This window comes from Rhineura floridana, chromosome 14, assembly GCF_030035675.1.
Source record: "Rhineura floridana isolate rRhiFlo1 chromosome 14, rRhiFlo1.hap2, whole genome shotgun sequence".
NCBI lineage: Eukaryota > Metazoa > Chordata > Lepidosauria > Squamata > Rhineuridae > Rhineura > Rhineura floridana.
In genome coordinates, this window is record NC_084493.1 from 4,322,430 (window position 1) to 4,441,005 (window position 118,576).

At 45.8% G+C, this 118,576-nt stretch overlaps 1 protein-coding gene across 1 annotated transcript; it reads left to right on the forward strand.

Moving 5' to 3' along the window:
* Positions 1-477: 477 nt before the first annotated feature.
* On the forward strand, positions 478-84,296 carry SLCO3A1 (solute carrier organic anion transporter family member 3A1). The gene is made up of 10 exons (XM_061595582.1): positions 478-1,291; positions 18,906-19,371; positions 54,365-54,463; positions 60,337-60,603; positions 65,315-65,479; positions 67,406-67,604; positions 70,405-70,543; positions 74,379-74,554; positions 77,812-77,876; positions 78,095-84,296. Exons 1-10 carry the CDS (start codon positions 1,100-1,102, stop codon positions 78,472-78,474), a joined length of 2,148 nt encoding a protein of 715 aa, XP_061451566.1. The 5' UTR covers positions 478-1,099; the 3' UTR covers positions 78,475-84,296.
* The last annotated feature ends 34,280 nt before the right edge of the window (positions 84,297-118,576 follow it).

A 118,576-nucleotide genomic window follows, 5' to 3' on the forward strand; every position in this document is an offset into this window, starting at 1 on the left:
GCAGTCAAGCATATGGGATTTATTTAATAAGGAGCTAGGTAGTTTCCAAAAACAAGAAATAGATGAGGAAAGATAAAAAGAAAAAGGAAATGAAGATCAGTACTAGTTCCTCTCAAGTCTTCATCACCTTAAGCTAATAGGTAGCCCTTTCTTTGGTAAAAAAATGAGGTGCTAGTACTCCTATCTTGAGAAAAGTGCCATGGGTGCCAGCACAAAACGACTGGCCCGGGTGGCCAAACAAGACTGGCTGGCATTCACACTGTCGCAAAATACTGTCCCATAGGATAGGAGGATGCAGCGCACCGTCCCACAATAGCACGTTATGGGCCAAATTCCTTGACAAGTTTGGGGGCCGTCAGGGGGCCGTCTGCTTGCGCGGTGGGAAAAAGCAAGCATAGACTAAACCCGGCTCTCCTCCCTCCCCACCTGCTGCCTGAGGCTGCCTCCTCCCTCTGCCCAACAGTAGGGCCGGCCCTGCGCCTCCAGCCGGAGCGCTGCTCCGCCCTCCCGGAGAACTCGCAGGGGCGCTCCACCGGCCTGGGCGCCAAGGCGGAGACTCCTCCCCGGAGCCGTCCTCGTCGGTCCTTTTCCGCGCCTTCCTCTTCTGGCTCGTCCCGCCTCTGACCATCCTCAGAAACAGGGCAGAAGAACCAATATCCCCCCCCCTCCCCGCAGAAACAAAACCTCCCTCCCAATCCTCCTCCTCGGGGAGCGCCGTTCTCTCCGCTTGGCGCCGACCCAGCCGGCCGCAAAGGCGCAGGCGAGGCGGTTGGGCCACGCAGCAGCAGCGCCGCCGCCGCCGCCGCCGCCAGCCCTTTGGAGCCGGGGCGAGAGAGAGAGAGGGAGGGAGGGAAGGAAGGAAGGAAAGGAGGAGGAGGAGGAGGAGAAGGGAGGGAGCCAAGCAGCGCGGGAGGGCGGGCGGAAGGAGGGAGCGCGCCGGCCATGGCAGCGCTGGCAGCAGGAAGAGCCGGCAGGAGGCGAGGTTGGCGCCGACAGCCGTCGTTGCGCGCCTGATTGGCCGCGGAGCCGCCGCAGCCGCTCCGCCCGAGCAGCTGGTAGGGACGCGGAGAGGGGCGAGCGGGGCCCGCCGAGGAGGAGGATGCAGGGCAAGAAGCCCCGCGGCTCCTCGGACGGCGGCGGCGGCGGCGGCGGCGGGGAACTGCAAGGGGACGAGGCGCAGGGCGCCAAGAAGCGGAAAAAGAAGGGCTCGTGCGGCGTCTCCAACATCCAGATCTTCCTGGTGTCCGAGTGCGCCCTCATGTTGGCGCAGGGCACGGTGGGCGCCTACCTGGTGAGCAGGAGCGAGCGAGCGAGCGAGCGAGGGTGGCGGGGGGGGTAGCCGAGCGAAGGAACGAGGAAGGGAGGAGGAGGTGGTGGTGGTGGTCCCGGGGGGGGGAGAAAGTGCGGAGGAGGAAAGTGCCAGCTTTGGGGCGGGAGAGAAGAGAGATCGGGCTGTGGGGGTGTCGTTTTAGCCTCTCCACTCCCTTTGTAGTCTCAGTCCAGGCTGCAGAGAGAGGAGAGCGAGTGGCTGGAGGGGTTTTTTTGGGGGGGGGGAGATGGATCGGCTCTTTCTCTCTGCACTTCTCTCCAGGTCCCGTGCCAGATTTGGCAGAATGGAAGGTGAGGCGAAGGGCCGCGGGCTCGGTGCAGGTGCCTTGCTGGATACGCGACAGTCTCGCTGCCCTTCCTGGCGGCCGCGGCTGCTTCCTCTGGTCACCCTCGGGGAGCCTTCCTTGCCCCATAGCTCTCGTGGGGATGAGCGAAAGAGTGGGAAGCGCGCCCTCCCCCCCCATCCAGCAGTGCATGGGGAACGAACACACACACAGTGCTGCCTTGCCAGTGATCACTAACGGCCCTCGTCAGTGGTAGTTACTCTGGAGTAATCCTAAAGCATAGGTCAGGTGGCGTGTTGGGTATTCTTAGCTGTCCATCTCTTTGTGAGAGGCTTCAGCCAGGGACATATTCGTTGCTCATGCTAATAATTGGAATCAGTCGCTGGGGCCACTTTCCTTAAGTAGGGGAAATGGTGGGCAGAGGCCCCTTTTGTGACCTAATTGACCCTGCGCACTTAGGGACCACGTGGAAGCTGAATCGAAAAGCAGGGGGATGTCTGGATCAAGATAGCCTGGCAGTTGACAGTGTGTGCGGTGAGCCAGGAAGCCCCTGGTTCAGATGTCGCGGCAGCCAAGGACGCACACTGTTGCTTTAGGACAGCTGTGGCCTCCCCTCCCTCATCCGTAATGTGGGAACAATTATTCTGACCCGCCTTATAAGACTGGCGTAAAGATCCCTGTAGTGCTTTGAATATTTAGCCGCAGTTGCGTATCGTTAAATCCTACCCTCCAGAACCATGTACATACACGCTCTGAAGTGAGGCCTAAAAACACAACGCTGCAGTTCCTTATGCTGAACTACTCTACCCTTTTGTCCCCTCTGCCTTTAACGAGGGCTTGCCAGCTGACCAGAGAAAAAAAGGTAATCTGCAGGGATCGCAAGGCGAAGCAGCTTCAGGGCATGGAAATGAGCATTATCACCTGCTCAATTTTGCAGAGCAAATTGCTGTTCAAAGGCACCGGCTGGTTAAACAAAGAGAAAAGGTGGCAATGCTGATTGTAAGCTTTGTGGGGCAGGGGACTGGCTTTTTGCTGATTGCCCTCTGTAGAGCATCATGCTGATGATGGCACTGTAGTTGTGAATTATTATTATTATTATTATCATCATCATCATCATCATCAACGGATACTAGCCATGATGGCTATGTAATAAGCCTGCTGGATCAGGCCAGTGGCCCACCTAGTCCAGCATCCTGTTCTCACAGAGGCCAACCAGATGCCCCAATGGGAAGCCCCAAAACTGGACTTGCATACAACAGCAGTCTCCCCACTTGTGGTTCCTAGCAAGTGGTATTCAGAGGCACACACTGCCTCCAACAGCATAGACAAGAGTCTTGTTGCCCTCAGATCCTGCTTTTGGGCTTCCCACTGGCATGTGCTTTGCCACTGGGAACAGGATGCTGGACTAGGTGGGTGGCTGGCCTGATCCAGGAGGCTTTTCCTAGGTCCTTATCTGGCTAGCGGGGTGATTTCTGGGGCTGATGTTCAATGGTGAACATCCTGCTGGAGTCCTTGCCCTGAAGGTTAAAGGGAAAGGGAGATACGGAAAAAGAGGAGGGGTGTTTCTGCAACCGCCTGGCTTGTAAACCTCCTGTGGCTGGTCCACCTTGCAGGGAGGGGGCTGTTAGCATGCTCTGTGCTGTCATTATGCAACTCCACATTTGCTCTGGGATTACCTTGTCTTTTTCTTTGTGTGAGATGAGAGTGCTTTAGGGGGGCAATAAAAGGTTGCATTTGGCATCTGAGCGGGCAGTGCCAATGGGCTTGGTTGGGTGGCCACCTGTCCTGGTCCAAGATAAGATGTCAGGAGCACCTGAATCTTGGAAAGCAAATTGGAAGAGGAAAGAATGGCACAGCCTCTCTGTCTACCTCCGTTGCTCTTATTTCCCCCTGGCTGGATCCAAGTGACAGCCTCTCATTCATGAGTGTCCCGTGTCTTGGCTGTTCAGTGTTCAATAAAGGCAAAGGCCGATCAATAGCACAAGTCTGAGTATTTGTTGCTGGCTGATTCTAAATGCTGCCTAATGCATTTTATGTGTATATGTGTCACTAGGGAGAGGCAGCAAATTCCCCTGGTCCGCTCTTGTGAACAGATGGAAACCAAACAGCAGGACGAGTTGCAGATGTGCGCTTCAAAATGCAGGCCTGTGCTGGGAGTTTAAATATCCTCTTGTATGGAGGCAGTATTTCATACAGAAGTGTGGATAGCTGTGAAGGAATGAAATCTAGGCGCAAGCATGTTGGCAGATGCCATTGTAAGCTGGCTTGACCGTTCTGCCAAATGTGCTTTATGCTGTAAGGTTTGCAGTAAATAGTTAAAGGTTCTGGTCCAATGCAGAGACCTTGATTCAAACCTTCCTACTCTGAAGTGTTTGGCTTGTTTGCTCCTTTAACTGGGCTTTTTATACCCTCTGTAACTCAGATTGTATTTTCACCTCGGCTGCCAAAATAGGGAACTGTTTTCCCTATTAGGGAATTGCTTTAGAATGGCATGAGTGGGCTTGCTGTTTCCTTATCACAGGGTGGGGGGACTCTGTTCTCTAACTGAAATTGAGAATATCCACAGCAGGAGCTGTTCTGAGTCTCTGATCTAGCTGCCACTTTAGCTTTCCAGTCCACAGCCCACTCACAGCCCAGCATTTCAGAAAACCTGTGGTGTCGCTTCCACCTTTGTCCAGAGTGGTTAGAATGTTCTGCGAGCATTCTGTGATATCACAGCAGCTCAGACAAGTGACAGCAGCTAGCGTTCAGCCGAGACGCTTGCCTGGAAGGCCTGCTTGATGCTGCACAACATAATCTTTCCAATGGTTCATGGCCAAGGCTGCTTATTCTGGGGACACTAAAATCTATCTACCCACCACCCTCACCCGCTACTTAATTATGTAACAGATTTAGCTATTGAGGAGCTGGAACTCGGGGTGAAAACCCCTGTTTTGCCTGCCTAAGTTCCTAGGTTCGATCCTTTTGCATAGAGAAGGCCACAGGTTGGGTTTCTGACATCATTTATGTAAGGACCATGTCGTGCTTTGCACGTGGAAGGTCCCAGGTTCAGTTTCCAGCATCTCCAGGCAGGTCTGGGAAATGCATCTGCCCTGAAGCCTGAAGAGCTGCTGCAAGTCAGTGTAGACAAGACTGAGCTAGATGGAACAATGGCTTTTCGCTGTGCTTGTCTCCATTTCGGTCACCTCGGATAGGTGAAGCCTTCTACCGTAAGGAGCAGAAGCACACTGGGTGGCTGCCCCTGAGGGCAGCTGTCCCACATCTCCTCCTCCTTCCTCCACAATGCTTAGCAAAGCAAGACACATGACACCATGCCACTGCTCCGCTGGTTTCCCCACGTGCAAAGGCAGCATCAAATGAAAGCTGCATGAGGATGGAGGCATGGGCAGTCGACTGCCATTGTGCCTTTTGCTTGTTCGCCATTGCATGAGAGGGAGGAGGAGAAGCCCTGAGCCACGGGCTTTGGTGGCAGTGACTGTGGAATGGCCATCCTGTGCTTTTCATGGCAGAGGAGAGTTGCTGTCACTCGCAGGATGGGCCATTGGGTCGACTGGTTGCAAGGCAGATTCGTAGGCTTACACGCCTCCTGTGATGCCAAATGGGCAGTGGTTATTTCTGGATGCCGGCAGGCAATAAAGAACACCAGGCTTGTTCCTCAAAACAGATGTTATTCATGTGATGTCCCTTTCTGCATGCCAGGAACCCCCTTCCGAGGCAATCGGGTTGGACTTCTGAGAGCCAAAGATGCCGCACTTGTTCTGGCAAAAGTATCTGCCGTGGGAATCCAATGAATAGAGCTGTGGTCCCCAGATATATACTGTCCATTATGCTAATCAAGCAGCACTGGTTAAGAACATAAGAAAAGCTTGCTGGATCTGGCCAGGGGCCCATCTAGTCCAGCATCCTGTTCTCACAGTGGCCAGCCTGACGCCCCAATGGGAAGACCGCAAACAGGACCTGAGTAGAAAAGCTGTCCTGCGGTTTCCAGCAACTGGTATTTGGAAGCATACTGCCACTGACTATGGAGGCAGAACATAGCCATTGTTAGCCTTCTCCGCCATGAGTTTGTCTAATCCTCTTTTAAAGCCATCCAAGTTGGCAACCATCACTGACTTTGTGGGAAAGAATTCCGTAGTTTAACTATGTGCTGCGTGAAGAAGGACTTTCTTTTGTCTGTCCTGAATCTGAATCTGATTTTGTCTGAATCTGAAGGGGGAGGGGGAGAGCTTCAGTGAGCAGCGTGTGCATGGGGTGCTCTGGCAACTCATGTGGTGGGGTTGGGGTGGGGTTGCTGAGGGAGTGGGGGGACATCTATGGACATCTGGCAGAGGTGGTGGGGGTGGTAGGGGCGGCATAGCAGTGGGGATGAAGAGATGGCTAGGGGGTGCCTGGCAGAGGGGGGGAGGCCTTGGGACGTTGTAGGTTAGGGTGTTGCTGGGGTTAGTGAGCAAAGCGAGCCGGGGTGACAGCCCCTAGTAAAAATATATCTCTGTTGTTCTTTTTTGTTTTGCAACTGTCTTCATTGGCAGCTTTCAGTTTTTCAATATCTGCAATTAAAAAGAATAAGTTTTGCTTTAAAGAAAAAACATCGTACAATTCAAGAATTAATAAAGAAGGAAGAATTGCTACTTAACCCAGTCCAGCAAATAATCTCATAACCATTTAGTACAAGATTTTTCATGATGCAGACCAAGAAGTACATAATTATGCTGCCAAGGTGATGTGGGACACAGGTGGCATTATTTCTAGAGATGAATGGACATGGATTTAGTAGTCAAAAATGTGACACCAATTACTATGAAAGCAAACCTTTATACAATACAGTGTAGATGGTATTTGACACCTACTAGGTTGGAAAGAATTTATAATCTTCAGTGGGCTGTACATTGGAGAGGCCAGACCTTAGGAGCTGACATTGTGCACGCATTCTGGAATTGTACCCAAGGAAGGCCTTTTGAGGCAAGAGATTTTTAATATAATAAATGATATAATTGGATGTAATACAGCATTAAATCCAAAACAAATGCTCCTTGGTTGTTTACTAGAAATTGTTAATGAGGTAGACTTAGAACTTGCTATGGTGTATTAATAGCAGTGAAGCCAGTAATAGCAGGTAATTGGAACTCTCCCAGTAGACCAAATGCAATGCAATGGTATACCAAAAACTGGAATATAGCGTTTATGACTAAGTGAATGCATCATAAAAGGTGTAAAAAAGGACGTGCAGACAGTACATGCATTGCGAGATGGAGTCTGTTTGTAAACTTTTAAAGTTGCAAGATAATAATAATAATAATAATAATAATAATAATAATAATAATAATAATAATAATAATAATAATAATAATAATAATATTTAATTTGTTTGTCGCCTATCTGGCAAATAGCCACTCTAGGCGACGTACATTAAAATGAGATAAAATACAACAATATCAAATGCAGTCATATTAATAACAGTAGAGAAAAATACTGGACAGTCATCAATACATACAAAACAATTATATTAGCAGCATATGATAGATGGTAAAATCATGAAGATTTACCCTTCCCAAGGACCTTAAAGGCCTGTTGGAAAAGCCACGTCTTCAGGGCCTTGCGGAATACCTCTAGGGAAGGGGCATGTCGAAGATCACATGGGAGGAAGTTCCAGAGAGTAGGGGCCACCACAGAAAAGGCTCTCTCCCTAGTACCCACCAACCTAGCTATTTTGGTTGGCGGGATTGCGAGAAGGCCTTGAGTGGCTGATCTAGTTGGGCGGCATAATTGGTGGCGGTGGAGGCGCTCTTTCAGGTAAGCTGGGCCGAAACCGTACAGGGTTTTAAAGGTTAATACCAACACCTTGAATCGGTGTTGAATAATATCCAACAGTATGTTTTGTTCCACTTGAAACCGTATGTTTAACTTAATTTAAAGGGTTTTGAAGTGCTTTTTTCACTTTTATTTATCAATGGATGAGTTATTAATTGTTGGGTTACAGATTTTCCTTTGTTTATTATTTAGAATAATGTTTAATAACATGAAAATATAGGGAAGTACTGAACAATTGTCATTAACAAATTTAACAGAAATATATTGGATTACATCCAACTAAGTCCTACTAAAACTAGACTCAACGAATTTAATAGACCTTTGTTGTGTCACTAATTTCAATGGGTCTGCTCTAAATAGGACTAACATGGGACACAACCCATTTTCTTTTTTAAAACAACATTTCAGTAAATACCAGGTGGGGAGGTGGTGGTGAAACCCTGATTACTGCTCCTATAATGATGTATATTATATTATTAGTCTGCGGCTGGTGGTCCTCAGGACCCACTACTGGGCTTCGGCCTGATCTAGCAGCAGCACTATGACCATGCAAATATATGGTAAAAGAAAAGAAAAGGGTCCCCAAATGCATGCTTGGGTTAAAGGTGGGTCGCAAGTCTGAAAAGGTAGAAACCTAGTATATTCCTTTGCTTGTCCCTAGGCTTTAAATTTGTGGCTGTCCCTGGCTGTAACCAAAAATAGACAAGGCAGGGGCATGGGAAGGATTTGAGAGTCTGTTGCAGGAATAATTTATCACATTGGAGGGAGAGGCACAGTGTGGCTTCAGCGGTTTACTGAATGAATGTTGTTTGCCTAAGGGATGTTCTGTTTTTATGCTGTCTTGCAACTAGCCTAGGAATGGATGATATTTGATCCAGTTCGCCTTTAAAGGTAAACTTACCTAATTTTTCCTTTCTGAAACAAGAGAACAGAAACATATCTGTGGTTGGAATTTGCACTTCTCTGAATTTTGCAGCGTAGTTCTCCAGCCAAGTAACATGCACAAGAATGTATATATTCGGGTAAAGTGTGGATAGATAATATGCCTATATTACTGAAAATAAAATTGGTATATTGGGCAATATTGCATGCACAAATTTGTATATTTAGGGGGGAAATTGCACTAAAAAACAAATGAATTTTCATTCTTGGTTAGAACAGTGGTTCTAAAATTGTGGTCTAGGGAACTCTGGGGTTGCTTTGTAGCTCACTGGATTCCTAATGGTGGTCTAGCTTTTCTGAAAGACACTAGGCATTTTTCCTTGCAATGTGCAGCCACTGAGGAAGTATCAAGCTGCATCCTGGGACACATATTCAATAGGGCAGGCCAGTGAGCAATGTGATGTTGTTGTGCACTCAAGAATTATCCCAGAATCCTCTGCTATGTGCAAGGGGTTTCATAGCCCCCTCTTTGGGGAGGGGAGGATATAGCAATATAGTAAGCTGCCCTAGGCCACATCCGCACTAGACATTGAAAGCACTGTGATACCACTTTAACAGTCATGGCTTCCCTCAAAGAATCCTGGGAACTGTAGTTTGTCAAGGGTTCTGAGAGTTGTTAGGAGACCTCCTGTACCTCTCACAGAGCTACCATTCCCAGTAGGGTTGCCAGGTTCATGGCCTGATCCTGATCCTGTATCTTTAGGAGGAGAGAAAGTCAGCCAAGTGCAGGTGTTCTCGCAACACTGTCATGGGAAAAACCACAAGGTGGAATTCTCCCTTCCCCCTGCACCACTTTTAAAGATACAGAAGACTTCTAGGTTGCCTGCCTCCAAGAGGTCTTATGTATCTTTACAAGTTGTGCAGGGGGAAAGGAGAATTCCACCTTGTGGTTTTTCCCATGACATTGTTGTGAGAACGCCTGCACTTGGCTGACTTTCTCTTCTAAAGATACAGGATCAGTCTCAGGCCATGAACCTGACAACCCTAATTCCCAGAATTTATTGTTAAACCACTCCGGGAATTGTAGCTCTGTGAAGGGAACAGGGATCTCCTAACAACTCAATGGAGAAGAGGGTGGGAAGAAAATCATTATTAATTGGCTCCACCTATCATTCACTCTGGCTCCCCCCACCCTTGAGTACCAGCTACCATTGCCATCAGGTGAAATTTGTTGGGTGTTAACATGGCACGGGGCCTTCTGGTGGTGGCATCCTAATTATGAAATGCCCTCCCTTGGAAGTATGACTGGCACCAATATGGCTGATATTTCAGTGCCAGTTTAAAACCTATCTGTTGTCTAGGCATTTATGGGATGTTAGCCCACTGCTGTGCTTGCATTTTCTATTCTGTATATAATTTATATTATGGCCTACTCTCCAGAGATTCAAACTGGAGTCTTTCCCTGCTTGCCTCGAGATGCCAAGGATTGAGCCTGGAACCTTTTGCATTTGAAGCATGTTCCTTCAGCAGTTATAACTATTAATTTATTCATTAGGATAATTAAAAAGCAATTAAGACCTTTATATCCCAGCCCGACCACTGAGATGATATGAAAGGGCGCTGTTAGTTGCCTGCCTCTGTGTTGCAGAGGCCCGACTGTCATCGATGAGAAGTTGGGCATTTAGTGACACCAGTCCTATACTGTGGAATGCTCTTCCAGTGGAGATTTGGCAGGCCTCCTCACTTTTGACTTTCAGGTGTCTCTTGAAAGACTTTTTTTTTCTGCCCACAGGCCTGTGCAGCTGTTGAAAATATCTCTTGAGTCTCCGGTCATTTTAATGATTGTTTTGCCTTGCTTTGGAATATTTTTACGGTGCTGCCCTGGTGTTTTGTGAGAGTATTGAAATGATTTTATAAGTATAAATAAAAATAAAAAAGCGAGAGGAAAGCTACAGAATAGCAGACAAATAATCAGAGTCAACTCAGTGGGTTGTATCCAGTGCGAGTCCTACTTGGCATAGACCTATTGAAATGAATGAACAGGTTAGCCATGACCGTTAACTTCAGTGGGTCTGCTCTGAGTAGGACTAGGATTGAGACGCAACCCATATGTAAAATAAACATAGGCACTTTTATGTGTGTTAATGTATATATATGTTACAGAAACACATGGAAAGTGTTCCTAGATTTTGAAAACCGTTAAGGTTAGCATAATTCTGCCTTGCTGGCAGTGCAATGTCCCTGCACCCCCAAAATAATGTAGCCTTGGTAACGCTTCCTAGAACATCACACAAGGTGGCATAGCGAAGTGTGCTGTTGTGCAGTCTTGCAGTTGCTCTCAGCTGGCATTTTACATATCTGAAAGGGGTTGGCTGTGCTTTACTTCACCGTGTCCAGATTCTGCTTCCACTTTGCATAGCTTATGCAAATGCAAACCCACACTGCTTGCTCAGTTTCTGAGGCTGCTGCATGCACCAGGCTATTTTCATGTTCCCTTAATGTTCTGTTTATATTCTGCTCTGGATCCCTGTCTAATTATCCCATAAGCGCTTTGAAAATAAAAAATTAGGATGGACTGGAATGACACTGGCAAAGGCCTGGCTAAGGTTGTATGATCATCACCCGATCAGGTCTAGTCCAAGCTTATTCCCTTCATAGTGATTGCCTTCCCGCCCGACCTGTGAATAGCCGCTTGTCTGGTTTACCCCTGGTGAGGAAGCATGGCATCCAGGTGATTAGGCTGGGAGGTCTGATAAAAACATTGTTATTTTAGGCCGCAACTCAGGGTGCTTTCACACTGCACTTTATTCCATTATTCTGACGATTTCTTGCCTGGTAATTTGCGCATTATATTTGAGCTTTCACACGAGATAGTGGGTAGCTCCCGAATTCTGGTGGAACGTAGTGCAAGTATAGCGCTAATTTCCGCAATTAAGTATACCAGAAATAATCCGTTAGCAAGGCTGGGAACCCGGAAGATCGCGGGAGTTTTTTGCTAGCTGCTGCCGCTGACGTGACAAGCATCCCAGCATGCAGTGCGTTCCCGCCCTTTAGTCACGCAGGTTTTTTGGTTTTTTTGCCTGACAAACGTTGTACCAGTATTCCGGCATCGGCACAGATAGCAGCAGCATTTCCTGCACACACCCATCTTGATACAACTAAAACAATTTAAAAAGCCAGATCCTAAAGGGAGAGGGCTTGCATGGTGACAGGACAAGATCTTAGACCTCCTACACAGTGGGGAACAGTGTGCATGGGTTAGGGGCGAAAACAAGCCGTGTGAAAGACAGTTGCGCGAAATGCCGCTATATCGGCTGAAAAAGTACTGTTCCTTATCGCAAGAGGTACTGCAGTGTGAAAGGGATTTTACAAATTGGGACAGAAGCGCTACCTTTTTAATCAACTAGCACTATTAGCCCACGTGTGAAAGCAGCCTAAGGCTGCAGTCCTAACTCCACTTAGCTAGGACTAGAGATAGGGGAGAAATTCAGTTCAGTTCACATTTAAAAGTGAACCTACCTAATTGGCACTTGCCGAAACACAACCATCCTTCGAAATTTTCATTTCTCCAGATTTTGCAGTGCAGTTCCTCAACCTAGTAATGTGTATAACAATGCATACACTAGGGTAAATAAACTCTTCACAAAATGCATGTATTAGTAAAAACAACATACAGAAATGCATTATTTTATGTGAAATTGTGCTGCAAAAGTTTGTGTATATTTGGCGAAATTGCACAGAAAAACATGTATGTCAAGAGAAATGCATGCTAAAAGGCTGATGAATTCTCACGAGGGTTTCCCCCCCCCCTTGCAAACAGATGTGGAAATGTGAAGAACTGAATTTAAGATTAGGAAAAACAAGAAACTGGGAGAACCCAAAATGGACAGATTCGTCCATCCCTAACCAAACATAAGAGTCCACATCTGCTGCTAGCCGTAATGGCTAGGTTCTACTATCTCTGCTCACAGAGGCAGGATGCTTCTGAATACCAGTTGCTGGAAACTGCAGGATGGGAGAGTGCTCTCGTGGTCAGGTCCTGCTTGTGGACTTCCCATAGGCATCTGGTTGGCCACTGTGAGAACAGGATATGCTGGATGATGATGATGATGATGATGATTGGGTCGCTTTTTTACCAGGTGACCCAAAGTGACTTATACAACCAATTAAAAACAACAGAATCCATAAAGCCTAAAAACACCTCTGGACAGGCCTATGGCCTAACCTAGCAGAGCCCTCCTTATATTCCTATGGGGTGTGTAGCACATTAAAACGATGTGTATTCCTGATTCAGAATTTTAAAAATGATGCCAGATTTTTTTTATTATTAATGTGTTCCGGTCCATCTGCTTCTGAATATTTAAGGCGCAGTTTGTGAGATGTGTAGGAGGGAGGTTACTTGTGGTGTTTTTAACAACCTGGCAGGTAAGGCTGGGGGGGGGAGAGAGAGAGGGCCAGGCACTTGCATAACTTCTGTAAGTATATAAATTTTCCTCCCAGGAGTATAGATTCACAGTACCCTCGGGACCAAAGGCTCATCTTCAGGAAATATGGAGCAAGTAAGAATGATCTTTTGTTACATCTGGCAATTACAATGTGTCAGAAGCCAGATGCAACTCCAGATGCAGATTAGAGTTGTTTGTTAGTTCAACAATGGAACCTTAATGTGCCGGGGGGTTTATTTTGCAAATTATTTGGAATGGAGGAAGCTAATAAGGCATGTGGGGCAGTTCTCTTCTTGCCTTGTTGCTGCCCCGTTGCTTCCGGTAATCGAGCGCTTGCCTGCATTGTTTGGATTTGTTTATTAAGGACATGGTTAACCCGCCCTTTGTTAATTGATCCCAGCCTGGGTTACACCATCATTTTAAAACAATTTAAAAGGGCAATTAAAACAGCAATCCAGAGAAAATAAGAGTGGGTCAGAATACAAAATTAAATACAGAATAGGAAGTTCCAGCACAGCAATGCTAGCAGCGGGCCAACATCCCTAAATGTCCAGGTAAACAAACTGGTTTTAAACGGGCATTGAAATATTAGCAACATCAGTGCCAGTCATACTCCAAAGAGAAGGCATTTCATAACTGGGGTGCCACTCTGCTTCCCTACTTTATATTTTGAAAATGTTAACTCTGGATTCAGAGGTTTCATTTCATTTTCTTTTCTCTTTTTTAAAAAAAGAATTCCAGTACAAAATTGACAGTATTTCTAACTTCAGTTCTTCTCTAGGAAATTTGTTATTCCAATAATTCGCAAGCCTTTCCCATTGCACTATCTGGACTTCTTTGCATATTTATTTATTCATTTATTTTTATTTAATAAAATTTATATACTGCTTGATTGTAGTAGCAAAGTGGTTTACAAAACAAAACAAAATACGACATTTAAATTGTCAATAAAAGACAGTTAAAACAGATATTTGAACACATTCAAGACCTAATTAAAATCAACAATAAGCTGAAAACAGATTAAAACGCACATAACATCTGCATATTGGGATAGGCTTGCCTAAACAAAAAGGAGGCAGAAAGAGCTATGTCAATAGGCAGGGAGTTCCAAAATGTATGTGATGCCACACTAAAAGACTGATTTCTTACAAATGAGTATTCTGTGGCACCTGTAACAGTGCCAGTTCTGCAGATCAAAGTGGTTGAGTGGGCATATATAGGGCAAGGCGATCCCACAAGTAAACCAATCCCAAGTTAAGGGTTTTATATACTGATAGTAACACCTTGAACTTGGCCTGGCTGACAGCATCTCCAAGGATGATATTAGCAAAAACTGACCAGTTGTACATGTAACATAACTTGCTAGGAGTCCTTTGGTTCTGTGATTGGATTTGGAGCCATTGAAACTCACCTTAATGTTTTCTTTCTTTCCAAAATATGCAAGCCATCTCTGCTTTGCTCATTCGCAGCAGAAACTGCAGACCCCTTTGTGTTTAAAAGCGTTGGAGATGTGTGAAGTGTTAATAATGTTCTCTAGTTGCCAAGGAACATGGACAAATCCAGGGGTTGTGTTAGATAAAATGTCTCAAAGTACTAAGAAGGTGTTGTGCTGTGATGTTAGCAGGCAGAACTTCACCTCTGTGTTCTTCAACTTTTCGCAGGAAGAAGGCAGTAAATGCTTTTTATTGTTATTTTGTTGTTGCTGTTTATTGCATTTATATCCAATCCGTCCTCTTGAAGGAGCCCAGGGCAGCAAACACAACAATAAAACAATTTAACAGCAGCAAAAAGGAAAGCATTCTAAAGAGTTAAAAACGTTCTAAAACACAGTTACAGTTAAAAACATTCTTTCATCCAGTGTTCTCTGGGTTGCCAGGAACAGTTCTCTGCAGCCATTGAATGTCTGGGTGAACAGTAATGTCTGGATATACAGCTTGTTGTAGTCTCACCTTCCCCAAGATGTTTTGTATACATACCCCATCAGCTCCAGCGAGTACCGCAGTAGTGCAGACCATTTGGAAGGCACCTTTTTCAACTGTACCTCCTAGGGAATTCCCCCCCCCATGGTGGGTGCTTCGTGGGCACAAGCAGCTGATGTTGATGGGGAATTTTATATATACATACATGTATAGCTAATGGGGAAATTCAATATACATGAACAATGAGCAAAATATGTTCTTTTATAAAGCTATAAAGGTTCAAAACATTTTAATAGTTTAGTAGGAAGCCAGATGTTTTTCTCTTTGGAGCTGTCTCCCTGACTATGCTGGTTGTTTGGAACTACTTGTACTCTGAACAATTGATAACACTGAACAAACACTGAGCATCCCTGTACTCTCCAAGACGTAGAAAGGATTGCATTAACTAACATGCTTAGCTCGTAGCGAAAATGTACTTGCATGTGAAGTACTGAACATTGCCAAATTCATTAGAACACCAAATTCGCTAGAACATGATGCAGAAAGTACAAAGCACCTCTGCAGATGCCTGTGTAATACTGTCATGTCTATGTCATTCTGATGTGTTAAATCCTGATTGGTAGATGCTAAAGTCTTTGTCCTGAAATGTATAAATACCCCAGGCAACCAGTGCCATGGTGCAGTTTTCCACTCACTCAGAGGGAGGTTCACCAAGTGTACACTTGTCATCCAATAAAGGCCTACCTGTTTGCTGCAAGCCTGTGTCTTCAAAAGTTTTATTCAAGGACCCCCAGCAAAAGATCCCAATGGAGAAATACAAAATTCTCCAACAATGTCAGCAGGACTTTGAATGTCCACCCAGCTGCTGGGTACCTGCATGGCATCAAGAGCAATAGCCCCCGCCCCAGGATGGAAAGAACTCTCTGCATGTTCTATAGCTATGCTGTGGGCACCTAGCAAACTGCTTCACCAGCTGCTCCTGATTATTGCTGGATTTTGAACACTGGTGGGGAATGCTTTTGAGCCCAAGGGCAACCATTGAGGGGCCGCATGTCAGTGGTGGGCAGGGCCAGAAACAAAACTGGGTGAAGCCAGATACAAATGCGGGTGGAGCAATGGAAGTGACTCCTACCTTCATACAGCAGGCTGCATTCCACCCATGCAAAAGAATGTCCCAGGTTCAGTCTTCAGCATCTCTAGTTAAATAGAACAAGGAGCTGGTGATGGTAAAGGCCTCTCTTTGCTTGTGACCATAGTGTAGGGTTATAAGAAGGCATCACTTTCCATTCCGCCTTGCATCAAATGCAGCAGTGTTTCCTTTCCACTGCAGCTGGTTTTCCGCAAAAAAACCTACGTTACTCGTCTTGCTCTCCACTGCAGCAAAATTACACAACTTACATAGTTTATGTAATTAATTATATAAATTACATTGCCATTATGTTATTCCACCCCATTCATTTCAGTGCAAAGGAAGCACAATGCAAGTGGGGAGAAAAACACAATCAGTTCCGCATTGTTTGTGAACTGGAAGCAGCAACAACAGCAAATATGGATTGTCTTTGCTGGATTGGTTTCCATTCTGGATATGAGATGAAGAAGCGGACACTGGCAATTTCCATTCCTGTTTTTGTCATAATTCTCTGGAGAGTCACTGCCAGTCAGAGTAGACAGCGCTGGGCAAGATGGAGCAACCTGCTATAAGGCAGCTCCCAACATTCCTAACCCAGAGTGATTTAACAGTCAATCGCTGTTCCCAGGGAACTCTGGGAACTGTAGTTCTGGGAGGGGAGTAGGTGGTCTCCTAACAACTCTCAGCACCCTTAACAAACTACAGTTCCCAGGATGCTTTGGGGGAAGCCATGACTGTTTAAAGTGGTACCATAGTGCTTTAAATGTGTGATGCAGATATGGCCTCTGTCTCAGCTTCAGCCACAAATACTGCTTGCTTTACACTAAGTTTATTAGCGGAGTGGCTCCTGTGGGTGTCCCTGCCATTTGAGTTCTACCAAAGAGCAATGATGTCCCTATTATAATGCATTTTCCCCAGAGACGGTCTCCAGTAAAAGACCCTGCAAAGGCCGGGCAAAGGCCTTTGTAGATACATCAGTGCTGCTTTTGTGATCTCATGGCCTTTTCATTAATAATGTTTCATTTTGTATATTCATTGCTTCATTCTTTCTTGTTAACCACCCTGGAACTAAGACTGAATACCTAAAATAATATAACATTTGTCCCAGTTTGTACCAGTATTGGATCTGAATCAATTATGGGTGTGTTTGTATGTTGTTATTGTTGTTTTATATTGTTTTTATACAATTTTAAGGTTTTTTAAGGTGATTTTTTTGTATGCGATTTTTTTGGTCTTTTTATATATGCAATTTTTCCGTGTTTGTTTTTGTTGTCTTGTTAAATTGCCTCAAGATGCTTCATGGGAAGCGATTCATGAATGAAACAGATGAATGCTTATTTTAGTTTACTTTAGGGCAGGAGTAACCAGTGGAGCACCCTCCAGATAGTGCGGTCTGCAGCTCACATTGGCCCCAGCCAGCATGGCCACTTGCCAGGGATTATGGGAACTGTAGACCACAACATCTCTAGGGCACATTGTTGGCTGCCTCTGCTTTAGGGAATACAAGGCACTTTGTTTGTTTCTTTACGTTTTCTGTTCTAAGTGATACAGATGAGTCCAGTAATCTGTATTTTCTCTTCTGCCCGGTGATCTTTTAATGTCCTGTCAGCATTCTGTTGATCACTGAGGGCAGCTCACTGCTCCAAGAGGAAAGGGGCTGCCAGAATCTCTTAGAATCCAGCTGCAGAGAACATCATCTGCTTTTAAGGAGGTTGTGATCGCCTCTGGTCCTGAATAGTTTTGCTTTTTGCTCGAGGGTGTCTTTAAAAAAAAAAAATCTTTACTATTTGATGTGGATTTTTTAAAGAAATATCTTTTTCTTTCTTTTTTGTTTTTTTAAAGGCTTGCTGTAGAATATTTATTTCTCTCCAGAGTAGTTTTTGAGTAAGTTCTTTTCAGGAGGAACAGTTTTCTGCATGCCTATGAATTTAATATGTATGCATGTGTATTGCCTTCAAGTCGATTCTGACTTATGGTGACCCTATGAAGAGGGTTTTCATGAGGCTGAGAGGCAGCGACTGGCCCAAGGTCTCCCAGTGAGCTTCTTGGCCGTGTGGGGATTCGAACCCTGGTCTCCCAGGTCGTAGTCCGACACCTTAACAACTACACCACACTGGCTCTTCATGGATTTAATAAATCTGCTCAAATACCCTCTCTCCTGTCCAGGGGGTGGGGGAAAGAAGGTCCTGCAACAGAATAGACAAGTCAAATTCATGGTGGAAATGGATGAGTGGGTACTAACCCTGATGGCTACATTCTTCCTCCTTGGTTGGAGGCAGTGCGCTTCTAAATACCAGTTGCTGGAAACCAGAGGAAGGGAGAGTGCTCTTGTACTCAGGTCTGTTGTGAGCCATGCAGGGAGGGGGTGGATAGACAAGGGCCAAACAGAAGATGAGGACTAGGACTGGAAACCTGGGGAGGGGGCAGACAGCGGGGTGGATTCACAGGGCGCCCCAGCCCCCGTCTTTAACAGCTCAGCCAAATCAGCTCCTGACCCCCCTGTGGAAGCGCCACCTGGCACATCTGACTCTCCAACTGGACACACTGCTGCCACTGCGAGAGGTTCAACCTTGCACATCAGACATTTCCCAGCCGAGCACTGCCCAGCTTCCCATGCCCAAAGTGACAGTTAGCAGCCCCCTTCTGTCTGAGGGGGAAGCTGAGATCAAGCCACCTTCGCCTCGCACTCGGAGGCGCTTGAGGCAGGAAGTTCAACAGTCAGAGCTGAGGCGGAGTCTTCGTTTCTGCACATAATGCAAGCCTACTTAAGGGGACTGGGGGGGGGGACCCGGTTGCTGAGTCAATGTCTTAAAGTCGCAAAGTCATGCATAGTCAGCACTAGAGCAGAGCAGAGTTCCTAGAAACTGGCAAACTGCATTAGGTGTATCTATTACTTTAATAACAAGAGAAAAAGTCACAGCCGAGTCTGAGTATGAATGCCTCGACTTTGGGCAGGACAAGGTCCTGCTTTCAGGCTTCCCATAGGTATCTGGTTGGCCACTAAGACACTGGACTGGATGGGCCTCTGGCCTGTTCCAGCAGGCTCTTTTTACCATCTTACGTTAAGTAAGGCAACTGCAAACCTCTCTCTTTCTCTCTTTCCTCACAGGTGAGTGTCCTGACCACCTTGGAACGAAGGTTCAACCTCCAGAGTGCTGATGTGGGCGTGATCGCCAGCAGCTTTGAGATTGGGAACTTGGCACTTATCCTTTTTGTGAGCTACTTTGGTGCCCGGGGACACAGGCCGCGTTTGATAGGATGCGGAGGGATTGTTATGGCTCTGGGCGCTCTCCTCTCAGCACTGCCTGAATTCCTGACCCACCAGTACAAATATGAATCTGGGGAGATTCGATGGGGCGCTGAAGGGCGGGATGTATGTGTGGCGAATGGATCCGCTAGGGACGAGGGACCAGATCCGGATCTTATCTGCAGGAACAGAACTACCACTAACATGATGTATTTGCTTCTCATTGGCGCTCAAGTCCTCCTAGGGATTGGGGCGACCCCTGTACAGCCTTTAGGAGTTTCCTACATCGATGACCACGTGAGGAGGAAAGACTCTTCCCTGTATATAGGTAAGCAATGGAACATCCCAGAGGAACCTGTTCCACTGCCACTTGTCCCCTTACTCATTTTGTCCTAGCTAGTAAAGATGGATTTGGAATTCTGTCTTTGTGCTTCTGAAATCCTGTTTGGTTGGTGGGGAGGCTCTATAGAAAATCACCTGCTTCTGCCAGAGCAGGGCACCTGTGGCCCTCCAGACGTTACTGGACTTCAGCTGCCTTCATCCGTGAGTGTTGCCCACTGTGGCAGGGGCTGATGGGAGTTGGGAGTCCAAGGACATCTGGCGGGCCACAGGTTCCCCACCCCCGTGTTAGATCTTTCTCCTCTCCCCAACAAATAATGTAATTCATCCAGGGGTGTGTATGGATATCTATTCCAGGGGTCAATGTTTGGAATTTTAAGAAAGTGCTGCGGTGGGTGTCAGTCCCAAAATGGCTGCTGTGGGGGCATGGCATAGCGCAAAATGGCTGCCACATCCAAAACAGCTTTAAAAGAGAGAGGACCCCAAAATGGTGCCAGCATGCCCCCCACCAGCTGCCACATCTGTGGGGAAACAAGCACCTACATCAGCCACCACCACGCTCACTCACCAAGAGAAGCTCTTCTTACCTCTCCTCTGTTCAGAACAGAAGGGGGGTGTCCAATCCTGGCAACCAATGAAATATGGGCATGTGTGTGCTTAGCATAGGAAGAGGCTGAGCCAGAATGAACAAGGACTGAGCAGGGAGTGCAAAAAGTCTTTCATGCATTGCGGATTTTTGAGGGGATATTGACTGAGACCTTTCGTAGGCAATGTAGAAGATGTTGATGGTAGTGTCCACGAGCACCATATTGGCAGCTCCTTATCTACTCTATGTTGTTATTACCCAACCTTCACCAGGGTCACAACAATATAAAATACAATATTAAGAACAGCTTAAAACAAATCAGTGGTGGCTTATGCATGGCATTGAGAAAGTGGATAGAGAAAAGTTCTTCTCCCTCTCTCATCATACTAGAACTCGTGGACATTCAAAGAAGCTGAATGTTGGAAGATTCAGGACAGACAAAAGGAAGTACTTCTTTACTCAGCGCATAGTTAAACTATGGAATTTGCTCCCACAAGATGCAGTAATGGCCACCAGCTTGGATGGCTTTAAAAGAAGATTAGACAAATTCATGGAGGACAGGGCTATCAATGGCTACTAGCCATGATGGCTGTGCTCTGCCACCCTAGTCAGAGGCAGCATGCTTCTGAAAACCAGTTGCCGGAAGCCTCAGGAGGGGAGAGTGTTCTTGCACTCGGGTCCTGCTTGCGGGCTTCCCCCAGGCACCTGGTTGGCCACTGTGAGAACAGGATGCTGGACTAGATGGGCCACTGGCCTGATCCAGCAGGCTCTTATGTTCTTATGTTCAGCATGCTGGACAGCTCCTAGAGTGTTCAGACTAAAACCTGAAGTGGATTCCACTGATCCACGGACATGGAGCCACCAGCCATCCCTGAAACAAATATACTGTTCCAGGCAGCCATACACATTTTTTGAAGATGAAGCAACTTTGATTTGAACCTCGCCCCCAACTTTCAGAGAAAAGAGGCTGGAGGCAGATAAATGTTCCCCCTCTGCAATCTTCCTCCAGAAGTGGCCATCTTGACTCATAGAAAGGCTGACCTGGCCACAGGGTCAGCCAGTGCAGGTCAAGTTTCTTCTGAGTCCATTCTAGTAACTTCATCCAGTTGTTGGGTAGGTGGGAAAAGCTGTTGATTTAGAGGCTGGTCCTGCTGCAGTGAGTGATGGCAATGCTGCACAGGACTGATCAAGCCTTCCCAAGAGATTTTATTGAACCTCTGCCTCTTCTGTCCCTGTTGCTATGGGCCCTGTGCTTTTCTTTGATGCCAGTCCCCTCATAGTGGCCACCATGTTTTCTTAAATAGGTGTATTTTAGGAGAACGAATCTCCCTTAAAGAATATTAAGCTATGTACCAAGGGAGAGAAGTATAGAGTAGTAATCGGTTGCATCACTAGGAACAAACCCTAAACTCTTTGATTTATATTTACCTTCTGGAATTAACTGCAAGGAATTGCATTTCCCATGTTCAAATATTCCAGAGAAGCTGCGATGGTCATGGTTGTTACCTTAATGGAGGATTGACCTATCAAATGGTGTTAATGCAACATCCACATTCAGAGGCAGTGAATATCTGGTGATGAAGGGGGCAACATTGGGGGGAGGGCTGTGGTGCATCTGATCTTTTCAGGGCTCGTTGTCCAAAAAGTAAATTATTTTGTAACAAAAGGGCAACATCTTTTATTTATTTATTAAATCTATATCCTGCCCTTCCTCCCAATAGGAGCCCAGGGCGGCAAACCAAAACTCCTCATAAAAACAGACTTAAAACGTATTAAAACAAAACCTTTAAGAACATGTTAAAACAAAACATCATTAAAAACATATTTATGACTGGGAAAGAGGAAGATCTTGAAATGGGATGGATTTTGGGAATATCCATGGCAGGTAGGTGGATTGGGGTGGGGGTGGCTTGCAACAGAGAAAGAAATGTTTATGGCGAACTCATCTTGCCTCGTCTCTTTGAGTTTATTTCTTATTGGAATGGCAGAGCAGAGATAACTATGCACTTCATTCACAGCGACTGGCTTTAGAGCAAGTTGATGATCTGTTAATAATCCTTAGGGGCTGACAACTGTAATGAGGCAGTGGTAAATTAGGAAGATATTCTCCTAATGTCTTCTGTGAGCAAAATCTCCGAAGCTCCCTCAGCTTTTTTAATGGATTCTTTTTGATAGACTTCAGAGTTACCAGTTATGGCTTTCTGATCAAGACAATAAGGTTCCTTCCCCCCCTCCCCCACTATCACCTTTAATTGCCTTAATCAACATCTGGAACATAGTTTCTGCAATGTGTTTTCCATATAGGTTTTGAAGTCATGTGAGCCTGCCTTAAAATTTGAAATCCTTGGGATTTGCATGACTTGTCCTTGTGTAAAAAACAAAAATCAGAGGAACACACCCATGGTTGTCACATGAGCTTGCAATGCTCAAAGATGCCTCAGTTCAGAAGCACCAGGGAGTGGTGGAAAGAGCAGGCCTCCAGACCTGTGATGGGCATGCCACCCGGGCATTATAAGAGGTCAACTGATGGACAGGGAGCTGAGAAATGGACATGGATTACTGACACTTAGGGAGGGGTGAATTTGTCAATTTCAGTTTCTCATTTTTCTCAGTTTTCTCATTTTTCCAGTCTTAAAATCAGTTCTCCACAGTTCTACATCGGTTTGCAATTTTTTTTAAAAAAAGTCCTCCTGAAAATTCATCAGCAGTTATTGTGAATTTCTCCCAATATACACATTTTTGTAGGCAATTTTTGCCTAATGTACGCATTGTTGCAAGTAAAGTTTCAAAGCAGTGGAATGCATTTTTGTATAGTATTTTTTAATTAATAGCTCACACTAGTGCTGAAAGCCCTGAATGACTTAGGCCCCAAATATCTGAAAGAACACCTCCTTCTGTACGGACTGTCTTGAGCATTAAGATCACAAAAGGGCCCCTCTTGGTAGTCCCACCGCCCTCAGAAGCTCAGTGGGAGGGTGGCCCGGGAGAGGGCCTTCTCTGTAGCAGCCCCTAAGTCGTGTAATTCTCTCCTTATGGAGATGCTTCTGACACCTTTATTATATAGTTTTCGTCATATGCTGAAGGCACATCTCTTCACCCTGGCCTTTGACACTTGAGATGTATGGGGTTAGGACCCCTCTCTAGTTGTCTGTAGTTTAATTTAAATCCTTTTTAGTGTTGTATGTCACATTGTTGTGTCCTGCCTTGGAACCTTGTGGCGAAGGGTGGGTAGTAGTATATCATCATCTAATCATAGAATAGTAGAATTGGAAGGGACCTACAAGGCCATTGAGTCCAATCTTCTGGTCAATGCAGGATGATGATGATGAGCATCTCTGTAGATATTTTACCCCAGCATATACAATTTTTGTGCACATTATTTGCCTGGAGAAGTGCACTGCAAAATTCAGAGAAGTGCACCTTTTAAAGGATGGCTGTGTTTGGGTGTGTGTGTTGTTTTGGAAAATAAGACTTAAGTAGGTTCACTTTCAAATGCAAACTGAATCAAATTTCTCCCTCGTCCTTTCCACCCCATTGCTGCCCCCAAGCCCCCTGCAATGGATGGAGAGGGCTCCTCCCATGGAATGCCCAGTGTGCAAATTCATCGTGAGCAATTGCCGCTCAGAACCGAGTTGGAAAACAGGAAAATGAAGCCCTCCGCTGCAGATGTAACATGCGAGTGATGAACGCACACCAGTGAGAAGACCCGTTTTCTCTCCTTGAGCATTGCAAATCCAGGAAGTGGTCTACCCCACATTGATGTCTTTTGGGGGGAAATACACACTTTCTCACCATTGGCCAAAGTGAGTTGGGGAAGTGTTTACTTGGGATTTCCCCAGTCAGAGACTTCACATAAACCCAGTCTGGCTTCAGAACACAGGAAGCTGCCTTATCCTGAGTCAGACCGTTAGTCCATCTAGCTCAGTATTGTCTACACTGACTGGCAGCAGCTGTCCAGGGTTTCAGACTGGAGTCTCTCCCAGCTCTACCTGGAGATGCCAGGGGTTGAAACCAGGACCTTCTGTATGCAAAGCAGATGCTCTGCCACTGAGTTATGCCCCTTCTCATTGTCCAGCTTATGTGTTTGCTGCTGGCATACAGTCCTGCCCTTTCCTCACTTGATCCATCGTGACTGGCTGCCAGACAGGGATGCCTCTGTCAGCAAGGCCCCTGGTTGCTACGATACCTCTTGTTCCAAAACACAATTGGTGGCTTGGCAATCCCTAGATTACACTCGTTGCTATTTCTGCCTTTAACTTTCTGCTCTGTGATTTCGTCGTTGGTGAAATATCAGGAGGCCTCCAACGGAATGCCTTTGTTGGCTGGCCTTTGTGGTCCCTCTTGGTGGAACATTCTTCTTGTTGGGTGAGAGGTTCTAGCTACTGTGTGTCAAAGAGTGTCTTTCTAGGTTGGGACGATACTGAGCTGAGCAGTTTCCCCTGGTTTTGATCTGCAGGTGCATTAAGATCAAAATGTAATATTTGCACCTAAGTTGCAGATTATTAATGATGATGATGAAGCACAGTCTGAGCGAATAACATTCTCACTTCTACTAACACATCTTTCCAGGTGGAAAGAAGTATGTTGAAGGTGTTCTTAAGGCATCATTTTGTTTGTTTGTTAGCATAATTCCATTTAAATTAAATTCTCACATCTCCTACAGAGCACAGTGATTGGTCGGGTATGTAAGGGGCAAGATGATCTTTTAGGTCAGAGGTGGAGAACCTCCTCCCATTTGGCCTACCAAGCTGTTTTTCACAACCTGCTGCACTGCCCCACATCTGACATCATATAGGACAGGTGCAGGGCAGGCAGAAATGCAAGTGGATCAAGGGCAGGCAGAAATACAGCTGGATCAAGGGCAGGCAGAAATGCAGGTAGACCTGCTGCTTGTATTATTATAATTATTTCAATTTATAACCCACCCTTTTCTGTCGAAGGAGCCCAGGGTGGCAAACGTATCAACAAAATAGTGTAACAACAAGAAAAGCATTCTCAGATCAGTTTAAAAAACATTCTAAAACACAGGTACAGCTAAAAATATTCTTTCATCAGCGATCTTCAGGTTGCCGGGAACAATCCCCTTTAGCCATCAAATTGTCATCAAAGCCGATCCCTCCAGAAAGCAGGATTGAACTCCCTGCACATCAGCTGATGAGCAGAAAGTTTGATCCTGCTAGACCTGTTGAAATCCATGGACTTAAGTTAGTGGTGCCCATTGATTTCAGTAGGCCTACACTGAGTATGACTTGGTTACAAAGTTCTTGTTTTTCCTCATGGAAAATACTCAGCATTTTTTTACTCATCCCAGAGGTGAGTGGTTCAGTAAATGCTAAGGGACATCATCTCACGAAAGTATTAATATTAACCCTCAAGGAGCTGTTCCCAGAAGTCCTGTATATCCTTAACGGCAGCAGCTCTGTCCATCTTAGACTTATTTCTCATCTAACCATGGGGACAGATTCCCATAAGATTAAATTGCAAGGTCCCACAATGCAGTTGCGTTGTCAGCTCCACCACTGTAATTCACTGGTCCAGTGACAACCTGAAGCTTTTAAAAAGTATAGTCCTTCCTCCAGAGTCATCCATATTACATCCTAATTTCCATTCCTTAGTAGGCCCAGCTAAGCTTCCCCATGCCTCGCTTTGTGGTGGCAATAACCCAGGAAATTAAACGGAAATCTAAATAATGTTGTAGTGCATTTAGAGTCGTAGCTGCAATCAATCGCTTCACTTTATGTCATTTTACTAATAGCTATCTGAGGTCTGAAGAGAATGAGCCAAGGAGGAGGCAGGGAGAATATAAATGCTTGCTCGCACATCGATCAATGACCTAGTCCACATGAGATTTACTTTGTTGAAGCCAATGATAATAACCATTACTGGCTAGTTAAAATATGCTGCATCGTGCAAGCAGTGGTGTAGTGGCAAATTCAGAAGTGCAGGGTCCCTCCACAATAGTCACACCACCACCCCTCACAGCCACACCCCCTTTTCCACTTTCCCTCTTCTCCCTCGCTCTCCATGTTGTCTCCAAGTCCACACTCCACTAGAACAGACATCCTTAGGGGCCAATCAGCATGAATGGGGAGGCTGTGCGTTAGCTACTGCGAAGAGTCTTCTCAGTGGTTGGCCCACCTCCTTTCACTCTGATTGGCTCCAATCAACACAAAAGATAAGGACTCTTCTCAGTGGCTAACAGAATCCCCTTTCATGATGATTGGCTGGGACCCTGTTCCCCGCGAAAGTAAGGGGTCTATGACCCTCTGCGACTCCAGATAACCACACCCCTGTGTGCAAGGCCACTAGCTCCAGAGTGCAACAAGACCGGGACCGTAAGAAGCTTCCTTATACAGAACCAGACCTTTGGCCTACCTAGCTCAGTACTGTTGGAATTGCTTTTTAAGATGTGTTTACAGTGGTTTAAAAAAAAAATTAAAGACGTTTTGGTTTAATATGTTTTAAAGACTTTTGTGTTTTTCAGATGTTTTAAAGTGCTGTTAGTGTTTTTGTTTGCTGCCCTGGGCTCCTTCTGGGAGGAAGGGATGTAATAAATGAATGAATGAATGAATGAATGAATGAATGATTTCATTTCTAAAACAACAGCAACCAGGTCATCACAGGATTAATTCTCTGCCACTTTGTTTTTTAAATTACCTTATAAAGAGCCCTCAAGTATGCTAAAAATAGTCCAAGAATGACTTTAAATGGCTTCTTAAAGTTGTGTGCATACGAGAGAGAGAGAGAGAGAGAGAGAGAGAGAGAAGAGAGAGAGAGAGAGAGAGAGAGAGAGAACTAGGGTAGCCAATGTTGTGTCTAGAGGGATTGGGGGTGTACTCTCCGTGTTGTTGTTGAATCACTTTTCATATACTTTTCAAGACACTGTGCAATCATACAATGAAAACAACTAAAAAGTAGGTTTGAAAGTAATACAACTAAACGTGCAAGGCAAAGAACCTGGGACTTGCTGCAGGCAAAACATCTTGCTCAGTTTCATCTGCATTGACTAACAGTGGATCTCTAGGATTTCAAACAAGAGAGGTTTGGAGCTGAGTCTGAAACCTTGGACATTCAAATCAGATGCTCTGTCCTGGAGCAACAGCCTTCTCCTGATTTCCCCTTGGAAATTGTCTTGCAGCCCAATGTGCTGCAAAGCGCAGCGTGAATCAGCCGTGCTTTTTATTCTCCATGATAACTTCATGTCCAAAATGCAGCCCTTTGCCTTTCCTGTGCTCACGGCAGATCCTAAATAGAAGGCAGATTCCAGCGGTGATGATGATCCCCCTTAATTTTGCTTTAAAATGAGTGGAGCTTTCTTTGAAATTTGAAATCAGAGAGGTTTCCAGGCAAAGTTACAGAATCACAGAGAAAAAGAGCGCATTAATAGATCCTGTTTAGGAGCAGGCGTCTTATTTAGTTTTCAGATAACAGTAACAAGAAATCTGTTAGCCTTTAAAAGTGCTGCAAGACATTCTCTCCTTTGCATTTGCTGTATCAAGGTCTCACCCTTTGGAATTTGCCAGATGGCTGTTGGGTCTGGGAAGCCTAGATAACAAATGTTTTTATTGCGTATTTGCAGAAACGTTGCAGCTTGTTTATAAAGAGCTTGTTGTTGCAAACGTAGCAGCCCTGCTCACTGTCCTTTGTTTCAGAACAATGGGCTTGTTATCCATTTATTTCTCTCTCCCCCTCCCACCTGGGAGTTCTCATAGCCCTGGCGATTAATAGGATTGTGCTAAGTCTCGCCAAACCCCGGTGTATCAGCTTGGCTCGGTTCCACAGGCCTCCTAACATGCCAAACTCCTGTTGCGACCATTCCCCTGCTGCTAGGAGCCAGCTGGAAGGCCCCTGACATGGATGCCAAATCGGTATCCCTGCCAGTGATCCTAGAGCAAATCATCAGGGGTGGATGTAAACAGAGCCCAGCCTTCTCACAGGTCTCTAAGTTTTTATGATATCCCTTTATTTGACAACTTCTGATGGTGGAACACAGTATTTTGACACCCGTCTGACAGGTAATGATTTTTGATGGTGTTTGATAGCTAAAGGTTCACCTCTTGCTGGGTTTTCTTTCCATTATAAGCTTATGACTTCTAATATTTTCTGTTTAAAAAACATTCCCAGAGCTGTGATGATCACAGCATGGACGTGCATGATTAGTATTATTGTGGGGTTTTTTTTAAAAAAATTAGAAAGTAAATTCAAACAAGCCCTGTTTATGCTAGCAAATGTTATTAGTAAAATTGAGGATGTTGCAATTATACCTCAATCAAGACCACAGGGATCTTATTAGTGATTGGCTAAAGACAAGCAGCCACATAATTTAATCAGTCCAAGCATCAAAAGAATAGAAGAGTAGGCAGAGGACTCCAAAGAGCTTTATGGGCTTATGGCTGTGGGACAGTAATGAAAGAGGAACCAGGAGGATGGGAATTTGGGTGGGATGAAGAGCAACCTTTGCCAGTGGCAAAGGACTAAGTAGCTTAACCCTTTATTGGCAAAAGCCAGGGGCTTACTGGCTGTCCTGCCCGGACTCAAAGAACTCAGACTCACTGAAGTAAGAGAACGTTTCAGTGCTCTTCATGAACCTACTTATGACGTACTCAGAACTCAGCATCTCTCTAGATCTAACTAGGCACAACTTTGCTGCACTAAGACGTTGACTCAGCAACTACTCCCCCCCCCCGGCTTAAGTACAGCTGGGCAGGCACCTTACTTGCGTGTGCCAACTGTCACTGTTGGGAGGGCGTGCGTAGGCAAAGACTCTGCCTCAGTTGTGCCTGTTGAGTTTCATGCCGTATCCTCCTCCTGGCTTAAGGCAAAGACAGAGCCCCCACACTGTCCCGTCTTCCTCCGAGGGAGGAGGGCTATCTGCGGGCAATGCAGGTGCAGGGGGAGGGGAAGTGTCAGGCTGGGAAACAATTGACTGGTCAGGTCGACTCTCCACAGGGGTATCTGGAGCTGCCGGGGTTGAACTGTCAAAAGCCCAGAGCTGGGGCGCCTTCTGAGTCCAACTCCCTGCTCGGCCCTTCACCTGCTCGAGCATCCCACTCTAAGTCCTCCTCCTCCTCCTCTGCTTTGTTCTCGTCAGTCCACCCCCCTCCAGCAGGGCTCACGACCTTGGGCTCAATTCAGGGGGTAAGTTCTAGTGCAGTCTTTCCCAACCTTTGGTTCTCCAGATGTTGTTGGGCTACAGCTGCTATCAGGCCCAGCAAGTACGGCTAATGATCAGGAATTATGAGAATTATAGTCCAGCAACATCTGGGGACCCAAAAGTTGGGAAAGGCTGTTTTGGCGTACAAATCCCTAAATGACTTAGGAGCCCAAGTACCTAAAACAGTGCCTCCTGCAATATTAACACTTGGAAGGGGAAGGCCACTGGATGATGCCTGGGTGGCGCTGATCACCAACAGGGCCTTCTTGGTAGTGGCTCTCTGTTTATAGAATGTCCTCCCTGCTGAGGTACATCTCTCTCTCTCTCTCTCTCTCTCTCTCATTATTAACATTCAGGTGGCATTTAAAAACGTTCCTGCTCACCCAGGCATTTGATAACTGATATATACTATTTGTGGCAACATTTTAGCTGTGCCTGTTTATAAATGTTTTGCATTGTTTTTGCTCTTTTATTGTTTGCCACCCTGGACTCCTTTGGGAGGAAGAGTGGGATAGAAATTAAATAACAACCACAATCACAAGGCCCACCAACACCACCACCAAAGCCCAGGTCACGCTAGCAGGAAGGAAGCGAAGCCTTTGGCTGGAGAAATTTGTCTGGGCAGGCTCACGGCTCAGGGGTAGGGCACATGTTTCCCCTGATGAAGGCACAGGTTCAGTCCTTGGCATCTCTGCATGCATGATGGGGTGGGATAGCAGGGGCGTGTACCGGAAAGCCAAGAGGTCCACTGCCAGCCAGGCACCGTGTGATGCAGGACCAGTGGTCTGGCTCAGTATATTCGCTTGGCTGCTTTTCTATGCCATGATTCTGCAGAAAACCCGCAGAATGAGGTACCAGAGGCAGGGCAGGCAGGGATATATTGTCATTCTGCAGGAGTGCAGAATGTGGTCTTAAGTGCAGGCTTTATTTGTTTTTTAAAAATATGAGTTTCTAGTCCTTAACAGCAGTGAAGTTGTACCGAATGCACATGGGCAATATCTGCTGGAGACACAGAAGCTGGAGGGGGATGGGTGCAATTTGTGAGAGATGGTGGGGCAGGGCCTCAGTGCCCAGCTTAACTCCCCCCCCCCCATGAATAGCGGGTGTGGATATGCACAGTTGTAAGAATAGCAGGCTAAACCATGCAAAAAAAGAGAGTGACTGTGCAAATTTGCTCAGCTTGCATAATGTTATATAAATGGCAGAATTGTGATTGCTTTACAAAGACTTTAATTTTTGAAATTAGCACAACATCCCCACACCTCTGAATATAGAACAGCTCCGTTATGATTGTGTGATATGATTCCCTATGTACCTAATGGAGAAAGAGAGAGCCCATATGCGCAACAGCCGCATTGTTCTTCCTTGGGAGGGGTATGCAGATGCCTCTTCCTCTCCAAGAGCATCAACTGTGTCAGTGTAAAACAAGAAAGGAAACAAAATCCTGTACTGTCTTCCACTGAAAATCCTAAGGTGGTATAGATCAATTTAAAAATCCCTATCAAATATTTAACACTTAAATTAAATGCAGCTGATAAATTAGGGCAGAGTTATAATAACCTGCTGGATTTAAGTACCAGCAAAAGCCCAGGAGCACCAGCATGTATTTAAATTATTTTAATAATAATGGCAGCTTCATGCAGTTTTTCAAATGTTGTATGCTGAAGGAAAGCTCTGAAAAGGACAGTGATAGCCTTTCTTCATTTGGAATAAGTGCTGAATAAAGGAGGATCGTATGGGAACCTCTCAAATGAGAGTAATTTTTTAAAACCCTCCAGCTATTTTGACTACAGCTCCCATCAGCACCAGCCAGCAGGCCAGTTATAGTCCAAAGCATCTGGAGGGCACCAGGTTACAGGAGTCGCCTGGAATGCAGTCTCCCTCCCGGTCCTCAACCTGTCTCCCGCCACTTCTGCTGCTGTGCTAAATAGCCAATAGCTTGGATCCTATGAATAATTAGGTGCATCTAAGCCCATTGATTTTGGAGGGCTTAAGCATACTTAACTCTGCATGGGATCGGGCTGTAATCCTCACTATATAAAATCATCTGCCCCCTGGACATTTTAGTGAGTGCTTTGCTAGTGTGGTGTAGTGGTTAGAGGGTTGGACTACAACCTGGGAGACCAGGGTTCATATCCCCACATAGCCATGAAGCTCACTGGGTGACCTTGGGCCAGTCACTGCATCTCCGCCTCAGGAAGGCAATGGGAAACCCCCTCTGAATACCGCTTACCATGAAAACCCTATTCATAGGGTCGCCATAAGTCAGAATGGACTTGAAGGCAGTCTATTTTTGTCAAAGGCTGTTTATATAGTACTTTCTAATGGTTTTCATGTAGTGTAGTGCCATGCTCTTCAACCTGGGGTCCCCAGATGTTTGCAGAACAAACACCCATCATCCAGAGCCAGCTTAGCCACTGGTCAAGGGATCATGGGAGTTATAGTCCAACAACTTCTAGGGACCCAAGGTTGAAAAGCACTGGGCTAGGGGATATGAGCTGTTTGTTTGTTTGTTTAATTTATATCCCGCCCCCTCCCAGTCATCCTGATATATAAATCTTCTCAGGGATGTTTGGATGCCAGCAGCAACTCCCTTTAACCTTTTATTTCTAAATTCTTCCTTTCCATGGTTGTTTGCTTGACATCAGCTTGCTGTTGACCATAGACAAGAGGCCTTTTGTAGAGTATAATTCAGTTAAGGTGTTTCCCCCCTCCAAAGACTTTTTTTCTTTAGCATTTAAATTCAAAATGCAAAAAAAGGGGGGGGAAGGTCTGTGGCACAGTGGTGGAGCACATGCTTTGGAATACAAACATCACAGGTTCAGTCCACGGCATCTCCACGTAGGACTGTGAAAGTCCTCTGCCTGAAGCCCTAGGGAGCTGTTGGCAGTCAGCATAGACAGTACTGGATGGGCCAATGATCTGACTCAATATGAGGCAGCTTCCTAGGTTTGCTGTTGTTGTTGTTGTTTGTGCCTTCAAGTTGATCGTGACTTATGGTGACCCTATGAATCAGCGACCTCCAAGAGCATCTGTCATGAACCACCCTGTTCAGATCTTGTAAGTTCAGGTCTGAGGCTTCCTTTATGGAATCAACTCATCTCTTGTTTGGCCTTCCTCTTTTTCTACTCCCTTCTGTTTTTCCCAGCATTATTGTCTTTTCTGATGAATCATGTCTCCTCATGATGTGTCCAAAGTATGTTGTTGTTGTTATGTGCCTCCAAGCCGACTACGACTTATGGCGACCCTATGAATCAGTGACCTCTGAGACAGTCTGTCATGAACCACCCTCTTCAGATCTTGTAAGTTCAGGTCTGTGGCTTCCTTTATGGAATTAATCCATCTCTTGTTTGGACTCCCCTTTTTCTACTCCCTTCTGTTTTCTCCAGCATTATTGTCTTTTCTAGTGAATCATGTGTAGTGAATATGTGTCCAAAATATGATAACCTCAGTTTCATCATTATAGTTTCTAGTGGTAGTTCTGGTTTAATTTGTTCTAACACCCAATTATTTGTCTTTTCCGCAGTCCATGGTGTGTGCAAAGCTCTCCTCCAACACCACATTTCAAATGCGTTGATTTTTCTCTTATCCGCTTTTTTCACTGTCCAACTTTCATCTCCATACATACAGATCGGGAATACCATGGTCTGAATGATCCTGACTTTAGTGTTCAGTGATACATCTTTGCATTTGAGGACCTTTTCTTGTTCTCTCACAGCTGCCTTCCCCAGTCCCAGCCTTCTTCTGATTTCTTGACTATTGTCTCCATTTTGGTTAAGGACTGTGCCAAGTCCTAAAATATTTCACCAGCATTTCTCCTTATACACATATACAGTTTTGCAAGTCATTTTCTGCATTTTGCATCCTATTTTCACTAACATTTGCAGTTCTAGGCACACTTCTCCCTCATATCTGCATTATAACAAATTTTATTTTGGTTGGAGGACTGCTTCACAAAATTCAGAGAAGTGTGGCTTTCGATGGATGGTTTTGTTTTGGTTTATGTTTCAGGAAATGCAAATTAGGTAGATTCACATTAAAATGCAAACTGAACTGAATCTCTCCCCCATACCTAGCCTTGAAGTAGCCCCCACTGGACATAAGGGGACTTACTTCTGAGCTGTGCATAGGATTGTTCTGGTAGCAAAAGGCAGGGTTCTATAGGCCAGACTTTTTTGGCTTGGCTATCAAAACCAGTCAAAATTTGTGAGCGCCCCCTCCCCCTCCACTGGCTGCTGCAGCATGCTGGGGGTAATTATGAACATAAGATCATCTGCAGGAGCAGGGTTGGTTATCTCCAAAGTTGGCGAGGCTCATTTAACATCGCCATGAAATCGAGCCTTCAATGTCATGAGCCCAGTTCTCTGGCATTCTCTGCCCAGAGAGATTCAGCAGGCGCCTTCTGTTTTAACATTTAAGCAGCTGCTGGAAACCTTTCTATTTTGCCAGGCTTATGCAGGCAATTAAGAAGGTGCTTTTTTCTCTCTTGCAACAGTTCTCCTTTGTTTTTATTGTATTTTAATGTTTTTGTTCTATGGCTGTTGTTGTTTTTAACATGTTGTAAACCCGCTTTGATGATTTTACGAAATAGCTGTATACAAATATTTTTATAAAATATATTTTTAAATAAAATAAACCTGACTGTGCCAGCCTCCTACAGGCTTGGTGCCATATTCAGCGCTGCAACTTCACTGGCCCTTCTGTACGTGCAAGAAATGTGCAATTTCTTTTTCTCTCCAGCCCCTCTGGAGCAGATTTTGGGGATACATGAAGGGAGAAGAGGAAGCAGAAGTCCTGGTTTTTTAAATCTATAATCTATTAGGCTTTTCGAATTATCACAGTAAAAAAGCATTGTGCCAACGGAGCTCTGGCACTGGGTATAACCCTTAGGACTGACCAGCCGAAATGTTCACAGAGCAATGTTCCAGCCACAACCCAGAAATGGCAGCCCAGATCTTCTCTTCAAAGAGCTGCTCCACTCTTCCGGGATTAAATGTTAAAGCAGTGACACTTTGACAAAGCAATTACGAAAAACCTGAGTCACGCTTGTAGAATGGGGACAGATATGAATAGCATCCACGTCCTCTCAGAAGAAAAGCGAATAAAGGCCGGTTTCCCTTTTTTCTATGTCCCACACGGGTATTGAACCTTTTTCAACCCCAGGGCCACATTGCCTCATTGGGGGACCTTCCGGGGGCCATATGTCAATGGTGGGCGGGGCCAGAAGCAAGACTAGGCAGAGCAGCAGGTGTGACTATGACCTCTTAATAGGAGGTTCCACTTAGCCACAAAAAAGTCAAAGGTTTTGATACACCTTACCCAACACCCCCCTCTATCCACCATCAAGATGAGCAAGAGGTGGTATCACAGTTCAAGAACCAGTTCCATGGGGATGGTTTGGAAGCTTCAGTTAGTGCAGAATGTGGCTGCCCAGTTGTTGACGGGTTCAGGCAAACCAAGCACTGAACCAGTCCGGTTCCAGTTACACTGGTTGCCTGTATGGTTCCGAGTCCAGTTCAGAGTGCTGATCTATAAAGCTCTTTATGACTCAGGACCCCAATATCTTCTGGAACACCTCTCCCGATATAAACCTACCTGGACCCTTAGATCTTCTCCTGACGTTCTGCAGCCCCCACCCCTCTGAGGGAGACTCAGAAGGTGGTGACAAGGGAGAGGGCCTTTTCAGTGGTGGCTCTCCATCTGTGAGGTTTGTCTGGCGCCTTCATTGGCATTTTTTTCAGCACCAGTTAAAGACATACCTTTCCCCCCAGGCATTTGATAGACTGAGGTGGTGTTGTCTGTTATTAGTATGCAGCCAAACCTTCCTGTATGGAAGACCCTTGATCTCTGGCGTCTCTTTTTAAGAAATCAAGCACGGGCTACTCCAGCCATTAAAACCTATCGAACACCGAAGAAGAGGCTGACTCCATTGGTGAGCTAACCTATTTATAAGTCTGGCTACAGTGGATACAGTTATTTTATTTTAAAATCAATGTACTGTTGAGGCAGCAAAGCCTGTTGTGCATTTTATCTGTGGTTTTTGTTCAGGATTCTAAACATTGATATATATATATATATATATATATAGAGAGAGAGAGAGAGAGAGAGAGAGAGAGAGAGAGAGAGAGAGAGAGAGATTCAGCAGCTTAAACCTCATGCAGTTATTGAGCAAAGTGCTCATTGTCATGTTATTGATTCCTCTTCATTCACTGGCCTGCTCTCCTTCAAACGCAGCTGAGCCATATTCACAAGGTGCAGAGGAATGAGGAGGAGAGCTTTTTGCAAGAGTCTGGGTATTTGTATAATTCCATCATTGGAACTGAAAATGGAATGACCAAATCTATGCACCTCCAACTCCGGCATCTTTATTACAAGCCCATCAGGCATAATTTTATTATGTTCATTTGTTTTTTAAAAATCTGTTGATTTTATCTATATTTTGATAATTATATGGGGCTTAGCCAACTTAGCCCTACTCAGAGTAGGCCCACTGAAATTAATTGGCCTAATTTATTCACTTCCATTCATTTTAGTAGGTCTTCTCTGAGTATGACTAACATTGGATACCACACATTCTGTTTACTATTTTGATGGCTGTTTATTTGGTTCCATTTATGAATTGCTTCTCATAAAATATCTCAAAGCAACTTCACAGTAAAAACATCAACAGTAAAAACATATATAAAATAAAGTCTACTTTTCTGCCTTTAGCCTGGTCAACTGCTTGGCTGCTGCTAATTCCAGTTCAATCACATGGTGGCCCTATCTGCACTATACATTTAAAACAGTATTGTACCACTTTAAACAGTCATGGATGGGGATTAGGTCGAGCCAAGAAGGTCCCTTTACTCCTGCATGGTAACTCCAGTGGCCAGCATCAGGAACTGGCACCCCCAGGCACCTGCTCAGACCCTTATCTCTTCAGCGGCCCCACTGCCCAGCCCAGGAGACTCCTTCTCCTTCCAGTTGATACTGGCCTTGCCATCACTTTCTGAACATGGCACACTCTGCCCTCTCCTGTTAGCAACATGACCTCGGGCAACCAACCTGACCCCATCCATCAGCTAATGAAGGAGTACTTCTTCTCCAATGCTTTCTTTCCTCTTCCCTCCCCATTCGTCTTTCCTCTTGTATCATCCTTACTAGACTGTGACTTTTAATGTAAGTGCAACGCCCAGAAAATGTTAGGCAGTTTACAGGTGTTAAATAGCAGCTTTTTGTTACTCCCATTCAGACTTCTGTGCAGTTTGTGAACAGGTGTCTGTTTATCTCTCTCCTGGCCCATTGAAATAATTTACAAAAACAACCTGGCAGCCCAGTCCATTTTGTGTTGCCTGCTGGTGCTGAGAAGTTCCAGTTAAAATGAACAGAAGATAGACTGCTAAAACTCAGTGTGAGTCACCTTGACAAAGTGCCGTTAATAACTGTGCCTCATTCTCCGTGCTTTCAGTAAAAAGTAAGCTGAATATAGAGTGTCATGTGGACGTGTGAGCGTATGTGTGAGAGCGTATGTCAGAGAGAGAGTGTGTGTTCTGTATAAGGAAAGTGGTTTATTTTCTACCATAGATCCAGCTTTGTGGATGACCTTTCAAGGGTGTACATTTACGGCGTGTGTGCAAAGTATTTTGCATGAATTATTATTGCTGTCTAAAGAGGAATATTTGTTTTAAAGAGGTAAAACATTTTACCTCCCACCTCTATGCCAAAAGGCTTTCAAGGTGACTTGCACTCCAAAAACATACGCAGGAGGCAATTACAGCTGCAAAATAGCAAAAAGATCCTATTAAATCTGTCACGGCTGGTTAGTTTTCATAAATCGTGGGAGATGAAGATGTGTGCTTGTGTATGGAGCTTTAATCTTATATAATCCCAGCGTTTATGTTTGGAAGAACGTTCATTACCTAAATGTATTTTGGGGAGGTAAGGAAGGAATCTTCACTTGGGGACAGATCATCTGGAAGTTCATAGAATCATTCAGCTTCAGTTCCAACCATGCCTTATAAAATCATCTTACCTACAGCATCTATGACAGCTACTTTTCTGACTTTGTTAAAAATGTCCATGGAAGGTAGTCTCCCATGCCACCCCCAGCCCAAATATTTAACTTAACGTCTGTTTTTCTGTGGTTTGAAGCCATTCCTTGCTGCTGACAGTGACTCCAGAATTTGGGCTGAAGATCAGGCTTTACATCCCTTTAACCGTGTTCTACATTGACTCTCACTGTTTGCTATGGCTGAAACTAATGTAATTAATTTTGTGATTAACTGCATAATTAACTGCAATGCATTGCAGTGGAAGGGAGATGTCAAAAATGTTGCAGAAAATAACTTAATTATTTATGTAACGTCACGGGCTAAAAAACCAACAGCGGTGAATGCCACTCGTGTTCGATTGAATGGTTTCCATTCCCGACCTCAGACAAGCATGCAAACTCTGGCAATTCCACTCATGTTTTACTTCTGACAGAATTCTCCAACATCCCTACCTAAGAGACACTGCCTGCTTTTCAAGATTCCCAGGCATTTGGGGAAGGGAAGCGTCCTTGCAATCAGGAAGAGTGTTGAATTGCTGCCAGACAGATTCAGCTTTGCTGTTTTAAACAAAATTGCCCAAGCGCTCATGCCCGCTTTTGTCCTCAGATGAAAGGCATCCTGCCATCAGCTTAGGAGTTCAACATTGGCTCCTTGTGCACGACTGAGCTGCTCAGCTGGATGCCTTTTTAAATGTTCTGTTGCCAGCTGTTTTCCTGGTGTGATCTGGTTAGCTGTATTCAGTCTGCTGTGCAAGGCTGTTGGGGGGGGGGTTGAAGGGGTTTTGGACTTATTTGGGATGCCTGATATAAAAAACTGGCAGATATCCTAAATGGTTTCAAACAGATTGAGAGGACTTGGGTCTTCTCAGAGACCTTGAGCAATGTCGGCTCCAGATATTGGGGGGCTCGGGCAACATAGAGAATTCACAGAAGCACAAACAAGTCCACATCCTTGGCACTGCCACCACTGCCTGTCCAGGGCCCCTCCAGACATCCTTTTGTTTGAGCATTTGTGTTGATTTGTGCTCATGATGTTATCCAGGTGGCTACATGCGATCCCCCTTTCAATACTGTTTGCGCCTGCAAATTTTGTATATCACAAATGCTCTGGGGTTTGGGTTTTTTTTGTCCTGCTTTTGCTGTAGCGCAAGGGTGCCCCTCCAGATGGCAATGATGCAGTAACATTGTGAAGCATCACAGAACAACTAATAAAGCAAAATGCTGTGTGGACAGTCCAGTATAAATGCATCACTTACGCACTATTATTGCAGCAATGAGTTGTTGCAGTATACACCCAACCCCATAGCAACACCACAGTCTGGAGGGCCTCTCACTTACTCTGTCTCTGGTCAAGTCTCATCTGCCTGAAAGTGACAGCCAAGACAAATGAAGGTGGCTGCTCTCTCCCCTTAATGTTATTTCTCCTCTCACTAGCGCTGTGCTGAAATCTGCCCTCCAGTTTCTCAAAATGTTTTTCCCCTGTGAAAAAGTCTTCTGTTTCTCTGACTCTCTCTTAGGATATGGGGTTCTGAGCTTACGTTAGCGTTGCAAGGTGGCCGAGAGTGGTGTCTGTGTTTTTCTGCCCAGTAAACACTTCTCCAGCACTCCGTAGCCTTCCCAACTGCCTGCACTGCCTGATCTGAAAAACATCCATGACAGGACTTGCTTCTTGATGTCTTCCCTGGGTTTTAATCGAAGCGCGGGAAGCCGGGGAAGGTTGCAGAGATGCTTTGAAGGATGAAGGAAAGGATGCTCACAAACACCCTTTGGCCACCTCAAAAGTAAGGTAAGTAAAGGGTTTGCAGAACGGAAATGCAAAATCCATGCTGGGAGATACACAACAGGCTCATGGGGCTGTAGGCACAGCTGTGGGTGCAATGCTGTGGGGCTGAGGTGCCACCAAATGTGGCACTGGGCCCTCCAGCTTCAAGCATTGCCTGATTGTGAGTCTAGCTCTTGTATTGGGATCGGCATTGCTGGGTACCTTCCAAGGCCCCCATCCAGCAGAAGGTCTACTGCTGAACTCCAGAGCCCCTTGGCCTTGTTCCTCTTCCTCCTCAGTGTTACCTGTTCACCTGAACTTTCTGAGAGTGCAAGCTGATCCTGTGCTGAAAACGTCTCGGGTATTTTTCTGTCCATTCTCTGTCAATGAGAAAAGAAATTGCATTCACAAATTATCAAAGGGGAGAGAAAATTTCAGGGAAATTCTCATGGGTCAGGTGTAGGGTGTTGATAACTGTTGAATGTCTTTTCTCATTAATCTTCTCTATGTTAGCCTTACCATGCAGCAGGGATGAGTGAGAAATGCATCATTGCCTTGTACATAAAGCCAGCTCGCCCCTTTCAGGCAGCTGTTCCTTGCTTGTCAAGTGCAAATCTGTAGACTTCATAAATAGAAGCAGGCAGCGTTCTTCTCTGACATCTAAGGGTTGGAATCTCAGCTGCACAAATGTCCCAGTCGCTGGAGTGATGGAGGCTAATGTGCCATTTTGGATCCTCCACTGACATCCAGACGAGCATCAGTAAACTGAAAATTGGATGATACCCTGGGACCTTGGATGGGTTAGTCCTGTGGCAGGTGGCCTCGTAAATGTGTGCCCTTCAAGTCCACAGTGATACAGGAGATGTGAGAATGATAAATGTCTTGAGAAGCGGGTGCTTTGCAGTTCTGAAAGGCTTTGAAAGTGAAATGCCCTCCAACTGCTAGGAAATATTGCACAATTTAGCTTCAGTTGATTCTTTTTCCTAGTTTACCTTGCAAAATTTATTTCCAGACTTGCTAATAGAAAGAATGCCTATGTTTCTCTTTCCATAACCAGGAACCTAGGGCATGAGACAGATCTGGGTAACAGTCAGGGTTTATATTTTCAAAAATGGGGATCAGCCATTGCTGCTTCATTCCAGAATTTTAGGTATAACCTGATTAGGGATTTAAGACGACAATGTTTTCCATTCTGCTCTGTATTCGTCGCATACAGCACTGTTTCCATTCTGCTGCAGCCCGTCTTCTGCTAAAAACTACGTCATTTGTCTCACTGTCCGCTATGGCGAAATTAGGTATCTTATGATATTTATATCATTAATTACATCAGTTATTATTGTCATCATGTTTTCCTGCCCATTCATTTCAGTGCAAAGGAAACAATATGCAAATGGGACGAGTGGGAGCATAATCAATTACATACCATTGGTGGACTGATCATATTCACTGGATTGTTTTCCATTCTGGACATGGGATAAATATGCAAACATCAGGAATTTCTGGCCCCATCTCCTTTTTCATCAGAATTCTCTGATGTCCCTAAACCTGATACCTGTAAGCATTGGATAGAGCAGCCTTTCCCAACCGGTGTGCCTCCAGATGTTGTTGGACCACAACTCCCATCAGCCTCAGCCATTGGCAATGCTGGCTGAGGGTGATGGGAGTTGTGGTCCAACAACATCTGGAGGCACACTGGTTGGGAAAGGCTGGGATAGAGACTAATCTCCCCCACAGCTTTATTTATATTTATTTATTTATTTATTCGATTTATATCCCTGCCCTTCTTCCCAGTAGGAGCCCAGGGTGGCAAAGAAGGCAAGCCGAAGGTGTTTCCAGACTGTCATTCAATCACATACTGGCAAATCCAGGTTGTGCAATTATACCTGAAGGGGAGATCTTGCACAACAAACCCGCTTCCCCAAAAGATTGGACTTTTTACTTGAAAGTGAAGGGAAAAGGCTCTGGAAAGTGTGAGATAACACTCATTTTAAGGCATCTTCTAAACTCCCTGCAAATAAATCACAGTGAATGCTCAACAAGTGACCAGCATTGTCTGATCTGCCCGCCAGTTGCGGAAGGTGCCCATTGAGAGAGGTAGGGTGGAAAGCCGGGAGCCCAAATAGGAGGAGGAGGCAGAGCCAATTGGTGTATATTGCAGGTGTGTCCCCATCTTTCCCTGTGCTGAGTCCTAAAAGAGCCACACTGAGACTGAAGAGGAGGAAGACTCCTTGGGCTGGATGTGAGTAACAAAGCAGGCGGGGGGGGCAGCTGAGGGCTGACTGAGGTTGGTGGGCAGTGCCTCAGTTGCCCTAACAGATCAGCCTCCACTGCCTCCTGCAAACAAGTCAGGACGAACGCTCAGTCCACTGGTTGTCTGGAAGCACCTTGAATCTGAATGCAGACCCCAGGACTTCATCGTCCAGCCTATTTTTTGTATTTTCCCCACTTGTCTCCCCCCCCAGTACCCCTGTTCTGTGTAATGTTTAGCCTCATGAAGAATTCTGAAGAACTCAAAAGCTTGCACGCTATTTTTGAGGCATTTTCATTGGTCCTTGTAAAGGTATAGCGGCTCCAGCCTTTCCCAACTAGTGGGCCACCAGGTGTTGTTGGACCACAACTCCCATCAGCCTCAGCCAGCATTGCCAATGGTCAGGAAAGATGGGAATTGTGGTCCAACAACATCTGGTGGCCCACTAGCTGGGAAAGGCTGCCCAAGTGTGGATTTTGTAGGTTTGTTTTTTTCCTTTGTGGATCATCTCAGCTGCCTTGATGATGATGATGATTGTGATTATGATCGACTGATTGATTAAATTTATATCCTCCGCCCTTCCTCCCGGTAGGAGCCCAGGGTGACAAACAAAAACACTCTAAAACAGACATTAAAATATGTTAAAACAAAACATCTCTAAAAACACCTTTTTTAAAGAGCTTTTAAAACATCTTAAAAACCAATTTCAGCACAGACGCAGACTGGGATAAGGTCTCTACTTAAAAGGCTTGTTGAAAGGCTTGTTAAATGTGACTTTAATCTTCCTAAATTTAACTCCACTTTCCCAGTGTTCCCCTGGCCGGCTAGGGATAATTTTTTTTGAAGTGGAAGTTGGGGACAGGAACAACAAAGTATTCTGACATTTAAAAAAGCAAGAGAAGTATTGCCCTTGCCTGAGACAAGCATGGACTGTTGTGTCCTTCCTAGAAAAGAAGCTTTTCTAATTAGCCTATGTAGACAGATTCCTATTAAAGAAATGCACAGTGGGATCAATGGCGGCTGGTGCCTTCATGTCAGTGGAACAGTGCAATCCACTCCGGGTTTTAGTGTGAACTTTTAAGGAGCTGTCCAAGGTGCTGAAGCAGTTTGGACAGTTCCTTGAAAGTTCAGATGAAAACCTGGAGTGGATTCCACTGCTTCACTGACAGGGCAGCTGCCACTGAGCAGGATACCTTCAAAAAAGTCTAGTTAGCTATATCTGCATTGGATCAATGTGGCACTGTTTCTAATCACTTTTACTTATTTATTATTTATTTATTTGTTACCTGTCTTTCCTTCACCATGGAACCCAAGGTGGCAAACATGTGGTTCCCAGGCGGTCTCCCATCCAGGCACTGACCAGACCCAGACCTCCTTAGCTTCACCAGGGTGATGGCCTCATGTGCCTTCAGACCATAGCCTGGGTAGCCATAGTTCCCCCTTCAGCTCCCATCTCTAACGGTTAAGAGGATTTCAGGTTATCTGCTCACTTGTGAATTCTTAACGTCTTTGGCAGTGAGAGCAAGCTGATTTCTGATGAGTTTAAAAGAGTAAATAAATATGGTTCCATGTTGATAGACTGGATGCAGCTCTAGAAGGGGTTGTGGTGGTGGTAGATATTTTGAAATCCACTGGTAGATTGCATGAAAACAAATTAGAGTGCAGGAAGGTTGCGTTTTCCATCTGTCTGTCCCCTTCTCTCATCCATACCTATTCCAAGACCGGTATCCTTTGCAAACTTAAAAGCCACAAGCAAAGCAAAAAAAGGTTCTTGAGATTTGAGAGCGAAGATGCTTATATAAATTGGGAAGGGCTATAACTCAGTGGCAGTCAGAGCATCTGCTTTGCATGCAGAAAGCCTCAGATTCCATCATCACCATCTCCAGGTTGGAGTGGGAGAGACTCCTTTTCTGAAACCTGGAGAGCCACTCCTAATCGTTGTGCAGTGTACACTCTAGCAGGCTGGATGGACCAGTGGTCTGATTAAGGCAGCTTCTATGTTGCTATTTAAAGCCATGCATGAGGACTGGAACCTTACTTGTAGGCAAAGTATCTTTTGCAGTGACGGAGCACCTGCTTTTCCTGCAGAAGGTCCGAGGTTCAATCCCAGGCATCTGCAGGTATGGCTGGGGAAGACTCCCTGTCAGAAAACCCTGGAGAGCTGCTGCCAACCAGTGTTGACAGTATGAAGCTAGAAGGAGCAATAGTGTGACTCAGGATCTGGCAGTCTCCTATGTTCCCACTGTGCTGCCTTATGCTGTTGGAGAGGATTTTGCAGGTCTCTGATGTGTAAAATGACGCGATGGTGCATATTGCAGACTGAGTCATCGGGAGAGAAATCAAGGTATATTGTTTCTGACATCATTTGCTTTCCCTGGCATTTCTCCAGCTTTTAGCATTTCTCTGGTCCTCCTCGTTTTCTCCTCCACTGACCCAGAATATCATAACTATGTGGATCAAAGGCTGTCACTAACCTCATGTTTTGTAGCCTGATGAGTCTGGTCTTAGGTCACTGAATTATCACGTGTTCCCCCCGCCCCCCTCCAAAGTATCCTTCCTCTGTTACAAGCCCATTTCAGGCAGCGTCTTGTTGTTTGCACAGGACAAATAATGAATGATATTTGGAGAGACACCTGCAGAACCTTGATAAGGAAAACGGTCAGGGTGTGCAACAGGGAAATGTCACCTTTCTGCTGTCTTTACACCCCCTAACAGGGGTAAAGGGCATTTTAAGTATGCTAAGGTGTAGGTAATCCACACTGGGAAGAACTGGCCCCCTGGCAAGGGCCTAGGGCATTGAGAGCCAGAGCAGAACCTGCCTGTAAATACCAGTTGCTGGGAATCACGAGAGGGGAGAGTTGCTCTTGCGCTCAGGTCCTGCATCCAGGCTTCCTATAGGCACCTGGTTGGCATCAGTGGGCCTTTGACCTGATGCAGCAGCCAGGCTCTTCTTGTGTTCTTGTGCCATGGGGCGGGGGAGTCTGAAAGAATCCGGGATTTACCATTCAGCCCCCAGAGCAAGTCGCTCACTGGTAGAAGCACATGCTCCCCAGTCATAAGGTCCTCGGTTCAGTCCTCGGCGTCTCCAGATCAGACTGGTGAAGGCTCCACTCTGAAACCTTGGAGAGCACTGGCTTTGCATGCAAAAAGGTCCCACCTTGAATGCCCAGCAGGTCCAGGTAGTAGAATATGCCCCTGCACCACTGAACTATGTAGACTATCTAGGTCAGTAAGGTGGATCTTCAAAGGGAACCTCTTCTTTTGCTCCAAGACCACAAAACTCTCAACAGAATTTCCTTGAGGGTTCCAAACCATCCCCAGCTGCAATGGCCCTGTGAGGCTGCTTGGGTCAATTGAAAGAAAAGCCGGGAGACAGATGGTGTAAAGTAAACATTCCTCCCCCCCTCCCCCTGGGAGATGGAGCGGAAGGCTGAGCAAACAAATGGTTGGAGAGCCCTTTAGTCTTCAGATTGCTTGTTGCGTCACGGCTGCCACAGCAACTGTAGGGTGTTAATCGCTCGAGTATCATAGCAATCTTGGAGTTTTCCAAGTGTGTTTGGTACTGTTGTTCCGCCACATTTCCAAACTGCGTCCCACTAGCTGGTTCGCCATTTTAGAAGTACAGAGACTGTCCTGAAGGACAGCAGGGCTCGAATGTTCTACCTACCAGGAAGCCTTTCCACAGAACCCGTCTGCTGCTGGACCCTGAACATTGCAGCAAAGGTGACGGAGAGTTCTGTAGCACCTTAAAGGCCAACACATTTATTATAGCATGTAAACTGGTTGCATCTGATGAATCCTTCCTTGGGGAGTATCCATGTGCATGAGTGCAAGAGTTGGCAGCGGTGGTGGAAGTGAACAGTAGAGTCAAATAGCAATGAATTGCAAAATGTACCCTCTGTGAGAATTCAACTGATGTTTACGTCTATGGAACCGTAGCAGTAGATTTGGTATCTTAGCATTGCAGAGGATTCCGGGGCATGTTCTAAGGCAGAGATGAACAGAAGGTAGATTGGGATCTACTGGTAAATCTCGAGACAAGTTTCAGTAGAAATTGAGGTCGCTGATTCATAGGATCGCCATAAGTCGAAATCAAGTCGAAACAAAATCAGTTTTTGATTTAACAATAGCAACAAGAAAAAGGCCTCCTCCTCCCCCCCCCCAAATTAGTTTGCTGAAATTAAGAAAGCTGAGGGTTGGGGCAAACCAGGAGTGGATTGGTGTGTGAAAGATTATGAGGTCAGTTCCCGTCCTAAAAACAAATTTCTTGGCTGAACATAGCCAGAGGTGCCCTGGGCCTTAATTCTAAGTGTGCTGAAGTCTGCTGCCGTTCCATCATTTTGATTTGGCCCTGGTTGGTGGATCTGGAGGCTATAGCAAAACTCAAAGTAGATCCGTCAAGCCTGAAATCTGCCGGCCGCTGTTGTGAGGCACACTCAGTTCATTCATGGAGGCTTCTGGCCAGAGCTGTTGGGCTTCACGGTTGCGCGATGTCAACAGAACGTGGAATCTGGAGCATATCCCATAGTCTCATGTGACTGCACTCTGCAGGAACAGTGTGTCTGCTGTCTTTTGGGTGAAGTTTATTCATCGCTGAGGAACCTCTAATCTTCCTAGGAAGGAACTCTGGGATTAAAAACGTAGTCAGCAGCCTTACACCAAATATGATACTGGCTCATCCGACTCAGTATTGTCTACATCTGAGGGTGGTTAACCTGCGGCCCTCCAGATGTTGAGGACTCCCAACTCCCATCAACCCCAGCCAGGATGGCCGGTAGTCAGGGGTGATGGGAGCGGGAGTCTGACAACATCTGGAGAGTGCAGGCTCCTCGTTCCTGCTCTGTACTGAACAGCATGGTCTCTGCCAGGCCCCTTCCCAGCCATACCTGGAGATTCTGGGGCTGAACCCGGGGCCACCTTCTGCATGCAAAGCATGTGCTTCGGCACTGAACTAGAGCCCTTCCCCAAAGGACATAGGAAGCTGCTTTATACAAAGTCAGACACTTGTTCTTTCTGGCTTGAGTATTGTAAACATTGACTGACAGTAGCTCTCCAGTGTTCTAGGCAGGAATCGTTCTGAAGATTCTGCGGATAGAGCCTGGGGGGCTGTTTTTGGCATGCAGGGCATGCGCTTGACTATTGAGTGGCAGTCTTGGGAACATAGTTTTCTTTTTGCTGTAGGAAAAAAGGGCAGAGGGCAAGAAGTTGGCTGGCTGCTTGTTAAACTAAAGCGTGCTTTAATACCTGTCCCAGTCTTGATGTCCACACTCTTGTATGGGTTGCAGCAGGGTATACATTTCTCTTGGGAGAGAATGACCAACCTTTACTCCCAGTGGTGGCTGGCTGAAAGCACCACGGACAGCTCCTTGAAAGTTTGGACTAAACCCCAGAGTGGATCCCACTGCGCTACTGACATGGAGCTGCCATGGTTTGCTCCTGAATGGCTGTTCAGGAATCTGCTCCATCTCACTGTAGATTCCCTCTTTTGGCAATGTTTCTGTAGCGTGAGAAGTCCTGCAGACAGCCGCCTATGGGGAAGGGTGTAAACTAGTCCCTCTGAAGAAGGTTAAAGGGCCTCTCAGTGGAGAGATTATTTTTAGAGGCTATTAATTCCACTTCCACCGCTCATTGTGCTATTTTTAAAAACAACTGTGTTGGAGAGTCCCTCAGGTTTGTGCAAAAAATGGGCAATTGCTTAGGTAAACAGGATATGATTCAGTGTGTTATTACCGTGAATGGGTAGATGTCATTCAATTCAGTTCACGTTTGAAGGTGAGCCCATCTAATTTGTACCTTCTGAAATAATACGGGAATCGAAAGAGCCATTCTTCAAAATTCGCATTTCTCTGGCCAAGTAATGTGTACCAAAATGCATTTACTGATGTAAGGTATGCATAAAAAGGCATTTATTAGTGAAAGTTACATACAGAAATGCGTTATATTTAAAGAAATTGCTTTGCAAAATTGTGTACTTTAAGAAGAAATGCATGTATGAATGTGTACATTAGGAGAAATTTGCGGATGAAATTTCATGAGGACTTTTGAAATATTATGTATCGCAAACTAATGTGGAGAACTGAATTTAAGACTGGAAAAATAAGAAACAAACAGAAATTGACATATTTGGCCATCCCTTACCCCTGAGCTGCGGCCTATCCACAAAGACTTTAGATCCCATATTAAAAGCTACTATCACAGTAGCCTTTGCAGCAGCCCTGTAAGGTATTGGAAATGGACTGCCTTCAAGTCGATCCTGACTTACGGCTACCCTATGAATAGGGTTTTCATGGTAAGCGGTATTCAGAGGGGGTTTACCATTACCATGCCCCCTTATTTTGAGGATTGAGGCTGAGAATCAGAGAGCATAGCTTGCTTAAGGCTTCCTATTGAATCCACAGCAAAGGGGGGATTTGAACTGACAGCCTCCTGCATCAAAGTTCATTCTCTTGGACCCTGTGCTGGACCAGCAATGTGCATGCATTTCTCATGTGTTTCGGGAGGAAAGTTCAGGGAGGGAGAGATTATGAACTACTCTTGCGTTTGATTACGGCAATCTTAGACTGATGGAAATATTGTCGTAAATTAATTGGCCCTTTCTGAGTTTAATCTCGGTGCGTCGCTGGCTCTTGAATGCAGATGATGTTGCTCTTTCTCTCCTGTGCATCTGATGAGAGCGACTCATTTGCCTCTGCTTTGTGGAGCCTGCAGGGAATTGCTTTTGAGAGCCCCAGCATCCCCTCCGGAAGGAAACGCAAAAGCCTTTGCATGAAAGCGTCTCAAGTTACTTAACAGACTGCATGAAGTGCCATTAAGCACCACAAAAGAAGCAAATGGAGCTCAAGGGGAGCTTGTGTGGGAGCAAAGGGCTCGCACGGTTCCGTAGGCGCTTGCAAGCTTAGGCGGTGGCCTCCTCCCCTTCCTTTTCCTCCTGAGGGCTGAGCGTTGCATGCTTACTGTTCATAGATATTCTGGTGAGAGTGTTAGCAGCAGCGGCTGGTGCCCCTTTGGGACTGGTGGGGTAGAAGGCAGGAAGGCCAACGGCAGGTGGAGCCAGAGCCGATGGTGGGCAGAGGCAACGCTGATGACAGGCAGCGCCAGCTAATTTTAGTGGTGTCTCCATCGTGCTTATTGCTGGGTTCCACAGTGGCAACACTTGAGATTAAAAAGGAGAAAGCCAACAGCCAGTGCCTCCCTCTAGACTGGTTATACGTCATGAGGCAGGCAGATGGAGGGCAGATTAATGTTGGTGGGGCAGTACCCAATTTGCTCTGATAAACCAGCCTCTGCAGGTCTGAACGGGAAGCTCAGTGGCTGAGCATCTACTTTGTGTGCAGAAGGTCCCAGGTTCAGTCTTCAGCATCATCAGGGAATGTCCCCTGTCTGAAACCCTGGAGAGCGGCATCCAGTCAATATAGACCAGGGTGGCTAACCTGTGGCCCTCCAAATGTTGTTGGGACTCCAGCCCCAGCCAGCATGGCCAGTGGTCATGGTTGATGGGAGCTGTCATCCGACGACATCCAGAGATCCACAGGTTCCCGGATGCAGGAGACAGTTCCAAAAGAGAAAGGGCAGAGTTGTTTGGAGTAAACTCCCCAGAGGCATCTGCCCAGCTGCAGTTGCACTCCAAAACAGAAGGCTGGACTTGGATGAACCTTTGGTCTCTGACCCAGCGAAGCAGTTCCTCACATTGGATCTGGGGCGGCTGCTGCAGACTGACCCCAAGAGAACGCAACCAGTACCTGCAGCTGTTGAATGCAACACCCTTGCATTGAGCCACAAGTTGTGCATGGCTTATCTCGAAAAAGCCTAGAGGTGCAGGGGCTTCCTTCCCTCTGCCTGTGGAGCGGCCCTGGCACTCTGCCCAATTAATTCAGTCGACGGGAACGAGCAACATCTGCTTCGCTTGTGCCGTGCAGCCGCCTATTGTCTGTGTGACAATGTAGCAACTCAAGATCTGTGGGTTAATTATAATCTTTTTGGGGACCTAAATAATGGATACTGGAGCACAGGGCTTTGGCGTGTTAGTCTATAATCAGTTTATTAGGAGGCAGATGAAGATGGCATAGCAGGGTGGTATTATTCCCAGTGAAGGCCCAGGAAATTTAATAGCATGCGTTTATGCATAATTTGCCGGTACAACAATCTCTTAAAATCCTGCCTTTGCCCATTTGTTTGTCTTTTTTTCTTTCTTTGGGGCTTTTTAAAAACAGCTGTTTATTTTAAAGCAGCTTACCAAGAGAAAAGATTATTGGAAGGCACTGGCAACTATATCTTAAGAGCCAGCATGCCTGAAACCTGTTGGCATTTAAATAGTTGTCCAGTCATCCCTTTATTTGGGTTGCAATGTTTATATTTTTATTCCACCTTTTTTTGGTCCTGTTTTGGAGCTCTTCAAGGGAGCTAAAAATGAAAAGAAGAACAATATGAAAAGAGATAGAACAGACATGGATGCAGTGCTTTTAAAACCCACGCAAGCAATATTGGATTTTTTTTAATCCCCGACTGACAACAGCACCCTTTAGTAATAAATATAATGGCAACAGGAAACCCAAATGAATTTGGCCCAAGCTGTACCTTTCAAATGTTCTGCAGAATGAGAAAGAATCTGGATGCTTCTTAAAACCTTCAATAACACCAGGGCTAGGGGAGAACTTTGATCCAGTCCGCATTTAGAGGCAAACTTACCTAATTTCCACTTTCTGAAAAAACACACAAACCAAACTGCAGCCATCCTTTGGAATTTGCACTTCTTTAAATTTTGCAGTGCTGCAGCCAAGTAAAGTGTACAAATATGCACAGCCAAAGGAAAACTGTAGATAAATATGTGTGTGTCAGTGAAAATAACATACAAAGATGCATTATATGAGGGGAAATTGCTTTGCAAAAATGTGTATATTAGGAAAAACTGCATACAGAAATATGTATATTACGAGAAATTCCTCATCAGTTCGTCCTCTGGGGGTGACTGGATTGGGGCTGCTTTCCTGAAACCCTGGGTATTCCTCAAAAGCTCTTTTACCCACAAAAGTGTTTTTCCACCCTCCATGGAAGGCTGCCCAAATACACACTAGGGTCATTGGAAACTGCCTTGTACTAAGTCAGTAACTGGTCCATCTAGCTCAGTGCTGTCCAAACTAACTGGTAGCAGCTCCCTGGGGCTTCAGACAGAAAGTGTTTCCCTGTCCTTTGGAAATGCCGGGGTGAACCTGGGACCTTTTGCATGCAAAGCCGGTGCTCTGCCCCTGAGCGAAGTCCCTTCCCTAAATCAAGTGCAAGGCCATGCACACCCTTCCTCAAGTGCATGTTCTACAACCTTTCTGCAGACTACCGGTGGTGCACGGACCACCGTTTGGGACCCCATCCCCTAAACTGACTGGAAGCAGCTCTCCAGGATTCCAGACAGGATTTGTTCCCCACCTCTATCTGGAGCTGCCGGGGATTGAACCCTCCTGAGGCAAGCAGGCACATAGCTTTTCATGAGCCTGGTAGAGAAATCTAATATGAAAGGGACACAGAGTCCCTATCTTCTAGCTGGCCGCAGAAGCGGTTCCCATCTGCTGCGAATCTCACTTGCCAGGTGCACCCTGGTCTCCATTATTCATTTGTGCACTGCTGAGGAGATAACAAAAACATTATGTAAAACTTTTTTTAAAAAATCCCTCCGTCCTCTTTCCTTTGATCTATCCGTCTTGTCCTTGCCCCCCACCCCCCAGTCCCAGGCAGGCTCCGTAACCCGCTTGGTGCAAGCATCTGATTGAAACCTCTGTGGTCCCCTCCGGAATAAAAGCAAACCTTTAAAGCGAGTCATCCTGGCGCCATCTCTCATTAATTAACAGCTGTGGGCGCTTTAAACATCTGTCAGGGTTGCTGTAACATTCCCTTTGCTCTCATGGCTACGTTGAGAAAAAAGAATTAATCGAAAGGAACCGTTGCCTTGGCACGATTTGAGGGGTTTGTTGTGTTTTGTTTCCCCCCTCCTCCATTCCCAGAGTTCCCTGGGAAGAGAGGGATTGATTGTTAAACCGCTCTGGGAACTGTAGCTGTGAGAGGGGAATTGGGGTCTCCTGAGAACTCTCAGTACCCTTTGCAAACTACAGATTCCAGAATTCTTTGAGGGAAGCCATGCCTGTTTAAAGTGATGTGATACTGATTTAAATATATAGGGCAGATGTGGCCAAAAGCAGGACAAAAATAAACTGAGAACATTTGTGGTATAAAAAGTTAGAAGATTTCATCTGGAGGTTGCGGGATATGCACTGATTGGAAACTAAGCAGGGTGGGCACCCCAAAACTTTTGCAGGCACAAACAGTATTGATAGCACCAGGGCCGGATTAAGCTGAGGAGGTCCCCTAGGCCGATTGGTGTTTGGAGGACCCTTCTCCTCTTAGGCAGATCCGTGGAAACAGCCGCAGGAGGGATCGCAGGACAGGAGCTTCTGAGCCGCCCGCCGTCCCATCCCATCCCCCCCGCTTCACCTATCTTTCTGCTTTTTTTGAGGCTGTGCACACAGGTTTGCCATCAATCAAGATGGCGGCCGAGGTTTCCCTAAGGGGCTGAAGCCTCTGCCGCCATCTTGGTTGATGGCAGCAATGCGCGCATGTAGCACACATGCGTGCCATCAACCAAGATGGCGGCAGAGAATTCAGCCCCTTAGGGAAACCTCGGCCGCCATCTTGACTGATGGCAAACCACAAAAAACAGTGGAGAAAAAGGTAAGTGAAGCAGGGGGATGGCGGGCAGTTCAGAAGCTCTTGCACGGGCCCCCAAGAGCTCCGGGCCCCTAGGCTTCAGCCTACTAAGCCTAATGGATAATCCAGCCCTGGATAGCACCATCATGAATCTATTCGTTCAGAGGGGCAGAAGGAACAGGAGTGTCAGATGACCTCCCTCTGACCACTCTCAGCACTCTGTTCTCAGTCTTCAACCTTACATTTTTTTCACTCCTCTCTGGTTGCTTCTAGAGGACCTGTTTATTGAGCATGCATCCGGATTTACTTGCACCAAGTCTGCAGGGAGGTTAGACAGCACTGGCAATTTATTGACCATTTGTTCTGATTCGTATTGCAGGGAGCTGGGTCCAGAAAGTGTCCAGAAAGGGCCATCCGACACTTCCCAATGCGTTTTGCCATCATACTCCTTGCTGCAAAAAATCCAATGGGGGGGGAGGGAGTTTGTTGTGCAAGAGCTCCAAATCAGCTTTAATCACACATGTTGAGTTTACTAGTATGGGACTGAATCCCACCTTAAAATAGCAGCAGTCTGGAAGCACCGTCAGTGTTGTAATGGAAAGACAGGGCACACTATTTAGGGTATAGCTCAGTCTGTAAGAACCAAAGTCCAGAGCCCCAGCCGCCCCTCCCAAAAATGGCAAATGTTGGGAATAGTGGCAGACAGTCTCTGAGTCATCACTTGGGATGGATATGCCAGAGTCCACCGGGTTGATGAGAATCTTTTCTTTCCTCTTATTTTTTTAAAAAAACATTTTATAGTCAGGGATGTAGCTGGCTGGACATTTAGTGTTACAGATCCTCATTTTATTAATTTTCCTTCAAAAATGTGTTGTTCTGTTCTACAAAATGGTACTTAGTCCCAAGTAAATGTATTTTGCGTCAGGACAGCAGAAGCACACACAAAGCCTCTTTTATTCCTGTGGTCATGATGGTGCTATGATTTTAGTGAGCTTTACATGAGAAACTGCACATCTCAGAGTATTTTTAAATCAGGGTTGAAAAGCTGCTTTTCATTTAGCTTGTATCCTCTTTTTTATAACTTGTTGGCTTATTAAGGAACCCACTGCTCTTTTTTTTCCTGCCTAGTGCTTATCTCACAGCATCATCTAGTGGCGAAATCTCAGACTGGAGAAAACACATGAAGCCGGTAGGGGGGAAATGCGCCAGTAAACTTTCTCAGATGCTTAGCCTGGTCATGTAACAATTTTGCTTTGGTTCCATTTCTGGAGGACGATTTTTGCACTTCTACTAACAGACTTGTCAGAAAGGAAAGCACTCCAAGGCTTTTTTGTCTTAGAAGAACAACAAGAAAAAGCCGATTGTCTTCAAGCAGAGATCCCATGCTGTGGAAGAAGACTCTTCCAGTGGAGATTCAGCAGACATCAGTCATAGCCACCCATTACATTTAAAGCACTCTTAGACCGCTTTTAACAGTCGTGGAGAATCCAGGGAACAATAGTTTGTTAAGGGTGCTGGGGACTGTAGCTCTGTGAGGTCGTTACCCTAAACAAACTACATTTCCCAGGATTCTCCATGACTGTTAAAGTGGCATAAGGGTGCTTTAAGTGCATGGGGTGGATATATGTGACCATCCCTGCTGTTGAATTTCAGGTTTCTTTATGCCAATGGGCCTGTGCAGCTTAAACATTCTTGATTAATCAGTCATTTTAATCATTATTTTGTATTGTTTTTATGGGTTTTTTTTAATTGTTGTGTGTGTTATATGAGTTGGCGGTATATAAATTATACAGCCACGAGGGGGGCTACACAGGAAGTGGATTGGACTGTGAAACCCAAATTGTGTTTGCATTTTGACAACTTTGTAGGGCAGTCCAGTATCTCAGAGAGGAGGTCAGGTCTCCTGCTCCCCTGGTGCATTCACTATAGCTGCCCAATGTCCCTGCTTTTAAAAGTTTGATAGAAATATCTGTTGGCTGTAGGTACATTCTTAAGCCGCAAGGTTTTTCTTGCCTATTAGTAAATATTTTCATAAATCAACAAGTTGTGATTGCCTCCAGCTTGGATAACTTTAAATGGGGATTTGACAGATTCATAAAGGAGGAAAAGGCTTCCCAATAGGTACTAGCTGTACATGTCACTGCCAGTGTCAGAGGTTTATTGATGATGGTGATTTATTTATGTTAGGAATTCAGTTTATTTATCCAGGGTCCAATAATAACAAGAGAATCTGTACGGCCAGAAATACTTCCACACAGTTTTAACACCACTGCCTGCTCTCCTTTCAAAAGCCTAGGAATGTGTGAGTCTTGAAGAAAGTTCAATCATATGAACCCTTCTCTCCCCCCCACGCCCCGCAATCCAAAGTGGTACAGCCCATCAACAGCTTGAGGTCCTCGCTGAGAACTAGATCCCCATTTTATTTATTTATTTATTTAATACCCTGCCCTTCCCAGTATGTAACTCTATCACTTAACCTCTGCTATGTTGTCTTTGTGTGTTTCCCTGCAGGCATCTTGTTTACAATGCTGGTATTTGGACCGGCCTGTGGATTTATCTTGGGTTCTTTCTGTACCAAAATCTATGTGGATGCCATCTTCATTGACACAAGTAAGGAGACCCCCCCCTGTGAATAATGGGATGGGTCTGATTCTGATTAATTTTCGTATTTTCTTTTAAAAAGCAGCATTGATGAAGAAATGTGGCAGACTAAACTTAAGACTGGAAAAATGAGAAACAGAAAATCCTAACTGACAGGTTCATCCATTCCTTAGACTAAAATTGGGGCAGTCTCAGGGCAATATCACTATGGAATTGTGCACTTTAACTACTGAGGCACAAGGGCTGCTGAGGCTCAGGCTAGAGAGAAAGCTGTATGCCATGATCCTATGAGAGAACAGAAAGCTGAAAATGTGGTAAAGGGTGCAGAATTCAACTTTCTGTTTTGTTTTGTTTTTTAAAAAAGTTTCTACACCCTCATGGCTGCGGTGATTGACTTGGAAGTGTGTGGGCAATGCTTGATGAAATCTCCAAAGCTGGAAAGGAGTTAAGATTTCCATGGTTTTGTCAAAACCTGCATATCCTTACCCCTTTCATGACTAGCAGAACTGGAATAAGTGGTGCAAAATAGCATCGTTTGTGTCTTAAGTTGTGCAAAATTAGAGAAATTCTGAAAACATGCTCAACATTCATAATTTATTCAGGTTGCAGAACCCCACTTTTCCTGGCACAGAATTTGGATTGTCTCCTTACAGCTTTTAAAAAAATTGTTCGTATTTAAGCACAGACTATACAAAGCCTGACTATAGGAAAATACAGGTCTCATATACATATATCTCAAGTGTCAGAGGCCAGGCAGCTCTGTAACCAGCCGCCTTTGTTAGGTGGGGCATGGGGAGGGGGGAAGGAGCATAGCGCCAGCCAGTCCACCCCCCCCCCCATGGAGAGGATGTGAGGGCCAGGCCAGGGGAAGAGAAAGGCAGTGACCTTCCCCATCACTGCTCCTTCATCCAGAGTGTGTGTTAATTTCCAGGAATGAAGTTTAATCTGTTGAATTCTGACCCTTTTGGGGGCAATTCTCTAGGAATGTTATTGTTGTTGTTATGTGCCTCCAAGTTGACTACGACTTACGGCGACCCTCTGAATCAGTGACCTCCAAGAGCATCTGTCATGAACCACCCTGTTCAGATCTTGTAAGTTCAGGTCTGTGGCTTCTGATTCTTGATGGACTGAATTAGTTTCGTAATGGCAGCGAGCTCTTAAGCTCAGCTTTGATGCTGCATTGGGTATCTCGGTTTTAGATTCCACCCGAAAAACAAACTTCTCCATACTGTAAGTTTAGGGAAGGGCAGAGAGAAAATAAACCTCCTTTCCATAAATGTTTTGGACTGCGGCTCCCACCAGCCCCAGCCGGCACGGAGGGCACCAGATTGTCAAAGGCTGTTATAGTATCTCTCAACATATGAAGTAAAGAAGACTATCCTTCAAAGAAGATCCTTTCCCAAGCGTCAAGCGATAAATTTTAGTGACTGGGCAATGAAGGTAAACTCACTCTGGACATTCACAGAGGCAGTCTTTCCTAAGGTGCCAGGGCTGAAATGAAACCCTTAAACACAATGTGGAGGGCAAGGCTGACCTGAAATGAAGGCCTTCTTACAATATCGTCCCTCCAATTAGTGCTTTTCTTTCAAATATCAGCTCTCCCTCAGTCAGCCATCCCTTTCTCCTCTTCCAGCCCCATCATCCAGCTCTCTCCTCCTCCCTTTCACTAGGACTTTCAGGGGCCCCCGTTGGTTGTTAGTGACATCAGTCCATCTTTGAAGCAGCTCTTGAGGGCAAAAACTGCTTCAGAGGCTTTTGCAAAGGCAGTATTCTTAAATGCTGCTTCTCCAAGCACCCTCGCTCCTCGCTTCCCCAATTAACTTCCCAGCTTTGTGGAGGGAGGGGGCAGACTTGGAAGAGCCTTTGCCAGTCTCCTCCCCTCCTCTTTCAAGTCCGCGATGTCGGGAACTTAAAAGCAGGAAAGGGGGAAGACTCGCAAAGACTTTTCAAAGTCCCTCTTCCCCCTTCATGTCCCCCATGTCAGGAACTTAATGGGGGAAAGGGGGACTTGGAAAAGCCTTTTCTTCTCTCCCTTACCCAGGCCCGGCACCAGAGGGTGGCCAGGTTGGGCCCTGGCTTAGGGCCCCTGCACCCCGGAGGGGCCCTGAAGGGCCATTTCTTAGGGTGGGAGGGTGGCGCTCCTGTTCTGCGATCCTCAGCTATGTCCAGTCCTGCAGTCTGACACTGCCACGGATCGTGGAGCAGGGGTTCCCAGGCACCCACCCTCCATAGAGGCAGCATGGGCTTCAATAAGATCGCCCGTGCACCCCACCTACCTTTCCCGTCAGTGGACACACTGTGAGCACATGCCTGCCATCACCCAAAATGGCGGTGGAGGCTTCTCTAAGGGGGTGATGCCCCCTCCGCCATTTGGCTGATCGTAGGCATGAATGCTATGCGTGCATGTCATGCACACTGACATGAATGGTAGGTAGGGCATGCATGTGGGATTATTAGCCCCACACCATCTGCAGGGGTGTAGTCATCTAGGGTCTCGGGGTCTTAGACCCCTTACTTTTTTAGGAGCCAGGTGCCAGTAGGAACCCTACATCTCCAGCCTCCTATGAGATAATCATCATGAAAAGGAAGTGTGTTAGCCCCTGAGAAGAGTCTTCTAACTTGTTTTCATGTCACTTTCTGCTGAGTGGAGCCAATCTGAGTGAAATGATTTCCTGTTATTTCCTGCTTCAAAAAGCCAAGTTGTAGAGAGTGAGCATTCTGTAATTCTGCAGAAGAAGAGAGAGTGAATCCTCTCATCTACACCATCAAGTAGTTTGGTAGCAGCAGGAGATAAACATGTTAACACTGAATTCAGTAATTCAAGAAATATCTCTTGACAGCGAGAAAGGTCAGTCAAATAGTGACAGCGATAGAGAAGCAGAAAGCAGGATTCAAGCCTGGCCAGATCATTCTATAATCTTTGAAGGTTGTATAATCTTAGAAGGGGGCATGGCTATGATTATCCTGGAGGGACCCTGCAATTCTGAATTTGCCACCACACTACTGGCCTCCTGTATCAGGAGGAGGTGTTGAGCTATGGCATTATAGGAGGGGGCAGGTTGGTGCCCAAGGGCTCAGTGATGCCTGGCACCGGCCCTGTCCTTACCTTATGGTGGCATGAGAAGCGAAGGAAGCCAGTGGAGTTCCCAAGCACCCACTTCTGCTCTGCAAGAAAGAACCTCCTTTTCTCCCTGGCATTCCCCAGTTCTCAAACTGCAGCAAGCGCTGGCTTCCATCTTTCCCTGGTGAGAGCATGCCTCCTCGAGAGGTTTCTGCTTGGGAGGGGGCGACGGGGGGAGACATAGCGGAGCGATTGGTCAGAGGTCTGCAAAGAACACCCCAGCCCGCCTTCTTACTCCTGCCTGTCTCTTCCTTTATCTTCCCCGCTAAACCTTCCAGCCTTGCAAAGTACGTGTGTAGGATCGATGCTTGTTTCTCAGCAAGAGGCCCTTACGCCTCTCCCCCCCACACCACCACCTTCATTTTTCCAACACAAAGCCGGAAGTGTAAGGGTGACTTTCTTCCTTTCTTGCTGTAGTGACCCTTCTCTCTTGGAGGAGGAGGAGACGAGGTTGGGTGGGTGGCGCAGTGCATGTGCAGAAAGGGGGGAGTGGCCAAGCCAGCTCCTAGGGGAAAGAAGGTGGCAGCGAAAGGGGGATTAGTGCCAGCATGGCAGGGTTGGGCTCAGGCTGGTGAGGGGCCCCTGTGAGTTCCTGGACCCTCAGCCAGTGCCCAGCCTGGCCGCCCACTAGCGCCAGGCCTGATGGTAACATCTGAACACCTTGAAGGATGAAGGAGAGTTCAGTGCAACTCGAAAGCCTCCATTTATTACTTTTAAAAACTGTTACATCCCCTCCCCCCTCATTCTGGAGCAACTGATGCAGCCACAAAAAACTTGCATTTTTCTTTTTCAGGAGGCGTCTATTATTATTATTATTATTATTATTATTATTATTATTATTATTATTATTATTATTATTATTATTATTATTTATACCCCACCATTGTTCCAAAACTGGAACTCATGGCGGCTTCCAGATAAAAAACACATATAATTAAAAACATACAAAGTCTACATTAAAATAAGATTAAACCATTTCCAATATTAAAACCATACACACATACAGCTAAAAGAATTCAGACTAGTTTAAAAATGATATAATAGACATTAGCAATGCAGCACCCTTCATGCCCTATCCTTAGCCTTCAATTCCAAAGGCTTGTTGGAATAGGAAGGTCTTTGCTTGTCGGCGGAAGGACTGTCTTTGGCCAGGCTATTCTTTTTAGCCAGCAGAGGGACCTAAAAGTAACCGTTTCTCCTTCCCTATCTGATTTTCTCAACCTTTCCTCCATCCTTGCACAATCTGGAACTTTGTAGAGCCTTGTTTTAAACGACTTCCCTGAAGTTTCCATGGCATGTTGTATGATCCTGATAATAATCAATTCGGGGGGCCCTTTTGTAGCTGGTGTTTAGTTTTTCAAAAAACCCACAATGTGACTGCTAATATATTAGCAATCTATTGCTAACCACATTGTTAACGTAATATGCAGTTTCTCTCTCTCCCTCTCTGCCCCCCCCCGTAGTTCTTTGGCACATGTGAGATTTCTTACGAGCTTAAGAAAAAGCTGATGTGGCACTATGGTTAAGATAAGCCCAAGGGCCACATTACCTTCTGGACAACCATTTGGGGGCCACATGCCAGTGGTGGATGCATTCCAGCCATGCAAAAACAGTGGTGGATGGTAGTTCTGTGTCAGTGGGCAGAGGAATCAGCTCTGGGTTTTAGTCCAAACTTTCAAGGTTCTGTCCAAGGTGCTGAAGCTCCCAGGGAATTGTACCTCTTGGAGAGGAATAGAGGTGGAATCAGGAATTGGGGTGGAATCAGGCTGAGACTCGCTGGTGTATTTTTATTCAGTGCGTTTAATGAGAAACTTTCATGCTTCATGGATCAGTGTACAGATCACACAGGATTCTGCATCTATATACAGCATAGCTAGCCACGATTACTCAAAGCTAAGACGTTGTCACAACGATTGGACACGCACCCCTAATATCCTTACGTTGGTTCTGGATGGGCTGTTTCTGCTTGCATAAGGAAGGTGTCAGAGAACGGAAATGCATGCATAAATGAGTGCTTCTCCTAGAAGGAAAAGTGAGGCCCCTCTGAGCCTGCCGGTGCAGCTGTCTGCACATCCGGGGTGGTAGTGGCATCTCATTGAGATCCCCCTCCTTAGAGAAGGTGTGCATGGTGACAGTGGTGGCTTGGGTGAAGATGGGGGTGTGTGGAGGGGAGGAGAAGGGGCTGGCTCCTGGTCAGCCAGCATTCCCTCGGTTGGAACTGGCGCTAAAGGGGAGGAGCTGTCCCTGTCAAAAGTGCTGAAGCCTTCTGCTGTAGGACCTCCCTGTTGCAAGCCACTGGGCCTCTCTCCCGGGTCCCATTCTATCTCTTCTTCTCCCTGATCACTCCAGGAACACTTCATGGGGCTCATGACACCTAACAATGCTTGGCACCTTTTCTTGAAAAAAAATTATATCCTATCTTTCCTCCAAGGAACTCAAGGTGTTTTAGATGGTTCTCTGCTTCACTATTGTATCCTCACCACAACCTTGTGAGGTAGGTTAGGCTGAGAGACTTGACTGGTCCAAGGTCACCCAGAGAGCTTCATGGCCCCTGACAAACAACAATTACCAGGATACTTTGGAGAGGAAGCCATGACTGCAGTGCTATAATGCTGCTTTAAATGCATGGTGTGAATGGGGGGGGGGTCTGAGGTTTGGGGGTGGCCATTGTGCAGAATGGGCCATCCCTGTGACACACCTTAAGTTTCTGATGGGGGTTTCCTTCTTCATAGCCAACAGCCTGTCTTTCTGTCCTTTGCAGGTAAGCTGGACATCACCCCCGATGACCCAAGGTGGATTGGCGCATGGTGGGCAGGCTTCTTGCTCTGTGGTGCCTTACTGTTCTTCTCGTCTCTCCTGATGTTCGGATTCCCACAGTCCCTGACCCACCGGCCGGAGCTCACGGCAGAGCTCGAGCAGGCCATGCTCCCAGAAAGGGACTACGAGAGGCTGAAGCCGAGCAACGGGGTCCTCCTGCAGAACGACGCGGAAGCCCAAGACAGCATCTCATGCTTCCAGCAGCTGAGAGGTGACGCACTTCCCTCGTAAACTCACCCAGTGTCCACGGGAGGAGGAGGAGGAGGTGGGCTAACGGTTGGTTAGATTGGAGGCGGGGAAGCTTTTTCGGGGTGAGGGCCGCATTCCCGAAAGGGGGAACCTTCGGGGGGCACGTAGCAGCAATGGGTGGTGCTCTCCAACACTGGAGGCACGCAAGAGACAGCTGGACAGCCACCTGTTGGGTGTGCTTTAATTTGGATGCCGGCATTGAGCAGGGGTTGGACTCGGTGGCCTTCTAGGCCCCTTTCAACTCTATGATTCTGGAGGCCAAAGTGGGCAGGGAGATGGATGTGGTTTCTAAACACCTCCTGCTGCACATCTGTCTATCCAGGCAAACAAGAGAACATTCAAGGAGCTGTTCTCAAAGGGCTTCAGCTGAAGCACCTTGGACAGCTCCTTGAAAGTTCGGACTGAAACCCAGAGGGGATTCCACTGCCCTATGGAGCCACTGGCCACCACTAGCTGTGGACTAGGAAGTGGGAGTGGCCTACAGAGAGCCCCATTGGCCAGATAAAGAGGACTGGAGGGCTGCATGTGGCCTCCCAGGGCTGAGGTCCCCCCCAGGATAGATTCATAACCTGACCCACTTGCTCGCCTCATTACCCTCCTTAGATCATTCTTCGCTGAACCTCTAGTTATCTCAAAATATCTTTATTTTGCCTTGGTTTTTGAAAAAGCAAATCTAATCGGGAGACTGCCTTGCCCATGCTCAGATCACATAAGAATTCCTTGTGTGGTCCAGTCAGTCCTGGAGGAACAGACTTGCAGGCAGGGTGGCTAACAAACATTATTATTAACAACACAAGAGACTTGAACCCGGCCCAGTGGCGATGAGCAGTAGCTGCAGCAACAGCACTCAGAGCAGCACCAGATGGCTGGGTCTGTCCCCCATTTTAATTTCTGCCAATCCTCTCCCCCAGTGCCATGTTGCTTTGGAGCATTGTGGGGATTTGAATGGCAACCAGACTGAGCCACCTGGCACTGCTCAGAGCACCAGGTCAGAAAAAGTCATTTAGGGACGGCCAGGGCAGGTACCAATTATGTGGGCCCTGCAGAGGCACGAGGGCCCTGGCAGGTGCCCATCTTTTCCAGGTGCTGGTGCTGGCCCTGGTGAGTCTAATGGGCCAGAGGGAGCAATACGGAGCAGGTGTCTCGAAGCTGCCAAAGTGAATCTTTGCCTTCTAAGGTGAGGGTGGTGCTACCCAGCTTGGGGGGGGGCACTGGCTTTTCTCCCCAGGGATTTTTCTGTGCTTGGGTGAGGAACTCCAGCGAGGTTAGTTTAAGATCTGCAGTGAAGAAAGGGTGCCTTTGAACCACAGAGGCAGGTGGAGAAAACAAAGGAAGCAGCTGCTGTTTGGTGTTGGGGCTCATCTTGATGACAGAAGAGCCAGCGTCTTGGCTCCCTCTTCATCTTTGCATCTATCCCCCCCCACACACACACAACATTTGCTGGCTGGAACTACACAAGCAGAAGCCCCCTGGTGATGTCTTGCTGGGCTGTACCATTTCAGGCAGCCAGGGGGCGGGCAATCAAATATTTGAATGTTTCCCTACATTAAAATATACTTCCCATTACATCCCACATATCCGAAACAAAGTCTAAAAATCTCCCCGAGGGGCTGTTTTTTCCCATTGTCAGTTCTTGCCAAGGCGAGCTAAAACTCTGAACATCCAAAAGAAGAGTCAAGAATTGGCACAGGAGGAAATCGGTTGCTTTTCAGACCTGAAAAACACAAAGCAAGAGCGGGAGGGGTGGATTTGCCAAGTACCGGCGGGCTCCACTGAGGCTTCTGATGCATTTTAAAGAGATAATTTTCCAAATGTCCTGATGTTCGCATTTAATTCACGGAGGACTTGGTCGCCGGGTATTAAGGCGAGGCGAGGCTTTCCTCAAGTCGTAGACGCACTCCCATCTCGCTCAAATGGTGTTACCTCTGGAATAATTAAAATGGTCGCCCAAGCAGAAAAGGCTCTGTGTGATTCATTAGCTGAAGAGTCACTGTGCAAGGCAAGTCTCCTCTTCTCTCCCCTTTGCTTCTCGAAAGCAAAGAGAGACTCTTGCGGGAGCTCCATGGGGAGACGGAAGCGCTTTGAGAAGAAAGCGCTAACTGAAAATAAACATACAGATTCCACACACCCACACTGGGATGCTTTCGGGTGCAACTCTTGTGATATGCAGCATGATCCAGATTCAGTCTGGGAGAATTTAGCCTTGCTGGTGTTCTGTGCAGCCTACCACAAACATAGGGCTGCGTCTACCTATGTCCTACTCAGAGTAGACCCGTCAAGATGAATAGACCTAGGTTGGTTGTGTTCATTCATTTCGGTGGGTAATGCTTATAAGGAATACAACCAAAAGTCTCCTTTGCCTAATGAAGGGAAAGAGATCAGGTAGTGTCCCAAATGCCCTTTGATTCTCACAGTTTCTTGTTTTCCAGTCTTAAATTCAATTCTCTACATTTCTACAACACGTTGCCATTTTTATATTTAAAAAATCCTCATGAAAATTCATCAGCCTTTTAGTGTGAATTTCTCCTAATAAATATGTTTTTGTACGCAGTTTCGCCTCATGTTCACACCTTTGCAAATTGCTTCCCTTAACATAATGCATTTTTGATTTTTGACCTTATTTGCAGAGCCTCCCCTAATATAATAAATTTTATATTATTTTCACTAGTACATTCATTTATGTCTATAATTTCCCCTAATATATGCATTTTTGCAAACATTGGTTAGAGAAGTGCATCTCATAATTCAGATAAATGTGAATTCCAACAGGTAGCTGTGTTTTGGTTGTGGGAATGCGAACTTGGTAGATTCAGCTTTAAATGCAAATGACCCATGAACTTTTTGGAAATAAGCCCGGATCTGAATCCACTGAAAGAGCTCTATTTGCCTCTGGTGGATAGCTGCTCTTTAGCTGCTCTTTAGAGGAAGGCAGGTACCCCCTTATATGTAAACCCAGAAACTCAACATTTGGGGAAGAACCAAAGAGTCAAGTCTGCGCATAACGCAACACACCTGCAAGTTCAGTGCTGCTCATCCAGTAACCAATTGTACTATGTCCTGTAGCCACTAGATGGTGCAGTGAACCTCAAAACATCCAGGCATGGTAGCATGGTGGTGATGTTTCTAGGTAACACATGTATGTATGTATTAAATGTATATCCGCAGAGTGAGTAACCAAACCACCACTGGATAAAGCCATTCGGCTAAATTGATACCACGTGTTAAGAATAGAGAGAAGAATCTTGTGGAGAATCTGGTTCGAAGTCAGAATAAAGCATGTGCAAAAATTGGAAATGCCTCAACTTTAGAAAACAGTCTTGGACCATCTAGCCGACTGGCAACAGATCTTCAGGGTTTCATGCAGGAGTCTTTTCTAGCCCTCCTTGAGGATGCTGGGTATGGGACGTTCTCCGCGCAAATCATGTGCTCTGTCACTGAGCTACAGCCCACCCCCCAAAATAAAGTAAGATCCTAGTCCCCATGGTTATGAACAAAGGGCTGATTTAAATAGGAGCATCAGAAGCATCCTTATACTGTGTCAGACCATGGGCCATCCAGCTTAGTGATGTCTATGCCAGGGTTAGTCAACGTGGTGCCCTCCAGATGTTGTGGACTAGGGGTTGATGGGAGTTGCAGCCCAGCGAAATCTGGAGGACACTGTTGACTGGCAGCGGCTCTACAGGGCTTCAGGAAGGGAAATTTCCCAGTCCTACTTGGAGATGCCAGGGATTAAACCTGGGACCTCTCTGCCTGCAGAGCACGTGGTCTGCCATTGAAGTGTGGCTCCTCCTCATACAAATGTACTCGAGCCAGAGCGGCTGCAGTCCACAGGATTTGACGCTGTGCCATCCTGTGGCCAGAAATATCCAGGACGGCAGCCTTCTAGAAGAGCAAAATGCTGGTATCCTCAGTAGTTTGAAGGTTCAGCTTTCAAAGAATTCTATGAATTCCGCTTAAGGAATGATGCTGAAAATTTGCAGTTCAGTCCTGAAAGATGAATGCTGTCCTAGGATGGATTTATCACCCCAGTTAGCAGCTTGGGACAATATTCAGGAAAACATTGGATATTTGATCACTGGAATCTGGCACCACCATCACCACGGTCAAAACAAGGGCCTCTTCCCACATAGCCAAGCATTTCAAGACACCCAGTTTGTAACCCATCAGCCATCAGCAACTCCTTATGGCTTAGGAGCGTTGAAATGAGCCAACTAGTGAGTAAGTAAAATTTTATTTCGGTCACAGACCAGTACATACACATCATAAATAAATAGAAACCATGTAAAATACGTAACGTCAGGACTGAATAGGAGATTGCAATCAGTATGAAGGGGTCCTATATAAAATCATTTGTCATTGATTTCTGGCATGCAATGGCAGCCAACTGTATGAGCGAGGCTTGGTCATGCGGATCTAGCAGTGTATGACCCACATGCCTAAGCCTGGCGCATCTGATTGGCCGTGTTCTCCCAGCCGTGTGGGAGCTACTCACAGACAAATGGCTCCCCCACAGCTAGGAGAACATCTGAAGGCATCCTTCCCTAACCTGGTATCCTCCAACCCCCCATGGTTCCAAATCAGCACCGCCCTTTCCGATCAGAGCAGCAGGTTGGGGAAGGTCAACAAGCGGAGCCCTTTCTGAAAACACCTTTCCTCCCTTTCCGCCCCTCCAGTGATCCCTAAAGTCACCAAGCACTTGCTCTCCAATCCGGTCTTCACCTGCATTGTCTTGGCTGCCTGCATGGAGATTGCCGTGGTGGCTGGCTTTGCAGCTTTCCTGGGGAAATACCTGGAGCAGCAGTTCAATCTCACAACATCATCCGCCAACCAGTTGTTGGGTGAGTTACCAGAGCAGGCCACCGATCCCAATGGAGCTGCCAGATGCTGGGCTGTCCCCCCCCTTGCCTTCTGCCATCCGAGACAGGCAGGAAATGCTTGGCAGCTCACAAGTCATGCAGAGCCCTTTGTCAAGATGTCTGGTGGTCAATTCTTACTTTTTCATTCCCATATGAACAGCCAAGTGCAAACCCCATGTGGCTCTCTCTGAGTCTAGAGGGCTGTAATAAATAAATAAATGGTACTCAAGACTCAGTGTCTAGATTATTGACTAGGATCATAAGGTCTGAACATGTTACACCGATTCCAGCCCAAATGCTCTGGCTACTGTTTTGTGTCAGGGCTTAATTCAAAGTGCTGGCTTTGACCTCTAAAGTTCTGTATGGCTCAAGATCACAATACCTCAAAGATCGCCTCTCCCCATACGAACCAGCCCGGACTGTGCGGTCTTCATCAGAGGCCTTTCTCTGTGTGCTCTACACGAGGGAGGTGCAGAGGGTGGACATGTAACAATGGGCCTTTTCGGTGGTAGCCCCCCTCTTTGGAATGCTGTCTCCAGAGACACTCGCCTGGCGCTCTACTTGTCAGTCTTTAGGCACCAGGCTAAGAACCTTTTTGTTCACTCAGGTCTTTGGTAATTAAGTTGGGCCCTATGGTGTTCCTCCTCTTGCAGTGGGCTGGATAGCACTTGTCCTTATTAATATGTTATTGGACGAGCATTTTAGGTGTTTGGTACTGTTCATTGTTACACATTTTTCAGGTTTTCAATGGTGGTAATTTATCGCATTTTATCTTGTTAGGTTGCTTTGAGACTTTTTATTTCATATAAAGTGACTGACAAATTAATAATGTCCCTTTTATCATGTCCAAACAAACAAACAACTCTATGAGGAGGGTTAGGCTGAAAGATAATGACTGCCCCAACGTCACACTGTGTGCTCTGTGGCTGAGAGTGGGATTTGAACCTTTGTCTTACCAATCCAAGCCTGACACTCTTAAAAATAATTCCCTGCTGCCTGTCACAGTAAGCTATGCATTTGGTTCAGTAGCATTGTTTTAGTCATATGCAAATGTATTTAGATTAAATTAATTGACCAAAACCATGCGATTTATCAACTGAGATTTCTTTTAATGGGTGCCGGCCCTACAGTTCTGTGCCAAAGGAACCCTAACTCTGTAACAATAAATCTCGAAGTCTGCAACCCGTATAAATCAGGTGAATGAAGGAAAATTGCAAGGTTTCTCTTATGTTGCCTAATGGTTCTTGCAGTTTTCGCCATTTCTTTCCCAATGATTCATTCACGTTCTTAGGACTGGAGGTGCTATTCAGCAACCCTCCAACTTCAGAGGTTTCAGGAGGCATTGCTCACCCTTTTCCCAGCATGTCTTTGAAAGCATAAGGTTTAGAAACTTGCTGTTTGGGACACTGACTTCATATACCAGCTCTTCATTTTGCAGTTTTTCTGCACTTTCATGGAAATGTACCAACCACACAGCCTGTTCAGCATCAAGGAAAACCAGTTTTTCTGCAACCTACATTAATTATGAATGTGTTCCTTGCGCATAGTTGGTTACTCAAGGTTTTGCAAGTTGTGGGGGAGAACCCCCACGAAAGCCACTGCCTCCCACCCACCTCTGCTTGGTGTAATGTCCCTAGACATTGCTCACACACTCTCAAACCTGTCATCACAGTCTTAGGTTGTGTACCACCCTATAAGGCTTCCCCCCAAAGAATCCTGGGAACTGTAGTTCGTTAAGGGTGCTGGAACTTACAGCTCTGTGAGGGATAAGCCACAGTTTCCAGGAATTTTTTTAGGGAAAGTCAGGTGCTTTAAAATTGCTTTAAATTCAAGCCTTGACTAGAAACTTGATTGTTGCTGTTGTTTTCATTATGAAATGAAAGCTATTTTATTTGCTCTGTTTTGCAGGCATGACAGCTATTCCCTGTGCATGTCTGGGCATCTTTCTGGGGGGCCTCTTAGTCAAGAAGCTGAGCCTGTCTGCTCTAGGAGCAATCAGAATGGCCATGATGGTCAACCTGGTGTCCACAGCTTGCTACGTCTCTTTTCTCTTCCTGGGCTGTGACACGGGGCCTGTGGCTGGAGTTACTGTTCCCTATGGAAACAAGTGAGTATAACTATTGAAGTGGGTCTTCTGGAAATGTTTGAACCCCCTGAAACATTCCTGGAATTCATTTTCCCTCATGCGCTAAATCACTCTTTGCCGCCTAGGGCCCATCAGATGTTTTGGACTACAACACTGCTCAGCTCTTGTGATTGGTATGAGCAGAAGACTTGTTGGCTGGCACCCAAGGCCCATCTGGTCCAGCATCCTGTTCTCACAGGGGCCGAGCAGATGGCTGTAGGAGAAGGACTTGAGCACAAGAGAGTTCTCCCCATTTGTGATTCCCAGCAATTGGTGTTCAGAGGGCATCCAGAGCTAGATGGAACGATGGTTTGACTGGTCACACGACAGTTTTCTATGTCCTAAATCAGCCTTCCCCATGGGAGTTAATGTAGGACAAAAGAAAATAACAAGAGCCCTGTTGGATCAGATCGAAGACCCATCTAGTCCAGCATCCTGTTCTCACAGTGGCCAACCAGGTGCCTGTGGGAAACCCACAACAGCAGTCCCCTTATTTGTGATTCCCAGCAACTGGTGAACAGAAGCATTCTGCCTCCAACAGTGGAGGTAGAACATAGCCATCATGCACTGATAGTCGTATCCTCCATGAATTTGTCTAGTCCTCTTTTAAAACCATCCAAGTTGGTGACCATCACTGCTTCACATGGGAGCAAATTCCATAGTTTAACTGTGCTCTGTGTGGAGAAGTACTTTTGTCTGTCCTAATGGAACGGACCAAGGAATTTCAGAAGAAAATCACCCTGTGTTTTATAGATTACAGCAAAGCCTTTGATGTATCACTGAACACTAAATTCAAGATCATTCAGACCATGGTATTTCCAATCTCTATGTATGGATGTGAAAGTTGGACAGTGAAAAAAGAGGATCAGAGTGAAATGTGGTGTTGAAGGAGAGCTTTGCGCGTACCATGGACTGCGAAAAAGACAAATAATTGGGTGTTAGAACAAATTAAACCAGAACTATCACTATTTTATTTATTTGTTTATTTATTTATTATTTGATTTATATCCCGCCCTTCCTCCCAGCAGGAGCACAGGGCGACAAGCTAACTGGAAGCTAAAATGATGAAACTGAGGTTCATTCATTCATTGGCCGAGTAAGATTGTCTTCCAGGACAAGGTCTTTAACAGTGGGTCCGTAAGTGACTGTGGAGGCCAATTCTGGATCCACACAGCCTCCCACAGTGAGGACATGAGGTTATCATACCTTGGACACATCATGAGAAGACATGATTCACTAGAAAATATAGTAATGCTGGGAAAAACAGAAGGGAGTAGAAAAAGAGGAAGGCCAAACAAGAGATGGATTGATTCCATAAAGGAAGCCACAGATCTGAACAGGGTGGTTTATGACAGGTGCTCTTGGAGGTCACTGATTCATAGGGTTGCCATAAGTCGTAACCGACTTGAAAGCACATAACACAAAAACAAAGTGGGGCAGGGAAATGATTGTTGGTTTGTTGGTTTTTTTAAGAAGGGTTATATATGTTGTGGAAAAATGGATAGAGGGAAGTTATACTCCCTCTCTCATGGTACCAGAACCCGATGGGTCACCCAAGAAAGCTGAGTGTTGGAAGATTCAGGACAGACGGAAGGAAGAATGTTGTCACACAGGCTAATATTTCTAAGGCTGTGAGCACACTAGACACCTAGAGCAAAGCTTTTCCATTGGCCACACCTGGAAGGACAATGGGTTGATCTGCTGATCAGTTGCAAAATCTGTTGAAGCAAAAAAATGTTTTTAAATGCACTCTAGTGACCCCACCATATTTTACAGTGACTAGTGTCATCTGCCCCCATTTTCAGAAAAGAAGTGGCGACACACTAGAACTGGTAGAACAGTTAAGTGTGTCTTTACCCATAGTTAGGCCTCAACTACACCATACATTTAAAGTGCTATTAGGATACCCCTATTCCCTTCACAGAGCTATGGTTCCCAGAGTTTCCTGGGAAGAGCGATTCTGCTCTGGGAATTGTAATTCTGTGAGGAGAATAGGGGTCAGAAGAAGATGAGAGGTGTTACTTCATTTACCCTTCACAAGCTACACTTTCCAGGATTCTTTGGGGGAAGCCATGGCTGTTTAAAGTGGTACGATACTGCTTTAAACCTATGGCGCAGATGTGGCCTTAAGCTAACCCAGGATATGGTGATGGCCACCAACTTGGACAGCTGTAAAAGGGGGTTAGACAGATACATGGAGGGGAAGACTATCAAGGGATATATTACCGCCAGTGTCGAAGAGGATACGCCTTTGAATTTCTGTTGCGAGGAAGCATAAACAGGACAGGTGCTGTTGTGCTCATCTCCTGCTTGTGGGCTTCTTGGGGTCATCTGGTTGGCCGCTTGTGGGGAAAAGGATGCTGGACTAAACATGGGATGGCCAGAGGATTGGGGCCGGGCACCTTTAATAATTTCCACTGTAATTCTGCCATTTGGCCACCCTAACTAGATAGGCTTTTGGTCTGATCTAGCAGGGATCCTGAGCTGGTGAGAAAACCTTGATTTGGGCAGAGCTCTCCCAGGCTTTGGTCTGCCCTAAAGCAGGCCCTTGGACTACCCAACATACATCTGTCCCAAACACGAAGCAAGATGGCTGCTGATCAGAATGACAATCCCCAATATGTAGAACCCTGAGCTCAAATCTGTTTCCTTTGTTGACTTCCATGCAATCAGTAGCTAAGGAGGGGTAGCCTTTGGGGAAGCAATGTCTCCTGATTCTGGGTCGAGTTTCCTTCTTACTAACTGCCGACCTTCCTGGCCCCCACCCTCCGCTTTCTTCCAGATCAGGATCATCCTCCAGTCTAGCCCCCTACTCTGCCTGCAATAACAACTGTAAATGCCAAACTGATTCCTTCACTCCGGTCTGTGGGGCAGACGGGATCACGTACTTATCTGCCTGCTTTGCTGGATGCACTGCTACGGTAATCTATATTTTTTCTATGATTGATTGATTGATTGATTGATTGATTGATTGATTGGATTTCTTGCCTCCCCTTCACTATAAGGTCTCAAGGTTACTACAATACAGCATACAGTTATAACAACAGATATAACTGGGTTCCTACTGGGAGGAAGGGCAGGATATAAATTAAATAAATACATAAATAATGTAATGATTAGAGTTACAAAACAAGTAAAGCCATTCCAGTATAGCTTCAGGAAGAGGTTTTTCCCACAAAGCAAAATATCTTACCTGACAGAGGCCAAGGTAAAGAGATGTGCCTTCAGTATACGGCAAAAACTGTACAGTGAAGATGCTAGATGCACCTCCATGTGGAGGAAGTTCCACAATTTGGGGGCTGCCTCAGAGAAATCCCTCTCCTGGCCTGCAAATCCCCCCATCTCAGCGTAGGTCCAGGATATCTGATATCTTGCCCCTTATATACCCAGTTGATCACTGCACTCTGCAGGCGAGGTCCTCCTGCAGATACCATCTTATCAGGAGGTCCATTCTGCACAACAGAGGAAGCAGAACTTTCGTGTGGTGGCACCTACCCTGTGGAATTCCCTCCCCTTAAATATTAGGCAGGCGCCATCTCCGCTATCTTTTCGGTGCCTACTGAAGACCTTCCTCTTTCAACAAGCCTTTTAAGTAGAGACCTTATCCCAGTCTGTATTTGTGTTGGAATTGCTTTTTCAGACGTTTTTAAACCTTTATTTTTAAAGGTGTTTTTAAAGAAATGATTTGTTTCAACGTCTTTTGTTTTTAAGATGTTTTAGAGTATTTTTAGTGTTTTTGTTTGCCTCCCTGGGCTACTTCTAGGAGCTTGGACTGGAAAATTCTTCTTTGCAGAAGGCGCCCGGTCAGGCCCTGGGGGTGGAGGGGAGCAGGTGTCCTTGAAATCACTTGCTACCTATTGCCGGTGAAGAGAGCCTGTTCTTCTACTGAAAGCTAATTGTGCCCCGATATAATAGTTTTCCCACCAACATCTACATCCTCCTTCCCCCCCCCCTTTTTACCTTCTCTCTCAACTTCTCTCTGGAGAGAGACGATGACAGGTGGTGAAATCTGCAAACCCCTAAAACTTGACAAAGAGAATAATTTCTCTTTGTTCTCAAAAGCCTGATATTTGGCTTGAAAGAAGACGACGGAACGTGCATGGACAAGGCAGAGTTGGTGTCTGAGGACTGAAAAGCGCACGTCTGTGTGTTTGTGTGTAGAGCTAGGTCTTTCAGTGTCTTAATGGTTCAAGGCAAGCCGTTTAGAATAAGTCCTCCTGGCAGGATTCAAAGTGATTCTGCATCTCCCAGCATCTTCTGGGAGCGACAGCCGTGATTGCAGCGCAAATCAGAAAATGAATTCCGTGTCGTTCAGTTCTTCTGGGGATGTGAGGATCTTACTAAATGCAATAAAAGAAGAGCCCAGCACTTTTTCTGTGCTGCTCAAAGCTCACCAGAGCCAATTAACTTCCTCTCCTCCACTTCATCTTTATCATGCCGCATGGTGTTGCATGACGGTTTCCTGGTCCAGCAATATCTTCAAAAGCCTTTTTTGCCCCGCTTCTTTCCGGTAGGCGTGTGTCACAGGCGTCTACGGAGAGCCAAAGTTCCTCTGAAGACACCCCTGTGGGAACAGCAACATTGTCGCTTTCCGCATCATTTGGGCAGATGCCTCTTTTCTCCTTGCTGCTGTTGCACAAATAACAGCCACCGGGGGCTGGCTTTCACCCCTTTACGGCCGTTGGAACCAGAAAAGAGAAGGCACTGCAGGGTGCGGGGAGTGAAGGAATCACGTGCAAACATTCTGGAAAAAGCAGAAGATGATAAGCCTTCAAAGCACCGCAGTGGAAGGCATCTCGGAGCCAGCCTCCTTCCCAGAATAACAAACAAGGTCCCATCTGCACTATACATTTAAAACAGGAAGCTGCCGTACACTGAGTCAGACCATTGTCCATCTATCCCATCTAGGAAGGGCGGGATAGAAATCAAACAAACAAACAAACATAATAACTCGGTATTTTCTGCAGTGACTGGAAGCAGCTCTCTGGGGTTTCAGGCAGCAAACTTTCTCAGCTCTTCCTGGAGACGCCGGGGATTGAACCTGGGACCTTCCGCATGCAAGGCAGACACTCTACCGCTGACCTCCAGGCCCCTGCGCACCGCTTCAAGCAGTCATGGCTCTCCCCAAAGAATCCTGGACACTACTGTTTGTCAAAGGTGCTGAGAGTTGTTAGGAGATTGTTAAACCACTCTGGGAATTGTAGCTCTGTGAAGGGAACAGGGGTCTCCAGACAACTCTCAGCCCCATTTAACAACCTACAGCTCCCAGGATTCCTTTGGGGGAAGCCATGACTATTTAAAGTGGCATCATAGTGCTTTACATGTAGAGTGCGCATGTGGCCCTGAACGTAGTCCTTCCTCAGAATCTTCCACAGGGTTCCTCAACTGACAAGCCAACATTGGAAAGATTCCCTGAATCCTGAATCTTTGGGGAAACGACCACGACACAGCTCTGTAAAGATGCTATCTGCAAACCCAGCAACTGAGAGAATCATTGACGCTTATATTTGTGTGTGTGTGTGTTTCATTGCAAAACTCCACATTTAATGTGGTCCCCATCAGAATTTCCAAAAGGGCAAAGCTAAGGGGTGTGTGTGTGTGTGTGTGTGTGTGTGTGTGTGTGTGTGTGTGTGTGTGTGTGTGAGAGAGAGAGAGAGAGAGAGAGAGAGAGAGAGAGAGAGAGATCCATGCACACAAAGGCCCTGCCTGACATTCAGTGCACTGACTGGAAGATCAAAGGAAATATGGTTGCTCTCTGATTGCATGTGAATAAAGCTTATCTTGTGCAACTCCAGCTTTCAGGCCCCTGAGCAAATTCTTCTCCAAACCAATGTCCTCCATTGCCCTTTGAATGTGCTGGGATGGGTGTGTGTGCATGTGGAGGAAGTTCTGCTATCACTGCTGCCTCTGTGATTCCTGACTTTCTGCAAGAGATGGATTCAACATCACTTGCCGCTCTCTTGTCTTGTCAGTGCTCTGAGCTTCTGAAAGGAGGCTGCAAAGGGCCATGCAAATTTACTCTTTTTAATGTACTCCGGCGTAATTAGGAGAGGTGGGTGAAAAGGGGGAGTAAATCAGAAAGTAATTAGAAGCTTTAATTTGAAAACGTTTTAGCCTAATGCAGGGACGTGGTGCCTTCCTTTTATCGCTGCATTCACAAGGGGTCTGAACCCATGGTAATATTTTTTTAAAAAATTGTAATTTTCTCACATCTGTGCTTATTTTAAAGGCTTGAAAGAGCCAAGGGAGAGGAAAGGTGCACCACTTATTACAAAGCTGGCCATCCTTGCTCTCTCCAGGCAGCAGATGCTGAAGGGGGGGGGGCATTTTCCTGCCGCTTGTCTGACTTTTTTTGCTTCAGGTGCAAAAGTCCAACATTGCTGTGGCAGAGTTGAAACTTGGGCCATCTGTGACCCTGCAGGAGTGAAGAATTAATTTCTTTATGGTGTAACGGGTGCAGAATTTGGCTTTCTGGTAATTATATAAAAAAACAAGTTTCTAGCCCTTAGGGTTGCAAAGGTGTACTTGACAGTGTGTGGGCACTGACTCTCAGAAGCCAGAGCAGTGGCTGAATACCATTTGCAGAAGTCAAGGGCAGGGCTCTGGCCGCCTGAACGTGGCCCCTTGCCCTAACCCCACCCTGGTTCCAACACCAGAACAAGTTGTGCACATGCGCACCCTGCAGCATTAGGCCACCACCCTGCATTTTGCGAGCCGAGCATCCTAAACCAGGCCACGCCCTGCCTTCTCTTCCAGAATCTCACTGGCTGCACATGCCTCACTTTGGTCCCAGCTGAGAATGCCACGGTCGTTCCTGGGAAGTGCCCCAGCCCAGGATGCCAAGAAGCCTTCCTGACATTCCTCTGTGTGATGTGTGTCTGCAGCATGATTGGAGCCATGGCTCAAACGCCCTCCGTCATCATCCTCATCAGGTGAGAGGCTTCTACCTCCACTGGAGGCAGTATACTTCTGAATACCAGTTGCTGGAAACCGCAGGAGGGAAGAATGCTCTGTGTTCAGTTCCTGCTTGCAGGCTTTCTATAGGTATCTGGTTGGCCACTGTGAGCACAGGATCCTGGACTAGGAGGGCCACTGCCATGATCCAACAGGGTCTTCCTATGTTCTTGTGTGTAAGGAGGACCTAGTATTCTAAAGCAGAATCAGAAGTGTGGGAGGTTTAAAAATGGTGGCTATTTCACCATTGGAAACAAGCCCAGCTGTTGAGAAGCATTCAAACAGAGCATGTACTTCACAGACCCTGACGCTCACATACAACTACAGCCAGAATGGAGAACCTCTGTCCCATTTGCACATGGGTCAGTCTTGGCCCATCAGGGAGTCCAAGTTGGCCCGCCAAGCCATTTCCCCCAAACCCCAACAACTGGGGTTTCAAGGGGGAGCATCACCAGATGTCCCTGTGATGTCACCTGACTGACAAGTGGGCAGCAAATTTGTCCCTCCAGGGAAAGCACATTGGACAGCTCCCTAAGACTAAAACCTGGAGTGGATTCACTGCCCCACTGACATCGGAGCCACCAGTCTCCACTGAAGGGTAGGGAGAAAAGGATCTGGCCCGCCAGCCAGAATATGCTGCCCACCCCAAGGTACAGGATCAAAGCATCAATGGAGCAGGGAGAAATTTGGTTTGGTAATTCATACTTTCCAAAACAATAAATGGCCCAAAACCCACCTAGCCTTTGAAATTCACACTTCTCTGAATTTTGTGAATCAGTTCTCCAGGGGAAAAATGTGCACAACGATGAGCGTATTAGGGAAAGTGTGCATAGAAATGTAGTGAAAGTAATGCACATTATGTCAGGGGAAATTGCTTGCGCATAGTGTCTATTAGGCCTGCTTGCAGGCTTCCCAGAAGAGGCACCTGGTTGGCTGCTGTGAGAACCAGACACTGGACTAGATGGGCCACTGACCTGATCCAGCAGGACTCTTCTTATGTTCTTAAGGACACACTTTTGACCTGAGGCCAAGAGATAGTTTTTTATTGCCTTTCCCCACACACTCTATCTGTCCTCCTTGTGAAGTCCTAACTTTTAAAAAGTTTTTCCGCCCTTCTAAAGTGCACTATCCCACTGCCCTAACCTGCCCACTGTCTGTTCAGAGCCAGCCCACCTTTGACAACCAGCCAGATGGGCGACTAATAAATTTAATAGATAAAATAAATACATAAAATCGTGTACCAGATGCTGTGAGATGGTTGGAGAAGTTCCCAGTAGATAGAGCAGGTGACCCTGTTGAAGCCCTTGTCACTCTGTGGAACAGCGAGGTGCATTGGGCTCTTGACATGGTTGCCCCCGAGTGCCCTCTCCAGCATTGCAGAGCCCAGTTTGCACCTTGGTACGCCAGTGAGCTAAGGGCAATGAAACAGGCTGGACAACAACTAGAGCACAAGAGGTGAAAGACGTGCTGTGAGGCTGATCGGGCACGAGTAAAACATCATAACCGTGCCTACTGTGTGGTGGTGAGGTTCGGCAAAGAAAGCCCACTTCTCCGCCTCCATCACATCCTCAAGCAGCTGTCCAGTGGAGCTTTTCTGTTTTGTCAGGGGTCTGTTGACATCAATTCCAGGAAATGGAGTTTTAGACCCTTCAGAGGCCCACTGTGAATTGTTTGCAAGACACCTTGAGGGTAAAGTTGCTCACCTCTGTAGCAAACTTGATGCGCCATCGACATCTACTGTAGTCGCCAATGTAGTCCCCTTCTGGGCTCTATTCCTCTGTAACATCTGAATCAGGAGAGGCTGTGCAAGCCCTGGACTGCTGCCTGGACTCACTGGTGGGCTGGATAAGGGCCAATAAACTGAGTCTGAATCCTAGCAAGATGGAGGCACCGTGGGTTGGTGGTTCCCGAGTTCAGAAAATTGGTCAGTTGCCTGCTTTGGATGGGGTCATACTCCCTCTGAAAGAGCAGGTCCATAGTCTGGGGGTGATCATGGATCCATCTTTGTCGCTACAGGCCAGGTGACCTCGGTGGCTAGGAGTGCCTTTTACTAACTTCGGCTGATAAGACAGCTGAGGCCATTTCTGGACCAGGATAGCCTGACCACTGTTGTCTATGTACTGGTAACCTCCAGGCTGGATTACTAAAATGCACTGTGTGGGGGGCTGCCCTTGAGGTTGAGAAGCTGCAGCTGGTGCAATATGTGGCGGGGAGACTGCTCACTGGAGCAGGGTATCACCAACATGTCACCCCACTGCTGAAAGAATTGCACTGGCTGCCCATTTGCTACCGGACTAAATTCAAGGTTCTAGTTTTGGTGTACAAAGCCCTATGCAGCTCAGGACCAGGATACCTGAAAGACCGTCTTACCCTTATATACGCAGCAGATCATTACGCTCTGCAGGTGAGGGCCTCTTGCAGATACCATCTCATCAGGAGGTCCATTCCACACAACATAGGAAATGGACCTTTAGCGTAGTGGCACCTACCCTGTGGAATTCCCTCCCCTTAAATATTACACAGGCACCATCTCTGTTATCTTTTTGGTGCCTATTGAAGACCTTCCTCTTTCAACAAGCCTTTCAGGCAGCGACCTTATCACAGTCTGCGTCTGTGTTGGAATTGCTTTTTAATGTTTTTAAACCTTTTTTTAAAAAATATGTTTTTAAACCTTTTTTTAGATGCTTTAAAGCTTTTTTAAAATATGTTTTTTAAAGATGTTTTATTTTGACATATTTTAAAGTCTGTTTTTATGATGTTTTAAAGTGTTTTTAGTGCTTTTGTTTGCTGCCCTGGGCTCCTGCTGGGAGGAAGGGCGGGATATAAATCAAATAATAAAAAAATAAGGAGGGCTGCTGAAAACAGAACAGTCCTTCTGTCACTGATCCCTCCTGGAGGCAGGTCACTAGCAAGGCTGCTCACAGGTGCTGCACAGACCATGCGGATTCCTTAAGTGATGGCTCACAAGGGTTGTGATTTGCAGGTGGTGGGAGTGGGGGAATGCCCTTTTTGCAAGGTTGGACATTAATAATGCTGCTAATTTTTTTAACTTATCAGGCAGGGTAGGAAGCCCATTGATTATTTTATTTTCTGAAGAGGGGACCGTGTCATCCTGGTTGACAGCAAAGCATAGCTGTCATCCCAATAAGGGTGAAGGGTGGGGATTAATTAAAGCTGGCTGGTGATAGGAATCATTTTTAGACACACAGACACATATATGTTCTCTTCTGTACAGAACGGTGAGCCCAGAGCTGAAGTCTTATGCTTTGGGAGTTCTCTTTCTCCTCCTCCGATTGTTAGGTAAGTTTCTTTTTATCTTCTGTCTTACGGTTCTGCTTCATGGGCCTGTCACTATCTCTCAGCCTAGCCTACCCCACTGGGTTGTTGTGAGAATAAACAGGGAGGAAGGAGAACCATGTTTCCATGCCACCTCGAGCTCCTTGGAGGAAAGGCGGGATATAAATGTAAGAAGTAAATAATAAGTGAATAACGTTCTTATCGTTCCTCTGCTTTCACAGGTTTTATCCCACCTCCCCTGATCTTTGGAGCGGGAATTGATTCCACGTGCCTGTTCTGGAGCACATTCTGTGGCGAGCAAGGAGCGTGCGCTCTGTACGACAATGTTGTCTACAGGTACCTGTATGTGAGCATCGCGATAACCCTGAAATCATTGGCGTTCATCTTGTATACGACCACCTGGCAGTGCTTAAGGAAGAACTACAAGAAGTACATCAAGAACCATGAAGGCGGGCTGAGCACTAGTGAGTTCTTTGCCTCCACGTTGACCTTGGACAACCTGGGCCGAGACCCCATTGGCCAGGACCCTTCACATAGGACAAAATTTATCTACAACCTAGAAGACCACGAGTGGTGCGAAAACATGGAGTCTGTTTTATAGCGACAATAAGGGTGGATTGCTAGCCCTACGTTCCTTTTTAAAGTTAAAAAAGATAGATAAGATATATGAAAAATGTAATATAATATACAAGGATGTTTTGCTAAATGGTGGCCACCACTATATCTCAAAGTCTACTGTGATTTTCAAAAACACTCTCGTACATAGTTAGGGAGACAGTGTTTGTAGTAGAACGGGCGAGGTGGGGACCTTTGTCCTTTTGTCAGAAGCAGAGCTAGACAAGAGCCAGGAGAAGCAGGGATGTTCTCAAGAGCCAGGAGAAGCAGGAATATTCTTAAAACCTGCATCAGAAGTTGTACATTGGTGTATCAGACGCGTCAGCTAGTGCTAACGTTATGGACAGGCAAAGGTCCCAGTGTTTGGGGTCCAGCATTTCAGTGGAGAGCTGTCTGTCCTTAGGCAGAGAGGCAAAGAAAGGGCAGAAAGTCCAGAGAGAAAGAAAGATCAGAGAGGGCCTGTTTCCAGAATAAGAACCATTTCAGTCTGGGGTACCGCTGGGGTAGCCTTTGCAATAAAAGCCAAAAGGATGTAAACTTGGATGCTGGTTCCTTCCAGCATTCTCCTCTCTCTCTCTCCCTCTCTCTTTGTGATCAAAGTGGGAGCCATGTTGAAGTTCCTCAGATGATCCAACTTCATCATCCCCAGCCCCAATTCCAGAAGACATACAGTATCTAGACAACTGTCGAAATGCCCCTGACCAGCACATATCCTGTCGTCACTCAAAGCACACCAGCATCATTGAGTTGGCGTCCCTGATTCCATTTGGGCATGGGTAGAGTAGCACCTGTGCCAGAATAGGACGGGAGGGAGCCATTGGATGATCCATGCCAAGCATTCCATCATCTTTCTTTCCCCAACCTGAGGCCCTGCAGATGTTTTGGACTACATCTCCCATCAGCCCCACCCAGCATTGGCTGGAGCTTTTGGGAGTCGTAGTTCAATACATCTGGAGGACCCCGGTTGGGGAGCTGCTGTAACCGTTTTAAAAAGTGCATAGGGATGGCAATGAAGTGTGAAGACAGATGTCACAGATCTAAAATGGCTGAAGTGGCACGGTCATGCCATCGTTGCCCTGCCTGTACATCTCTGTACATTTTTCTACCTTGATTGTAAGCGCTGGGGGGAAATGACAGGTTTTCAGCACTATTTAGTTTGAGTCAGGGAAAACATTGGTCAAGGAAAAGGGTGGGGGCAGCACCTATTCTCATAGCAAGTTTTTATCCATTTCTGTGTTCGGGATTCTTGTTTTCTCTTGGGGGTATGGTGAAAAATGGGGGGGAAAATGAAGTTCCGTGCTAGGTTTAAAAAAAAAAACATACTCAGGGGCAGATATCCCACTTTAGAATGGGAAGCATCTTGTTCATCCAATTAGGGCCAGGGCAAAATGCCCTTAATTTGCTGCACTCTTCATGTGTGATAAAATGGCAATTTTAAGAGTTGGGGTGGGCAATGAAATCAAAATGTTTCAGGGACACTTATCTTTTGCTACATGCATCCCACCTGTCTCTTAAACCTTTAAAAATTTCTCTCCCTCTTCAGCAACGAGAGAGAGAGAGGCAGATGTATGCCAGCTGCCATGATTTTCTCCCAGAATGTCTCCTGTGGCATTGGGAAATAATGGCCACCAGCCCACCATCACCCCAGGGAGCTTCAGCCTACCCCCGTGGGTGACATTGTTGTGAAATATCTGAAAGGTAAACTACCCCTTTTCCAACTGCAGTAGCCTTCCACAACCTGGTGACCTTCAGGTGTTTTGGACTACAACTCCCATCTGTGCTGGCTGGAGCTGATGGGAGTTGTAGTCCATAACACCTGCAGGGCAGCAGGTTGGGGGAAGCCTGAACTATAGTTTTTCTCTCACCAGTTTGGAACAGCAATTCCCTTGTCGCTTCTAGACAACCTGTTTTTATCTATCTATCTATCTATCTATCTATCTATCTATCTATCTATCTATCTATCTATCTATCTATCTATCTATCTATCTATCTATCTATCTATCTATCTATCTATCTAATCTGTCTGTCTGACTGTCTGTCTGTCTGTCTGTCTGTCTGTCTGTCTGTCTGTCTGTCTGTCTGTATCTATCTATCTGTCTATCTGTCTATCAATCTGTCTTATCTATCAATCTGTCTATCTATCGAGCATTTGTCTTGATTTGTTTGCAGGGAAATTAGGCAATGTCAGCTGTTTGTTTGCACATTCATTCTGATTTGCTTGCAGGGAGATTAGATTATACGCTGTCACATCAAGCAAGTGATGTCTCACATTTTCCAGTGCATTTCCCCATCGCTTTCTTTATTGTAAAAAGTCTGATTCTTTTTTTGGGGGGGGGAGTGGGTTAATTGCACAAGAGCACCATCCATTTTAAGGGCACAACCTGAATTTGCTGGTATGCGACTGAATCCCACCTGCAAAATAGCAACAGTCTGAAAGTGCCCTTAACATCACACTGCAAGCAAGGGAACTGTTGCAATTGCACTCGGGATATGATTGATAACGCCTCTTCTTTGCCCTAAGTGATTAGTTACCTTCACTAGCCATCAACCTTGCCCTCAGAGACTCATCACACACTTTCAGGCATTTTGGGGCCTCTATGTTAACCCTTACATTTCTGGCAGGGTGCCATAAGCAGAATTGTTTGGTTAGTTTTCTTTAAAAAACAAAAACAAAACCTACAAGCCTCTATTGATTCTTTTCAATGCACTTTGCATTTTCTCATATCAGGATGCCCCATAACTTTTATCTGCAATAGAGGGAGTGTCCAGTGTAGAGGTGGCTAAAATCGATAGAGTGGAAGGGATACAGTCGAGAAAGGAAAGGACGCTACGGGTTGGTCCAGAACAGAGGTGGCCCTGGGCCCAAATCCAGCCCTCGAGTGAGGTTCTCTAGAAGGTCCCCTTGCCAATTTTTGCAGTGGCGTAAAGAGAGAGAAAAAGAATGCAGATCACTCCCTCTGGGGTCATCAGTACTGTCTATAGTACAATGATTTGATGAGCAGGGTGGGGGAAATGACCCCTTGCTCAGATCAGCAGAGATGTGGGGGATGCTGTGCACCTGTGTGTATGCATGAAAGAATATGGGGTGGCCACACCCACTTTTGGCCATGCCCACCACTGGCATGTGGCCCTTGGGGGGTTGTCCAAAGGTGAACGTGGCCCTGCACAGGCATGTGCAGTTTAGCAAAAGAAAAGCATAAGCACGCAAGCTTTTGCTGTAAGCCACACACACATATATATACACATACATACGTCATTGGTTGGTTCCGTGCAGGTTTTTCCCCCCAATATTGGTCTTGTTTATTGTTATTTTTTCTTTTCAGTAATTGTGATTCTAAACTGATTCAAAGTAATATTTTTAAAAAGATGTTATAAAGGGAGTGAATGTGACGAGGCTATATAAATATAGTGTGTGCGATATAAGTATACCATATATTTACCCCAAAAAAGTGTGGATGAATGTGTGCAAACGCGTGTGTATACTAATGCACACATATATGCACAGTGCTTTTTTGGTGTTTTTAAAAGAAAGATATTCCAGTATTCCTACCTAGATAAAAGTGTCATGGTGATACTCCATACCGGCGGATACTATCACAGAAAAAAAGAGAGCAGACAGACAGACACACATGTAAAAGATGGGTTAAAAGAATGGCAGGATTGTGTACCATTTTGCAGCTTGGTTTTTTATGGGTAGTTACTTGGGATTCCATGGCTTTAACTTTGTCTGATTTGTTTTGCTCTAATATGTCAGTTTCAAATTATGGACACAATCCTGAGAGTTCAGGTCTGCTCTGTGGGCTTCATGGCATTTCTCCCTTGACTAGCAGCTTTTCCTCATTTCATAAACTAGCTTTGAAAAAGACCTTGAGTTCCAAAAGTAACTTGCTGTGAGACCAGTGGAGGCTGGTCCGTTAGGGGTGAATGGGGCTCTGCCCCACCAACCACGGTCTGCCCACAGCCAGCTCTCGCCTGCCGGCCTTCTTACGTGCATCTAGTCCAGGGGGTGACAATCACTGCCACCTTTCTCCTCCTCCTTAGTCTCAGTTTTGCCCCTTGTAGGACTCAGCAGGGCAAAAGAGGACAAGGACAAAGGTAGAATCAGTTGGCTCTGCCTGTCATTGGCTTTGGCACCAGCTACTGTGGGGCTCCCTGCCTCCCGCCCTGCCAGTCGCAAGGGGCACCAGACACCACTGCATATGACCAGCAGTGTAGTGGCAAATTCAGAAGTGCAGGATCCTTTCATGATAGTCACAGCCACACCTCTTTCTAAGACTGTACAACCTTCTAAGATTACAGAATATTTTTTTTGCTGCTGGATTGAGAATGAGATCCTTGTTAACACCTTCTCCCACAACAACAGATCTTCCTAGGAGCCAACTAGCATGAAAAGGGAGTGTATTAACTACTGAGAAAAGTCTCAGTAGCTGACTCACCTCCTTTCACTCTGATTGGCTCCAATCAGCAGGTAAGGACAAGGAAGCACATTAGAAGACTCTTCTCAGCAGCTAAAACACTCCCCTTTCATGCTGATTGGCTTGTAGGATGCTAGAGATGCAAGGACCCTGCTGAGATCTGGCTCCCAAAATAGTAAGGGGTCTAAGACACACACCCCCAAGACCCTGGACAACTACACCCCTGCATATGACGGAGATGGAGTTGTGAGTGGAGGGAAGGCAGCCCTTTGGGGAATATGCATCCAAAACGATGCTGGCACTGCAGAGCCAGTTTATTTATTGTATTTATATATTTTTTAAAAATTATACCCTGCTTTTTGAGTAACTTCCACCACAAAGCAGCTTCCGATCCCCAATAAAGACCAACTTCACCTGACCATAAAAAAATACAGAGGAGCCAACCAAGAAGCCAGCATAAAAAGTGAAGGAATGGAATATAAAACACAATGCAGATCATAAAGCAGACCTAAAACATCAAAAGCAACAAGAATTGGACACTGCAGAAATGCAACAGGACTCATGGAGGAAGGCTTGGGAGGAAAGGAAAACTTTCAACCGGTCTCGAAAACAGTTTTTTGGGCTCACTTCCTTTGTAAGGGAAGAGAATTCCCAAGAACTGGTGCCACAATGCTCAAAGCACGTGCTTGAGTCACAGCTGGCTTTCCTGCAGAGGCACCATCAAGAGATCTTCTTCCACAGAGCTTGCTGGAAGTAGAGGGAGAGGCGGCTCCAAAACTGGGTAGGGCAAGGCTGGGGAGTCTCAGGCCCATGGGTCCAATTGTGGCCCTTCAGGCCTCTCTGCCTGGCCTCTGGGACTTGCCCCAGACTGCACCGCTCACCCTCCTTGAGTGTTTTTGCCTGGCTAAAATGTATCCTTGAACTTTCATAGTGCCTCTCGCTTCCCCGGATTGAGGACAAAGGAGGGGCGTGTGTAGGCGACAGCCTACTGCACAATGTTAAAATGTACATGTGTTGCTCCACCCACTTTTGCCTCTGGCCCCGCCCATCATTGGCATGTCCCCCCCCCCCAGGTTGCCCAAAATTCAAATGTGTAATTGTGGCCGTTTGGAGGCACCTTAATAAGTAAGCGCAAAGGGTTCCCCCTGAGCACATGGAACTGGCTTCCCGGATCTCGGCTGGTCACTGTTAAGAACATAAGAACATAAGAAGAGCCTGCTGGATCAGGCCAGTGGCCCATCTAGTCCAGCATCCTGTTCTCACAGTGGCCAACCAGGTGCCTGGGGGAAGCCCGCAAGCAGGACCCGAGTGCAAGAACACTCTCCCCTCCTGAAGCTTCCGGCAACTGGTTTTCAGAAGCATGCTGCCTCTGACTAGGATGGCAGAGCACAGCCATCATGGCTAGTAGCCATTGATAGCCCTGTCCTCCATGAATTTGTCTAATCTTCTTTTAAAGCCATCCAAGCTGGTGGCCATTACTGCATCTTGTGGGAGCAAATTCCATAGTTTAACTATGCGCTGAGTAAAGAAGTACTTCCTTTTGTCTGTCCTGAATCTTCCAACATTCAGCTTCTTTGAATGTCCACGAGTTCTAGTATTATGAGAGAGGGAGAAGAACTTTTCTCTATCCACTTTCTCAATGCCATGCATAATTTTATACACTTCTATCATGTCTCCTCTGACCCGCCTTTTCTCTAAACTAAAAAGCCCCAAATGCTGCAACCTTTCCTCGTAAGGGAGTCTCTCCATCCCCTTGATCATTCTGGTTGCCCTCTTCTGAACCTTTTCCAACTCTAGAATATCCTTTTTGAGATGAGGCGACCAGAACTGTACACAGTATTCCAAATGCGGCCGCACCATAGATTTATACAACGGCATTATGATATCGGCTGTTTTATTTTCAATACCTTTCCTAATTATTGCTAGCATGGAATTTGCCTTTTTCACAGCTGCCGCACACTGGGTCGACATTTTCATCGTGCTGTCCACTACAACCCCGAGGTCTCTCTCCTGGTCGGTCACCGCCAGTTCAGACCCCATGAGCGTATATGTGAAATTAAGATTGTTTGCTCCAATATGCATAATTTTACACTTGTTTATATTGAATTGCATTTGCCATTTTTCTGCCCATTCACTCAGTTTGGAGAGGTCTTTTTGGAGCTCTTCGCAATCCCTTTTTGTTTTAACAACCCTGAACAATTTAGTGTCGTCAGCAAACTTGGCCACTTCACTGCTCACTCCTAATTCTAGGTCATTAATGAACAAGTTGAAAAGTACAGGTCCCAATACCGATCCTTGAGGGACTCCACTTTCTACAGCCCTCCATTGGGAGAACTGTCCATTTATTCCTACTCTCTGCTTTCTGCTTCTTAACCAATTCCTTATCCACAAGAGGACCTCTCCTCTTATTCCATGACTGCTAAGCTTCCTCAGAAGCCTTTGGTGAGGTACCTTGTCAAACGCTTTTTGAAAGTCTAAGTACACTATGTCCACTGGATCACCTCTATCTATATGCTTGTTGACACTCTCAAAGAATTCTAATAGGTTACTGAGACAGGACTTTCCCTTGCAGAAGCCATGCTGGCTCTGCTTCAGCAAGGCTTGTTCTTCTATGTGCTTAGTTAATCTAGCTTTAATAATACTTTCTACCAGTTTTCCAGGGACAGAAGTTAAGCTAACTGGCCTGTAATTTCCGGGATCCCCTCTGGATCCCTTTTTGAAGATTGGCGTTACATTTGCCACTTTCCAGTCCTCAGGCACGGAGGAGGACCCAAGGGACAAGTTACATATTTTAGTTAGCAGATCAGCAATTTCACATTTGAGTTCTTTGAGAACTCTCGGGTGGATGCCATCCGGGCCCGGTGATTTGTCAGTTTTTATATTGTCCATTAAGCTTAGAACTTCCTCTCTCGTTACCACTATTTGTCTTAGTTCCTCAGAATCCCTTCCTGCAAATGTTAGTTCAGGTTCAGGGATCTGCCCTATATCTTCCACTGTGAAGACAGATGCAAAGAATTTATTTAGCTTCTCTGCAATCTCCTTATCGTTCTTTAGTACACCTTTGACTCCCTTATCATCCAAGGGTCCAATTGTCTCCCTAGATGGTCTCCTGCTTTGAATGTATTTATAGAATTTTTTGTTGTTGGTTTTTATGTTCTTAGCAATGTGCTCCTCAAATTCTTTTTTAGCATCCCTTATTGTCTTCTTGCATTTCTTTTTTGTTTGGTGTCATGATCTTTTGAATATGGGGGCTTGGGGAACAGAAGACCCCTCGCATTATGCAGCGCCATTTTTACCCCTCGGGCAAGCACAGGGTGACTTTTTATGTTGCAATGTTGACATCGGCTTAGCAAATCGCAGCTGGTAGTTGCCCCCCTAAGCCAATTAACTAAACGTTGTACTGGCTATGGAACTGTCTTGACTTACTAGTTATATAACTGATGTGTGTGACACCTCTATAGTCTTCCTCATTTTCAAAGTAATAATAATTTGTTACAGATTGCCTTTTTTAAAAGGCATACAACCTTCTCTCCACCAGCCCCCACAGGGTTTTTAAAACTTTTTTAGTAGTTTTTCATACTAAACCATATTGACCCAATTTACAGAGATTTGCTGCAGAAGTGAATATCTGAAGTGGCAAAGACTGTGTGAGTTTTATATATTCATTTATTTATACTGACAAGTTTTATATACCACATAATCAGCAAAAATGTCTTAAGCCATTTACATAAAGCAATACAGACCTTTTATTCAAAATACCGGTAAAATAAAATATTAAAAACAAATTGTCATACAATTTATCCACATACAGCCAGAATAATCCATTTTAAAACAAACTGCTTCTGTTTTCCATGTGGGAGATCTGGTAGAAATCCTCTTCATGTCAGGGTCAAATGGCATGTTAAGTGTACTTAACATTGGCTATGCAGGGCCCTGATCCATTTTTGGGGACTGTGGCACATTGAAAGGAAGGACCCACTTGCCCTAATGGACCAACCTCCCCCAGCCACAGGTCTCCCTGTGAGCTTCAGGGCCCAGCAACAATTCGGACCCAGATCCAAGTCCAGCACTATGTCCTTGGGACTGCAGGTGAATTTGGGGGTGTAATTGCCCAGGTCTCTTTTTTTTAAGCATGGCCATGGTGCTGCAGTCAGGCAGTGTGGCTTGCTGAAGATCAAAGGTTGTCACATGCAGATGCAAGTTTCCAGCAGAATAGAAATCCAGTGTCAAAGATCAATTAAGCCACCTTCAAACTACATTTTCTAGAGTAAGAAAGAAATCATAAATGACCCCCATAATGAAAAATTGTAACAGCCTGTACATATTTTGTTTCACAAAATTTATAAGCTGCCAAATAAAGTAGGGATATCCTATAATAAGTAACACATTTGTTGGCATTTCAGAGCAATAGGAGAGGTCTTCTCTGCATTCGTTCCAGTCTTGCCATCCATTTCTAGGGAAATGAGCAGGGCGCGTTGTGGACTGAGACTATCCATCATGCCATGCGCGCTCATATTTGTTGTTCATTGTGTTGCTGTTTATAAAGGAAGGTGAAAAACATTAATACCCATTTTGTTCCAATCATGTCTTGTGCAGGAAAAATCCATACATCCTGAGTGCCATTATGATATGGCTCGTAAGCAGTAAGAAATCTATCAGGTACAGTCAGTAAGTTAGAGCAAATAATTTATTAAGAACAAGTTCAATAGTGAACTTCTCTTCCCGTCAGAAAGGGGGGGGGGAAATCATTTGAAAATGTACTCGGAGCGCCTCATCATATTGAGTTCTATCTAATGTGGTGCTAAGTTAAAGACTCTTAATGGTATACTAGGTCCACTGGCAAAATGTTTTGCATCAATTGGGCAAAAGAATGCATTAAGCAGTTTGATGGCAAACTTGTTGCACAATAAATTGTGCAATCTATTGTGCAAAGATTTTCCACTAGCGCAACAGCATTAGAAGTCACCTGTCTGCTAGCGCAAGAGCCCTTGCACCAGCAGACAGAGAACATGGGATGCAACCCATAGTTGGGTGTCATGCAGATATTTCATGAACCCTGCTGTGTTGAAACAGGAGGCTGTATTCATGTGGTTTGTGCATTGGGAACAGCTGCTGTTCTGTAGCTGAGTGTGCAATTAAAAAAAAAAGGATGTGGAGATAACTGCATTAATGCATTAAAGGAGTACCACTTGCAGCAAAGTGATCCTGCACTGTTTTCATCAGCCGAAGTATCCACAGTTGCATCAACCACCCTCAACAGTTTGCAGGAGAATTCTTATTTCAAGTCCTCCTCAAAAGTGTGCACTGGTATCGTTCTTTGTCTGTAGGGCTTGTGAACAAAACAGACGTCTCTAGAATAGTCCCAGAAAAGTGAGAGAATGTCCACCTGTAAATGAGTAAAGCACCTTTGGAATCAAAGCCTAAGGTGAAGTACATGTAGAAATCCCGAGGCAAGATCTGAAGGCATAGGCAGCTTCCACCTTGCTGAAGCTAAGTAGGTCTGGGGCTGGTTAGTTCCTGGATGGGAGGCCACTTAGGGGGGCCCATGTACACAGCCTCAAGTTCCATGATGGAAGAAAGGTGGAACAGTCATGCACTACATAAATAAAGACATAAAGGTATTTTGAATCATTTCAAGGAAGCAATTGATGCTTGGCATAATGCTATTTCCTTTGTGAGTAAAGGCAGGCTTCTGTACGCAGATGGAGTGCATGCTAACCAGGAACTATCCAGGAAAATCTTGCAGTTTGTGAAAAAGAGCCCCAGATTCCCCAGGGGAGGGGCAAGATTTTACATGAACTCTACCCCCCCCGTGCTGCCTCCTGATGGCGCTTTGCTCCCAGCTCAGTCCTCACCAGCACTACCATAGCAACCATTGCATATTAATGGTGAGTGACCCCTCAGTGTTTACAGGACCACGTGGGTTGGGGAGAATGTAGTCATGAAGTATGTCTGTGTTGTAATCTGTACATCTAAGCCCGATTCCCATGCCTTAAGGAGATCCACCACAGCCACACTCTGCTTTTTGGTGGCTGTGGTTGTCCCCAGAACTGGCTCCATGGTGTATGCAGCAATTTCATGGGGTGGGGCAGAGAAAACCCACAACATATGGTTGGGGACCCAGAGTTGCATCCAGTGCTCATCCTACTCAGAGTAGACCCAAGGTAGCCTTGTTCATTAACTTTAATGTGTCCACTCTGAATAGGACTAACATTGGATACAACCCCCAGAATCCAGCTTTTATCTGAAGTGCAAGTTCCTAGTCCTCATTGGAAAGGTATGCTTGGAAATGTGTGGGAAATGCTGACAGCAATCTCTGAAGTCAGCAAGGTGACTGAACCAAAGTTCCCACCATCAGGGGTAGGGAATACAGTCTTCTATTTGAAGGCATTGTCTGTTAGAAGTCCAAGTCTAGGATAAAGACAAAGAACCCTAAGAAGGGAGAATTAGGGTCAGGGGTGGACTTGAAGTTACCCATCAACAGCAGCATCTGGACAGCAGACTAAGGTTGAGGAACAAGGGCGAAATGTATTGTACATCTGTTTAAATTATAATGATAAATTCTACCTTTGCATCGATACATATCAATTAGCATGTGCAAATCTGATGTAAATCTGTGAGTTTTAGTGTGCCCCCCCCCAAAATAAATAAATAAAAACGCAGCACAGTCCATGCAGCCCTGATTATATCCTATAGAATTCTTGAGACAAGAAAGGGGTGCTTAAGGGCTGAGCTGTTCAGAGTTCTGAAACTCTTTAATTCTTTGAATTGACATCTGTCTCAAAAAATAAATGCAGTTTGAATTCTTGTGACTCTTGGGTGGGGACATGTGTCTGAACTTACACAATAGATCCATTCTGAAGCAAAGTAAGAAAGGGGGGGCTTGTCTCCCACAAGTGCATGTGAGAAAAGAGCTGTTGTGTCTGCTTGTGGACTTCCCATAAGGATCTGGTTGGCCACTGTGAGGATAGGATGCTAGATTTGATGCACCGTTGGCTTGATCCAGCTATGGGGCTCTCCTTATGTTCCTATGGACTACATCAACTCTCTTGGGGAAGGCTAATTTAGGACATGGGAAACTGCACTATGATGAGTCAGACAATCTGCCCATTTAGGTTAGGACTGCCTCTGAATACCAGTTACTGGGAATCATAAGTGCCGAGAGAGTTTCCCGTGGGCATTTAGTTGGCTACTGTGAGAACAGGATGCTGGACTAGGTGGGCCTTTGGCTTGAGCCAACAGCCAGGCTCTTCATAGGAAAATGCCCTATGCTGAGTGAGGCCATTGGTCCATTTAGCTCAGGATTGCTTCCGAATACCAGTCGCTGGGGATCACAAATACGGGAGAGTGCTGTTGTGCTCATGTCCTACTTGTGAGCTACCCAGAGGCTGGACTAGACGGGCCTCTGGCTTGATCCAGCAGGGCTCACATTCTTATGTTCTTCATGTGGATGGCATGATGGGTAGATGCAAGTTCTGGAATTTCCCAGGTTTTCCTTTGGGGATGGGATGGTGAATAGTCTTTGGCATTATCAATTTTTATCCGTAATCCACACATGAAGGCACTTCCAAATTCAGCGATATTTTTTCTTCCTTGCTACTACTTAAGTTTGGTCTGACCCAACAGCCTCCCTTCCCTTGGCTTCTCGGGGCCTAAAATTCATTCTGTTTGGTGCTTAATTATCTACATCCCCTACATTTCAGTTTTGATAGCACTCTCATACTTTTGGATCAATCATGCCCCAAAGGAGGATTTGTCCAAAGATAACTAATGATAATCTTTTCTGATTTTTTTTTTTTGGTTGCCATGTGTATGGAGTTTTATCAGCACTTCCAAAATTTAACATGTTCATTTTTGTTTTGGAGGGAGAGCGGGGAAATAGATTTATTTAAAACAGGAGAAAGATCTCACTGTACGTCTGATTGACAGGGAGAGAAATGGGAAAGAGAAATGCTGTGCTCAGTATATTATGAGTGCTGCATTCTGTATTTTTGCAAGCTTATATTTTCCAGATGAATTTAGAAATATGTGATGATGTGAAATTATGTACTGTAAGTTTGCGGTAAATGATATTAAAAACACTATTTTCATTCATCAGCCGTGTCCTTGGGTGAGCTTTCTGTTGTGCACGCTCTGCAAGTTGTATGCCCTAGAACCTATGGAATGTGGCAAGGGGGTGGATGCAGGGCAACTCCTCAAATGTTAGTACTCATCACGTGATGTCTGCAACATCAAGTGATGACTGCACATGTCAGTCCTCCAGTTCATTTAAAAGAATGCGTATGTTTTGGTGGGTTGTATGTCAGAACTTGGTTTCTTTCTAACATGAAATTGTATTCTGAAGTACTGTTGAAAATACAGTCAAGAAGATGGAATAATGCTTCAATAACCAAATTATAAAATAGAGAAAGAGGATTGAACAAATTGGGCATAGTCAATTGATTTATGGAACAGAGCAAGTGTGGGGAACCTTTGGCCCTTCAGATCTTGCTGAATGACAACTCCCATCATCCCCATGAACATTGGCCATGCCTGCTAGGGCTGATGGGAATTGTAGTTCTGGATCATCTGGAGGGCCAAAAGGTCACCACTCATAGTCTAAGGCAGATAAAGGCAATGTGGTACCTCTCCCAATAGATGTTCTTGGGTTCCAACTCCTATCATCCCTGGATATTGGCCATGCTGTCTAGGGCTGATGAGGGTTATAGTCCAAAACATCTGGAGGGCACCACATTAGCTACCTGGCCTCAGGAGAGGATTGCTAACTGCTGAATGGGTTTGTATTTTAATGTTTTTTCTGGGACTGCAATAATGTTTTCACTTGCCTGGGAGAACGTTGCATTGAATTCAAGTGAATTTACTTCTGAGTTGACATTAATAGGAATGCGCTGGGAAGAACAGTTGTTTTTTTACACCTCTGTTTTTCATCAGAATGTGATCAGAGATTCAAAGGGCTCCTACACTGGAAATAAGCAGAACCTATGCATCCCATCGCATCTCTCCTGAAGTTGGAATTCCTGGTTTCACTTCACTTCCTTGTTCGTAATCCTGGGCTCCCATGCTTCTCACTCCACTCTGTGTTGGGGAGATTTCCTGCAAGCATACTCCACACAACTCTGCTGCTTCACATAATTGCAAAAAAAAGATTGCTGCACAGGAATCTCCGGAGTCATTTGATTCTAATGTGTAGAAATTCCTGACAGTAAACAGCAACTGTGTTCCAGAACTTCCGCAGTGTGGAACATTCCCACCAAAGGAGCAAGTATGAACCAACCTAGCCATGCCTCTTCCAACAATACTGTGAAGCCTCCAAGGATAATGTACCATCTACTGAGAATTTTATAGTGGGCTTCCTGCATATTTCTGTTGACTGATAAAGTGGTTCAGGGCCGGTCCTGTCATTAGGCAGAGGGAGGCAGCTGCCTCAGGCAATAGATGCTGTAGGAGCAGGCAGGTGAGGCCTTGAAGAACAGAGCTGTATGCATTGTATTTCCCCTAAGCTAGTCAGTTGCCTTCAGCTGTGGAGGTCGCTGTCCCATCACCAGTGCTGAAATAAGATTTAGCTGCCGGTCCTGTGGGTGCTGATACACAGCGTGGAGCAGGGTGGTCCCAGCTTGTCTGCTGCAGATCACAAAGTGTCTTGGGCAAGCCCTCGAGGAGTGAAAGAAGTTCGGAGACCACATCAACCACCTTCAGAGTTTTGTCTACATCATTCTCCCACGTTCTCAGATAACACCCCAGGAGCCAAGGACCCTGGAGGACTTTATAAAGTTGGGCTTCATGCATCTGTAACATTGTGCTCTGCTTCGCATCACCTTGAGCAATGATGGCACAGTCTGTCACCTCCAAAGGGAATAGCAGAGCAATCTAATAATTATTCTCTTTCTCCTCTGTAGCAGAAGACAGGGGAAGAAAGGGGGGAAATCACAAAGCAATTGCTAGCTTCACTGAGACATTTTATGTTTGAAGGAAACAAGTCTCCCCAAAGAGGTTAAACGACTATTTGTTTCTATTAGACATTTCTCAAACCCCTGCATACGTACATCCTTTATTTCCCCTAGAGAAGGAAAGCACCGTGGACACCTCCTTGGATGTTCCGACTGAAATTCAGAGCAGATTCCACTGCCCCACAGACAAAGAGCCACCAGCTGCCACTGATACGGAGGGCACCAGGTTGGCTATCTCTGTCATACATTATGTCCTCAAAGAAAGTGAAGTGAAAAGACTCGCCCTCTTTCTCCACACCACAGAGTCCCACCCCGCCATTCCTCCCAAAGAGCTACAATTCTCAGAGTAGCTTAACAATCAATCCTGCTTCCCAGGAAACTCTGGGAATTGTAGCTCTGAAAGGGGAAAAGCGGTCGCCTAACAACTCTCGACCCCCTTAAAAAACTACCATTCCCCGGATTCCTTGGGGTAAGCCATTTAAAGCGTTATGATACTGCTTTAAATGGAAAGTGCAGATGGGCGCACCGTTGGCCAACTGGCCAATTTCACCATTAAGTGTCTCAAAAGAGAAGAGCCGAGGGACAGGCGAAAGAGAGCTTTCTAACCATGCCGTTGTGGTCAGCGACAAAAGCTTTTTTGCAGCGCAAAGCATAAAAGCGTCCTCTGACAATCTGTTGCCTTTCCTGTCTTTACAAGTTCCTGTTTATGCTCCACCACCAGTTAGGTTATTTTCCTAGCCAAGCGAAGGACTTTCATCAGCGATTGCTGCCCCTCGAATGTCATAGGCATCTGTTTCCCAATTTATATTGTTAGATTTTGGAGGGGGGAATAAATGAGCATCTGGCATTTCTCCCCATGTCCTCGCCCATCCGTAAATCCAAAAGGAGCCAGCTATCACTAGGCAATGTTCCCTAATAAATAGTTCAGCACAGAAGGAATGCTAACACTTCTCGGTAAGTGCCAAACGCTCTCTCCAGCAAATCAGTGAGGTAGGCCTGCGTTGGTTGACAGGGATTGCACCCTGCCAGGAGTTTGACAAGCCCTTTTTAGGAATCTGCCTCATGGCAAGGCAGACCATAGGTCCATTTAGCATAGTATTGTCTGCACTGACTGGCAGCAGTTCCCTGGGGTTTCAGAAAGGAGCCTTTCCTGCTCCTTTCCCAGTGTTGGCATGCAAAGCAGCTGTTCTACCATTGAGTTATAGCCCTCCTCCTAAAAGTGAAATAAGGTTCCAGTCCTCATGGCTCTGAATAAAAGGCTGGATCACATAGATGAGGAAGCTCCCTTATGCTGTCTTATTTCATTTGTCCATCTAGCTCAAGTTTTGTCTACATCACTGGTAGCCAACATGGCGCCCTGCAGATGCTATTGGACTCCAAAATCCATCAGCCCAGGCCAGTGTGGCTAATGGTCAAAGATAATGAGTTGTAGTTTATCCTCCTTGAATTTGTCTAATCTTCTTTTAAAGCCATTCAACTTGGTGGCTATCCCTGCGTCTTGTGGGAGCGAATTCTATAGTTTACCTATGTGCTGTGTGAAGAAGTATTTTCTATTGTCTGTCCTGAATCTTCCAACATTCCACTCCATTGAATGCCACGAGTTCTGCTGTTACGAGAGAGGAAGAAAACCTTTTCTCTATCTACTTTTTCCATGCCATGCCTAGTTTTTTTTACACTTCTATCATGTCGCCTCTGACTCGCCTTTTCTCTAAACGAAAAAGGCCAAATTCTGCAACCTTACCTGATAGGGAAGTTGCTCCATCCCCTTGATCATGCTGGTTGCCTTTTTCTGAATCTTTTCCAACTCTACAATAACTCAGCTGGAAGCCGCAGGAGGGGAAAAGGCTCTCATAGTCAGGTCCTGCTTGGGGGCTTCCCATTGGGGCATCTGGCTGGCCACTGTGAGAACAGGATGCTGGACTGGATGGGCCACTGGCCTGATCCAGCAGACTCTTCTTATGTTCTTAACTGGTATCCAGAGGCATACCACCTCCAACAGTGGAGGTACCTTTTCCGGAAATACTTCTGAAATGCAAGTATATGGAATCCCATGGCCTCCTCAATCAGGGTATTTTATCAAACAATTCGAGGAGTTGTAGAGTTTGAGACACCACCCCCCACACACAGATTCAACAGGAAGCATCTTCTCTTTTTCCATCCCTGGCTTTTTAGCATCCAAGCAATTCCACTCCAGGCGTCAAGAACGATGACATCATGCTAACAACCAGGAAGCATCACGCGCATCCCTTCTTATGGAGCATTTGGCATCACCTCCAGAGTTTGTTGCTAGCAGCCCGCAGTGATCATTCTGGGTTGGAAGCTGTACTGTGCCTTTCCTAGGGCTGCCGTCATGAATCATTCTGCTTAATGAGCAATTGCTTGGAGGCTGTATGTTGATGGAGGCACCACACCGAGGCACCCCCCCTCCACCCAAGCAGGAACTGACTACCTCGCTGTGGGGCAAATGGAGCTTCTTCATAGATGGCAAAACAGCTGCTGTCCGCAGTGGTTGAGCATTGGACGGGACCTCAAGACTGCTGAGGAGTCCATGGCCACCAATCCCCACTTCTAGGTTCTCTTGTATTATACACATGCATGATACATGTGATTCCTTCCTTTGCCATCCACAGTCGCATGAGGGATCTTTGATGGATGTCATCTGCAGGCACAAATTCTATACATCTATTCAACTAGAAATGCCATCTGGAAATTGCTGGGAGTAAAGCGCCAAATACTTGTAACAAGTAACCTGAACCAGTGGGAGGCGATAGACAGAAAGGCAAGCTATTCTTCCCTTGGCGATTCTTTCCACTTGTCGTTTGTTTTGTCTCAGGCTTTACTTCCTTCCTCTTTCTTCTGAGTGACTGTGGGAGTGCTAGCCTCATGACTCTGTAATGGCCACATGTATGCCTGTAGTCTGAATGTACTTGGAATGTGCCTGTATTTTCCTAGGAGTAATTAACTGTATGTTTCATTCTTTAAACCACCAGTCTTACCAGCCTACTCATTTCTGCACTTCGCTGCCATATATGCCAAGCTGCAATAGAAATAACAGCCTTTGACCCAGAAGCCCCTTCTCCGGAGCTGGCTGTGGTTAAGGAGGGCAAGTAGGATAGAGAAGGATAGGACAAGAGCACTTTGCATGTTCTCTGACATTCTGTCATCTTTTCCTTCTTCACATGTCTCGGGTCAAAATGAAGCTAGAGCAACCGGCAGGGAAGTTGGATAATTTTTTACCGGGGAGGGGGAAAACCATACACACATCGTCCACCACAACTTCGCCATGATAAGTTAAGCTTGAAACCTTGCACTCTCCCGCCAAGGGAGAATGAGCCCACCCCTTCCCACAGGTTCCCCTCCAGTAGGAAGTCTGGCACAGCCACCAGCACACCTGACTTTCATAACCTCACAGGGAGCATTCCAGCTGGTCAGACAAAAACTAATGACAGCAATCTCCATTGAAGAAACCAGGGGTGTAGTCGTGCGGGGCCTCAGGGGGTCTTAGACCCCTTACGTTTTTGGGTGCAGGGTCCTAGCCGGGTCCCTATGTCTCCAGCATCCTGTGAGCCAATCAGCATGGAAGGGGAGTGTGTTAGCCACTGAGAACAGTCTTCTCACATGCTTATTTGTCCTTCCCTGCTGATTGGAGTCAGCCACTGAGAAGACTCTTCTCAGTAGTTAACACACTCCCCTTTTATGCTTATTGGCTCCTACATTTATCTGTTGATGTGGGAAAAGGCATTAACAAGGATCTCTTCCCAGCAACAAAAAAGGGGAGGCATGGCTATGACTAACATGAAGGGATCCTACGCTTCTAAATTTGCCACTACACTACTAATAGAAACACACACATTAGTACTGGAGTACATATATTTAGCTTCACAGAGAAAGATGGAACAAAAAGACAAGTTTCAGCCCAGGTGTTGCAACAGGGAGGGGGGAATCAGTGGTGTGGAGTCTCTCTCTCTCTCTCTGCTCGTGAGCCCTGGCCTCGGTTTCCCCACCATCCGGGACTCTCTTTATCGGCTCTAGGCCTCTCTGGCTCACTGTGATTGGCGCTGCTGCTGATGGTGCTGAGTCAGCAGCTCGCAGGTGTTTCTTTCCTAGGACAGAATCATAGAACAGTAGAGCTGGAAGGGACCTATAAGGCCATCAAGTCCAACCTCCTGCTCAATGCAGGAATCCAACTTAAAGCACAGCATAAATTGGGGAGGAATTGTGAAAGAGGAGACACAGGAGCCTAGGGAGCTTTCTTATACTGAGTCAGATCATTGGTCCATCTCACTCAGCACTGTCAACACTGACTGGCAGCAGCTCTTCAGGGCTTCAGGCAGGGTCTTCTCCTAGCCCTACCTGGAGATGCCAGTGGGAATTGAACCTGTGGCCTTGTGCATGCAAAGCAGATGCTCTGCAGCCCTTCCTGTGCACGTAGGTGGGCCCCAACATGACAACAGAAACATGCTCTGACATCTGTACAAAATGCAACCTCCTCCTCTGCACAAATGTCTTCTCTAATTAAGTCATCCTGGGCATTTAAAGGCCTTGCCAGCTCCACTTGGCCCGGTCTGGAGTGCTCAGTTCCAAATCTTCCACAACAGCTTTGTTCCATCAGATGCCATCCTGGCTTTGTTTCATGCCAGAGGAATAGACAGAAGAATGTGCCATGTTGCTTCCCACCCTGAGATGTGGGTGTACAAAGGTTTCTGTGTGCAATTCAGGCACCTTCTGCTGAGGCCCAGATCATAAGTGACCTCACAAGAAGATGGGTCCAAAGATGCTTGTATGTCTACCCTTTGTATTAAAACACAACCAACCCTCCCCCTCCAAAAATAAATGATAATAAAGGGAAAATCGCCCCTTTACTGTACGTCTACAGTATCTACTTTTCCAGGATAGAAATGGAAGAGGAGCACAGGGGGGAAATATTTTCAAACGCTTCTCTAATCAGAACTTTCCCTTTTTAGAAAATAAAAGCAAGCAACCTGTCTATCCCCTTTCCCTCAGTTGCCACCACAGGGACCATCCTGAAGGACACTCATGCATGCATGCATTTCTATACCCCCCTCTCCCAAAACATCATAGCAATGTACAACTCACGCACTCATCTATAAAAGCAGTACTACAACCATCATTAACAGGAACGGTGACTCAAGAAACATTGCACAAGAAACATTGCACAAACAGCTGCACAAGGCTGTCGGCACAACTTGCAGCACTTTGGAGAGCTCCTTCAAAGTCTGGGCTACAATCCGGAGTGGATTCCACTGCCTCACTGGCACAGAGCTACCAGCCACCACCGCCAGTAGTGATGCTCAGTGTTCAGAAGGCAGGTGAGCAATATTGTGGGACAGCAACTGCCATTGCACCCGAGTCTAGCAGTCTTAAGTTCCAGCAATGCAGAACGGCCAGGGGGCTCAAGAGGCATGGCTGGGGGTGTACTCCCACCTACCACCACCACCATCACCACACAGTATCTGCCCCCCCTGAGGCAACAGCCTAATGGTAGGACCAGCCCAGGAGATACCAGGTATGCAGAACTTCAGGCCTAGGGAGGGGGGAAAGCAACCCTCCAGGCCTCTCTCCAGGCCACATCCCCTCCCCAACCACAACCATCCCCCTCCCTCCAGGCCACGTCCATTGCTATCACTGCTTGCCCCCTCCTCTAGTATGCTGCCCTGCTTGGCCTGTGTCCTTGAACTCTGACAGTGCCTCTTCCTTGCTGGGTGAAGGACAGGAAGGGGAGGAATGTAGGAGTAAGCCTACTGCAGCAGAGTAAAATATACATTGGTTGTTCTGCCCATTTTTGCCTCTGGCCCTGTGCATCTGTGTCACATGGCCACCAGAAGGTTACCCAGATGGGCATGTGGCCCTTGGGCTGACAAAGGCTCCCCACCCTGGTCGTGCACTGGCCAGAGAAGGGAACTAGTCAACAGGGCCGTGGCTCAGTGGCAGACCATCTGCTCTGAATACCGAACATCCCAAGTTGAATCCCAGCGATCTCCAAATCGGGCTGGAGATATTCCCAGTCTGAAAGGCTGGACAGCCACTGCCAGTTAGTGTCAGCAAGCACTGAGCTGGATGGACCAGTGGCCTGACTCGGTATAAGGGAGCTTCCTGCATTTTAGACTCATGCAGCGGCCTCTCTTGAGCTGCGATAAGCCAGGGCAGGTCATGGGGCATCTCCCCAACCACTCAGGACACTGAGTAGGTCTCTCTCTCTCTCTCTCTCTGGGCAACTGATATGGATAGTAATTGGATCTGAGCATCTCATCAGCAGGAAAAGAGGAAGAGGGGGATATGAGACATACAGGAGCAGGTTGACCTGCCAGCCGTGGATGTTTGCAATGCCTACCAATCCCCCCCCTTTGTATTGCCTGCTGATTAATTTGCAAATGGCCTGATGCTTCAAATGTCCCCCCCCCACCCCATCCCTCCTCCTCAGCATTGAGCCATCTCTCCACAGAGAGAGGCTCAAATGTGCAGATTTATGTGCAATTAAGCGTGGGATAAATGTTTTGCAAATGGACGCCTCCCCTTCTTGAACGGAAGGAGCTTTCAAATACCTCCGAAGGATAATTTGGTGCTGTTCTCTCCTTGATGGAGCCGATCTCTCCACATATATAACATGCCCTGTCTCGGCAGTGGCACATTTCATTTAGAGGGTTGAGAAGATATAGATCTTGGCCAGTTTTTGCTTGTCCACTTCACTGTTTATACAGCCGGGCAGCTGGGGGGCAAAGGAAAATGTTATTTGAAAAGAATGAGTTGTTCCAGTTTAGTCTCTCTCTCCCCCCCCCCTTTTAACAGATGCTGTGATTGAGTAGGACGTGAAGGTGAAGCAAGAGAGCCGAGCGGAACAGTCCTCCTCATCAATTCCATTTGAAATATTTTGATTGACATGAGCCTCTGCAGAAGCTGAATGCTTAACAATAATGAGGCTTAGCATCCAAATCGCGCATTTTGAGTCTTTGGTATCAAAGCACTTTGCATACAGACTTGGATCCACACAGTCCATTTTTTCCTGGAACTCCCTCTCCAAACCATCGGTTTCTTCAGACCCCCTCAAAGCCTGTAAAGCAGCCTTCCCCATTCTGGTGCCCTCCAGATAATTTGGACAAAAGCTCCCATCAGCCCCTGCCAGCATGGCTGAGCTGGCATGGGACTGATGGGAGTGGTAGTCCAAAGCTTCTGGAAAGATGCCAGTTGGTTGAGAAGCATCTTAGCAGCATGCATGGAGAAAGGAAAGGCTGTACCTCAGTGGCAAGGCATCTGCTTTGCATGCAGAAGGTCCCAGCTCCAATCCCCAGCATCTCTGGGTAAGGCTAAGAGAGAGTCCTGTCTGAAATCCTGTGCAGAACCATTGCCAGTCAGTGTAGACAGTATTGAGCTTGATGGACCAATGGTCTGATTTGGTATGAGGCAGCTTCCTATCTTCCTAGAGCCAGGGTGGTACAGTGGTTAGAGTGTCAGAAATGTAGGGTGACCATGTGTCCTACTTTACAGAGGACAGTCTTCTCTTTGAGGGCTATCCAGTCCACATCTGGTTTAACAATAATGTAAATGTACTGCCTTCAAGTCACTCCCGACTTATGGTGACCCTATGAATAGGGTTTTCATGGTAAGCGGTATTCAGAGGGGGTTTCCCATTGCCTTCCTCTGAGGCTGAGAGGCAGTGACTGGCCCAAGGTCACCCAGTGAGCTTCATGGCTGTGTGGGGATTCGAACCCTGAGTCTCCCAGGTCGTAGTCCAACACCTTAACCACTACACCGCAGGAACCACAAGATGGAAGAGCAGGAGGGGCTCACAGTAGCACAAATCACCTAGTATCTTCCTCGCTATGGTGAGATGCAATTGTATTTCTATTTAAATTATAATAATTGCTAAATTTGCGCCTATACAAAAGTGCCAAAAACACTAATTTATGATCAGCATTACTAGTGAGTGTGGTGTTACTTATGCTATGAACTTGGTGGTATGTAGAACCCTTCAAACCAGGAGACCTCATGTGCTGTCTTACTAACTGGGGATGGAAGGATCTGTCAGTGTTGGTCCTGTCAGTTTTTCATGTTACCAATCTTAAATTCAGTTCTCCACATTTTTGAAGCAAAATATGTGTGTGTGTGAAATCCTCATGAAAATTCACCAGCATTTTAGTGTGAATTTCTCCTAATATACACATTTTGTATGCAATTTTGCCTACTGTACACACTTTTGCAGAACGATTTCCCCTAATATATTGTTTTTGTATGTTATCTTTACTATGTATTTACATTCACACCATACCCCAATATGTGCATTTTTGTATAAATTATGTGGCTGGAGAACTGCTTTGCAAAATGCAGAGGAGGGCACATTCCAAAGGATGGCTGTGTTTCAGTTCGCCTATTCTTTCAGAAAGTGTGGATTCAGTAAGTTCCTCTTTAAATGCAAATTGAATCAAATTTCTCCCCCCATCCCTGCCTTTGACCTCCTCTTAAGCTGCCAAATCCCAACTGTTCCTTCTCCTCAAATTCTGTCTTCCTCCCTCTTATTGCAGAGTAGAACAGAAATAATTGGGTGAGTTTTGTGCTTGTTTGAATCCATGCTGAATGGCACACCTTCCCTAGAATTAGTCGCACTCAAGCTTCAAGTGTCAAAATGAAAAAAACTACTTTATTCGGGAAATACATACTTGGATAGGAAAGAGTTCAGCATCTAGCTAGCTAGCTATATTGGAAATGCAAACACCGAGTCCAGTGTTTGCCCTCATGCTGGGAGGAGAAAGACAGACACAAAGATGCCTTCTCTCTCTCCCTCAAGAGAACAAAGAAGAAGGTGGAAGATATGGTCAGCAGCCTACAAATATCAGTTTACAGAGGAAGAAAGAATTAGCAGGAGATCAAAGGCCAGATGCAACCTAGGCACCAGGAGGTCTCTATGTCTACCCTTTTTAACCCCATGCAGACCCAAACCACCAGTTCAAGTTGAATCACACATTTCCAATGCCTCTGCCCTCCAAAATCCTCCATCTGACATTCCCTCCCACCCAGTCACATTCCAGAACACAGTTCCTTATACCTCATCCTCCCCAACTATGACCAAGTTTGAAGTACACATAACTGTATTGTTGAGCACCTCCCCAATCTCCAAGCAGTGAGAGATCTCCAGGGGTCCCTGCGCTTGCTCAGGGTTTGGTTTCCTTGGAAAGTAGGTCAGTGGAGTCTATTGTGTCTTTATGAAATATGGTTTATTTACATGCACTCTGTGGCCTGAGCATAAGATGGAGGGGCTCAAAGCATCAGCAGTCCAGTAGATCTTGCTTTTCCATCAGGCTTACAGGAGGCATCCTAAAGCCATGGTGCAGGGAACCAGCCTCTCTGCCTGTCTCTAGTTCCCCACCTTTGCTCAAACTTCTCTTTGGCCCCAGGATGGGGGGGGGCTCTTCTGAAGAGTTTCAATAACAATAGGATCTCCCTAGCCCATTCGCCAGTTAATGGGCACTTGACAGACTCATTAGCCCGCCTGGCCACTCTATTAGATTAACAACGGAGACTCAACTGAGCGGCAGAGCAGGTTTCTCAGCTGCAGAGCCCACCTCCAGGTGCAGGGTTCCAAACCAGAGGCTGGACACATAGAAATTATCTACCTCATCCCCAAAACCCATAGCAGTATCCTTGTTCCCCTCATGTTCATTTATCCTTCCCTTGACAGTTTTTGATGGTAAGCACAGGTGACTCTATGATTGTCTGCTGAGGGCACTGCATAAATAATGAATTTGGATAAGACTGGCATGTTTATTTGTTTCACTCATTTATTATTGCATTTGTATCTCACTCTTCCTCCAAGAAGCAAGTGGTGCACATGTCTTTCCCCTTCCCCATGTTATCCACACAACAACCCTGCGAGGTAAGTTAGGCTGAGAGTTGATGGCTAGCCCAAGGTCACCCAGTGAACATCATGGCTGAGTAGGGATTTGAATTCTGGTCTCCTCTGGGATCCTAGTCCCAACTAACCACTATGCCAAACTGGCTCTTTTGTGCGTGTGTGAATGGGGCTCTTACACCATTCATAATAATCTCTGTCAAATGGAGTCAGTTCACACATTCAATACCCAAATGTAACCTCCAGGCCGGATTACTGTATTACGCTCTGTGCGGGGCTACCTTTGAGGTTGATCCAGAAGCTGCAGCTGGGTCAGGATATCACCAACATGTCACCCTGCTGCTGAAAGAATTGCACTGGTTGCCCATTTGCTACCGGGCTACGCTCAAGGTTCTAGTTTTGGTTTACAAAGTCCTATACAGCTTGGGATCAGGATACCTGAAAGACCGTCTTAACCCTTACATACCCAGTCGATCACTGCGCTCTGCAGGTGAGGTCCTCCTGCAGATACCATCTTATCAGGAGGTCTGTTCTGCACAACATAGGAAGCGGACCTTTAGTGTGGCGGCACCTACCCTGTGGAACTCCCTCCCCTTAAATATTAGACAGGCACCATCTCTGTTATCTTTTCGGCTCCTGTTGAAGACCTTCCTCTTTCAACAAGCCTTTTAAGTTGAAACCTTATCCCAGTCTGCTTTTGTGTTGGAATTGCTTTTTAATATGCTTTTAAACCTTTTTTTAAAAAACAATATGTTGTTTAACCTTTTTTAAACAAATATCTTCAAAGCTTTTTTTAAAAAATGTTTTTAACGCTGTTTTGTTTTAATGTATTTTAATGTCTGTTTTTATGATGTTTTAAAGTGTTTTTAGTGCTTTTGCTTGCCGCCCTGGGCTCCTGCTGGGAGGAAGGGCAGGACATAAATCAAATCATAAATAAAATCATAATAATAAATGTGCAGCTATTGTGTGTAGAAATCAAGGGATGTCCCCACATCTGTGTTAGCTCTCTGATCCAAAAGAATCCTTTTCACCCCGTCATTCTTCACTGCTGCTGCTGTGCCAGACATGCTTTCCAGCCTAATTAAGCTTGACGTTATCACTGTTTCAATCGCATTAAGATCCCACTTGGCTCTGGGCAGCATGGCAGGCCAAGCCAACAGCACATCTTTTAAAGAGAAACAACAGATTTGGGTTCAATTAAAAATTCATTAAAATGCAAATCAGCTTGCAATCTCCCCTCCCCTTTGGATGCCTGCCTCAGTGTGGCATTTTTAATCACAGATGGGAGTAAGAGGCAAACTCATCACACCAAGGAAATGGGGGCAGTGGGGGGAACTTCGCCTTGTTTCCATGTATAAACAAGAACCCGCTAAAGACATATTTGAAATACAGATTAACCTTTTCCTTCCACCCATCTGCCATTATTTTGCAGCTGATTAGTGCTAGGGTTGCCAACTCCTCTGCCGACCTCTGTGCTTCAGTGCCATCAGCTTCAGGTTGGCTTAGAGACCTCATACAATGAGACTGGCACTTGTAAGAAATGTGTTCAAATGTAGCAAGGGCTGTGAGGTCTTCACACCATTGTGTAATAGACAGTGTGTGTTTATCCTTCCACCCTTGAAGTATAAGTCTCTTAGCAACCATAAGGCTCTCAAAATCCACTAACGTTTAACCATTCTCTAAACTCCCCCTTTTTTGGAAAAGGTGGTGGCAAATATGGTGGCTGAATAACTCCATGCATTCCTGAATTCTAAATCTTTCCCCTGACCCTTTTAATTCTGGCTTCTACCTGGTTAAGGGGCAGAAATTACCTTCATAGTCTCTGGGGATGGTCTTCATCTAGACTGGGGTAGGGAACCTGTGGCCCTCCAGATATTGGGGGACTTCAGGACCCATCAGCCCCAGCCAACACGGCTATTGGTCAGGGATGATGGGAGTTGTAGTCCAGCAGCATCTGGAAGGCCACAAGTTCCTTCCTCATCCCTGCAATTGACAAGGAGAATATTTTTTAGTTTATTTTATTTATTATTTGATTTGTATCCTGCCCTTCCTCCCAGCAGGAGCCTAGGGCAGCCCAGAATCCCTGCCTACTCACCTCATGGGCCTCCATTAGGATATTCATAGTTATAGTTACATAGTTATAGGATTGGTCCCCTCCAAACCTGTGATTCTGTAGCTGAAAGGGTGGCATTTGTAGTCAAAACAACCTGCTGGTCACACCAGACTCTTTGTTAGGGTAATGGGTCTGGCCAAGTCTGGCAAGTACCCAATGTACATGTCTAAAGACTTTGTCAAGATGTGTCGCTATAGAAACAACTGGCTGGTGATGCTCTTTCAGGAAGGCAGGGTAGGCCACCCCATCCTAAGCCCAGGAGCTATTCCTGTCAAGCAATTGTTATCTGACACTGTTGGTTTTTAAGTTAAGTAAAATTATTGTTTTTGCTTAGTGGTCTGATTTTGTGGTTTCCACTTTGAACTGTTAGAAAAACAGCTCTCTCTAAACCAGTAAACAGATCTACTTTTTCTCTGCCTGGAGCATGCAGCGCTAAGACCAAACAGAAGCTTCAAGTACTTGGGAGCTTTTCTCATCCCTGCATGAAAAGTTGCACCCAACAAAAAATACCTCTTCTGTACAAGTCTTAAAGGAACAGGATCTAGCTCTTTGACATCTAATCACATTAGTTTCAGGAGCATGATGCATACTGCATATGCTCTAGAAATCTAAGATCATATGAATTGCCTTGCTTGGATCAGTCCACTTCCAAGAATGACCAACCAAATGCCTCTTGGAAGCCCAAAGGCTAATAATGGCTGGCCCTAACTCAACAATCAGAGGTATACTGCCTTTGAACATGGGAGGTTCCAAACCATTGATAGACCTATCCTACATAGAGTGGGAGTCCTAGACTGGCAGTTTTCTGCTGTTGTTTGGAGGCTAAAAAAACATTCTGGGCCTTTGAGCAGGTCAAGTGATCAGATGCAAAGAATTTCTATAGAAGAGGAGACTCCAAAAGGTGTCAATTCATCCTATTGCAAATTTTGTGCCGTCTGTGTTTTAGAATGTGTGTATGTTCTTCTTCAGAGGAAAGCCCTCTACACTCAGCCTCTGAAATAAGAACTGTCCTGGAAATCTAACTAAATGCTCATCAGAGCATGGGTTGATTTTAATGTGCTCTGGAGTTGTATGAAAAGTTTTCTTATAACTTATCTGTGTAAATCCAATCACTGCAGCAAGTTCATTAGGTGTCCTTAATTGCCATGAAGATGTTCAGCATGTATATTAAACACAACTTAACTGTGAGCTAAGTGGCTTGCTATAGTTATTGCATTACATGGCAATTAAACTTTTTGGTAGATTAAAGAAGTATAGAAAATGTATTGCACCTGCAGTAAACAGGGATAACTCTTTTGACTTTCACTGATAGAATCCAGGCCTAAACGGAAAGTAACAGATTTGGTTTTTTAACCAAAACTCTTTGCAATGATGCATGCTGGCTTTTAGATAGAGGCTGTGATTCAAAGTGGCTAGAGTCCAAATCTCTTTCACCAGTTATCTCAGCAATCTGATCTCAGATGTTTGGGAGGAGGCAGCTGTGGTTCCTTACTGGTAAGCTGCAAGACACTTTGCACATCCTCAGAAGCCTTTTTAGGGAGAGTCTTTTCATCTAATGCTCAGTATAGGAAATGAAAGCTTAGAAAAGCTTGTATTTGTTATTTTTTCTTTTTACTGGTGTTAGGTCCAAACCCAACACGCAAGTCGCCCTGTCAACCCCAACTCGCTTATTACACCCGGGAAGAGTGCGGAGTTGAGTGCAAATGAACCCACTATCAGAGATCAAGTAACACGAGACAAAAACGTTTGCAAAGGGGACCCAATACTTACAAGCCGAAGCAGGCCAGCATGGGAACCTCGTTTATTGGTGTTCAAGGGTTTATATAGGCTTACCCCGAAGTTTACAATATCGGGTTCACGTCATAAAATACAAAAGAAGCAATTGCTAACTGTCATAGCTTTGGGGCATATGTAAGGAGGTAAAGGGGTACAGGGGGAAGGACAAAGTGGAAACATCAAGACTATCTCTTAGACTCTATGTCTGCATATTTCGCATGTCCTTGAGATAAGCACTATGCAGGAGCAGACAAAGGCAACTATTGAGGGGAGGCCCAGCTGCAACTGGGCGCCCCCTAAACTGGAGACAGACATGATATTACTTTGCTTACATATCAAAGGAGTTTTACAAGTCAAGGTTTGTGGGACATTGGAACAGCGTTTGACATTCCTATGCAAGGCACATTAGTAACAATAAGCAAGGTTATAAGCATAAATGTGATACAGAAATGCATAGTAGGGACGTGTCCAGCTTAAACCGGCTTTTATTATGCGAGCCACTGGAATGTAGGTAAGGGTCAGGTCACCAGGAAATAAACCGACATTTTATATCAAAAGTCAAATAAAGGCCACTTTGGTTCTATTTCCCATAAAGCCCAAGCTGGTTTAGATAGGACAAGTGAACTATAGTTTTACAAGCACTGGGGATTTCAATTTAACCCCAACACTGGTATAAGTGATTGCAGGCTCAAGACTAAAACCGCTTCCAGACTGTGACTATTTTGCAGTGTGGTAGGCCCCTACAAATAATGTATGTCCTATATAGTCTACATAATTATATGTTAGAGTATGCTAGAGAGTGTTGTTGAAGTTGCTCCCCCTCAGAATGTGATAAAATGTATTGTGTTCTAAAAAGCAAGCGGCTTGTCTACTCACTCTCCCCCTGCAGGAAGTCTGGGCGTATAACCAATTTGTAGTGTTTCAAGTCAAGAAGTCTGAGATTAAAGAAATAATGGAACAGACAGACCTTATTTGGATATCTGGATAGGACTTTCAGGATGATCAGAAGTAAATAAGCTGAGAAGGAGATAAGATCTCTGGGAAGATCCCGTGTGTGAGGGATTGTTTGCTTGTAAGACCGTCCCATGAGAATGTTTATGAAACTGAGTATCTGTGAGAACGGTTATGAATTTGTTCATGGGAAAAAAACTGTGAGAACAGAAAGATGCAAATTCAGATCAGATGATGTAAATTCAGATCAGATCAGAGACACTATAAAAAGAGATCACAAACACAATGCTTTATCAGTCCTCATGGACTGGTCACGCTACTGTTAAGTTGCCTGATTGCTGAGTCTTAACATGAGGCTTTGAGCCCCGTGGGTGAGATTTAAACTGATATTCTTTTCCTGCAAGGTTTCTAGGCTGTATATGCATATCATGTGATCCTTAAAGTTTATGTTATATTACTCAATAATCTTTGGTTGTATTATTAATTCTGGTTTGTTCATGTACTGATGTATGCTCATGAATACTCATATAGCAATGTGTAGTTAATAAAAAGCATAAACTCCTTCTGCTGCAGAACTCCATTCTTTTTCATCCTGATCTCTCCCTAGTCCTGAGAGATTTCTGGTGGGAGTTTCCTCTTCAAGTCTGTCTGTATTAGATTTATTGCTGAGGCTCAGCACAAGTCTAGGCAAGTGCAGTTGCTCCCTACAAGGACTCTATATAGCATTAGGCTTAAGGGACAAGTGAGGAACCCTTGAATCTGTGTGTGAGCAAGTCAGAGGTTGTTCAAACTATTTCATCAGGTTGGACTCAACCGCTTACTCACAAAGTCAGGTTGTACAATTAAAGTGATTTTCCCACACCAAAGTGACAGAAAAATGCTCTGGAAAGAATCGGATAACAATTGTTGGACGTAACATTGACATTTGGCCACTGTGAGAAAAGGATACTGCACTAAATGGGCCATTGGCCTGATTCAGAAAGCTCTCCTGATGTTCCTGGGATGTTGTGTAACCACCTGAAAACAAATCAGGATGACTGCACAGTAAACAGAGCATCTGGAAGCAAACTAGGTTTGCCATATAAAGCCAGCACCTTGGCTATTAAGCTAGCGACAAATACAAGCTTGTTAAAACTTTCATTTCCCACACTGAGCATTAGATGAAAAGACTCCCCCCTCAGGACCTAAAAAAGGAAGCTGACCCTTAACCCTCCAACAAAGGCACACATGAAAACACGAACACTTGCATACTCATGACACCCCAAGGATCACTGTCTGAGCACCCCACCCTATTACATTTTGCTAAAGGCTTTTATCCATCTGCAGTCCCCTGTCTGGTCCTGACTTCTGGAGCAAAGCATGTTAGTAACCTGACCACAACAGTTTCCTGAAAGGAGCAAACAGCAGCTTAAGAATGTTAAATCTCACTAAGAGAGGGCTTGTTTTTGTTTGACAATAGCTGTGGCTCAGACACATCCACATTTGGGATCTGGACAGATGGTTGTGAAGTGACAGAAGGGAAGCATTTTGAGCCCATATGCAAGCACACGTGTGTGCCCTAGAGGCAAAATGCATCCAGTCCACAGAGATCAGAAGAGGAGGAATACAGAAAATAGGAGGTGTATTATGCCAAGTCAAACAAGGTCCATCTAGCTCAGGGACAGCCAACAGGGTGCCCTTTGAATGCTGTGGTCTCCATCTCCCATCAGCCCCGGCCAGCATGGCTAATGATCAGGTTTGATGGAGAGCTATAGTTCAAAACATCTGGAGGTCACCATGTTGGCTACCCCTGATCTAACTCAATATTGCCTAGATGAAGCAAGGGGAACCCCAGGGCTGAAGGCAACTCTCCAGGCCCCTCTGTCTTGCTCTTGGGAACCTCCTCAGTCCATGCCCCTTCCCAGGCCATGCCTCCTCTTTCCAGGCCACACCCCTCCCTGGCCCTGCTCCACCCACTCCTCAAGTGTCTGGCTGGAATTCACCCTTGTACTGTGATAACGCCTCTTGCTTGCCTAGATGGAAAGAGGAGTTTATGTAGAAATCTCTGACTTTAGTCTGGTTGGAACTTGCCTGACTGCACAGGTGTTGCCCAGCATACTTTTGCCTCCACGTCTCCCCAACACATGAAAGTGGATAGCATCCAAAACCAGAAAACAGAAGAAAAAAGGGGGGAACCCCAAGATGCTAGAAAAACATTTTATTCAAGAGCCCATGGAAGCACCAGAGGATCAGACTTGCTTCCAGGATGGGAAAGGTCTCAGCATCCACACATTTCTTGCCTGAATGTGATCTGGCGGAGTAAAAGTGCATTTCCTGGGATTCAAGCCAGCACGTGGGGCCATTTGTATGTTTACACCTGCCACTGACTAGAAGAAGGAAGCATTTTGCTGGTGTTTATGGGTCAGTTATTGAAGGTGGGCCACTGGCCTGATCTGGCCGGCTCTTCTTATGTTCTTATGTGTAAGGAGGACCTAGTATTCTAAAGCAGAATCAGAAGTGTGGGAGGTTTAAAAATGGTGGTTATTTCACTATTGGAAACAAGCCCAGCTGTTGAGAAGCATTCAAATAGAGCATGTACTTCACAAACCCTGACATTCGCATACAACTACAGCCGGGCTGGAGAACCTCTGGCCCATTTGCACATGGGGCAATCTTGGCCCATCAGGGAGTCCAAGATGGCCCGCCAAGCCATTTCCCCCAAACCCCAACAACTGGGGTTTCAAGGGGGAGCATCACCAGATGTCCCTGTGATGTCACCTGACTGACAAGTGGGCAGCAAATTTGTCCCTCCAGGGAAAGCACCTTGGACAGCTCCCTAAGACTAAAACCTGGAGCCGATTCACTGCCCCATTGACATAGAGCCACCAGTCTCCACTGAAGGGTAGGGAGAAAAGGATCTGGCCCGCCAGCCAGAATATGCTCCCCACCCCGAGGTACAGCATCAAAGCATCAATGGAGCAGGGAGAAATTTGGTTTGGTAATTCATAGTTTCCAAAACAATAAATGGCCCAAAACCCACCTAGCCTTTGAAATTCACACTTCTCTGAATTTTGTGAATCAGTTCTCCAGGGGAAAAATGTGCACAACGATGAGCGTATTAGGGAAAGTATGCATAGAAATGTAGTGAAAGTAATGCACATTATGTTAGGGGAAATTGCTTGCGCATACGTGTCTATTAGGTAAGCTTACACACAAAAGTAGATTAAGAGAAATGTACACTAAAATGGTGATGAATTTTCATGAGGACTTTTAAAAAATCTTTTTTTTTTAATTGCAAGCTGGTTTGGAAGTGTGGGCAAACTCAATTCAAGACTGAGTTTTCTGAGAAACAGAAATGGACGGATTCATCCATCCCTGCCTGTGGCAGAATGCAATCCTACAATCCTCACCTCACTGAAATAAATCCCACCTTCCTAAATTGGAGGTGCCCAGTTATAGTGCCCAAGCCATAATCACCCTGGCCTGGTGCCAGCCAAATGAACAGCAATGCCAATGCATTTGCATCTAATCCTAGATAACAGGTGGTTCAATTCTGAGTCCTTTCCTCCTGCTTCTCTAATTTTGTCTGGGCCTGGCTAATTGTCAAAGAAGAGGCAAATCCCCGTTATCTCTCAGGGCAAAACGTGCCAATATGGGGTGGGCGGGGGTGATGTTAATATTTTAAACCAGGTAGGATCTTTTCACATGGAAATTATTAATATCTATGTAAAGCAGGATTCCTATTCATCCAGGCATGTGATCTGAGCAAAAGGGGGGGGGGTTGAAGGGGAGGAAGAGAGAAGAGATTGTTGTTTTAGAGCAAACATTTTACTCCAACAATAGCACCCTTTACAACAAAGGATCTCTCCAGACATCTTTTTTTTAAAAAAATTGTGCATTCCTAGTGATTTATGCTCATGGTGGTTATATGTGATCCCGCTTTCAAAATTGTTTGCTCTCGCAAAGGTTTTGGGGCAAACATACTGCTTCATTTCCAATTGATACACACCCCATACCTTCCTGCTGACATCCTGTAACTTTTTATACCATAAACATTCAGGGTCTGTGTGTCCTGCTTTTGTTGTGCTATAACACAAGAGTGCCCCTCCACGTGGCAATAATGCAATAACATCGGAGAAGCTTCGCGGAACAACTAACGAAGGAGAATGATGTGTGGATGGTCCAGTATAAATCCACAACTAATGCGCTACGATTACCTCCATGGTGTGCTGCAAAATAGACCCACAAAGAAACACCAGTCTGGAAGGCTCCAGAGTGGTGCATCCTATTTTGCAAAGATGCTGAAGACAGGTAGGAGGAGGGAAAGCAGGAGATTATCTTCATTGTGTGTTCATCCCAAATGACAGTCAATTGGCTGTTTACAGCCTGCTTAATTTCTCCTTTTTTCCCCACAAAAGGAAAATTGGTCCATTTTCTAAAATAATCAGATATATTTTGCACTCTCTCTTATTTGCAATTCTCTCCTAGTGCCTGAGAAATGTATTCTCTACTGATTCTTACACTCCCCCCCCCATAATTCAATTTCATTCTACCTTTTTTGTAAACAAATTCATCCTAGAGGATGTGCTGCACAGAGCTTGGAAAAGTTACTTTTTAAAACTACAACTCCCATCAGCCCCAGCCAGCATGGCCATTGGAATGGGCTGGTGGGAGTTGTAGTTCAAAAAAGTAACTTTTCCAAGCTCTGGTGCTGCACAGTGGATATGAAAAATCCAGGCTCTGTGTGTGTGTGTGTATGTGTGCGCATTTGGATTTCTTACCTGCCTTTCACCACAAGGCCCTAGGGTGGGTCAAATATACAATATAGTTAGGAACATAGGCAACTACCTTACAGTGAGTCAGGCCTTTCGTCCCTCTAGCTCAATATTGGTGACACTAACTGGTAATAACATTTAGAACATCTAAAAATGTCTAAAAGCATACTCTCACAGTTACTAATTTCAGGGTTGCCATGGCCAGTACCTCTCAGCTATCACATGCCTGGGTAAACAGGCATGTCTTCATATTTCTCCTGAAAGTCATTAATGAGGGAGACAGACACACCTTGTCAGGGAGGGCATTCCACATACAGGGAAGCACCACTAACAAGGCCCTGCAACAGGTCAATTGGAAGAATGCTGAATCAATAGGTCCTCTGGAGGATCCCCCCAAAGAAACAGCCTCATGGTATGAGCTACTTGGCCTTGGGACAGTTGGCCTCAGGAGATGGTGAACTCTCCTTCAGTGGAGGTGTTTAAGGAGAAGCTAAGCAGCCAGCGGTCAAATATATTGTAGTTGCATCCTGCCTTGCAGATCCTGCCTTGGGGTTGGTCTAGATGGCTTGCAATGTACCAACTCTATGATTCTGTATCTAATGGTAAGTGTAATGATAGTAACTTTCCTTGAAATGTGCAACTCCCACACAATCAAGCTTCCCTCCCTGCCAGCATCCATCTATATCTTGTTGTTCATTTTCAGTCAAATATTTGAATCATGTCATGCAGTCAATGCATCATATGTCATTACAATGCTTCACTCTGTTGACAATGTGGCATAGAATTGTTTCCTCACAGTCAGTGATTTTGCATCATTGGCATATATTATCATGAAACATTACCGGAAAAAGGCTGTAGCTCACTGGCAGAACATCTGCATTGCATGCAGAAGGTCCCAGCTTCAATTCCGGCATCTCCAGGTAGAGCTGGGAAGGTCCCCTGCCTGAAGCCCTCAAGAGCTGCTGCCAGTCCATGTAGACAATACTGAGTTAGATACTTTGCCTGCAGAAGGTCCCAGGTTCAATCCTTCAGCATCTCCAGATAGGGTGGGGATGAGAGCCCTGTCTGAAGCCTTGGAGAATGGCTGCCAGTCAGTGTGGGCAATACTGAGCTAGGTGGACCAATGGTCTTACTACACAGATTCCTATGTTCCATGACACAGATCATAGCTCAGTGGTAGAGCACATTTACATGGCATGCTGAAGGTCCTGGCTTTATTCCCTGGTATCTTCAGGTAGAGCTGGGAAGGTCTCCTGCCTCATGCCCCAAAGAGTTGCTGCCAGTCAATGTAGACAGTACTGAGCTAGATGGACCAATGATTTGACTCAGTATAAAGCAGTTTCCTAGGTGCCAACATTGCATAATGGAATACAGAGGGGGAGGGTTTGCTCACTGAACATGACCTTGAATTCTCAGAGGACCGGCTGACATTTTGTGATGTTCCCGAAGAAACAGGATTGAAAACATGGTGAGGTCAAATGGCAGGGGTAGGGTATGAGCTAACAGAGGACAAGTTGATATTCAGGTTTTAGGTTCCATTAAGTATAATTAGCTATTTTTATCATTTGCCCTTCGGTACGTAATTGTCCAAGACATCCTTCACCCCAGATGGAAGGATTAATGGTGTGTTTAAATTCAACAGTCTGTATCAGCTGCCTGTTTCCTCACAAGCCTTGCTAAATATGGGCTAAAACCACACTCCTTTTAGACAGAGGTCTGTCCTTTGTGGAAACAGATTAATGGTAAAAGTCTTGTGATTCCTGATCTTTTACATTGCCGACTGGCAGGCTCTCTTTGCAATTGTTTAGGAGGTATCCACGCAACGGGGCATAAAGGAGACAGGAGGTGAGCTCTACAAGAGTTGCTGCATTGGTCAAATTCCCCGATGGGGGCTCTCTTATTGTCAAGAATGTTCCCAGCAGAAGATGTGCATTACTGAATCCTCCTAACTAATTTCGCTAAGAGAGAAGTTCCATTCTGCCCCGAGAGAGATTTCTGGGGATTTGCAAAAAGGCTTGAAGGTTTGACTGAAAGATGTCCCCAGAAACTGATCCTGGGTGGTCCTGAAAGTGTCACTGCTTCAAGAGAACCTGACCGCTACCACTGTCCGTCAGCCTGTTTATCATATCACACTTGACACGTCTGCTGTATAAAACCACACCGGAAAGTGGCTTTGTATTTGCCAAGATTGACAGATGTATTAAAAGTGATGTCCACTTTATGGCTTTACAAATTCAAAGGGGGGTGGACCTGACAAGACCCATTACTACATACAAATGCTTGTTATGCCAAGGGAAATCTTGGCCACCTTGCCTCTTCAGAGAGCTGCTACTTTGCTCCTTAACAGCACTGCCTGCTTTAAAGTGAAGGTGCTAAAATGCAGAACATTCCTCCCGTTCGAATAGTGTCATTGCATAGTCTTGTCACTACTTGGCACTGGACTTTGTTGGATCTGGGAGGAAGCAATTAGGTAATGTTAGACTCAGGATGTAATGGTCACACACACCCATTTAGATGATAATGTGTGTTACTTCAAAATACAACAAACCAGCCCTGCTGTGTTTGGGGGGACCTACTGCTCATTCTGTTGAGTGGGGCCCTGGGCCTCTGCTGCAAAATCCTGGCCTGATTCCACCATGGTTGGGGGAAGTCAAGATTTACCTAACATCATGTACCCTGACTCAGGGCAACCTGAGGAGGACTCAGAGGAGGGGAGCCTTCAATGCCTCCTTCTACATCTCTCTAACCTGAGGACATGGGTCTCCTCTAATCCTCAGACTCGTGAGGATGACTGCCCTGGACCTCCTTCTGTTCTACAGGCATGCAGGAGCATGCCCCTTCAGAAGCCCTGGACCTCCTTCTGTTCTACAGGCATGCAGGAGCATGCCCCTTCAGAAGCAGCACTGGGGTCTTGCAGGACTGCAGACAGCTCTCTGAAGGGGGCTGAGCCACTGTAAGGCCCTTCATAAACTCTCAGATGCCTCAACCTTGCTGAGACAACCTCTTTCATAGCTCACCCAGAAGGGCCCACTGAGAGCTGTCCAGGACAGTGGAGGCTGATCCACCAGCCTGTCCCCAGCCAGCCCCCCACTTCCTTGCCTTGTTATTTACCACCAGTCCAGGGAGTGGCACCAGCTGTCACCTTCTGACTTCTTAATCTCAGTGTTGCTTTTTGTAGAACTCAGCAGGGAGGTGGAGGTGGCCAAAACTAGAGTGAATTGGCGCTGGGTCTCATTGGCTCTGGGTCCACCAGGGGTGTAGTTGTCCAGGGTCTTGGGGGGTCTTAGAACTTTTACATTTTTGGGAGTGGGGTCCCAGCAGGGTCCCTATGTCTACGACCCAATTAGCATGAAAGGGGAATGTGTTAGCCACTGAGAAGAGTCTTCTAGCATGCTTCCTTGGGCTCCAATCAGCAGGAAAGAACATCAGAGTGAAAGGAAGTGAGTCAGCCACTGAGAAGCCACTCTTCTCAGTAACTATCACACTCCCCGTTCATGCTGATTGGCTCCTAGAGATGTCTGTTGTTGCGAGAGAAGGCACTAGCAAGGATAGAGAAGCAGAAAGCAGTATTCAAACTTGGCCAGGTTATTCTATAATACTAGGTTGTATAATCTTAGCAGGGGTGTGGCCGGGAGGGGGTGTAGCTGTGACTATCATGAGTTACCCTGCATGTCTGAATTTGCCACGACATGACTGGAGTCCACCTACAGTTGGGGCCTTCCTGCCTTCTGCCCTGACAGCATGCCACACGCTGACGCGGGAGCAAATTCCATTGCATTTAGTAAGAGCTTGTTTCAGGGTAAGCATGCATTTCCCGGGAGTGTTGCCAGAGTTGGGTCCACAGGGCATGGAGCTCAGATCTTTTTTATGAGCGCCCTGAGTATTGCTGGGTGGTTTACATTGGAGGGAAATTGAATTGGGGGGCAGGGGGAGAGATCTCGGTTCCTGGGGAGGATGCTAATTTGGGGAAATAACTTGATTTCAGATGACTTTATCCAGAGATGAGTGAATTGAATTGTTTTGGAGCAGGATCAGTTGGGAAATTAAATAGGGGCAAACAGACTGAAGAACTGGTCGGAGGTGCAAATTAATTGAAGACCTTATGCAGGGTTATTTGAGTGGGAAATTAGTTGGCTTCCTTTCTGTGACATTTGAAACCTATAAATTTGCATCTACACATATGGATGATCAGTGACGAGCAGAGGGTTCAATCCTGATGGCTGCAGTGCAGTGGGGGGGAGATGAAATGTCTCCTTCATCCCCCACCCCCTTCCTGACTGCCTGTTCGATGTGGGTTTTTATATCCTGTTTAAGGGGCTTAAAGTCCTAATTAGACATTAGGTCTGCTTCCCAAATCTGTTTGGAGCCTGGAGTTGAGTCAGGCTGGCCCCAGATCAGCCTAGACTGGGACCAATCCAAACTCTCAGATTGGGGAGGGGACATATTCTGCCCTGTTTGTAACAGTTCTGAACATCGTGCATCCATCTCCCAAGGGAGGAAGAAAGAAAGGGGAAATTGTTTCAACAAATTTAATCTCCTTCACTAATGCAAAAGAGAGGAGCCTCTAATTTAGGCAAATACAGACCACACCAACACTCGTTTGGCTGCAGTTTGCTTAATGATGCCTCCCGCTTAAGTTAAAATGCATTATCTTAGCAAGTAGTTAAGTACGGTGGCATCCTCACTCCCTAGTAGGACTAACACTTTCCACTTTGTGGGGAGAGCACATGGTGTTGCTCTTACCTTTGACAACCTTTAGCTCATTTGGACGGAGGCTGGGACTGGACACAGCAGGAGAGCTTGGCCGCAGCTAACCTCACCGCATCCTTCTCTTGCTTTGAATGTTTGATGATCAGTTCACAGAGGACAGGACTGGAAGAAATGGACCTCCCATGTGATCATCCAGCTGAATCTTTCCCCCTTCCTCCTCCCCTTCCTCCTCCTCCTCCTCTTTTGCATTCCCTCCCTCCATTCTCTCACACTGCAAAAAAGAATAATATGCATCTATTATTTAGTTAGTTATTAGATTCATTTTGCCTTAAGAGATGTCGCCTTTCAAGAAGTACTCAATAAACTTTTTTCTTTTGTGGCCCAGAGGAAGACATATTTTCCGGTATCACTTTAAGACTTGCCTGTTTTGCTCTCTTCTAGCCTACAGCAGGTCACTAGACTGCATGTATGTGTGTGTAAGTCACGGGGAGGGGAGCTGAGACAGCCACGCTATTGTCTCCAATGTGACATTTTATATTATTGCATTGTGCAAAACAGGGCCTGCCCTACCAGTGGGCAGAGTGAGGCAGTTGCCTTGGGTGGCATATGCTGGAAGGAGCCGAGAAATGATGGGAAAGGGTTGGAGAACAGGGCTCTGTGTCTCAATCATGTGGCCTGTCCTGCAACTCCTAAGAGAGCCTGCTGCCCATGACCGTGTTGAAGGATGCCGTCCTCTTGCCAGCATCGAAATAGGATTCAACTCCCCAGTCTAGCTGGCTTCTGTATGTGGAACAGGATGAGATGCTAGCTTGTCCTTTGCCCTGGGGCAACAAAATGTCTTGGGAGGTGCAAAGGCATTCAGCTAGGATAATGCAGTTGCTCAGTACTATGTGAGAGCCAGTGTGGCGTAGTGATTAGAGTGTTGGACTACAACCTGGGAGACCAGGGTTCGAATCCCCACACAGCCACGAAGCTCACTGGGTGACCTTGGGCCAGTCACAGCCTCTCACCCTCAGAGGAATGGTAAACCCCCTCTGAATACCGCTTACCATGGAAACCCTGTTCATAGGGTTGCCATAAGTCGGAATTGACTTGAAGGCAGTCCATCCAAGTACTATGTATAAGATAGTAAAAGGAACAACAGAGGAATAATATTAATAATCACAACAGCAACAACAATAGAACAAGAACAATAATGTACAAAACATTACAGAGTAAAAGAGGAGAGGTCCCTGCCCTCAAGGGCCTCACCATCTAAGCTTCAACACAGGGGAAATACGAGCAGCAGGGTGGAGAAGTGGAGGCAACGTGAAAAAGGAAAGAACATGTGATTATTATTTCAGTTACAGATTGCTTAGTTAGCACCTCAAGTTTGCGGGGGGGGGGGGAAGCGCCACAATTAAGGATTATTATTGTGACATTAATTGCCTACATTTGGGGCACAATCCAACTTGTATTTATGCTGGGCTGAGTGGAGGGGGATATGACAGACTCCTGGCTGAGCCAGCAGGGTCCTGGCTCTGCCAGGCTTCATTGGCAGAAGACCCTTGCCCTGACTCA

Coding starts and splice junctions, on each gene's coding strand:
- SLCO3A1 (XM_061595582.1), top strand. CDS start 1,100: ATGCAGGGCAAGAAGCCCCGCGGCTCCTCGGACGGCGGCGGCGGCGGC. Junction 65,480..67,405: donor ATCCGCCAACCAGTTGTTGG/GTGAGTTACCAG, acceptor TCTGTTTTGCAG/GCATGACAGCTATTCCCTGT. Junction 77,877..78,094: donor TCTCCTCCTCCGATTGTTAG/GTAAGTTTCTTT, acceptor CTGCTTTCACAG/GTTTTATCCCACCTCCCCTG.